Source organism: Haliotis cracherodii, unplaced genomic scaffold, assembly GCF_022045235.1.
Source record: "Haliotis cracherodii isolate W230 unplaced genomic scaffold, xgHalCrac1.p SCAF_5, whole genome shotgun sequence".
Taxonomy (NCBI): domain Eukaryota; kingdom Metazoa; phylum Mollusca; class Gastropoda; order Lepetellida; family Haliotidae; genus Haliotis; species Haliotis cracherodii.
The window spans coordinates 153,927-281,337 of NW_027266308.1; the positions used below are offsets into that span (position 1 = coordinate 153,927).

General features: G+C 40.2%; 4 protein-coding genes and 1 pseudogene across 7 annotated transcripts; 3 read left to right on the forward strand and 2 right to left on the reverse strand.

Annotated features, from left to right (window-relative positions):
* The first annotated feature begins 3,603 nt into the window (after positions 1 to 3,603).
* On the forward strand, positions 3,604 to 5,359 carry LOC139443315 (uncharacterized; annotated as a pseudogene).
* A 14,072-nt stretch (positions 5,360 to 19,431) lies between these two features.
* Positions 19,432 to 25,426, forward strand: LOC139443915 (basic leucine zipper transcriptional factor ATF-like). Its single transcript, XM_071224805.1, has 3 exons — positions 19,432 to 19,677; positions 21,497 to 21,604; positions 25,103 to 25,426. The coding sequence occupies exons 1-3, from the start codon at positions 19,543 to 19,545 to the stop codon at positions 25,259 to 25,261; spliced, it is 402 nt and encodes a 133-aa protein (XP_071080906.1). The 5' UTR covers positions 19,432 to 19,542; the 3' UTR covers positions 25,262 to 25,426.
* Positions 25,427 to 40,144: 14,718 nt separating this feature from the next.
* On the forward strand, positions 40,145 to 87,153 carry LOC139443257 (tryptophanase-like). Of its 2 annotated transcripts, none has more exons than XM_071224227.1 (2): positions 40,145 to 40,254; positions 84,792 to 87,153. In XM_071224227.1, exon 2 carries the CDS (start codon positions 84,802 to 84,804, stop codon positions 86,140 to 86,142), a length of 1,341 nt encoding a protein of 446 aa, XP_071080328.1. In that variant the 5' UTR covers positions 40,145 to 40,254; positions 84,792 to 84,801; the 3' UTR covers positions 86,143 to 87,153. The 2 variants fall into 2 exon arrangements, with proteins under 2 accessions (XP_071080328.1, XP_071080329.1); XM_071224228.1 differs by lacking the exon at positions 40,145 to 40,254 and adding an exon at positions 47,469 to 47,556.
* A 13,240-nt stretch (positions 87,154 to 100,393) lies between these two features.
* LOC139442127 (cyclic AMP-dependent transcription factor ATF-3-like) lies at positions 100,394 to 106,197 on the reverse strand. Its single transcript, XM_071222929.1, has 4 exons — positions 106,138 to 106,197; positions 102,345 to 102,575; positions 101,615 to 101,722; positions 100,394 to 100,666 (listed from the first exon to the last, which is right to left on the reverse strand). The coding sequence occupies exons 1-4, from the start codon at positions 106,195 to 106,197 to the stop codon at positions 100,394 to 100,396; spliced, it is 672 nt and encodes a 223-aa protein (XP_071079030.1).
* Positions 106,198 to 108,413: 2,216 nt separating this feature from the next.
* LOC139442355 (uncharacterized) lies at positions 108,414 to 120,088 on the reverse strand. Of its 3 annotated transcripts, none has more exons than XM_071223156.1 (4): positions 119,991 to 120,088; positions 111,385 to 111,789; positions 110,892 to 110,999; positions 108,414 to 110,320 (listed from the first exon to the last, which is right to left on the reverse strand). In XM_071223156.1, the coding sequence occupies exons 2-4, from the start codon at positions 111,775 to 111,777 to the stop codon at positions 109,532 to 109,534; spliced, it is 1,290 nt and encodes a 429-aa protein (XP_071079257.1). In that variant the 5' UTR covers positions 111,778 to 111,789; positions 119,991 to 120,088; the 3' UTR covers positions 108,414 to 109,531. The 3 variants fall into 3 exon arrangements, with proteins under 3 accessions (XP_071079257.1, XP_071079255.1, XP_071079256.1); XM_071223154.1 differs by lacking the exon at positions 119,991 to 120,088 and adding an exon at positions 116,657 to 116,755; XM_071223155.1 differs by lacking the exon at positions 119,991 to 120,088 and adding an exon at positions 114,057 to 114,234.
* Between the last annotated feature and the right edge of the window lie 7,323 nt (positions 120,089 to 127,411).

The following is a 127,411-nucleotide window of genomic DNA, read 5'->3' on the forward strand; positions in this document are numbered from 1 at the left end:
ATGTTGATATGTTAGAAACTTCTGTGAAGATCAGGTTCGGACATTTACTAAAACAATCTCGGCCGGGATATCACCAAGAGGAACTGACTTTAGACAGTTTTCATGACAAGAAGCTTTGTGTTGTTTACCTTCTTAGTCTGTACATCAAGGGGACAGAAGAATTCCGAGGCACAGAAACTGCACTTTTCCTAACAACGAAGAAACCATATCAAAGGGTCTCAAAGACACTGCAAGATGGGTGAAAACTGTTCTTAAGAATGCTGGAATAAACATGGACATATTCAAGCCACATAGCATTAGGGCAGCATTTACCAGTAAGACGAGTTGCCAAACAGTGCCTCTAAAGACAATTCTTAATATGGCAGGTTGGAGCACTGATTGTTTGTTTGGGAAATACTGCAACAAACCTGTTTCAGATGCTAGTCAGTTTAGTAGAGCTATTTTGAAGTGAAATGTGTAGATCGTTCTATTTGAACTGAAATTTGTGCGTAGCCTAGCTCCAGTGTGCATAATGAAAACTGTGTTATAAAAGCTATGTGATCCTAGCAAGGCATGGACTTAAGCCTATAATACAGTGACATTGGTTAATTCATCTTGGCACCCAGCCAGATATTATGTGACATTTTTGACATTGCTACTTTTGTAAACTTTGATGAACATGGTTTAGCATTAAATAGGTATTAAATAGATTTTCATACCACGTTTCTGTTGTTTACCATATGGAAATATGATTCCAACTCTAAACATCTCACACGATTCCGATAGTACGGAATAGAGAGGTGGAATTTGAATATTAAACGAGACTTGCCTATGGAGTACTGAGGGATTACGTGCCCTCCACTCCCAACCCTAGGTATGACAAGGAATCACATTTCCACTTTAAAGACTGATGAATCAGCGCATGCGCACATCTCACGTAATCCCTCAGTACTCCATATATCAAACTTTACTTTACAGGTAAGTCTCATTTAATATTTAAATTCATATGCATAAAGAAATATATTCGCAAGAAGGTGAACACAATTGGTGCCAATGGGGATGCCTACCTCTTGCCTAACTGTCTTACCCCCAAATTATTCGTAGATGTTATCAATGTGGAAGAAAAGTTATTACAGAATGGAAAAAAGTCAAGCAAATCTTTTGAGTTTTTGAGAATCCACATGGTATTAATTCCACTTGTCTCAAATACTTTATGTGAATATAAAGAAAGTCCTTCCTTGATTGTATTAAGGATCATGTTTAGTCTTTGAGACAGGGATTTGGTGGTACATTTACTGAACCCAGCATGTATCTCTCTTTGTACGGATTTTTATGGAGCTTTGAAATTCAGTAAAAATGCGGAATGGACATGTCTTTAGGTTTAAGAGTCAAGTAGAAAGGAAAATTACTGAAATCTATTTTGTTATTTAAGGGTTAATTGGTGCATGGATGAATATTTACTGTATGTTGCCAAATACTACCATGATTATATTTCAATATGATAAATAAATCCTATAAAGTGAAAACAATATATTCATACTTAGTTTAAATCTCTATAATGGTGATTGTATTAACACAGCAGTGTCTACATCCGGTTTGCTCATAAGATGATTGTAATACAGACAAAGCTCATTCTTAATTTCTTCAGGTCTTGCTTTTTATGTTTCCGTATTCCAAAATGATGATTCTTATTCCAACACAAGCAAATTATTAATGTTTTATTTTTTTCCTCTTTACACCAACAGATATCTGGATTGCACAATGTTATTATCTTTTTTATATATATTTGTGTACTTGTGCATGTGTACAAGCTTTTGATTACACGTGCATGACGTTTTAGCACTCATGTTCTGTTACTGAACTGCATGTTATGTCAATAATGGTAAGCAGCATGAGAAAAGGACTCTAGTAATTTATCAAGTTTGAAGAACCAATCAATTCATGGTGGAAACATTTTTAATTACTTACATGATCTTCATAAGATCAAAATAGATCCAAATTAAAATGAGGAGATCGAATAAATTAGCCTAATTCATTTCAGTCAGTCTGTCTAAAATGCAGTCTCATTTTTCAGTCAATAGTGGGTGAGTTAATATTTAAAGTCACATCGGCACTATTATCGTGACTTGAGCAAGTTATGCATTTATATTATATATAAAAACATGTCGTCGAAGGACAGTACATCAACTAGCAATATAACACAGATTATAAATGTAAAACTAGTTTTGGTACAATATAATGATTGTAACAGACGACAAATTATAGAAATAGGCTTCAGATCGCCAGCAACCAAAGTTAGGCCACCATACTAGGGGTCATGGGAACGTACGGTACTTCTGCTACCTACATCGTAGCCCAGCAGGATTTACACCATCCCTCTGTCTACTGGCGATGGTCATACCACGATTAAAATGACAGAAAAATGAAAAGATACTTTGAATGATACCCAGGGGTACAATTGTTTTACGATACTTCAACCCCCTGTGAAGATATAGCCACTAACAATCTCAGTAATGAATTCATTCTACCAAATTAAAAATCACGTACTTTATACTATATATATTATAATCAAAATTTATCTATTAAGTCTATTTCTTTTAAAAAATCGGTGATTAAATGAGCACGTATTTGACTAAAAAGATCCTTGATGGTTGAAACTTTGAAATACTTATTCCTTGTAATGGAAAAATCAATACAGTCAAGCAGTACATGCTTGTCGCGACAGGTAACACGTGGATCAGGTCCTGCTCCTCACGCTGTCCGATCAACTGTTGTCACGGGTATCACGTGGGCCAGGTCCTGCTTCTCATGCCGTCCACTCAACTGTTGTCTAGGGTAACACGTGGACCAGGTCCTGCTTCTCATGCTGTCCACTCAACTGTTGTCACGGGTAACATATGGGCCAGGCCCTGCTTCTCATATTGTCCACTCAACTGTTGTCATGGGTAACCATGGAACAGGTCCTGGGTCTCATGCTGTCCACTCAACTGTTGTCACGGGTAACATATGGGCCAGGCCCTGCTTCTCATATTGTCCACTCAACTGTTGTCATGGGTAACCATGGAACAGGTCCTGGGTCTCATGCTGTCCACTCAATTGTTGTCACGGGTAACACACGGACCAGGTCCTGCCTTGGTTGTTGCTAGTGGCAATCGGAGAACTGTTCCTTCTTCTCGTGTTGCTGCTCTGGAGACATGTCGCAGGTTAAGTTTTACTAATCTGTTAATCAATTATGTCACCAACTTTTTTCCATACCTATCTAATATTGGCTTGAACAGCCCACCTTAACTGTGGTCTGTGAGGTACATCCTTGGCCCTGGCACATGCAGTCCCTGCAAATGATGTAGAGGCAGATCACATGACTGTCCTCTATAAAGACTGCATGTGTTAGGAACCCAGCACACACCATGCTGGACCACCAAGCCACATAACATGTCATTTTGTTATAATTACAGGACTCTTCATCATAAAAAAAAATCAGCCCAGGGCACGAACTTTGTTGTTCCTGTGAAATTATGGCGCCCAACGTGGGGCTGATGTAGGAATGAAGACCCGTGGCTTGTGTGGCCGTGACGTCATCGTATGCATGTGGTTGTAATCACAGCAGCTGCAGACTCCGCATGGATGGATCTATTCATTTCTCGTGCTGAGATATTCAGTTGGATGTGGTAGGGCCCGTACCCCATGGGGAAATTATGATTGACATCGCCGGCATCATGTGTACACTTGCGTTATCGCGTTCGCTTTATTAAGTTGGTTGTTGTTTTTGTTTTTTTCCTTTTTGTGCCAGGACAATACTTTTCTGTTTACCGAATTCGCTGAGGTGCAAGTGACTTTTCGTTGTTTGGATTTTAATACTTTTCATTGTGTTTACTTGACATTGTGATGTCAGCATGTGACTTTGCATTACCTTTGCTTGATATTTTTGTCAGCATGTGATATTGTTTAGTCGGCAAAATGAAGATTGCATTTGTGTATGTTCATTCTTGATTATGAACCTAGCATGGCCATTTGAAATGTTTGTTGTTCGATTTTGTTATTTTTTGACTCTGTGAATTCCGTTTTTGGAAAACCTTTGTGTGATTATTTTGTTAGCGTACTATAAGCTAGGTGTTTGAAACAAATTCAGGTGGCAGTTTACTGTGAGTAAAATGGAAAGAATGAATCTTTGACTGTATGGAAGGTTTATCTGCACTTCATTTTCACTCAATATCCCTTAACAAGTATTGCAATAACTCACTGACACATTTTATATTGCCTGATTCAAATTGATGTCATTAATAATGACTTGTTTGTTTTCAGACAGCAGCTTGGTCCAGCATTTATAATTGTGCACTTCATGGATATATTTTCCCTTCTAATGCTTGAGAAAGTCTTTGTTGTATTACTCTATTTGTTGAAAACCCTTGCAGCCATGGCTACTGGTGGGAAAGAGGGGCACATTGGCCGTGAGGATTTCCAGAAAATGATCAGGTTTATGGAAACATCTGGCTACCGTGTGCTTCCACCAAGTTCAACACCTCACCGAGTGGCAAGTCATTCCTTTCTTCTTCACCTAGTACACATTATGTTCAGCCACCTCGTATTTCAACATTTTATTGCAGTGATGCTAAGGGGGAATCATCCTTCGAGAGTTGGGTTTTTAAGGTCAAATGCTTGCTTAGAGATAGAGATTATCCCACTTCCATCCTAACTCAGGCTGTTCGGAAATCTCTTAAAGGGGAGGCTGGAAAAGTTGTAGGAAATCTTGGCTAAACTGGATAGCATATATGGTGTCGTTAGTTCAGCTGATGCACTTCTTCAGGATTATTTCACTGATTGTCAGAAGGATAGTGAGTCCGTGGCAACGTGGGCTTGTAGGCTTGAGGACACACTGATGAAAGTTAAGATGAAGGGCAACTTCATAAATGAAGGATCAGGGGATTGCATTCTAAAGACAAAGTTTTGGAGTGGTTTAAAAAATGACAGGCTTAAGGATGCCATGCGTCACAAATTTGATGACTGTACAGATTTTGATTCTCTGCTTCGTGTTGTTCGAGAAACAGAACTAGAGCTCACTGGGTCTAATATGGTTAAGGACTCTAAACAGAAGAAGCCTCAAGTTCATTCTCAGGTTGTTGATGCAGATATATCTCAATACTTGAAGGATATTATCAAGAGATTAGAGAACTTAGAGAAAAACCAGATAAGTTCAAATCAATATAAATCATCAAACTTGGAGAAGGATGTTGGGGAGATTGTAACTAGATTAACAAATCTTAAGTCCAAAGTTGGACAAGTTACTGAATCTGGTAGTTTCTCTGGAAATTCTAGTTCACGTTGTAGTGGCGCGGGTCGTGGTAGAGGTATGGTCAGTAACCAGGCTTTAAACCAGTCTTGACTTCTGTTGAGGAGCAAACAGACGTCACTGATACTTACGGCTCCAATGACTTGTATTCTAGGATGATTGGTCCTCGTGTAGAGGCTAATGTCTTTATTAATGGCAGGGAATGTTTGGTCTTGCTTGATACAGGCTCACAAGTAACAACCGTTGCAGAAACGTTTAATCATGAGCACATGAATGATCTTGAGTTGCGCAGTCTGGATGAGTTTCAATTGGAAGTGAGTGGTGCACCTGGTAACAGGCTGCCATATTTAGGTTATATTGAGGTTCCGATTAGCGTTGCATTTGATACTGGAACGTATGACATTCCAGTCTTGGTAGTTGGGAATACAGAGTTTAATGCTAGAATTCCTGTAATTCTTGGTACCAATGCTCTCAAACTATTTCGCCATTGTCCACTGGATGTTGTCTCTGAACCTTGGCAGGCAGGGACAACGGTCTGAGAGTATGCACTGACATGAGAAAACTTAATGCTAGGACTATTAGAGATTCATATTCTTTACCCAGGATACATGAAACTCTCAATTGTCTTGTTGGTTCTCGGCGGTTCTCCAAGCTTGATTTGAGCTCTGGTTACTGGCAAGTAGAGCTAAAAGAACTGGATAAGGAAAAAACAGCATTTTCTGCAGGTCCTCTCGGGTTCTATGAGTGTAATAGAATGCCATTTGGGTTGACAAATGCACCAGCAATTTTTCAGAGATTAATGGAAAGATGTATAGGGGATTTGCACCTTAAGGAATTCTTGATCTATATTGATGATATCATTACTTTCTCACAAACGTTTGATCAACATTTGGAGAGAGTAGAGGCTGTTTTTCAGAGGTTGCGAGAACTTGGTCTAAAGTTGAAATCTTCAAAGTGTGAGCTTTTCAGAAATAAGGTTCCTAGGGCATATTGTGTCATCGCAGGGTGTAGAAACAGATCCAGAGAAAGTGGAAGCACTGATAAATTGGCCAATTCCTAACAACATTAAAGAGCTACAGAAGTTTCTGGGTTTCACCGGTTATTACCGTAGATTTGTCGAGAACCATGCCAGGATTGCAAAACCTTTGACTGATTTACTTCTTTGGAATCTGCAGAATGGAAAGCCAAAACAGAAGGGAATATGGACTTGGAATAGCGAACAGCAGAAAGCTTTTGATACACTGAATCAGTGTCTTACATCCCCTCCAGTGCTAGCCTATGCAGACTACACTTTACCTTTTATCCTTAACATAGATACAAGTATGTAAGGTCTAGGGGCAATACTTTATCAAGTTCAGGATGGTAGGGAACGTGTGATAGCATACACCAGTAGAGCACTTAGGAAACCTGAGAGAAATTACCCAGCTCATAAGTTGGAATTCTTGGCGCTAAAGTGGGCTGTGTGTGACAAATTCCATGAGTATCTGAATGGAAGTCGTTTTGAAGTAAGAACGGACAACAATCCTCTTACATATGTTTTGTCAACAGCCAAGCTAGATGCAACTGGTCATAGGTGGCTAGCTGCTTTATCCACTTATGATTTTAAGATCACCCTTAGTTTTCTCAGCAAATTCAGGCAGATGTAGTAAAAGCAGTTGTTGTTGTCAGACGGTGAATGCTGTTGAGTGCTTGACTGTTAGTCCAGCTGTTGAGGAAAGCAAAGTCCCTTTTAATCATGTTGATTGGGCATTTGAACAATCTAAGGATCCGGATATAGCTAGGGTAGCAGGTTTTGTTTTGAATGAGAGAAAACCTACGTCATGTCAATTGAGTAAGGAGACTGATACAGTTCGTAGACTCTTAGGACTATGGTCCAAGTTTGTTTTTAGGGATGGTGTCCTCTTCAGGAAGAGGTGGCATCAAAACAGTTTAGGACATCAGCTTGTCTTACCAAAGCAATGGCAAAAACTTGTTCTTGATGCACTGCATGATGATATGGGTCACCAAGGACGCGATAGAACATTGGATTTAGCACAACCACGATTATATTGGCCTGGTTTAACCAGTGATGTGGATAGAGAGGTACGTTGTTGTGCGAGATGCATCAGACGAAAAAATTATCCAAACCAAGTTGCTGCTCCGTTAGTTAATGTGACCACTAGTCAACCCATTGAGTTGGTTTGTATAGATTATCTCTCACTTGAGGAAGCTAGGGGCTGTGGTAATATCCTAGTTATCACTGATCATTTTACTAGGTTTGCACAGGCTATTCCTACCAGAAATCAGACTGCTAACACAACAGTGAAGGCATTGTTTGATTTTTTCCTTCATTATGGATTTCCAGCTCGGCTGCATAGTGACAAAAGACGCAACTTTGAATCTAAGGTCATTAGAGCTTTGTGCAGGCTTGCAGGTACAGTTAAGACTAGCACCTCACCATATCATCCTATGGGAAATGGTATGGTAGAACGATTTAATCAGACTCTCCTCAAAATGCTAGGACTGAGGACAATCAGAAGGAAAATTGGACAATATATATCTTAGTCTACCAGACATGACCTTTTTTTCTTATGTTCGGGCGCCATCCACGTTTAGCTGTGGATGCTTTTCTTGGTATTGGTTCTGAAGATTTGCAAGAAAGTTATTGGACAGATTATGTTTCACAATTGAAGGATAATTTGAATATTGCTTACAAGGTTGCTTCTGCAGAATCTGGAAAGGCTGCCAGTCGGCACAAGAAGAGATATGACCGTAGAGTGAGGGAAGTTGTTCTTTCTGAAGGTGACAGGGTTCTTGTGAGAAATGTAGGTTTTAAGGGAAAACATAAGTTAGCAGATTTTTGGTCTCGTGAGTCTTATGTTGTTCTTCACCAGCCCAACCGAGACATCCCGGGATACATCGTCAAAAAAGAAGATGGACAAGGCCCCACAAAAACTTTGCACAGAAATATGTTGCTTCCTTACATGTCTCTTCCAGTTCCACATGAGCAGGAACCTAGGCAAAGTCAACCAAGTCAACGTGAGATACCTGAATCCGATCATTCCTCGACGGGGGACAATAATTGCGAGGACATGGTAGTTTTCTCTGTTGGGCGTGGTCATGGAAACCATGATATTTCCATCACTTCATCTTCCACTGAGACGGATAATACTGCGTCACAGATTTCCAATGATGTTAATATTGAAAATACAACTCAGGAACAGAATATGGCTCTTGATCCAAATTCAAGCCCATTTGTTCCATGGCGATCCAATCGTGAAAGAAGACCACATGTCTGGTTCAATGATGGCAACTGGGTCATTCAGCATCAGGCAATCTTTGTCTAATTTCTCAAGTTATTCAGACAATTTTTGTATCAATGTGCTAATTTGATGGTTATTTTCAGATGCTGTTCGTATTTGAAATGTCAGGGATGACATTTTACAGAAGGGGGGCAGGGTGTCGCAGGTTAAGTTTTACTAATCTGTTAATCAATTATGTCACCAACTTTTTTCCATACCTATCTAATATTGGCTTGAAAAGCCCACCTTAACTGTGGTCTGTGAGGTACATCCTTGGCCCTGGCACATAGAGTCCCTGCAAATGATGTAGAGGCAGATCACACACCATGCCGGACCGCCAAGCCACGCAACATGTCATTTTGTTATAATTACAGGTATGTTGAATGAGTTGCGTGAATGCTCTTTTAATCTTTTTTTATCTAAATTGAAATAGGTTAATGCTTCATATGTGAATTATATTAATCCAGATAACTGTTTAATCATTGAAATGAATATCAATAATATATTAGTTAAAAACAACTACATGGTCAGTGTGAGGACACACCATGCCGGACCACAAAGCCACATAACATGTCATTTTGTTATAATTACAGGACTCTTCATCATCAATAAAACATCAGCCCAGAGCACGAACTTTGTTGTTCCTGTGACAGACGTATGGACCTTATGGAATCTGTGATGACAAAGTGACAACTATTAAAGCTCTACATCGGTGATAGGTACATAATTATCCAAAACTGGCTTCCACATGCGATATCGCTTGGATGGATATCAAGTGATCTCCCCAAGGCTTTCCAAATCATTGTGACGTCATCGGTTACCATGACGTCACAATCAATACCATTACTTATCTGTCGGCTATTGCATCCAGTAGCTTCGCTTCAAGACACTGGTTCTTATTATCTATAAACTGAAATATTTGGAAGTGCGATTATAGATGATAAATAAAATTTCACTCGAAATTCATTTGTATCCAATATACTTGTATGATTGTATTAACATGATGCATGTGATATCGCCTTTGCTATCCGTATCAAATACGTCACAACGACGTCTTGTTTGTTTCATTTTAGATACCAAACATGGGTGTAAGCTTTCCTTTACTCGGCTGTTTATATCACTATTCTTCGATAAGTTTTGAACCTTTAACTTTGTATCGCCTTGAATTGCTATATTTGATATCAAAAGACAATCAGGTGAGGTTCTCTCTGTGCATGCTCCTTTCCAGATGTCGTGCTATGGTGGCCATACAGGTTGCACACAACCAAATGTTTTCCCATAGACTTCTATAGTAACGTTATATTTTTTTAAAATAACTAAGCATTCAACAGCTATTACCTGTACCTGTGTGCACAGTTTGGCCTTAGAGCAGCAATAAAAAAATAAAAAATGACTAGCTTAGCCAGCTCCTTTTCCGAGTACCGGAAGCTAAACACACCTCCCCCAGTTTCGCACCAAATGTCACCTACTTGAAAATAGCTGTGGTCACATTCAGCATAAGTCATCATGTTGAGAAAGACAGTACTATATATAGAAAAACATGGTTAGTTTTAATAACTGGATGGATGTACATTTGAAAGACATAAAAATCTTACAGAATATCCTCCAATCACAGCCTGCAGATATCTCTCGATCTGTACTGAACCGCACTGTTCAAACTGGTTCTGATTTGGTGTAGTAGAACCTATATTGTATGCAGCGTGAAATAGATTTACAAACGGTTGCCATGTCAGCTGATGGAGGAACACGTTGATCGATAGACAGCAGGACTCACAGCGATAGGAGTTTCCAATGAAAGTGTCGCAGAAGGAGCGCTGATAACACCAACTAACAGCTTCCGTCTGATATACTCAACGAGTTTGCAAGGCTACAAATGTGATACGGACTTGTGAAGGGGTTGGTGCCAAAATATTCAGCCTTAAATTCAGATATATAGATGTATATGTCTGTCTATTATTTCAACAATGCCAAGTATCTTCACCTCATCTATCCTGTTGGATATCTGGTTGTATACATGATGGCAGCCTATATACAAAAGGGTTGATTTCTATTTTCCAGGAGTGAATTTCCCCTTCGTGTCGAGCAGTATACTATTAGCATCAGATGAACGCGCAAATTGTTTAGGTACTTTTATCTAAATTTCAAGGAAAATCACTTTTTGCCTGCAACTTAGCTTTTTAACCAATGTTTAACTGGCAAAGGCGAAGAAGCTCACAATGTCAGTCACTGGAGTGTCTTGACAAGATTCGATTATTGACAAACAGCCGTCACTCAGTTGGAAATAAACTGACTGTGGCGTTAAACAACAAACAAACAAACTAATATTTCCATGGACATTGCGCGAGTGGTGGGTGCAACAGGTATAGAAGAATATGCGTACCTTTGTCGCGAACACCGGGTGTCGTCACTGATAGTCAGGGATCCATTGATATAATGCAGCAGATATTCGAGACTGAACACGTGGACCCAAACCTACAAATACATCTATGGGTATAGGTCTGCAGGCCCAGAAACACACTCCTCCGGGAACAAGTCGGCTAGTACCTTCCTCTCCCAAAACTCAAAGACTTAGTGAGGTGAGGTGAAATGCGGTTTAAATTCGCGTTCATCATTATTGCACTTATAAAGCAGCTTTTATGGGGTTGCCTAACAGTCGGGCCAACCATAGTCGGGCCGGACCGGGCCGGGCCAGCGGGTAATACTAAAAATGGATTGCAGAATAATAAAACGAAACGTGCATATGTAGGCAGATCTCAATTGTCCAGAAACGTATAGATTTGCTCATTAAATTGAGTTTGAATCAAAATGCATCTTCAGCAATGTAATAAACTGATAATTATAGCTACATACCGAGAGTCCATACCGAAAAGTCATTGCCTTGACAGTGTCTTTTCTTTGATAAGAAGGTTTCTCACCGACCATAGAGTGTAGGGGTGTGATGTCCTGGGCAGGAAACGACAGTGTTTTGACTACTCTTCTTTCATTAATTAACGTGTTTGGCATCCGTAATTAACCTTTACTAATTCATGTTAAACAAACACAGGATGTTTTCTGCAAGTGGATATTCGCAAATGTCATAGGGCTGACACGACACGTGTAAATAACTGTCAAAGCGCTTCTAAAATTACAACAAATAATTTACATCTATAGACTAGTATTATATCTACCTTAACAATTTAGTGTCTCATATTGCAGTAGCAAACACGGTGCTCAAAAGTGAAGCCTTTTTCCTCTCTATCAGAAGTGTTTGGCTTGTGTTGGGTCCGACTTGGTCCGGGCGGTCAAAATCTTCTATAAACATACAGATGTATCTTCAAATGTATTTACATCTATAGATTAGTATTAAATCTACCTATATACCACTTTATAATGTCACGGTACATGGTATTTAAAGAAAACCAGGTGCTCACAGTGAAGTATTTTTACTGTATTTTCTTAAGAAAATCTATGTCAGAAGTGTTCGGTCCGACTTGGCCCGGGGTGTCAAAATCAACTTAAACCTCACAGATGTATCATCAATTGTATTCACATCTTTAGATTAGTATTATATCCACCTAAATACCACTTTATAGTGTCTCAGATCGCTGTACTTAAAGAAAACAAGGTGCTCAAAGTGAAGCCCTTTTCCCTATCAGAAGTGTTTGGCTTGTGTTGGGTCCGACTTGGCCCGGGCGGTCAAAATCAACTTTAAACAAACAGATGTATCTTCAAATGTGTTTACATCTATAGATTAGTGTTATATCTACCTATATACTACTTTATAATGTCACGGTTTGGGTTTCCGTAGCCTTGGTAGGCGTTGGGGTAGGGCGTGGAGGAGTGTCGGGGGAGAAGATCTCTCTCCTCTTCCTCTTCTTCCTTCCATGTCCGGTGCCTACCGGTGAGCGAAAGGGCTCCTCCCCTCTGGATTCGAGAGGGGAGAGAGTTCCAGTGCTGCGGCCGGGGGCGGAGGGGTAGTGGGAATGCTTTCCTCAATCTCCATGACGGAGACTGATGGATTCTTCTTTGCTTTGGGTGGCCTAGCCTTCTGTACCGGGCGTGGTGCAGCAAGGGTAGGGGCCGGGGTGGGTTTCTCCTGAGACTTGGTCTTGACAAGAGATCTCTTTCTTTGTCCGAGGTCAAAGGGGATGGAGAGGGTGGAGGTACTGGACTTGTAGGAAGTCCTGAGGGAGTAGTCGCCAACCCTGTAAGGCAGCAGGGCCTCCAGGATGGCAACTAGTTCCCTCGGCAGTGACTTTGAGAAGTATCTCATTGTAGAGCGTTGGTTAGCGAGTTTGGGAGGACACGTCTGCACAGGGCGAGTGTACAAGCCGAGGACTAAATACGACGATCACTGACATTATAAAGTGGTATTTACTTAGATATAGTACGTTCCTATAAATATAAACGCTACTCTGACAGATGGAAATTGTATCACGATAGCTAGAAGTATTTGATACGTTTCAAATCATATTTCGTTTAACGATTGCTCTTTTACATGTTACCAAGATCAGCGACGCTTACACACAGCTCCACTTTCTGGTTTTCAAGCGATTTACTCCGAATTACTTATTTATGGTGCACTTTTTTGTTTGGTGATTGTTGTGCATTAATGTCATGTGTGTATGTTGCATCAATTAAATGTAGGTATGATCGCCGATAATGACGTAATTAGCCAGTAACACTTTGGCCCGTCTTGGCCCGGCCCGGCCCGACTTTTAGGCAATGCCAGCTTTTAGCGTACTGTGATACCGTGCAGTAGTTTATCATAGATTTCCTCTTGAGACGCAGTATACTAACTCCGAGACCATCAGTCCTTTGTATCCCCTTAATCCCATAGGTATAATAAACGTCAATGCCGGAGAATATTCAATAAAACTTATTTAACCGGTTACAACCGGCTCCAACCGGTACTACAAAAAACTGGCACAGCATGCCCGTGTACACAGTGTTGTAGTGTTTGCATACACGTCATTCTCACGCGGCACCCACTAACGTGGGTCACTGTCATTCAGTGAGCATCGTGCAAAACGTTGACGAGTTTTGCCGGGGTTTTTTTCATGTACTATTTGTACGTCTAGATGTACCAACACGACCTTGAATGTCGATGATGGTTACATAAAATCCGAAAAAAAGATCAATGACTCATAATATCACGTACACAACGGCTAAAAACACGTCAACGGTGCATAATATGGTACCTGGTATGCCGCTGTTTGTCACAACGTGGCAGAGAGAATATGTTGTTGTCCGTGTCGCTCGCGACCTCATCCGCGCTTAGATATTCGTCACATTAGACTAGGTTAATCGCCAATGCACAATAAGCTGTGACACATGGCACTATCCACAGTCAGAGCTACGGACATGGCTTAGTGTTAAAGAGACGGGTAAATGCATGAATGAGATTGACCGCTGCTTGCTGTTTGTTTGTTGTTTAGCAATACTCCAGCTCTATGACTGAAGTCTGTAAATAATAGAGTCTGGGCCAGACAACCCAGTGATTGACATCATGAGCATAGATCTACGCAAATGGGATAAGATCACATGCATCAACCAAGTCAGCGAACAAGACCACCCGATTCCGTTCGTCGCCCCTTTAGACAAGCTGGAGACAAGATTCAGGCGAATATGGGTTCGATCTGTTAGGGGAAGCAACTCTCCAAAAGGAACTGAAGCGTCGCAGACAATTGGGTCACCCGTGCACCCAGTAAAGGAGTGATTGAGGGTATTTTTTAGTTTAAACATCATTCTTACTCTACGCCAGCCCTCTCTTCGATATGTGTCGGCTTTCTCCAGCCGGAAGGCGCCATGCGTCGCCTCAGGCCTGTCCATCGCACTTACAACCACCTGTAACGTAACGTTACACGGGATAACTCACAACTGTATATTACACAAAGTTGCATGGGGACACACACATCTATCTGTAGCACAAGATTACATGTGGACACTCACAGCTAGCTGTAACACAGCGTTACATGTGGACACTCACAGCTAGCTGTAACACAGCGTTACATGTGGACACTCACAGCTCGCTGTAACACAGCGTTACATGTGGACGCTCACAGCTAGCTGTAACACAGCGTTTCATGTGGACACTCACAGCTAGCTGTAACACAGCGTTTCATGTGGACACTCACAGCTAGCTGTAACACAGCATTACATGTGGACACTCACAGCTAGCTGTAACACAGCGTTTCATGTGGACACTCACAGCTAGCTGTAACACAGCGTTTCATGTGGACACTCACAGCTAGCTGTAACACAGCGTTTCATGTGGACACTCACAGCTAGCTGTAACACAGCGTTTCATGTGGACACTCACAGCTAGCTGTAACACAGCGTTTCATGTGGACACTCACAGCTAGCTGTAACACAGCGTTGCATATGGACACTCACAGCTAGCTGTAACAAGACGTTACATGTGGACACTCACAGCTAGCTGTAACACGACGTTACATGTGGACACTCACAGCTAGCTGTAACACGACGTTACATGTGGACACTCACAGCTAGCTGTAACACAACGTTACATGTAGACACTCACAGCTAGCTGTAACACGACGTTACATGTAGACACTCACAGCTAGCTGTAACACAGCGTTGCATATGGACACTCACAGCTAGCTGTAACACAACGTTACATGTAGACACTCACAGCTAGCTGTAACACAGCGTTTCATGTGGACACTCACAGCTAGCTGTAACACGACGTTACATGTAGACACTCACAGCTAGCTGTAACACGACGTTACATGTGGACACTCACAGCTAGCTGTAACACAGCGTTACAATTGGACAATTGGGAATTTTACAAACATTTGAACGCTTAAGCAACTGTGCTTCTAAGTCTTTCTTCAAAATGTTTGACATTATTTTTTTTTATGGTTCGGGGTTTTACAGAGGCTAAAGAAATTGAATCCGTAAATTCATACGCTTGGTGTTAAACTTGGTACTTCTAATGTAATGGTATATGGTAAATGCCGTCGCTTACCATATATATATATATATATATATATATATATATATATATATATATAAACTGTATATGATATGTATTAAAATTATTGACAATGCCAGAAAGTAGATTACACAAACATGGTATGATATGATGATAATGTGTGAAGACATGGAGTTCAATATTCGGCATACAATGTTAAGTGTCTACTGCATGAATTGTATGTCTGCTGCATCAATGGTATGTCTACTGCATCAATGGTATGTCTGCTGCATCAATGGTATGTCTACTGCATCAATGGTATGTCTACTGCATCAGTGGGATGTCTACTGCATCAATGGTATGTCTACTGTATCAATGGTATGTCTACTGCATCAGTGGGATGTCTAGTGCATCAGTGGTATGGTTATAATTGAGACAACGAACTTTTTTTAGAGAATCATGCTGTATTTATATCGTCAATAAGACAGACATTTTTTGACACACAGGTTAATGGATGAAGTTGATAGGCACATTAAACTACCATAATGTTTAAGATTATGTAGACAATGTTCCTTAAATGTCGACGAGGGTGAAACATCACTTTTTGCTCGTAAATGGTGAAAATATGAAAATTTAAGGAAACATTATGTTGAACAAAAATGTACATCCAAAAGCATAAAGTATATCTCTATAATGTCACGTATGAGAATGACGAATGTACATAATCTATCTCTATTTTTGCATCATGACATGTTATTAAGAAATGAATCTTTGTAAAAAATATAGAACCGCTTCCACAGTGTCACGTATTCTGTACTATGGGCCTGTGGCCTGACGGTTATAGATGAAACAAACTGAATGAAACACAAAGTTACTCAGGAAAACAGACAGCTATCTGCAGCACTGTTACAAGGAAACACTGACAGCTACCTGTAACATTGTGTTACACGGAAACACAGACGGCTATCTGTAACAATGTATTACACGGAATCGCTGTGCAGAGTTGCGCCCCTTGGGCACGCCAGAAACCTATGATTGTGGGTTCGAATCCCGGTTCGGCCCGATTATGTTTCTAGGTTTGTCAGCACCATACCCGTGCTCGTGGGTTTCACCGAAGTGGTAAACGTCTGAGACCTGCATCACTTCGGGCTTTCCTCCCACATTAAGCTGACACGACGTGATATAACTGGAAATACTGTTAAAAGCGGCGTTAAACCAAACTCACTCACTCACTCACTCACTATTACACGGAAATACAGACAGTTATCTGTAGCATTGTTACACGGGAACATAGACGGCTATCTGTAACATTGTTACACGGGAACACACATATATATATATGGGAATGATTCGGTGGCCTCTACAATAGAACCACGGGCGCCCTGTGAGTTGCTCAATGCACGTGGGAGTGGAAATATTTTTACTCTGTGGAAATTTGTCTCCTGAACCATGACTGAACAGTGAAGGGGTATTTCGAAAAGGCTAAAATTTCAAATCACCCGTGATTCAACATTTGAAGATTTTGTCACGTGTCTTCAGTCGTGTCGCAATGCCAGTTTCGAGCGACGAACAATACCATCTCTATCAACTTCCGTATTTATACCAATAGAAACATGTCTTGCGTGTTCACTTGTATCAGACATCAAGGTCTTAACTTTTAATGGTATTAACTAAACTGAATTATTGCTTTACCTGAAGATATGACAATCCAACTGTTTTAGTGAATCCATCATTCACCTTGCCGTCCGACATTGTATTGAAATTATTGATAGGTCCAGGATAGCGCCACCACACGCCAGCAAATTTTCCTGACGTGATACTATCAATAGACTTGCTAAGTCGGTCAGTTTTGTGTAGCCTTCGCTGACATAGCCAGAGAGAATAACATGTTTTGATCCCGCGAATATGTTTCTTCATGCAGTTAACTATCTGTTTTTTTCTACTGAAACAAGTAATTGCTGACGTTAACGCCTATTTAGAATGTTGGGTTGAATGCAGATTTTATCTACATGACTGCCACTCTGCCTACATGTATATGAGATATCAAACTAGATGTGATCATGACACGTAGCGCCCTACGCTGTACACTGACACACGGGAAGAGAAAGCAGAACTGCCGCCAGGCCATCTGGATTAATTTCGACTCCTACTAACCAGCTGTTTGTTTGTTCGTTTGTTTGTTTGTTTGTTAAATGCCACATTCAGCAATATCCAAGCAGAATGGCACCTACATGTATATAATCGAGACTGGATTACAAAATCCAGTGATTGATATTATGAACAACGTCACACGCCGTCGGGGTACGATGACATGCAACCAACCAAGCACCGCCACCGAGCTCGGACATCTCCGCTTGTCTCGAAAAAATGGATAAGTAGAAAGTGGATAGTCAACATATATATATATATTCGGTAGTCCTCAGGTATTCGAGTTTACGACGTTTACTGTACTGGCACAAAGAACTAAATAAAAATCGTCCCGTTGTGATTAATAATTACACAAGTGAAGAATTACTATTGGGTCTAGTGCACTGATGTAAACATTTTTTGTTTCATATACGAGTTGAGTGTGCCTTTAAATGTCGACGTTATTAAGTATTTAAGTGTTTCATATTTAATATAGATACTAGTATATTTCTTGGTTTCCAGAGGAGCACTGCAAGCTTTATTGTGTTGAGTACCACGTAATTGGTACATATCTTGTCAGTGTTAAGCTGTACACGTGGTGACTTCACAACAATACCAGGATGCACTGAACATGTCAAAACAACAACAATCACTCAACAGGATTCGTATAACGCTGCAGTCAAATACTGATAACACAGCGGTCAAATACTGATAACACAGCAGTCAAACAGTGATAACAAAGCAGTCAAAAAGTGATAACAAAGCAGTCAAAAAGTGATAACAAAGCAGTCAAAAAGTGATAACAAAGCAGTCAAATAGTGATAACAAAGCAGTCAAATAGTGATAACGCAACAGACAATTATTGATAACAAAGCAGTCAAATACATGTATTGATATCAAAGCAGTCAAATATTGAGAACAAAACAGTCAAATAGTGATAACACAGCAGTTAAATAGTGATAACACAGCAGTCAAATTGTGATAACACAGCAGTTAAATAGTGATAACACAGCAGTTAAATAGTGATAACAGCAGTCAAATAGTGATAACGCAGCAGTCAAATAGTGATAACAAAGCAGTCACATGACAACAAAGCAGTCAAATAGTGACAACATTGTCATCACAGTCAAATAATGACACAATAAAACACGTACGAACACAACTTCCCCGCGAATATTGTGTTTCCTACATTTCCAGACATAAAGAAATAAGCACACATGACGCATGAGTGAGTATGGTGTAGGTGTGTGTGTATGGGTGTGTGGGGTGTGTGTGTGTGTGTGGGGGGGGGGGTGTGGGTGTGGGTGTGTGGGTGTGTGGGGGGGTGTAGTCACTATGTGTGCGTGTGTGCGCGTATGTGTGTGTTTCACAAAATCATTGCATACACATGGACAGAGAAAGTTAATTCTTTGTATAGTTATGCCCGAAAGTTCAGCCACAATTCCCCGATATTACGCTTCACGAAGATAATATTACCCAAATAATATCATAACAAATCAACTTCTATGGATATCGTGATACAAATTAATTCGAACAAACTTCCTGTTCAGTTGTAGTGAGTACAGTTAGGTCCTGTTCATGAGGCCGGTTCAGTATTTCCAGCTCAGCATCAAGTCAAGGATGAATCGATTGCTTGCTTCATATGACACGCACAGCAAAACAGCCAACCCGATACAAGGGGATTTCCTAGCTTTCAATTCTCTCGCAATATTAGCTGTCCTCTCAAAACTACAACACAATTGTTAAGAACATAACCATTTACCCAGGAAGTATATATCCGCTGACAACTCACCACACCGACAGTGACCCCGGCCGCTGCGTTTGTATCATAGTCTATTCTTAGTAACACATCACGATCCGCAAGTGCGTTGGCAATATAAAACTCGCCAGGCAATAGCTGTCAGCCCCTATCGTTCGGATACCGGCCGGCGAGGCAAACCCTTACGTACACCATGTCCCTTCCAAACCTTGAGGAGTTTAGTTCAAGTTCTGGGGATGAATTGCGAACAGATCTGAAATCATTAATACACCAACGCGGTGGGACATACGACACAGAAGAATTATGGCGGAAAACACCAGAGTACGAGGTAAGGATGCGGTTGGACAGTGACGGGACAAATCGTTCCCGTGTCATTTTTAGGAAGGCGGGTTTGGAGGGATGGAGGAGCCAGCGATTGTTGCCGTAAACGGTACACGGGGACCCGATCACTGTGACCTCCATATCGCTGTGGGTTGTTTCTCGGTGTGTATTGATGCGGTCTGCAATGGCGGTCGCTGTGTTGAAAACGAACGCCGTGTTGTAAATATAGCGTCGCGAGCAGTGTTATGACTTGTGTCGTTCTTCTCGCAAGCGTCCTGACGCCACAGACACTACACACTCTACCTGCTGTGATATCGGCTTGAAAGAAGGCGTTTGAAATGCAAAAGAATAAATGCATTTTCTACTAACGCATGCACCTGCAGTAAGGGCCGATCTCAATATTGCATATGCAAGCTTGATGTCGTCTAACTCATGTGTAACCACACACACACACACACAATCACACACAATCACATACACACAATCACACACACACACACAATCACACACACACACATTCCAAAGTACAGTTTCTGCAAAGTAACAATGTATTATACAGCATTGTATATGATATTTGATCGTTAGACGTATTATTATTTTAGCACAGGAAATAATAATCTATTTAAAGCTATATATGTATAAAACGTTAAATGTAAGAATAAGGTTAGTGTCATGAATCTGTCATGAATAGATCATTCATGAATTTAGTATCATGAAATAATTGTTTAAAAACCACCCAGCACCCTACACCTCGCCGTCTAGACTGAGGGAGTGTCCCACAGTAGCGTCACTACCAAGCTCTATACTCTTGTCAATATCAGCTGTCAACACTTCGACTAACCGCCCAGCACACTGATTACATGTTTACCGAAGTGCTCTGTTTGTTACGTCAGCACTATTTATGGACCTCAGCATACCATCATGAGATGACCTACTTCTAGTAAAATTGACATCTGTGGAATTCAGCTGACAGTCATCGACGTGTTGACAGTTGACCGAACACAATCATGCTAAATATATGTACAGTAAATATGTATATCTAAAGCTAATGTGATCATGCATTGTTGTCCTGCTACGTACGCTACACTGTGTCTTGGTTAAAGAGGAATGCTATTTAAAAGATAATAGTGTGTGTGTGTGTGTGTGTGAGAGAGAGAGAGAGAGTCTAAATACATGGTATTAGTTGTTGTGTTTAGATGGCACTTGCATTGTCTCGGTTTGACCGTATTTCTCAGTGTGCTCACAGACCCGTGAAGATCCGGGTTGAAATAAGTCATCAACAACCCAGGCCCCTACCCTTGTCGTAAGAGGTGAATAACGCTATCGGATGATCAGGCCCGCCCACTTGGTTGATGCATGTTATCGTATCCGTACTGCGTAGATCGATGCTCATGGTATCAATCACTGGATTGTCTTTTCCAGACTCGATTATTTAGAGACCGCCGTCATAAAGCTAGAATATTGTTGCGTGTGGTGTTAAACAACAAACAAACAACAAAACAAAATCTAGACGCTGACATTGACCTGATGCTTGTCAAAAGGGCGATTAAGGGGATCGGGTGGCCAGACTTCGCTATCATATTGCTGAGTGCGGTGTTAAACAACAAACAAACAAACAAACAAACAAATCTCCGACAGTTGTATTTTAAGGTCGCTCTGTGACATGAGGTTCGGAATGCCAGACGTATTGTAAAAGATGGGAAGTCGGTGCCAACGACGTCACTACCTGGTGTCACCTCGACGACGGGAAGGGTGTATGTCTGACTGTTCCGTGCGTTGTGTCCATATGCTCCTGTTTTCTAATGTGTTGCTTTGCGTGTCTACAGTTTACAGAAGATGACAAGCAGAGGGCAGAACAGCGGAAGGAGAACAACAAAGTCGCGGCCAAGAAAAGTCGTCTCAAGAAGAAACATCAGTTGGACGGTCTTGAAAAGGTGTGTGAGACTTGTCCTGTCGCGCAATGCCCATCTAGCCATGTCCAAACTAATCACGTGACGTTAACATGATACTCGTCTCTCACATAAATATCAAGTTATTACGCCACTCTTGATATCATCAACTTAATCAACCACGCAAACGCCAGTGATCTATAGACCCATCCAAACGTCTATCGTAGTATGCAATTAACCACACAAATGTCAACCGTCTACCGATATACGCACACAATCTCCCACCCATCCGTCCATTCATCCATACCATCATCAGTGTATTGCTTCTCATCCAGACAGTCGTGCAAATGTTCAATCATCACACAGTCATACATACCATCATCACCAGACTCCCATACCATCACCACCCAGACTCCCATACAATCATCACCAGACTCCCATACAATCATCACCCAGACTCCCATACAATCATCACCCAGACTCCCATACAATCATCACCAGACTCCCATACCATCACCACCCAGACTCCCATACAATCATCACCAGACTCCCATACCATCGCCACCCAGACTCCCATACAATCATCACCAGACTCCCACACAATCATCACCCAGACTCCCATACAATCATCACCCAGACTCCCATACAATCATCACCAGATTCCCATACCATCGCCACCCAGACTCCCATACAATCATCACCAGACTCCCATACAATCATCACCCAGACTCCCATACAATCATCACCCAGACTCCCATACAATCATCACCAGACTCCCATACCATCACCACCCAGACTCCCATACAATCATCACCAGACTCCCATACCATCGCCACCCAGACTCCCATACAATCATCACCAGACTCCCACACAATCATCACCCAGACTCCCATACAATCATCACCCAGACTCCCATACAATCATCACCAGATTCCCATACCATCGCCACCCAGACTCCCATACAATCATCACCAGACTCCCATGCAATCATCACCCAGACTCCCATACCATCACCACCCAGACTCCCATACAATCATCACCAGACTCCCATACCATCGCCACCCAGACTCCCATACAATCATCACCAGACTCCCACACAATCATCACCCAGACTCCCATACAATCATCACCCAGACTCCCATACAATCATCACCAGATTCCCATACCATCGCCACCCAGACTCCCATACAATCATCACCAGACTCCCATACAATCATCACCCAGACTCCCATACAATGATCACCCAGACTCCCATACAATAATCACAAGATTCCCATACAATCATCACCCAGGCTCCCATACAATCATCACCCCGACTCCCATACAATCATCACCCAGACTCCCATACAATCATCACAAGATTCCCATACAATCATCACCCAGGCTCCCATACAATCATCACCCAGACTCCCATACAGTCATCACCAGACTCCCATACAATCATCACCCAGGCTCCCATACAATCATCACCCAGACTCCCATACAATAATCACCCAGGCTCCCATACAATCATCACCAGATTCCCATACAATCATCACCCAGACTCCCATACAATCATCACCCAGACTCCCATACAATCATTACCCAGACTCCCATACAGTCATCATCCAGACTCCCATCCAACATCACCCAGGCTCCCATACAATCATCACAAGATTCACAATCATCAACCACACCCAGGGGCAGTGGGGTAGCCTAGTGGTTAAAGTGTTAGCTTTTCGCGCCCATGACCCGGGTTCGATTCCCCACATGGGTACAATGTGTGAAGCCCATTTTCTGCTGCCCCCCCCCCCCCCCCCTCCTCCCCCCCCCTCCCCTCCCCTCCCCCCCCCCCCCCCCCCCACCTAGACCCCCATACAATCATCACCCAGACTCCAATAGAACAATCACCCAGACTCCCATACTGATATCACCATGATTCCCATACAATCATCACACAGACTCCCATACAATCATCACCCAGACTCCCATACTAATATCACCCAGATTCCCATACAATCATCACCCACACTCACATACAATTATCACCCAGACTCCCATACAGTCAGGGGCAGTGGGGTAGCCTAGTGGTTAAAGCGTTAGCTTTTCGCGCCGATGACCAGGGTTCGATACCCCACCTGGGTACAATGTGTACGGCTCATTTTCTGCTGTCCGCCGCTGTGATATTGCTTGAATATTGCTAAAAGCGTCGTTTAAACATACTCGCTCACACCCCCATACAATCATCGCCCAGACTCCCATACAATCATCACCCAGAATCCCATACTGATATCACCCTGAATCCTATACAATCATCAATCATACAATCATCACCCAGACTCAGATATAATCATCACCGGACTCCCATACAATCATCACCAGACTCCCATTCTCTCATCACCCAGATTCCCATACAATCATCATCCTGATCCCCATACAATCATCACCCAGCCTCCAATACTGATATCACACTGAGTCCTATACAATCACCAGAATCCCATTCTCTCATCACCCAGACTCCCATCCACTCATCACCCAGATTCCGATATAATCATCACCAGACTCCCATTCTCTCATCACCCAGATTCCCATTCTCTCATCACCCAGACTCCCATCCACTCATCACCGGACTCCCATACAATCATCACCCAGACTCCCATCCACTCATCACCCAGACTCACATCCACTCATCACCCAGACTCCCATCCACTCATCACCCAGACTCCCATCCACTCATCACCGGACTCCCATACAATCATCACCCAGACTCCCATCCACTCATCACCCAGACTCCCATACAATCATCACCCAGACTCCCATACAATCATCACCCAGACTCCCATCCACTCATCACCCAGACTCCCATACAATCATCACCCAGACTCCCATACAATCATCACCCAGACTCCCATCCACTCATCACCGGACTCCCATACAATCATCACCCAGACTCCCATCCACTCATCACCCAGACTCCCATACAATCATCACCCAGACTCCCATACAATCATCACCCAGACTCCCATACAATCATCACCCAGACTCCAATACAATAATCATCAGACTCCCATACAATCATCACCCAGACTCCCATACAATCATCACCCAGACTCCCATCCACTCATCACCCAGACTCCCATACAATCATCACCCAGACTCCCATACAATCATCACCCAGACTCCCATCCACTCATCACCCAGACTCCCATCCACTCATCACCCAGACTCCCATCCACTCATCACCCAGACTCCCATCCACTCATCACCGGACTCCCATACAATCATCACCCAGACTCCCATACAATCATCACCCAGACTCCCATCCACTCATCACCCAGACTCCCATACAATCATCACCCAGACTCCCATACAGTCATCACTCTGATCCACATACAATCATCACCCACACTCCCATACAATCATCACCAATCAATAACCCAACCAGCTTATCTACAAGTATGACAAGCACCCACCCAGCCCCTCAGCCTTGGTTCCCAACAGCTTGTTCTTGGTGTCATCTTCTCGGTGTAGAATTACGTTTCATCATGTCTCACTGTGTTTCAGCGAGCTGTGGAGCTGAAGTCCCAGCGGATGCAGCTGCTGAGGGAGCGACAGCGGCTGAACCAGGAGCGGGAGAAGTTGAAGCAGCTCCTGCTCCATCACGCGACCACGTGCCCCGGTGTCAGTGACTGTCTCAAAAGGAAATTGGACATTTATCAATAAACATTAATCCTGAACACGCCAGAAATCATTTCATGGAAATCTTTGAGAAGGCAGCACCACCAGATAGCAAGTGACACGTACACGTGACTGTTCATCCATTTTACTGTAAAAATACAGTATCTTCTCTGTGATATGTAGAAGCCAATAAAATGGTTAACGAAATCATAGGGCATTATGCTTACTTGTAATAGTTGGTTGTCACCTTAGGTTATTATTCAGGACAGAATTCATCTGTTCCTTACCCATTGTTTGTTCATCAATTGCGCGTTTGCCTTATGTGAACAGTTTCTCCTGTGGTGTGTGCATAGGGCACTGTATCCCTGCCATATGTATATAATCACAAGATGTTATCTGGGAATCACCGACACAGATTAAAACGTGATTGACAAAACATGTAACGGTACAGTATATACGACTATCTGTGGTGTGTGTATATTTCCAGCTTGGTCTCGCAAGTGTGTGTGTTTTTAAATGTATAAATAATAAGCTACACAATATCAGCCACAGATACGAGGTCTGGTCAAAGCCTAACAAACAAAACCATCAATTGTGAAAGTGTTTTTAATTTTATTTTTCAACATAATCTCATATCGATAGTGAAGCTCTTCCGAAGCCACCCTGAAAACCCATTCATGCCATCTTTGAGGTGATCGTTGTCACAGCGCTTGCCACGAAGGTGTTCTTTCAGTTTAGGAAACAGGTGGAAATCACTTGTTGCCAGGTCTGGCGAGAATGGAGGGTGAGGAAGCTCGTCGAACCCACACTGTCCCACAGCAGCCTTTGCGATCAGAGGTGTAAGAAGAGGCATTGGCATGAAATAGTAGAACTCCAGCAGTCACCATTCCTCGTCGCTTTTCTTTAATAGAATACCTCATGCTACGAAGCAAATTAACATAGTAGGCACCTGTAATCGTCTTTTGACTTTCAAAGTAATTAACAAGGATCACACCTTTTGCATCCCAGAATACAGTGGCCATAACTTTCTTCACTGATCTTTAAGACTTCGGAAGTGGAATAGTGCCATTCCATGGATTGACATTTTGACTCGGGGTCATAGTGGTATACCCATTTTTCATCACCCGTAACTAATCTCTTTTTGAATTTGACGCAATCCTCTTCAATTAGCTTTATATTTGCAATGTCAGTTCTTTTTCTATTAAGATCAGAAGTTAGAAACCTAGGCACCCAACGAGCAGATACCTTTTACATCTGTAAATGTTCATGGATAAAAGTTTGAATGGATCCATGGCTTAGACCAGTGTCTTCCTTAAGTTCAGCAATGGTAATACGTCTATCTGACAAGATCTCCGTGATTGAATCTTCATTGATGGAAGTTTAGGGACGTCCAGACCTGGGGTCATCATCAAGGCTTGTTCTCCCAGCCTTCGACATAGCTGCCCAACGTTAACAGTGGAATAGCTAGGGCACTTATCCCCATCACTTGTGAATTTCTTGGGGAGTACTTTTCTCTGAAGTCAAAAACTTGGTGACTGCTCGGTAATCGTTCTTTTCCATTTCTGTGTCCATTAGGACCTCTATCACGTTCAAGTTGCTCTCACTAGCATACAAATGGTTTAACAGACCCAATACACTTGCAATGAACTATTCAAACAATGAACTAAAATTCACTTGTTCACTTTGTTGAAAAGCCCATAGTTGAAAGTTAGGCTGAGAACTGTTTGACCAGCCCTCGTATTTTAAACTTGTCACTGATTTTTTTTCTCATACCAACGTTTACAACACCATCGACATATCAAGCCGTAAGATAATATGTCAAACTTAACTTGGGCTTCCCTCGAGCATGATGCTACCAGGCCGTGATTTAACTACACAAATATTGAAACTTAATGTTAAATCTGATCTTTATGTAGCGGCCATAAAATTTCCGAGTCCCGGGATGGAATTCGAACCACGGACCTTCTGATCAAAGGCCGGGCGCCTTGTCCACATGACCAGGACATGTCCAGTCTGTGTGCTTAACACTCATGTAATCGCTGACCAGCATCTCAGCTTTATCCCGCGCATCACTGCAGCGAGAACTGGCTGCAGCCGGAGAAATGATACGCCGCTGTTTCCTAGCCAGAGATAACAGATCAACATTTAAAAATGCGTTTCGATTAGAAATCTCAGGAAATTATTTCGACTAGGAAGGTCATCTCAAGCCATGGTCGAGTTATTTTTATTTTGAGTTGACAATTTGATGATTAATTCCATCTACCAACCTGTCTCCTGCTGGGTCCCAGGCTGCCACTGGTAACTGGGTCGGCTGGTCAGTAAAACCGTTGATATAGTTGATGTCGTGTGCTTTAACGGCCAAGGACTGTAATCATTTTATCAACCTCTTGTTTCTGCCCGGTCCAGATTATATTATTTTATTTAGAAACGCAGGCAATCTCATTAAAATCGGATCTTAGTTCCCGCTACTGCTAAACAAAGATCTGAGGACCGACCGACCACTGGATTAACCAATCAGAAGTGAGCTTTCTCGTGCTTTACGGCACTAATTTCAAATTGGCGACTACGCTTCGAAACATATTTTGACAAATTATCGATTACAAATTTGAAACCTGAACAAAATAACATACTGGAATGGATAATAGATAGTCTAGATTGTATGGATTCAGTCGTTAAACCCCGTACCTATCGTTAGGAATGCCCCGTGTTAAAGTTTTCGAGGTTGCATGATTAGAAATCACATTCCGACTGTCACTTTCATAATCTGGTAAGCGATGCTCTGATTAGTCGGATGAAAGGTCTAGCGTTGATGTTTTTAATTGAAACAAAAATAAACTGATATTAAATAAATATTGCAGAGAGTTATTCTTTATGCATGCTTTGTTTAAAGTGTGGGTACGTAAACGAACAGACCCGAATCATCACAATGCTTTCGTCTTGTTTTTTCCACCTCTCACGTACTCTGACAGGGCAATGGGACATTGTGGGGAACTAGGGCTGATGGAGTTATCTCCCATGCTTCATAAACCCAGGTTTATTTTTTCGCCAACACGACGCAGAACTGTAGCAGATATCCGCGGACGTTTGCGAAACTAATTGCTATTGTCATGTCACTTTATGATAACCTGAGCCTTGTTAGGTTGACAAGATATATATCCCTTACGGTCTGTGACTAACTGTTAAATATTTTCGCTGTTCATATTTTAATTATATTCATTATACCACACCATTCTTCCTTGACTCTTTTAGCGGCCATGAAATTTCCGAGTTCCGTCGCGGGATTCGAACCACGGACCTTCTTATCAGAGGTCAAACGCCTTGTCCACATGACCAAAGACTCAACGCCCTGCTACACTTTTATAACGTAAACTTTAAAGGACTTCAAATTATAAGTACAGTCGAATGAACTAGAACGCATAATGAATTACATACAGATTATACACTGACAGATGATTGTCATTATCTTCAACTACTTCTTGCATTGTTTCAAAAATGATTTGGTCGGCCATCTTGCAAATGTAGATTTGACGCGAATACATGTACGTGGTCATCGGATTAGGAAAGACAATTATATTGATTATCATGAATGCATATTATGCAGATAAACGTGTCAGATATACATTATTAATTGTTTCCCTTCAAACATACGGATAGAGCAGTTTTAAATGTCTTCCTCTTAAAGTCACGAAAACAACCTTCGAGATCGCCCAGAAACTGTTACCTTCACATTAACGGGATGGTCCAGTATTAATAAAGAAGGAATTGAAAAATGGAATTAAGCTGTCTATATAGCTAATTGTGTTTTCCGATGGGATTATAACTAGTTTGTAAAATATTATTAAGAATACAATTTCTTAGAATACCTTTAATTCAAAGTGCTAGTATGTTTGGGAAATAGAGTTGAATGATGGGAGATGCGACTTTAAGCCGGTTGTCGTGCCAGTTGAGGCTGGAGATACAAACGGTTGAACTGTCACAGCATGGACTCGTTGTTAAAGCAAGAATATAGGGGAAAATGTATGTAACAATACTCTGTCCTTTTTAATCAACGCTGACGATAAACTGCCAATCACATCCATCAGACACCCAAAGTAACATTGAGTTTTATGTAGTTTTTAAAGTAATGTTTTATTCATTACTATATCGACTACAATTTGATATAAACTGCCGGTAGAAACAAAGTATACGCTTGAAAACTGGATTTGGCTAAACTATTACAAACATTATGAAAAAGTATCGAGGCTGAAACATCCGCGAAACACTGCAAACGTAGGACCAAAACACATCTATGATATCCATACCAAATACATCACCATCGAATAACCATTTTTTGTTTGTTTCATATTTAGCCATCATCAAGCCAGGGTGTATACTTTCTTTTGCTCTTCAGATTACTTTAGTGATGCTGGTCTCTGACGAAAGTGCGTGAATGCATGAATGCGAGTAACACTTGGCCCTCAGTTCATAATACTGCACACAGGTGGATGGTGAGGTGAGGTGAAATGGGGTTTAACGTCGCGTCAAAGATTATTGCACTTATATAGCGACGTGCATGCACTTGCGTGCGTGTGTGGCTGCTTGTACAAGTCGGGACTGATGCCGATTTATAGTGCTAGCTCACTGAGATACCATGCCGCAGTTCAACATGAATACCCCACTCAGACACAGTATACTGACTCCAAGCCGACCAGTCCTTGTTTTAGCCCCTTAATGCCGAGCGCCAGACATGGTAACAACAAGTACCATCTTTCAACGTCTTTTGGTATGACGCGGCCTGGGATCGAACCCCGGACCTTTCGCTCTCCGGGTGGACGCTCTACCACTGGACCACGGAGGCGGCCCACACAGGTGGGTGTTTGTACCATGTTGGGTATAGAAGCATAAGCATGGGAGGACATACACTCGCTGTTCGATTACAACTCAGTGCAGTCAAACACGTTTGTTCTGTCCATGCAATGTCACATCATTGGACACAACCTGTGGAGCTGAAGAAGCATTCCCGGTGTTATTTCAGCTTGTTCCCACCATCACCTTATACCTTCAATAATGTATTTCAGTTCCATGCGTTTAACTTTAGTTGCGTCCTTTTATACCTTTAGTTATGTCCTTCCATACGTTATGTTGTAACCTTTCTATACCCTTAAGGGGAATTCGCATGATACAGCTAGTTGTACACAGTTTGTTGCATGCAACACACTGCATTGTGTGAACAGGCAAGTCGGTCCAACTTTTGACGTATGCAACTTGTTGGACGTGAGTTATACGAAATAGGACATGCTCTATTTTCATGAATGCAGCCAATCAAAACGCGGATGAAAATCCCGTGATATTTACAGAATCAATTTGTAAACAAAAATGACCGATTCAAACGTCAACTTTTTGCAAACATAAGCTCAGATTATTGCGAATATGCATGGGTCGATAATCGTTGCAAGAATTGAGAAATTAATATTTCGATTCAATTTGGAAAAGTCAACAGAAATCGTTTCACGTGACGCCATGATCGATGCAAAATCACTCACACTGACGACGGTCTTGGTCTGCCTTTCCACGTGGTATCAAGGCTAGAATGGAAACATAAAACAAATAGAACTTGTTGATTTCAGATTACTTAACTTACATGACGCATCTATTCATTTTTCATTTTTAAATTATAACAAAACTAAAGATAATATAACCTTCATATTGACAATCATGTCGGGTGACATCTTAAAATCTGCTTTAGTAGCTTATAAAAATACATAATTAATGTAGGTATAAAATTATGTGTGAAAATTGAATAAATGTGATCACACACCCCATTCTATTAAGATAACAACAAAAATATAATTACATATTTAAAAAATTACTATGGCAACACTAACGTTCTTGTACACCAAATTGTTTTATATGAACACATGAATCGTTTAAGTATCTTACATACATGAGCTTGAAAAAATATATTTATCCAATATGGCGGACAAAAGATGGCCGCCAAGACTGGAAAATGACAATACAAAGTATTTAGTCTTCACTTCGGAATGTAGGTTCCGACCAGGAACTCCCTCTGTCGTGTCATTGTCATATATAAGATAATTATCGCCTATGTAATGTACTATTATTGTTGATCATATTGACTTACTTTGAAGTGTCAATGTGAAGTACTTATATGCAATTGCTTCAATATTGTCAGTAATTCATAAACAAATCCATTATTTTTCTCCAATAAGATAGATTGTTAGGAACATTTAGTCTCTGTCACTGCTGCCACTGTCACTCAAGCTTTCAGGTTCATATGACATATGACCTCTCACTGCAGATGAGATGAATGATTTATCTGCAGCCATATTGTCGTCTGAAACTTGAAATATTGTAACTGCCTTGTCAGTGTTGGAGGCCTGGACATAGCCTACGTCACCCGTGGTGTTCAGAAGTATAGCAGGGGGAAGAATGATATCACAGAGTTAAGGGACACTTCTTGAGGGCTCAATCCACACTGACAAGGTCTTCAACATTTTTACATATGTCAGCAAAGTCGAGAAAGGTGTCTTCTTTGAATTTATAACCAAACATCACCATAAGAATATCACGTTTCACAATGCTCTTCAAGATCACAATTACCAGAGTGAAACTGCCTTTCACAATTAACTTGCAAATAAATAACAAAACCTCAGTCTCGATTATCTCAACTCAGTGCAATTACGCTATTGAAGCTTGCGCCCCAAGCAGTGCTCCATTAAGTGATACAAGGATGCGAGTTCAAATAATTTTCATAAGATCTTATCCTTATCATTATCTCAGCTAATATTTAGTCATCTTATATGATCTCTGGCTTTATATTAGAGGTGGGCACTCTCCACCGACCCACCCACCCCTCTCGCTAACCCTCTAACCCTCTAAACAGTTTTGTTACTTGGGGTATCTTGCTCTGAGATGAAACTCAGCCTCTAGAGAAACTTTATTACTTAAAGAAATGTGTTGGTGGCAGTGTGAAAGATGACCTTGAAGGATACTTTCTCATGAGAACTCCCGAAGCCTATGATGACGCAAAACAGTTGCTTGATGAAAGATATGGAAATCAAGTCATTTTAGGAGATGCTTTCAGAGACAAACTAGATACATGGCCGAAACTGAGTGGAAAAAGTGGGACTGCATTGAGAAAGTATGCTGACTTTTTGAAACAATGTTCAATAGCATCAAGAACTATTCCAAGTCTGAAGGCCCTTGATTTTGAAAAGGAGAATAGGATGCCAGTTTCTAACTTGCCAGAAGCCTTGATCCAAAGATGGAGTCGAGTAGTTGTGAGACGAAGTTCAAGCAACGAACATCCATCATTTGCTGAGTTTGCAAAGTTTGTTGCTGATGAAGCAAATATTGCATGTGAACCAGTGACGGGTGCTCTTATTATGAAGCAGGACAAGATGAAAGAGCCTTCCTCACACAGAGGTAAGGTCAGAGATATGCAAACAGCATATAAGAGACCAGCTGTATCTCTGTCAACAGAACTCAAGAAGAAGTCGTGTCTCCTATGCAGCAAGTGTGCAATGATCGTACCACTGTGGTTATCCCACGAAGACAATCCAGATTCGGAGATACTGAGTTATGCATTATTAGACACACAATCGGACGCAACCTTCATTATGAAAGACACATATGATAAACTGAAAGCGAGTGGACTTAAAGTTCAGTTGATGTTATCCACAATGCATGCTGAAGATAAAACTATTGAATGCCAGAAGATAAGACATCTGACAGTGAGAACGATGCAACAGTTCTCTGAAAATACCCTTGCCAACATCGTATACAAGAGGTATAATGCCTGCAAATCGTGATCACATTCATACCCCTTAGAAGGTATCTCAATGGTCACATCTAGCTGGCATTGCGAACGAACTGATAGAGTTACAAGATTGTGAAGTTGGTATCCTGATTGGGTACAATTGCCCCAGGGCTCTCGCGCCCAGAGATGTAATTTCTTCTGATTTAGGTGGACCTTATGCAGTGAGGACAGATCTTAGATGGAGCGTAGTTGGTGTAATGGATCCAGAGGCTGCATATGGAGATCCTATAGGTACAAGTCATCAAATCCTCACATATGATGGCCCACCAGAAATATCTTCAAGATGTGAGGCTGAAGAGACGTGTGACAATTTGTGTGATTTGAGTGATGATATCCTTGCAGACTACTGTGAGAGAAGCTGTCCTACATCTCAAGTTGCCCGATCGCTCAAGCGAGACTTTATTGAACATGAGGCCAGAGATAAAGTGATGTCCTATGATGATACAAGATTTCTGAAGATTATGAAGGAAGGAATTCATCAAAGCTCAGACAATCATTATCAAATGCCCCTTCCTCTTCATCTCCCTGAACCGAAGTTTCCTAACAACAAAGTTCAAGCAACTCATCGTTTGCAACAGCTGTCATCACGATTTAAAAGGGATGTCAAATTCCGAAATGACTATGTGGCATTCATGGACAAGATTATCCAAAATGGACATGCCGAAAGAGCCCCTGCAATAGAAGGATTTGAGAATGGCGAGAAGACAGTTTGCTATATTCCATACCATGGGGTTAACCACCCAAGAAAACCCAACAAAATAAGGGTTGTTTTTGACTGCAGTGCTCGATTTCATGGCCAATCCCTGAATGATCACCTCCTTCAGGTACCTGACATGACCAATTTTCTGATCGGGGTCCTCAACAGATTCCATCAAGAACAGATTGCAGTCACCTGTGATATAGAACAGATGTTCTTCCAGTTAAGAGTTGATGAGAAACAAAAGGGATTATCTGCAATTCCAGTGGTTTGATCAAGGTGACTTTAACTCTGAGCCATTGGAGTACTGCATGAAGGTACACTTGTTTGGTGCTTCATCCTCCCAAGGATGTTCGAACTATGGCTTGCGACAATGTGCAAATGACTATGAATCAGATGTTGGACATGATGCAGCTGATTTTCTGAGAAACAATTTTTATGTCAATGATGGTTTGAAATCAGTTCAGACAGTTCAGGAAGCTGTCAAACTTGTCAGTGCAAGCAAAGAGCTTTGTGCGAAGGGTGGCATTAGATTACACAAATTTGTGTCAAACTTCAAAGAGGTTCTATCCAAAATCCCACCAGAAGATTGTGCCAACTCGATGGAGTTGGAGCTGCTTAAGGGCATAGACACTGTAGAAAAGCCTTTAGGAATCCATTGGTGTGTAGAGACTGATACACTCTCAATCAGAGTTACGTTGCAAGATAGTCCACTTACCGGAAGAGGTGTGCTATCGACAGTCAGTTCCGTGTATGACCCTTTGGGATTTATTGCGCCCATTGTCATGGTTGGAAAGACTATGCTGCAAAGTATATGTCGTGATCATGCTGACTGGGACGATCCTGTTCCTGAATCTTTAAGACCCCAATGGGAGAAGTGGAGAACCGAGATTCTAGAACTGACAAATATCCATGTTGACAGATGCTTTAAACCACAACAGTTTGGCAAAGTGACAACTATGGAGTTTCACCATTTCTCTGATGCAAGTAACCTGGGATATGGTCAGAGTTCTTATATCCGATTGACTGATGATGATGGGAAGGTACACGTTTCATTCTTGATGGGAAAATCCAGAGTCTCCCCTCTAAAACAAGTGACCATACCTCGACTCGAACTCGCAGCAGCGCTTGTGTCAGTTAGAATCAGTACTTAGTTATCCAGAGAACTAGAGTATGAAGATGTGCAACAATTATTCTGGACTGATAGCAAAATAGTCATGGGCTACATAAACAATTACTCTAAGCGATTCCATGTGTTCGTAGCCAATCGGGTATCATAGATCCGTGAGAAAACAGAACCATCTAAGTGGAGGTACATTGAGAGTGAGAATGAATCCTGCAGATGATGCATCTAGGGGTCTGACACCTCAAATCTTGATGACCAAATCTGACTTGTTGAAGGGACCCCGTTTCCTCTGGAACAAGGATGTACCTGAGCAGCACAGAGAAGTAGAATGTATTTCGCTGACAGCAGCTGATCCAGAAGTGAGGTGTATCAAGAGTCTTGCGATGACATCTGGATCTGTGGGATTTGATGTAGAACGATTTGAGCGTTTCTCAGATGGTTCAAATTAAAGCGTGTTGTTGCAATGTGCTTGAAACTAAAGAGAAAAATGAGAATCAATTTGAAACAGAAGAGTGATGAGGTCCGTGAAACTAGGGAAAGTGTTGGACCATGTACTAATGTCACAGTGATGGACATGAAGGAAGCAGATTGTGAAACTTGTTCAACAAATTACATATGGAGATGAGATTAGATTGTTGAGGTCTTTGAAAAAAATCCTTGTGCATCCAAAGAATTAAAGACAACAAGTTTCCTGTACCGCCTTGATCCTTTCTTGGATAACGCCGATGTACTTCGTGTGGGAGGTCGAATCAGATGTTCGTCCGTCACTTGCAGTGAGAAACATCCAGTAATATTACCAAAAGGGCATCACGTGACCCACCTTCTTATACGTTACCAAGGACGTGGAATGACAAGGAACGAGATACGGTCCAATGGTTATTGGATAGTCGGATGTAGCTCGGCAGTGTCTACTCAGCTTCGCATTCAGGTCCAGCAGCAGAAAATGGCAGTTCTACCATCCAAAAGAGTCAACCAATCACCACCATTCACCTACTGCGGAGTGGATTGCTTTTGGCCCTTTCTGGTTAAAGATGGTCGGAAGACTCTGAAGCGTTATGGAGTTCTCTTTACATGTTTTGCCTGCCGTGCCATACATATAGAAGCTGCATCCTCACTCTCCACTGATTCTTTCATCAATGCCTTGAGAAGGTTTCAGGCTATAAGGGGACCAGTGCAAGAACTGCGATGTGATAAAGGAACAAACTTTGTTGGTGCCTCGAATGAATTGAGGGACTGTTTGGAGAATGATACAGTAAGAGATTTCCTTCTGAAATCTAACTGTGACTTGTTGGAATTCAAGATGAATGTACCTGCAGCTAGCCACATGGGTGGTATATGGGAGCAACAGATTCGGTCTGTACGTTCAGTGCTTGTTGCCCTAATGGATCAAGCCAGTCAACAGCTAAATGGCAAATCTCTCAGAACTTTGACGTGTGAGGCTTAAGCCATTGTAAATAGTCATCCACTGTCAACAGTATCGTTGAATGATCCTTCTTCATTGGAACCTCTGACAGCAAATCACTTGTTGACAATGAAGAGTCGGATAATATTGCCTCATACCGAAAACTTCCAGAAGACTGACTTGTATGCTTGTAAGCAATGGCGTCGAGTGCAGTACTATGCAAATGAGTTTTGTCCAGATAGAAGAAGGAAGTGCTTCAAAATCTGCAGACCCGATAAAAATGGATTCGCCATTGTAGAGACGTTCATGTTGGAGATATTATGATCATCAAGAATGACAATATGCCAAGAAACCAATGGCAGCCTGCGAAAGTTGTTGAGACATTTCCAAGTAAAGATGGACATGTTCGTAGAGTAAAGCTGCAAATTGCAGATCCAACATTGGACTCTAAAGGAAGACGGCAAGCACCCATTGCCTATCTTGAGCGTCCGATTCAGAAGTTAATAGTGAGTGAGTATGGTTTAACGCCGCTTTTAGCAATATTCCAGCAATATCATGGTGGGGGACACCAGAAATGGGCTTCACACATTGTACCCATGTCAGGAATCGAACCCGGGTCTTCGGCGTGACGAGCGAACGCTTTAACCACAAGGCTACCCGACTGCCCCTCAGAAGTTAATACTTCTCCTGGAGTGTGAAAACAACTAAATGGAACAGTTGCCTCGAACAGTTTGTATTCAGTTCCAGTTGAACTGATCTTTTAAGACATTATTTGATAACATTAAGTTATAATTTGATCATGTTGATATTGAGATTCAAGTTGATATGAGGTCTTACTTTATTGTAAGGGTTATGTTGCAGTAATCAAAGTTGATGTGAAATGTGATGAAGGATTATGTGCTTGTAATGGGCGGCATTTTGAGGGTCTGGCCACAACTCTATTAGTACACAATGCATTCATTGAGTGTTTCAATCTTGAATTATAATTGAATAATATCAGTAAGATAATACACCACTGCAAAATGGGTACATATATGTTGTACTATTACTGATATTATATAAAATGCCATAGAATTAATGGAACTCTTAATAATCAGCTGTTTGTTTGAAAATAGATACTGACATTCATCGTGACACTGATTTTCTTTCTATAAGATGCGCTGTGAATGTAACGCACTGCAGCATATACATATTTCCTTTGGAAAATCGTGAAATATTTATTGTGGCAAATTTATATCGATAGGTTAAATAAAATAGCCACGACATTTCTTAGATGTATAGTAAATGTTTAACTGAAGAAAATTCATCACATTATATCTTTATTATTGTATACACAAGGGTGGCCAAAACTATTTGTTTCACATTTGGATTTTATTGTTGGATTTGCAGAACATTAACATCTAAAGAATAAATCAGGTGCACGTTGGAAAAATTGGAGCCGACCATTTGAGATTGGACGCTGGACTTGGTCAGTTGGGGTTTGGGTGTGCGTTGGTGGGGTGTGGGGTTGTTGGGTGTGGGGTTGTGGAGCTGTACTATTGATAAAACCCAACATTTATCAAAATTTATCTGTGTTATGAACGAATATGAAGTAGTCATATATACTGTTACGTTTTTTGTGGTACCGATTTTAACGTTTCCTATAAATTGGGATAAAACCTAAATTATCTGGTTTCAACTGGCCATTGGACACTTTTGGGATTTTTACAGGACATACGTATATATTATCACAAAATCTGAAATATGTTATCAGGAAATTTTGGATGACCATCATTCATTGCCCAAGAAAAGGAACCGATGTGGTTATCAAAATCGATAGCTGTGATGGAACTTTGTAAATAAACATAAACAAACATATATTTGAGGTATTGTAATAAACCAGAGCTCCAATGCTCACCACGGACATGACGGATTCTGAGTTACGATGGCTTACAATTAAGCATTGCGGAGTTATGCCCCTTTTTGTACATGTGGACCGCTCGTGTTTTGACGTCATGGCGGAAACCTCATTTTCGCTACATAAAACAAGTACGTTTTCGTATCGAATGTGTCATGTTATACACAATCGTACAATTCTAACATATTTGTTATGAAACTGTTCGAATATAAGACAGTATTTTGTTCACTCACAGTTTACATAATGCTGTGAAATAAAACCTTTCCTCGCACTGTACTTTATCTATGTACAGTTAAATGTGGCTACATAAACTAAGCGGCAAAAGAAAGTATAGGCTGGCAATTTGTAATTTTCCTAAAAACAGCGATAACAAGTGGAAAGTGGGTATTGGGAATATGACTGCCCAGGACTGCCACCTTTGACGGCGCGTGTGTGGTGAAACAGGTTTCCCGCCTATGGCATAAACTGCACGTGCATGTTCGCTGTATAAATGAGTTCGTCTGCAGGGTATAACCATACGTGATGAAAGCGCACAAAACAAATGCCATGACTGTCACAGGAGCAGAGAGAGAGAGCCAGGCTGATTCAACGGTACAGGTAGACAGGGAGGACACAGGACATGCCTAGAACCGGACGACCCGGAGTGACAACACCACTGGAAGACGGTCAGATACGGCTCATTCACCTGCGAAACAGATTCGTAAAGGCGACGGCGACGGCAGCAACAGCGTTGGGACATCCCATTAGTCAACGTACAGTACCACGACGCCTTCGTGCTGCTGGAATCCGAGTGTATCGTCCTTTCCGAGAAATGGTACTGACTGCTCAACATCGACGCCTCAGACTGCGATGGGCGAGGCAGGTTCGACGCTGGCAAGTGAGAAATTTGCGTCGAGTTTACTGATGAAAGTCGGTTTAACTTGTTTCGAAATGACGGCAGAGAACGAGTTTATCGACGCAGAGGGGAACGTTTGGCTCCGGTGTTTATTCGAGAGGTCCATCCATTTTGCAGGGGAGGTATTTGTGGAGACTGATTTAGTGATTTTACAAGGAACCCTGAACGCTGTGCAGCACAGAGACCAAGAGACGAGTGGCAACGGATTCCAGTCCACGTCATCAGAAGACTGACGTGATCGATGAGGCGGCGTAGCACAGCATGCATTGAGGAAGCTGGAGGTCATACACGCTATTGAAGGCAACTGTGTCGACAATGAACTTGTAGTGTGTCTGACAATTTTTCGGTGACATGACAACTTTTGAAAATGAAATTTCTTACCCCACCATTGTTTACCTTGAGCTTACATTACCTGTGATTGCACAATTTTATTCAAACAGTGGTTGATCAAACATCTGTTACCCATCTCTAGATTATATTATAATTCACAACAAAACCTCTTCTTGTTATTTTTTTATCGATAATGGAACTCGACCTATACTTTCTTTTGCCGCCGAGTTTATTTTACAGGCCTTCTTGTTAGCAAAACAGAAACTTGAAGAACATTTAGCACATTTTGCGTTTCAAACCAGTCTTTAATTTTCCATCATGGGATTAAAAATTCAATAATATACAACTCTTAACGTCTTAAAATTACCTCCGCTACCAGGATTCTAGCGGCAATGTAGTGATTCACAAGTGTTTGGTCAGAGATATCGCGAGATCCGAGTTGTATGCAACTCGCCTCCGTGTGAATGCCGAGTTGTATACAACTTCAGTACGTACAACTAATTGCATACAGCAAGATGTAACTAGTTGTACCATGTGATTGGTCCTTTAGTTATTTATATTCTATTCTATATTTTTTATTTAAAAAAGTAAAACCGTGTTTGCAATTTTCACTGAACCGTATTGAACTGTGCATAAAAGGCTTTCTATGTATTCTATAAATTATTTGAATAGACTGAATATCAGTTGAGACGACACGGTAATCTTTGAATTGCGTGTGACTGGCGAGATTGGTGTAAGAGTGTCGTGTATTCAATGAACTATGAATCTGTCTAGACACTGTCTGCTTGAAGGCTCTGCACCACAGACTTCGTAGCAGACGAAACAATCTCCAGATTTTTCTCTGTGTTACTTAAAGGCCATAATCACATCAGGTAAGATGTCTAGATACATACTGTGTTAAAAAGTGTTACACATTTGGCAATTGTTGATACATATAGAATACTCAACAAGTCCCCATGTAATACCAAGTTTATGAAGCGAGTGAATAGTTCTGGTATTTGACGAGAGCGAAAGCGAGTCAGATACCAGAGCTATTCAGGAGTTTCATAAACTTGGTATTACACGGGAGCGAGTTTAGTATTTTATTTATTACTTGTCATTTATAACTTATTTTAGTCTTTCATTGTCATGTATGAACAGGCAGACACCTACACGATCCACAATGTAATCCAATTGAGTTTTAAAAAAATAATACTTCAAACACGTCAAACGTTGACACAGTTTAATTTGACACCATACAACGGCCCACCTTTAGAATTCCACAAAGTTACCGTAGCCCTTATGTCATCGTAACTCACCTACTTTTGTCGTTGCGCTTGAACACGCTCGCCTTGTGGAACCTGCACCACAAAGTTTACAATCACGTCACAATGCTCTATGATGTGATTTGTTGAATTTTGTTGCACGGTCCACTGGTGAAACAATGTCATGTGAAGTCAGCCTAGCGACGGGGTTGCTGTAGTCATTGAGTGGAATTAGCTCCTCTCAGTGATCTATCATCTCCTCGCGCAATGACGTTGAATAAGCCAAGAGATGTTGAGAGCTTTCAAGGTTTGTTAGTGTTACTTGTTCCCCAGGTACATTAGCACGTGCCTTGGTATTACACAATGTATTATACAGCTTGTTACGACGTAAATTGTAATAAAAATGTAAATTGTAATACTTGCAGTAAATTGTAATAATGTTGACGTAAATTGTAATAACAACGTAAATTGTAATACGCAAATTGTAATAAAAACTGACATAAATTGTAATAATCTCTACTTGTGGTAAAATGTAATAAATTCTTACTTAAGTTGTATTAACCTTACTACCGTAGTGTCCAAGACGCCAATTTACTAGAAATGATCTTTGTCAGTTGACCTTGCGTTTCACATGTACAATTCGAGAAATACTGTGTATGATGACAAACGTACAAAACTGTTAAGTTAGGGATGGTTGGTATAGGCTTTATCGTACAATCGTTATTAAAGGGTGGTGTCAACATCGATAAATTTAAATGACTGAAAGATCCATCCTCGGGTTCAAAATGATGGGTTACACAACCGTATATTCGACAAATAACTTAATTGTGACATATTGTTCAATACTCTTATAAGACTATTCAAGATGTTTTTTGCATGACTTGCTTCAACGGTACTTTGACCAGTCCGACACGACTGAACGAGTGATGACGAAGGGTACAAACACAGGCTGGTCAACCAGTGTGTCGATTTGCAGTGGAAACGCTATACGAGTTGATAAGGAGTGCATGATCCTTTTCTTGAAACAAACGAGGGAATTTAATCATATATATACAATTAATTTTATTTTGACGAAGAATTCAAATACAACAAATGAGTTGACAGATCCCGTGCATACACAAATAGCATCCGGTATCTTCGGATAACTCTTGAACAGTTTCAAAGAGTAAACGAATTATCATAAATTTCTTGCAATCAATTGCTGAAATATATTTGCTTGTATCCGAATAGAAAGGAACATTTATAATGAAAAGATGTTTGTCACTAAAGTAAATTTTCTCTTTGACCTTGAAACGTACATGAAGATCATTAAACTCGACAATCGTTTTGCTTTCAGGGGATTATTGTCCGTCTAAAATTAGTGATAAAAATTAAAAACGTATTATCTACGAAGAATATACTTATGTCTTCGTTGGACATACTTTTATCTACGTAGAAGATACGTTTATCTAATGTATTTGCTACATTCTAATTCGTATATCTACAGGTTTGTGTTTCTATTTTATCTTTTAAAATATCTTACTTTGTTCATTTGTTACATTTTGTATAACCTTTAATTGCTCATATCAGCATTTTTGTGGGATCTCTCACATAGTAGTGTCACTCATCTTTCACTTGGAACTATATGTAGAAGTGCAGTCATAGATCTGATACCAATGACATATTGAGGTCGTATTTACTGGCATACATGCATGCATACATACATACATACATACATACATACATACATACATACATACATACATACATACATACATACATACATACATACATACATACATACATACATACATACATACATACATACATGCATAAACACACACACACAAACACACACATACATACATACCTATGTGTGTATGTGTTTGTATGTATGTGTGTGTGTTTGTGTGTATATGTGTGTTTGTGTGTATGTGTGTATGTACATTTATGTGTGTGTGTATACTGATGAGGGCATAGAATCGGAGATAATTATAATTTGTTTTCTTACTTAGTCACTATTCTTTTCATTGGAATGTTAAGAAGGTATGCTATAATTTGAATATTTTATTACAGACTGAGTGCTTGATGTTAGCCGGAATTATTTTAATCCTCTTAAAACCCCAGAGAAGATTATCTTCTGAGGTATTTTTTGTCCGTATTTAAGTCACAAACTAGTGATAACTTATGAAAAACGTAATTATCTGTTTCGAAAATTATGTACCGCATTATACGTGAGGTACCAAATTTGGTATCAAGGTTGCTTGGCGCAATCCACCGACGATTGCCGAGTTTAATGATCTTAGAATACTCTTCGTATAAGATCAAAGAGAATATTTACGTTAGTGACAAAACCCTTATCATTAAAAATTATCCATCCTTTCAATTTTGATCAAAACAGATATATTTCAGCAATAAATGATTGCGACAAATTTATTATACATCCTGATGCTCTTTGAAACTGAACAATACATGCCCGAAGATACCGGATATTATTTGTGTATACTTTGAATTATGATTACGTACCGTTATCATGATGGATTCTGTTTTTGTTGTTGGGCAAGGAGTTATTATCCCAGCAAAAGTTGTCAGTAAGTTGTTGTTAGTTCTTCATGACATATGAAAGGAATCCAGACAGTTACATTTATTCATTTATTTCACTAAATATACTTCTTCGTATGAAAGCAAATATTTTATGTTATATTAATGATCCATATGTTAATCATACATTGCTACAAATATTGAATAAGTTAACATGGTTTGCATTTATTTATTATTATTTCTTTACCTGTGAGAAGTTCACAGAGATCGAGAATCAACAATATCTAATAGTATATGCAATGTAGGTAAAGAATATCCACGCCCCTCTTTTGATATTAATAAAAACATTGTATATAATGTTATGTATTAAGTATTCTCCTTTCCCATGCATGGGTAATCTATGCTGCATTTGCTGACGACTGTTTTTTTTTCCTTTGACATCTGTCACTCATTTGTTGTATTTGAATTCCTCGTCCAAATATAATGTATAAATACGATTGAATTGTCTCGTTTGTTTCAAGGAAACGGTCATGTGCTCCTTATCAAATTAAGTAAACCTCCAATGCAAATCGACATAATTTCAGGGTCCGGTTGCACAGAGCTCTCTTCGGTAACTCGTAACTCAATGTTATTGCAATGGACAATTGGATGATCAATCAATTAACATATTTGTCGAATAGACGTACCCGAGGATCGATCTTTCAGTCATAAATTTGTGTACAGTTAGTAGAGTATCATTCTAACAATACAGACATGACTCAAGCTGCACATAAAATAATTGATAAAGGTAGTCCTTGCGGGTTCACATATCCACATGTACATCGCCCAGGACATTGTCATTATTTGCTTTACATCCAGCGAGCAACGTTAAAAAATTGAAACTTGAATAATAATAAATTGATATTACGTATATGAACATGTTTAAATCAGCTTGCACACAGACTACTGCAGAATGACATCATGTGTCATCCATTTGCTAGTTTAGTTTAGTTTAAACATATTTTATTCACAGAACAAAATGAGAATTGTATTGGGGACAAGTTCTTGCAACTTAGTAAACCCTCTCCGCATAAAATATGTACAAATATACAGTTGCAAAATAAATAAATTTGCTTCAGTCAGTAAAAGTCAGACTTTCCACATTTACACATCAATATATTTGTGTAAGTTTGTTACGTTATAATTGTTCCATTGTGTATATTACCTACTTTACCAAATGAAATGTGATTCAATTAGGTTAAATATGAACAATTATGATGAAAATCGTCAATAGGATATGTTACAATTAAGTATTTCTCAAATAAATAAGAAAACTAATTCTTTCTAGTTATTAATCCTCTTCTGGACAACCATAGAAATGAAATTTCAATGCGTTTATATATATACATATAATTATACAACAATGTACAATAACGACCTCAATCCTTACCCCACACCCATACTTTAATGACGATTGTACGATAAACCCTGTACCAACCCTGACAAGGATAGATTCTAGTCATTTAACGCCTTTGACACTAAACTTATAAGGTTATCACAATTTACGTAAAAAGTTATTACATTTTACCGCAAGTAGAGATTATTACAATTTACGTCAATTTTTATTACAATTTGCGTATTACAATTTACGTCAAACATTATTACAATTAACGTTGTTATTACAATTTACGTCAAAATTATTACAATTTACTGCATGTATTACAATTTACCTTTTTATTTCAATTTACGTCGTAACACAGCTGTATGTGTATTTAACAGGTGATCTCTTCACGGGCAAGTAATAAATGTATACTGCTTATACGGGATGGCCTCATCTAATCAATTACGTAACTTAGCCTTCAATTTATACATGCACAGATGGAATATCGATATTTTAATTCTTCCCTGAATGCTTTTGTGAATGTCAAGTCACAGCCTTTTTGTGGTTCAGCTAATGGGGAGTTAGCTATTGTAGACCAGTCATCAAAGTCTGTTGTTGTGAAAGAGGAGTACTTACCTTTTATTAGTAAAGGTTTTATGTCAGCTAGAGGTGACAGTTCAAATGTCCTCTACCGTTTTGAGTGATACGGGTGCTCTGATTTTGGATGGTATTTCACCACTTTTTGAGGAATCATCGAACTCTGAAATTTGGTTAGAAGGTTAATCTGGTTTTACCAGTGCACATCTCCATTTTTTCAAAATTTGAAGACAGATTTGATGTCTTGGTTGGAGATGAACGTACATTATGACAAAAAGTCACAAGAGAGAAATTCCAGCTCTGGCGATAAAGCTGGTCAACCATTGCATGTCTGGGTTGTATAACCTCTACCTGTTAAAGGTGTAGACTTGCTCTTAGGGAATGATTTGGCAGAGGGAAGATGTTTGGCTGGTCCTGTTGTTTGTCTTGGGCCGAGCACTTCGGAAAGTACTGAAAATCTTGAAAGAGAAATTCCACGTATTTTTCCTTCGAATGTTGTTACTCGTGCTATGGAAGAGCAAACTTCTTCTGAGATGATTCCAGAGAGTATTAAAAGTTCTGACAGTTTGGCTGTTGAGAACCATTTCTGGGAGGGGAAATGTAAGTTAAGGTCCAGGGGGAAGACCCAGAGCTCTGTTTTGAAAACGCTGACAAGGTTCCAGTTTGCTATTATTTGAAGGTTGGTGTTTTGATTAGGAAATGGAGGCCGTCTAATGTACCTGCTGATAATGAATGGAAGGTTTTCCATCAAATTGTTCTTCCAAATTTACAGTAAACTACGGTTAAAACGAACACGCTTATAACGAACTGACGGATATAACGAACTTACTGTTTGGCCCCGACTATTTGCTGTAGTTATGCTGCATATATGCTTATAACAAACTATGGTTATGATGATCTAAAATTAGTGGTCCCTTTGAGTTCGTTATAACTGTAGTTTACTGTATATCGAAAACATGTTTTGAGTTTGGTACATGAAACAACTTTGGAAGGTCACAAATCTTGAAGTGTCTGAAATTTGCAAAATGTGTATCAAATAGTTGGCAAACCTAATCAGAAAATCCCAGCCACACCTTTGAAACCCATAACAGTTTGTGAAGAACCTTCACGGTTTTGAGACCGAGAAGGATTGGGATGAAGGCATGCATTTGTTATTCTACCATGACATTGATGAATTCTTGAGTCTTATTGGTTAACAAGAGGTTCCCTTTTTGCTACGGAAACCCCTTTCATATATATATAGCCTTTTCACAAAAAAACGTGCGCATGAATACATAGAAAGCCTACATATCGATTCATAAAAAATGGCTGCCGATCAATCATCCCCACATAAACTGTAAAAGGAATCTTTATTTCCTTTAAAACTCACAGGGTCTCTAATACCAGCCAGGTCTCTAATACACGCAGAGTCAAGGACTCTCACGAAATTAATAGACGGCGTAGTGTCAAATAGAAGAAATATGGTAGTTTGATATCGGATGTTTGGGGCGTTGTAGGCCACAACCCTGACTGCTTTGATGATGACATTAAAAGATTTAACGAAGGCATATCTTTTGCATACAATTAAATGTTTATGAAACTGTTAGAGAAATGTTCTATGATGACCAGAATCGGAACAATTTAAGCTATTTCCTCATTCAAACAACCGACAATGAAAGTAAAATGTTGGTTGTCATCTTGCTTCATTCTATAACGCGTTACGGAGAATGTAAACACAAGATTGTCAGCCATTGACAGCTGGCAGGTGTGAGTAACTGTGATGAAGGTCAAGTTCTGCCATGTCCAAGTTCGGGTTTAGAGAGGCATTTATTTTGATTTTATTATTGTTTACAGGGGGTAATTTCTAACTAACTAATAACACTTACACATGATAAAGGTATAACAGAATGTTAATTCATAAAGTTTGTTGGAGAAATATATTCGTTTAGCATTTCAAAACCTTTTTATATAACCCGTCACCCCTACAGTAGAAATCATGGCATTTTCGATTTCCAAGAAATGACCTCTCTCGCAAAATTCCGAAAAATGAGTCAGTCCACATTGTACAACAGTGTACAACAGTGTAAAACAGTTTGGTAGAAATTAAAAGGCTAAATTGCTCGGTTCAAAATTAAAATAAAGAGGTATCTACTCTAGTAGGTTTATCTCCTAATTCTACCATGACATTGATGAATGCTTGATTCTGACTGGTGATAAAGAGGTTTCCTTTTTACTACGGATCGAAACCCACATATTTTAAGCGTTTTCACACAAAAAACGTGCATACGAATACATAGATAGCCTACATAGCGATTCATAAAAAATGGCTGCCGATCGATCACCCCCATATGAACTGTAAAACGTATCTTTATTTCCTCTGTTACACGCTGGGTCTCTAATACAAGCCAGGTCTCAAATGCACTCCGAGTCAACGGCTCTCGCGAAATGAATAGAGGGCATACTATCCAATAGAGGTAATATGGTAGTTTGAAATCGGATGTTTTGAGCGCTCTAGGCCACAACCCTGACTGCTTCGATGATTACATTAAGAGATTTATCGAAGGCATATCTTTTGCATACAAAAAAAATGTCTATGAATCTGATAGGGACATATTTTTTGGTGACCAGAATCGGAACAATTTAAGCTATTTCCTTATTGAAACAACCGAAAATGACAGTAAAATATAACATTATTATTTTTTTTAAAAGAACTGTATTGATGACAACATGTTAAAAAAACTTATTTGTGATCGATATTCGTTGCCATTTCCGTCAACCACCATCATAAGGATTTTGCAGATTATTGGAAAGTCCATCAGAAAACACTGAAAGGCGGAAACAATTTTCGACATCATTGAAGTCAAACTTGATGAAATTCATTTCAGAACACATGCAATTAAGATAATCATACGCGACCAACTATTTCTGCACCACAACTGCGTCATTGCTATCACACAATGGCTTTCTAAACAGTGCACAAAAAGTTGTGATGAAATTAAAACATCTATCTTTTGACTAAGTTTCGAGGGTAATTTGTCAACTTCTTTGTGAAAAACTATGTGTTTTGTACACTTATTTTTGACTTACTCAAGACTATGGGATCTTAATCTTGAACAAGAGTACTGTTTGTTGTATATAACTATCTGTGACCACTTTGCGGAATGTTCTAAGATTGTGGACCTTTGTACCCTGTGTTGTTACGCATTGCGAGAGAGCGACGTTTTCAAAACCTTGTTGCTGTCATGGTAGAATGGAGATAAACCTACTGTATTTTGAAATTTGATGTAAAGCGCTCTGCTCCAAATGAAAGTATCAGGTATCTACTCTACAGTGGGACTACATCAAATTTCAAAACACAGTAGGTTTATCTCCTAATTGTTTGCTGTGAGGGAGTCAGTTCAATAGTCACTAGGTTTTAGACCCAATGACTTTGTCTTTGGCCATACTGTTCATGGACCTTTATATCAGTTAAAGGAACATTAGCTGAATGATATGTCTGCTAGATATGAGTTTTTTGGAATGTCATTTGTCTCATCATTTTGGGCTGGGCTTTAAACACTAGTGAAGTTGCTTGGGATAACTTGAAGGAACCCCAGGACAAAATGATTGACATTATGACAAAAAAATCACAAGAGAGAAATTTCAGCTCTGACGGTAAAGCTGGTCCACCATTACATGCTGGGTACCACGGTCCGCATGTTATTGACCGAAAACTCAGTGATACTGACTATATCATACAAACACCAGACGTCATAAAAAGAAATGACATTTTACCTCATCAGTTTGTTGCCACTGTATCACCTGTGGATGTTTTATCAGACTGCGATGCTGATGAGATTTGTGACTTTGTCACGTTCGATTGCATTGCTGATGATGCTAGCCCTAAGCTACACAATTCTGAAGTTTTAGCTAACTTTAATGCTAAGTTAGGTTATTTGTCATCTGTGTTTAAGTGATAGAGTTAATGCAAGTGTTTGCTCACTTGTTCACGGATGTACCTGGCCGTACAGACTGAGCGAATCATGATGGAGATGTAGGTTATGCTATGCCTGTGAAACAACATTCCTATCAGATGAATCCAATCAAGCAGGAGGATCAATACAAGCTGGACAATGACATTATTGACCCAAGTTATAGTGCCTGATGTTCACCTTGCATTCTTATGCCGAAGCCTGATGGTAGTTACAGATGTTTTACCGACATAAAATGTGTGAACGAACATTACATTACTTAAGGGTGTCGAAGCCTATGTTGACAATGTCATCAATCTTTCCATGAAGTGGGAAAAACACCTGAAGAGGATACGTGCCTTCTTCGAAAGACTCAGTGAAGCCAAGTGACTGTAAATTTCGTGAAAAGTAATTACCCGGATGATACGCAACGCAACTGAGCGTGACCAGAGAATGGGCTACCGTCTGCAAGGACAGCTAAATAAACTTGGAGGCTGGAGGCAATATTTGTGACAGAAACAAATATACACACTATATAAAAAGCAATGCTCAGGTGAAATATCTACTTTGTGTTGCAAGTCGAAATAGTGTAAACGAATATCGCAAAATTACCAAGCAAGTGACTTATTAAAACTTCGTCACCATTACCGATGCTACCCACAAAGATACCTACATTTCCTTATTATCATTCGTTGATCAATGTGACCATGCGCCCTTATTACTACCAATAAAAGTGACTAATGCGCTTACGAATGGTGCAGCAGAGGTCGCGAACTAGTCTAGATTTCTGCTATACATCCGGGTACTCACTTGGAAAAAACAATAACAAAGGCAACAACCAGTCCCGGGGAACTGCGTTAGATCAGTGCCCCTTTAAGACCAACTTTCGTGTAGAGATCAATCCTCAGCCAGGATTCCCTGCCTTGGCCTTTCTCGGAAGCTTGACAGCTGTCGCCATTTGGTGAATATACTATTATCACTGACTTTTGCCATCACCACTGTTGTTTTCTATTTAATACAGACCACTGTCATCATATTATATACTGTCACTGAATATTGTACGACCAATCTATTGTGTACTGTACTACCATATTCGCCCTCCAAAGACCACTTCTCATGCTCTATCCACGGATACTGTACTTTTCCATCCCTTCAGGTGAATCTTGCATTTAAAACTGACATAGGTGTCTCCTCTGTTTTCATAGGTAAACCCTGCATGAGCCATGTCTTTAGCTTTTTGTTTCATCTGTGATGTGATTTGATTGGCCTACTTCTTTCGATTCATATGTTGACGAAACCGAGAGAACTATCTGTTCAGCTCAGACTCTAAAATGTCATATTTCCCAGAAAACACGCCATATCACTTCAAAGTGAACTTAAATCAGAGGTAAACATTTGAGGGGCTTTGGGTAGTTGCTTTAGTTGAACACAATTTCGGAAAGACAGATCTTAAGGACATGAACGACTCCTATGTTGATATTCTATGCAACATATGCGATAGCTCACTGGTAGGTGAAAGACAGACCACATTGTTGAGACGTGTTGATCTAAGACATGGTCCCAGTTACTTGTTCGCTAAACCCTTTTACAGTCCTGTCTCTGTGAAAGAGACGCCAAATGTAGAATTACATATAGGAGCTAGTAATAGAACAACTGAATCATTTATTAAAGAAGAGACGCATGCGACACTACTCTTACGTCAGTATCCCTTCTTAGACTGAAGATTTTATCATGGAGCACTTACCCGTTTATGTACCAGACTATTCTAAATGGAAACAGTACTTTGAGAAACACATGGTAGGAGCAGTGACAAATGTCACTGGAAGTAAAACTAAGAAGATGAATTTCATTATTTCTTCAAATAACGTGTCAAATGACAAACGTAAGGAAGCACCTAAAGTTACACTATGACCGACATCTGAATCAGAGCGAAGTTGAGAGAGCAGGTGCGAAAGAAAAACGCATCAAGGCTATAAAACGCAAAGCAGGTGAGAAGACTGTCACATCCAAGAAAATGCGTCGCACTGAAAACATACCTTCGAGAACTGCTAAAGTTCTAAAAAGCACACCTGTTGAAGAAGAAGATATCTTTAGTTAAAAAACAAGCAAAATTCAATGTCACTGTTAAATGACAAGGACTGCCTCTCGCTATTCAATCCGCCGCCTTATCAGACCAGTATATTTCAACACTATTTTGTCAACATTCGCCCACTGAGTCAAATCAACGAATCTTCACCAGTGGAGTTTCAGGTAACGAATTCAGGAAGGGATTACATTGATCTGAAACGCTCAGGCTTGCATCTAAAGATGAAAGTCACTCTAGGATGCGAAGAGATCGCAGCTGCAATCGCAGTTGTTTTACAAGGATGCAGGGTGACCAATGCCGACATTGAAAGCACTGATCCTATCACCGGAACTATTACAGGATTCTCAATGCGTGGAAACTTTATTGCAACAAGCAAGAGTCTGACGTTCTCCGGTCCCATCTACGAGGATGTGTTCAACATGAATCGTCACCTAGTTAAGGTTACACACAACCAAATGTTTTCCCATAGACTTCAATGGTAACGTTATGATTTTTTTTTAAATAACTAAGCGTTCAACAGCTATTACCTGTATGTGTGTGCACAGTTTGGCCCTAGAGCAGCAATAAAAAAAATAAAAATGACTAGCTTAGCCAGCTCATTTTCCGAGTACCGGAAGCTAAACACACCCCCCCCAGCTTCGCACCAAATGTCACCTACTTGAAAATAGCTGTGGTCACATTCAGCATAAGTCATCATGTTGAAAAAGACGGTACTAAATATAGAAAAACATGGTCAGTTTTAATAACTGGATGGATGTACATTTGAAAGACATAAAGATCTTACAGAATATCCTCCAATCACAGCCTGCAGATATATCTCGATCTGCACTGAAGGCTCCCTACGAAAACCGCACTGTCCAAACTGGTTCTGATTTGGTGTAGTAAAACCTTAACGGTGTCGACAGGAACCTAACATTTTACAGAACATCACCTTCCTTCAGTATAATGAGTGGAAAGAACAGTCAATCCTACAATTGAACTCATTGATGCCTATCTAAAAGCCTGTAAACTGAAGGTGAACCCTGCTTTGATTTTGGCTCACAACAATCTGTTTCAAAAGTCCAATGCTCACTATCCTTACACCATAACAGAGGTGAAGGTGACTAGCATTCCATTGACCCAGCTGAGTCACAGCATAGACAACGTGTCTAGTTACGTCGCCAATCGTTACGTTGTGGGTTTTGTCGATAGTGACAGTCTCAATGGGTGCTATACGGGGAACTGTTTCAATTTTCAATCATCAATGATAAACACTGTGTGTATGGTGTCAGTGTTCCCGGAAGACCAGTCGAGTCAGATGACATAGGGGCCTACGTCAACCTGTTTGATGGAACAGACATGTGGAGAAAGAATGTAGGAAATGATATTTCTAGAGAATTCCTATTCGGAAATGCCCTGTTTGTATTCTCGTTAGAACCTGTCTTTCTAGAATCGGATTATCTCAACTTAGCAAGAAGTGGGAATGTAAGATTGGAGGTAGAGCTCACGTCAACTCTCACCAAGAGTGAGTTGGTGAGTTGGGTTTAACGCCGCTTTTAACATTATTCCAGTTATATCACGACGTGTCAGCTTTATGTGGGAGTAAAGCCCGAAGTGATGCAGGTCTCAGACGTTTACCACTTCGGTGAAACCCACGAGCACGGGTATGGTGCTGACAAACCGAGAAACATAATCGTGGTGAACCGGGATTTGAACCCACAATCATAGGTTCCTGGCGTGTCCAGGGCACGCAACTCGGCACAGCGAATCGTGGCGCCTTAGACGACTGGGCCACCCGTGCCCCCCTCTCAACAAGACTCTCAGTTGCATTGTACTCAGTGAAAGAAGCAGTATCATCGAAATTGACCAAGCGCGAAACGTGATTGTGAAATAAGGCTATTAACTCTTTACAGTTACTGTGCGCCATTCGGAGTGATCGCAGTTTAAGGACAATCAACTAGGTGTGTATGCCCGCGATACATTACCACACATATCACATACCAACAGAGAATGGGCTTTTATTGTTAACACTGCAGACAGTGCGAAGGAGGGTAAACACTGGCAGGCTGTTTATGTTAAGGGAAACAGAGCAGAACTGTTTGACAGCCTAGGACGCCAGCTTGATAACCCAACTGTTCAGTACCTCAAGTCCAATGTATCGCATTATACCTACAATACTGTACAGATACAATCATCGGATTCCACTGTATGCGGTCTTTGTTGTTTATATTATCTACAAAAAAAACTAGAGTGAGTTTGTATGATGTTGTCAATCAGTTTGATACTACTAATCGCATATCTAATGACTTCTATGTTTTCAATGTTATTTGTCGTTATTTTAGATACTGCACCCATTCGTGCACACCTAACCTTGCGCTTACCATTAGTACCTTTGACCAGAAGTGGGATAACACCAATAAGATTTCTTCTTGGCCATACTCACAGTTTGAAGTCCACAGACGCCATATTTATCGAATGGGATTACATGTACAATAAACAAGCTCGTCTCAAACGTAACTCAATGTCACTTGGTTAATTGACTTCTCACAAATCAAAGGATTACCACCAGCGGAAGGATTACCACCAGCGGAACTGTTTTGTCCGGGTAAGTGAGGCAATTTTGTGTGCATTTCAGTGTTTTGTGTATGAAAATGACCATCCAGTTCCGGAAACTGAATTCCCATATATACGGGTAAATTTATATAGTGTTTATTTCGTTTTGAATGAAAATCGTCAGGGAACCGAGGTTTCCGAATATCTGAAGTCCGTATAAGCGAGGCATGACTGAATTATCATGCATATCACCTAGACCAGAAGTGGGATAATGCCTCTAAAATCTACAATGATTGGAATCTTAAGATTTCTTCTTGGCTGCAGATAGTAAATAACGCTTCACACTTATGGCCAGAACCTTTATGTAATGGGTCAATATTTCTAATTTTGAGAGATTTTTGACTATATTATGATTCATATCACCTAGACCAGAAGTGGAATAACACCCATAAAATCTACAATTAATGGAATCTTAAGATTTCTTCTTGGCTGCAGATAGTAAATAACATTTCACACTTATGGACAGAACCTGTTTGTAATGGGTCAATATTTCTAATTTTAAGAGATTTTTGACTATATTATGACTCATATCACTTACACCAGAAGTGGGATAATGCCTCTAAAATCTACAATTATTGGAATCTTAAGATATCTTCTTGGCTGCAGATCGTAAATAACATTTCACACCTATTGACAGAAACTTTATGTAATGGGTCAATATTTCTCATTTTAAGAGATTTTTGACTATATTATGATTCATATCACCTAGACCAGAAGTGGGATAATGCCTCTAAAATCTACACTTAATGGAATCTTAAGATATCTTCTTGGCTGCAGATCGTAAATATCATTTCAAACTTATGGCCAGAACCTTTATTTAATGGGTCAATATTTCTAATTTTAAGAGATTTTTACTATATTATGATTCATATCACCTAGACCAGAAGTGGGATAATGCCTCTAAAATCTACAATTATTGGAATCTTAAGATTTCTTCTTGGCTGCAGATAGTAAATAACATTTCACACTTATGGACAGAACCTGTTTGTAATTGGTCAATATTTCTAATTTTAAGAGATTTTTGACTATATTATGATTCATATCACCTAGACCAGAAGTGGGATAATGCCTTTAAAATCTACACTTAATGGAATCTTAAGATTTCTTCTTGGCTGCAGATCGTAAATAACATTTCACACCTATTGACAGAAACTTTATGTAATGGGTCAATATTTCTCATTTTAAGAGATTTTTGACTATATTATGATTCATATCACCTAGACCAGAAGTGGGATAATGCCTCTAAAATCTACACTTAATGGAATCTTAAGATATCTTCTTGGCTGCTGATCGTAAATATCATTTCACACTTATGGCCAGAACCTTTATTTAATGGGTCAATATTTCTAATTTTAAGAGATTTTTACTATATTATGATTCATATCACCTAGACCAGAAGTGGGATAATGCCTCTAAAATCTACAATTATTGGAATCTTAAGATTTCTTCTTGGCTGCAGATAGTAAATAACATTTCACACTTATGGACAGAACCTGTTTGTAATGGGTCAATATTTCTAATTTTAAGAGATTTTTTACTATATTATGACTCATATCACCTAGACCAGAAGTGGGATAATGCCTCTAAAATCTACAATTATTGGAATCTTAAGATATCTTCTTGGCTGCAGATCGTAAATAACCTTTCACACTTATGGACAGAACCTTTATTTAATGGGTCAATATTTCTAATTTTAAGAGATTTTTGACTATATTATGATTCATATCACCTAGACCAGAAGTGGGATAATGCCTCTAAAATCTACAAATTATTGGAATCTTAAGATTTCTTCTTGGCTGCAGATAGTAAATAACATTTCACACTTATGGACAGAACCTTTATGTAATGGGTCAATATTTCTAATTTTAAGAGATTTTTGACTATATTATGATTCATATCACCTAGACCAGAAGTGGAATAACACCCATAAAATCTACAATTAATGGAATCTTAAGGTATCTTCTTGGCTGCAGATAGTAAATAACATTTCACACATGTGGACAGAACCTTTATGTAATGGGTCAATATTTCTAATTTTGAGAGATTTTTGACTATATTATGACTCATATCACCTAGACCAGAAGTGGAATAACACCCATAAAATCTACAATTAATGGAATCTTAAGATTTTTTCTTGGCTGCAGATAGTAAATAACATTTCACACTTATGGACAGAGCCTTTATGTAATGGGTCAATATTTCTAATTTTAAGAGATTTTTGACTATATTATGATTCATATCACCTAGACCAGAAGTGGGATAATGCCTCTAAAATCTACACTTAATGGAATCTTAAGATTTCTTCTTGGCTGCAGATAGTAAATAACATTTCACACCTATTGACAGAAACTTTATGTAATGGGTCAATATTTCTAATTTTAAGAGATTTTTGACTATATTATGATTCATATCACCTAGACCAGAAGTGGGATAATGCCTCTAAAATCTACACTTAATGGAATCTTAAGATATCTTCTTGGCTGCAGATCGTAAATATCATTTCAAACTTATGGCCAGAACCTTTATTTAATGGGTCAATATTTCTAATTTTAAGAGATTTTTACTATATTATGATTCATATCACCTAGACCAGAAGTGGGATAATGCCTCTAAAATCTACAATTATTGGAATCTTAAGATTTCTTCTTGGCTGCAGATAGTAAATAACATTTCACACTTATGGACAGAACCTGTTTGTAATGGGTCAATATTTCTAATTTTAAGAGATTTTTGACTATATTATGATTCATATCACCTAGACCAGAAGTGGGATAATGCCTTTAAAATCTACACTTAATGGAATCTTAAGATTTCTTCTTGGCTGCAGATCGTAAATAACATTTCACACCTATTGACAGAAACTTTATGTAATGGGTCAATATTTCTCATTTTAAGAGATTTTTGACTATATTATGATTCATATCACCTAGACCAGAAGTGGGGGGTAGGATTACAGCAAGACAGAGGACCCGTTTGATAGTTGTAGAGGGATATCTCAATGGACAGCGCGACGAGATAATCGGCCCTGTTGTTCTACCGTTTTTGCGTCGTCATGGCGCAGGTATTACCTTTCAACACGACAACGCCCGGCCTCATTTTGCTCGCCTTGTTCAGGATTCCCCTCAACAAAACAACGTGAATGTCATCCCCTGGCCGGCTCGCTCCCCTGATCTTTCACCAATCGAGCACATGTGGGATGAGATGGATCGGCACCTCCGACGTCAACCACGTGTTCCACAGACACTCCAGGAACTTCGAAACATGCTCCAGCAGATATGGATAGATATCCCACAGGACCTTGTGCGACGCTTGGTCCATTACATGAGACGAAGATGTGTTGCTTGCATCGCAACCAGAGGTGGACAAGCGCGCTATTGATTTGTAAATTGACATTTTGTCATGCTCATGTTTTATTAATGAAATCACGCATTTTCTGAAGTCAGTATGGCACATTAAACCATTTGAACACTTACAAGAGTCTTTTATCTGTTGCAAACCGAAATTGTTTCAGATTTGGTAAAAAAAATAACTTTGCATTAAATCTTATTCAATGTCAAAGGAACTTTTGTTGTTCAGTTTGCATGGATTCTTACATGAGTTTTGTGAAACAGATTATGTACTGTGTACAGTTCTTTTATCCACGTAATGCCAATCGCCAAGCACGGGTACTATCTTATTCCGTTTATCGTACCTTCCGCTGTCAGGGGTGCGATTGGTTAGCGTATTGGTCAAAGCGTTCGCTCGTCACGTCGAAGGCCCGGGTTCGATTCCCATCATGTGTTCAATGAGTAAACCCTATTTCTGGTGTCCCGCGCCATGATACTCCAGGAATGCTGCTAAAAGCAGTGTAAATACATATTCAAACACTTTCTCACTCCTGCAGACGTCTATCTACTAGGCCAGTCAGGCAGTTGATTTGGTGTAGAAGTGGTCCCCAGCACCACATGCTTAATTATAATTGTCTTACCAGGTGTCTTCATGGATCGGAGGTTCAGTGTCCTCCGACGTGCTGGATGTTTGCTTATAATATCAATCACTATAGTGCTCTCTGCCCATGTGGACCAACATTTTACTGTACCAGTAACAGCAAAGATGAGCATGCAGGTAATATTCCCTTGATCGGATCGGGGAGTCCGGCTTAGAATCGTATAATGACAGGCGACTAACGAACCTCGGGTAGTCAGGTTCGTTATTTGGTTGATTGCGAGACATCGTGTTGGCGTGGGCCGTTGTTCATACTTAAACCAATCGCTTGTCTGGCCAAGTATCAATTACATGTATTTATATCGGGGTACATGACACACAATCAACGAAGTCACTATACAAGCATGACCACCCGGTCCATTGAGAGTCGTGCCCGTGAAGATCCGGGGTAGAATAGGTCTTCAGCAATCCATTCTTGCCATAAAAGGCGACTATGCTTGTCGTAAAAGGCGACAAACGGGATCGGGTGGTCAGGCTCGCTGACTTGGTTGATGCATGTCATCGTATCCCAATTACATGGATCGATACTCATGATGTCTATCACTGGATTGTCTGGTCCAGACTCGATTATTTACAGACTGCCATCGTACAGCTAGGATATTGCTGAGTGCGGCGTTTAACAATAACCAACCAACCATCGATTGTCGCCTCACACGACAGGCGAAGCTGTGGGTATAATTTAAGCACTGTCCAACATACACACTGCACTGTCCATGGATCATCGCTAATTTAGGCTAAATATATTATTTCGACTAGCTTCAATATATCTTTCCTGTCATTTGGAGATGACACAAGACATACTGCAATTTCAAATTGAAGCTGTCTGGTTCCTAAAACACTATGAAGTAACTATATACTCCTTTCTGTTAGGTCTGGTTTACTGGTGCATGCATGCATGAGCAGATATATATATTGAAGCTGTCTGGTTCCTAAAACACTATGGAGTAACTGTATACTCCTTTCTGTTAGGTCTGGTTTACGGGTGCATGCATGCATGAGCAGTCATATCCGTCTTACCGCTTCTGTCTGTAAGTGTTAAATTTGCACACCAAACTTTTGAGCTTGCATTACCTACATCATGTATATGTGATAGGGTTAAGTTAAGGAGGCATTTGAGGTTACCAGTTACTTGTATATGTGGGTAGATTGCCACTCTGAAACAAGCGTCAACATCCAGCTAGGATACTTCTTAGCATGTTTCAAGGCTTACATGGGTCTGCATCTACAACATTCTGAAGTCTGTATAATATAATACATCCGATACAAACCCTCTATCGTTATCTATCGTTCTGAGTGATGTATAGGTTATATCCGATATACATACTCCCCCGCGATTTCATTTATAATGATGTATATAACATGTCAATCAATCAATCAATCTTTATTGTATGAAAGGCCATTGGCCCATATACACATACAGATAAACAATATCATTTACAGCTGTACAGCGCATTTTATAATTATTGGATAACTAATATGATGCTTGACATGTAATAAAGGTATGTAATAATGTAATGTATAATAGAGCAGTAGTAGTATAAAATACAAAAGGAATGGAATGGAAATATGAAGTTTGACGTCGCAAAGGCTTTCAGCCATAGTACAACACCCCGCGTTTCATTCTGGGTTATGTATATTTTATGTCCGATGTACCTGTGCACTTCCCCGTATTTCTTTCTCCGTATACATTCAATAACATTTTCGATATGCACCACCACCCATAGATCGGGGTCAAAGTGCTGTATATGATATATTTGGTACTTGTATACCGTCTACAATATAGCTATCGTTTTGCACGAACAGAATTTAATTCCGAACAGTCTATCATATAAAGCGATACTAATTTTCTCCAGACCCCACGTTAAATTGGGCCACGAACAACAGAATACGGAAAATTGTTTACAGTTGCAAACAAAACAAAAACTAAATGAAATGCATATTGAGTCGAGGCTCTTTTATTCTACGGCCACAATCAGAGATATTTCAGAAACCTCTAAAGTTACCGCTTTTACTGTTGTAATATGGACGATTCTATTACATATACTATTGTGACCACAGTGTGATGTAGAAACGCGTCCTTGATTTCAATTATTGATCTAATTGTAACATAATTTGTGAAAAAAAATATCGTACAGACACAGTGACATCTGTGCATAAATGTGAATTACCGCACAGAAAGGCGTGTGACACACTAGGATATCCCCATGTGAGATGTCCTCCAGTGCGGTGTCGAAATACTTGTCGATTTGTTCGCCCGTCGAAAGCATTAGGCCCTCGTGATGGACATGTGAGGGGTGTTCAATAGAGCATCCGTAGCAGTTCAGTAGTGTCAAAGAAACGATTTTTTTCTGTAATTTGTCTAAATATATTGATTCTGTCATAGCGACTGATTTATGACTACCATTGTCTGCAGTACATTTGACTTCAAGGACAATTTACCCTGTAGCCATGTCTCCATAACTTAATTGTCATTACGTTTTAGGCGCTAATCCCCGTTGTTAATCCCCACCAACATTCCATTGTATATTGACTGTCAGTCAGCCTGGACTACCATATCACTTCCCTTTAACTACTGCTTTTATAGTATGGCATTTATTGCCCTAATTGATCATCCCATGAACTGTGTTTGTTAATCACGCCCATATGTCCAAAGCAACGTCGTTGTCTCTTTGTCTGTCCATTGTTGTTCATTACTATATATGTGCTACCATTACACAGTTACTAGGGTGTTAGTCAGGCTTGGTATTCCGAGTGCTGGCATAGGGACGACCTCGAGCAGGATATGCTGCTCGTAGGAAACGCCCTGAGGTGAGCTGGAGCTCCGCTCACCTCTTGTACGCCTGAGCTGGAAAGTCTGCTCATTGCTGTGTTTGACTATGTGTTGTCAGAGCAGGTATTCCGCTCATTGTGCAATTGTTGTTTATTGTTTACATGTTGTGCATAAAGCGTTCCGGGGACAGTGATGTCGATTTTGTCCTTTATTCCCCCAAGAGCTAATTCCCCGTCAACATGCACGTTGACAACTGGTGTTAGAATCCGGCTGGAGTAACTTATTAGCTTACTCCCGATCCCGTAACCTCTCTGTATGCCTACCACCCTGAAGAACAATCATCAACTCGAGCCATGAAGAAACAAGATTGAAGAAAACTACAGGAATCTCTCCGAATCTCTCAAGATTTCGTTCATACACTGGACCAAGGAAGTATAAACGCCTATCCCGCAGTGATCCTGACCACAGCCATCATGATGCAGATCATACAAAAACCGCCTCACGGGCACCTACAAGATGGACACTGTGTACAAGATATCTCATTGGGACTTACTAATTTGTGTTTACTTACATGGACTCAATCAAGGATATATATTGTGTGACTGTTGAATAGTGCAACCAGGTATGTTTAATCAAAGCCAGTATATTAATGCCAAAATGTGTCTTTCCAAAATTCAGTTTTGTATGTGTGCAATATACTCCAAATTACATCTTTAGTCAAGCTAGATCTTTGAAGTTATTGTGTAGGGAATCTTTGAAATGTCTCCAGGCCACGCCAGACATATAGATACAGCTAGGGCCCAGACAAACCTAAGCTGTAGGGTTATCGAGTCACACCTTAAAGCTCGACTCGTAATTTCAAAAATCTAAACGACAAGATTTGTCATTTGGTACAAGTTATTAATGTGCACAGTTTGGTACAAAATTGAATGTATTGTCTAGGACTTTGAATTCAGATTAGGGATATTCTTGGGTGAGCCACCCCCACACATATGTTTTATTGTATGTCAGTATTAAGTAATTAACAGCACAGCAGTATTCAGCATTTCAGAGTTTAGATGTCGGAATTAAGGCTTTTTTTTTCTTGGGCATCGCACCCACAATATCTGGGCAAGCTCCGTCAAAGACACGGGAAGAGCACCCATTGTACTTAAAAGGGCAATAGTACCCACAAGTAACGTTTGAGTCGCGCGGTAAAGTTAGACTCCTGGTTTCAAATTTCTTTATGTGAAATATTTGCTGAGATGTTTAATTTGTACTTTTTATGACATTACTCATTATCATTATTCAGTACTGAGTCGCACCGCCAAACCAGACTCCTGAATTCAAAGAACCTCAATAATATATTTATTGAATCTGTCCAAAGCGGTAATTAACTCGTAGTGAATTTGCACATTACAAAGATCACTTTCAAACTGGCACTTAATCAAATTGGCTAGATGACCACTTTCATACCGTCATAGCATAGGTATATTTGTTGCACAAGAATTTCAACGATATCATGAATTCATCTAACTGATTTTGTTCACATTTTGCACTATTGTTTCCGTTGGTGAAAAAGTTCACACATATCAATTTGGACTTGTCAAAGCTTGGGGTCCAAGCTTCACGGAACGGAGGGAAGTTGTCATAGCGACTGATTTATGACTACCATTGTCTGCAGTACATTTGACTTCAAGGGCAATTTACCCTGTAGCCATGTCTCCATAACTTAATTGTCATTACGTTTTAGGCGCTAATCCCCGTTGTTAATCCCCACCAACATTCCATTGTATATTGACTGTCAGTCAGCCTGGACTACCATATCACTTCCCTTTAACTACTGCTTTTATAGTATGGCATTTATTGCCCTAATTGATCATCCCATGAACTGTGTTTGTTAATCACGCCCATATGTCCAAAGCAACGTCGTTGTCTCTTTGTCTGTCCATTGTTGTTCATTACTATATATGTGCTACCATTACACAGTTACTAGAAACGAAATAGAAAATAATGATCCAGAAACCTATTGTAAAAACCTAACAGACTATATAATAAACGCAGCCAAAACCTCCATCCCCTTCAAAACATCTAAGACAGGCAAACCGACGGTACCATGGTGGAATGAGGAAATAGAACAGACTAGACGAAAACGTAAATCAGCCTTCAATAAAGCAAAACGCGACTACAAATATTTAAACATAGCCCACGAACTAAACCACCAGGTTCAAAAACTAGTCCAAATAGCCAAAAGTAGAGACTGGAAAAAATTCTGCGAAGGTATAAATAACCGTACAGATGCCAGAACGGTCTGGCGCAAAATCCACGCCATTAGAGGCTTAAAACGACATAAAAAAAAACCTAACATTAACAACTCAACCAACCCCGCCCAAAAAGCAAATAATCTCGCCAACCACTTTTCGGCCGTTAGCAGAAACAGCAACTTCAGCCAAAAATTCCAAGATAAACTTAAAACAGAAAACAAACCCACAAAAGAACCAAACAATAACAATCTAGAAATAAATCAACCCTACACAATGGAGGAGCTCCTCTACGTAATCCAAAACAGGAAAAAGGGCACAGCCCCAGGATTAGACCTAACCTCTTACCAAATAATTAAAAAACTCCCCCTAAAACTGCTCCAGGCACTACTCAAACTATACAATCTCATCTACCTAAACGGACAGGTTCCTACTCCCTGGAAACAGGCCCTAGTCATACCAATCCCTAAACCTAATAAACCAGCTAATCAAGCTAACTCATATAGACCAATATCCCTAACTTCAAACTTATGTAAAGTAATGGAATCAATGGCTAAAAATAGATTACAACATTACTTAACCCAAAATAACACCATAAACCCAGATCAAAGCGGTTTCACTCCTGGCCGCTCAACCCTAGATAACCTCGCCCGACTAGAACAAGATATTAAGACAGGACAACTAAATAAACAATATACCACAGGCATCTTCTTAGACTTCTCTAAAGCTTTCGACATGGTATGGCACGATGGGCTAATACAAAAACTTTAAAAAATAGGACTCAAAGGTCAGATAATAAACTACATCCAGGACTTCCTAAACAATCGTAAAATAACCGTGTGTATAGACCAAACTCTATCGGACCAATGTCCCCTAGAAAATGGCACTCCACAGGGCAGTATCCTCAGCCCCACCCTCTTCAATATAATGATAAACGATCTATTCGAGGGTCTATCCCCTAAAGTAAACACATCGAAATTCGCGGATGATGGAGCCATCTGGATCCGCACAAAAAGCATGAAAATGGCCAAAAATCTACTCCAAAAGTCTCTTAATAAAATACAACAATGGGCTGACAAATGGGGCTTCTCCCTTAACTCAGAAAAAACAACAGGAATAGTATTCAAACATAAAAACATGAAACCCGCCTCCCCAATCCTCCAGCTAAACAATCAAACAATCAAATTTCAAAAACAAACCAAATTCTTAGGACTTATTTTCGATGAACATCTCACCTGGGATGCTCACATCCAAAACCTAACAACTAAATGCAGTAAAGACCTAAACACCCTAAGATGCTTAACTGGCTCTAACTGGGGAGCCTCCAAAGATACTCTCCTCTCTCTATATATATCCCTAATTAGATCAAAACTAGACTACGGCTGCGCCATATACAACACCCTAAACAACTCTCTATCTAAAAAACTTGACTCAATACAATATCAGGCTCTCAAACTCATTACACGCACCCAACATGGCACCTCCTACACTTCACTTCAGGCCTTAACAGGAGAAATGCCACTAAGTCTACGCAGGGAACAGCTAAGCTTAAATTTCTGGGCCGCGTCCCAATCAAACCCTCTCATCCAAAACTTAATAAACCAAAACATCAGCCCTAAAAACCAAGCTCTAGCTCGTAAACACCCCTTACTTACCCCAATATCCCAAAGAATAACAAACTACCTAAATGAACACCAAATTAAAAATCTTAAACAAAACTGCAAACAATCAAATATCTTCACCCCTAAACTTAAAATACCCAAAATAGACACAACACTAGCTAGCCAAATAAATAAACAAACCGACCCAAACATAGCTAAAACTACCACACTAGCATATATACACAAAAATTGGCCAAATTGGTGTCACATTTACACGGACGGATCCTCAGATCCGACCTCCAAACACACGGGTTTCGGAGTCCATACCACACAACCAACTAAAACCACACAATCCTTCCGACTCCCAAATAACCAATCAATATTCACGGCCGAACTAATGGGCATGGCCTCAGCCCTCCACAATCAAGAATCCAAAAACAACCAAAAAATCCTAATACTTACTGACTCCCTAAGTGGACTACAAGCCCTCCAAAACAAAAATACCAAAAACCGACCTAAATTAATAAATCAAATACTTAAAAGCTCCAACGACCTAACAAAAGCAGGCAAACAAATAACCTTCTTGTGGATACCCGCCCACGTAGGAATATACGGTAATGAAAACGCCGATAAAGCAGCTAAACTATCCCTCAAAATCCCAGAAATAAGCTTAAACTTACCCATCTCAAAATCAGAAATTAAAAGTGTAAACAAACAAAAAATCACAAAAAAATGGCATAACCTATATCTAAACTCAAATAGCCAAATCAAAAGAGTGCTCAGCAAACCACTAACCAAACCAAAAATTCTCCATCCATCAAAAAAAATCGACAGAGTAATCACTAAACTCCAAGCAGGACACACCAACCTAAATAACCACCTAACAAAAATTAAAAAACACACTACAGGTAACTGCCCACACTGCAAACAACCAGAAACCCCAGAACACGCACTCATCCACTGCACACACTACCTAACACATCGAACCGCATTACAAACCACCCTCAATCTAAACAAGGCTCTCACTCTAGAAGCAATACTAAACCCACAAAATAAACTAGAAAACTTCAAGGCCTTAGGCGTATTCTTAATCAAAACGGAACTAATAAAACGCATCTAAAACCATAATAACCTACCAAATCAAAATCACATAAACAAACAATCATCCACCATACCCAGCTCCCTTAGTTCTCCTCCCCAACCCCATCGGCATCTATTCCAAATCTCAAAATTCCCAAATTCTATATAAGCAACCCCTAAAGCCCCCTCTTGGGTTGCACAGACCACCCTCGCCCCTTTCGGAAACACATTAAATGGCCTGGCCGGGCCCGTGTGCGAAATACGCATCAGTCGGAAAGCGCACGTTAAATCTCCAAAGTAAGTAAGTAAGTAAGCAGTTACTAGGGTGTTAGTCAGGCTTGGTATTCCGAGTGCTGGCATAGGGACGACCTCGAGCAGGATATGCTGCTCGTAGGAAACGCCCTGAGGTGAGCTGGAGCTCCGCTCACCTCTTGTACGCCTGAGCTGGAAAGTCTGCTCATTGCTGTGTTTGACTATGTGTTGTCAGAGCAGGTATTCCGCTCATTGTGCAATTGTTTTTTATTGTTTACATGTTGTGCATAAAGCGTTCCGGGGACAGTGATGTCGATTTTGTCCTTTATTCCCCCAAGAGCTAATTCCCCGTCAACACATGCACGTTGACAATTCCATTATGGTCTCAAATAACACACGCTGTTGGCGTAGTCTGCCGTTTCCAGGCTGGTACGAACACGAAAGGGCGCCAGTTCTGAGGGATAGTTATCCCACTCATGCTGAAGCACACTTTCACCATTTAGTTGTGCTTCAAACCTACTAAGTGCCGAGGCTCTCCACTGACGTCTCACTTCATTATTTACATCTACAATCTGGAAGATGTAATAACGCCGGGCTGCTGAATTCATCCTGAAATAAGCAAAATAAAAATATATGTAAAGTTGTGTTGAAGAAGTATTCGTCATTATTCATCAGAAAGTATAAAAATATAAAAATTTATTATTTTTTTACAACAGACAGAATGTTATGAACGCAATGTGAAAACATCTATCACAAGTTTATCGATTTTTCGCACTGCGAGTAACGCAGGCGCCTTAAGCATTATCGGCTTTTAACCCCACAAATTCACGAATGATTTTTCCACCCGCCTCGTCTTTCATGAGTCCAGTGACCTTATGGTTTATCATGGAATGCAATGAGTGCTCGGAAGTATAATATGATGTATCAAACAGATGCAGATTTTGTACCATAAATTCGTAAGGATCCATTAATGGCTCATCGTGGGGAGCATGCACATGCATAAACAGACTGCCTTTGTCGGTCATCAACAAGTCCAGTCATTCGGGCCCGTACTGTCGCTGCATGACGTCATAATAGAAGGATAGTATGTGACGTTTTGCATGTTCGAGTATGACAAAACCAACCGCAATAGGTTGATCTAAATGCACTGAAGTGTTGTCCATTTCTAGCGCTGTGACATTTTCTGTGAATATATTTGCATGTTTGAAATTACAGTGTAGTGGACTACATGATTGTCTCGTTCCTTCAGCGTACAGAGCTTTCTACCCAATGGTTTGATAAGTGGGAGACCAAAATGTTTAAAAAGTTAATTGTGGTAATGCGAAAATTCGTTGAACAAAATATTGTCATGCATCGGCGCTAAAGGGAAAGAAGCGTGGGCTTTATGCAAATGTGGAGGGTAGGACAGGTCAACTTCGAGTATGTAACCAGTTTCTGTCTCTGTGTCAACAATCTCCCAGTCAATATGATTGTACGCTTCAGGTTCTGCGGATATATACTAGCCACATAAAGAAATTGTGCACGGAGAAAATATATTCTGGATTGAAATACAACACAGCAAGAACAAAATGATGCAGACGCTGTAGCAGCTGAATGATCGGACCATAAGAAAATGTCAAGGGGACCTAAACAACATCTGTTACGATGACGTCAGGAGATCAAAATGGAGTAGGGGGTCATACGACAAAGTCACAAAGTCAATAACGGGTATGACAACCCTGTGCTTGAATCACAGCAGTGCATCGGCGACGCATGGAGTCCACCAAATGGGCATGGAAGGCCTGGGGAATGGCCTGCCATATCCTCCTTAAATCCTGTGCCAAGTCACGGACGTTGTCTGGAGGATGTGGAAGACGACGCAGACGGCGCTCCATTTCATCCCACACATGCTCTATTGGGGAGAGATCTGGAGAAATTGCAGGCCATGGCAGTAACATGACATTGTTATGGTGAAGGAAATCCATTGCGACCCTAGCCGTGTGAGGACGAGCGTTGTCCTGTTGAAATGTCAATCCCGGGCCATGACGTTGCAGGAAAGGAATGACCACAGGCCTCAGAATCTGATCTCTGTAGCCAACATCGGTGAGATTGCCCTGAACAACCACCAAAGGGGCTCGGTGCCGTGCTGTTATCCCACCCCAAATCATCACAGAGCCACCGCCAAAACGATTCCTCTCCACAATACAGTTGCGTGCATAACGTTCTCCCAAACGCCGGTAGACACGTTGGGGCCCGTCACTGTGGGAAATGTTGAACCTCGATTCATCTGTAAAGACAACATTTCTCCACCATATTCGAAGTTGGCGAACATGATTTCGACACCATCTTAGACGGTTGACTCGATGACGGTGTGTCAGGATGGGACTTATGGAAGGGCGTCGTGGTCGAATCCCGTACTGACGTAAACGATTCCTGACAGTGTTGGGATGGATACGGCGCAGTCCAGGAATTGTCTGGGACGTCGTTACTGCCGTTAGGAACCTGTGTCGGAGATGTGTAACACGAATCCATCTGTCCTGTCTTGGCGTCGTTACTCGGGGACGTCCTGAACGTGGGTGGTCGGCAACGTCATTTGTGTTCTGATAACGCCTCATCAATGCCGATATCGTGTTACGATGGCATTGGAAATGTGTTGCCACCTGTTGTTGCCTCATTCCCGCTCGGATCATTCCAATGGCTTCATGACGCTGTGCAGCTGTCAATCTTGGCATGATTTGCTTGTTATATGCTTGTGTCTGCGCCTGAGAAGTTTTGAATTTTTGAATGACCACAGATCATGCTTTCCAAAGTGACAGCGAATTTTGAGTTGCACATGCTGTGTACAGCTGCACAGGATGCACGTGCAGTAACACATTGCACGTCCATAGGCCCCCATCAATGACGTCATATCGCACGGCACGTGCATGAGCGTTTGAATGTCTCCAATAATTGCTGTGTTCAAACCTATATCCCATATATGGACGGTGTGCCCTTATATCTATATTTTCTCTGTGCACGGTTTCTTAATGTGGCTAGTATATAATCACCAATGTGGAGGCACTCTAGTATACACGTAGCGTACAGACTATTACCGTCAAAGTATAGGAGATAAGAGGTATCTTTCTCCAGATCGTAATCATTCCTGTACGGATTGTTACTCGCCGCATATCGTTTGCCGATTGTTAAGACTCCCCCGCGAAGAGAGTTGTCTATAAAATTGTATTCGTCAACTTCGCTAAATAAAGTTTCACTTTTGTCATTTTCAATGCTGCATCTAAACAAAACCCTGGCATACTGTAATAATGACATGAGTCTAAAAAATAATCTGCTGAGCAACCCGTTCGGAATGTTTAAAAAATGTCGGTCAACAAAAGCACGTCCACTGTCACATAAACCTCCTAAAGTCGCTCATCGTGCGACACTCGAACTCATTCCATAAGTCGTGTGCGAAATTATAGTCTGCGTCAGAGATTCTCTCCCCAGACAGCGAACTAAAGAATGACTCGTGTGGCGGTAACTCAGTTTCATTTCTTTTTTCAAACCCGTTCATGTACTCACAGGGGAAAGGAAGTTTTCGTGTCAAGATTTTAACCTGTTCGGGAAACTTTTCTTTCAAAAAAACAAAAGAATCAAAACCTTTGTTTAATTGGTTTCTGGTCAACGCTTCGAGTGAACTTGGGAGGAATTTGAATGAATCTAGAAAAACAAGGTTGTTATTGACAGTAAAGGATAAACATTGTTCTGAATTATGCGGAATATAAGTGATGTTTCTGTGCCATAACTCATTTGCCGCTTCAAGAATCAGATGCGTGTCATAGCGCTCGCTGTTGTGCAATATTACAATGTCTTTTTTGCGTAAAAAGTTCAGATTGCATGTATTGTGTACAACCTTGTCTCGTTAAACGCATAGGTACTGGGTGCTCAAACAATGCCATAATGCTGTCATATTCATCTATGATGTTTTCAACGAATTTTTCAGCTGCATTTTCACCTATATAGGTTTGTATAGGTTTTGAGTAACGTTCGTCGGAACACACAACTTTGTAAGCATAACAGCATGGGACGTGTTTGTTTAAGCCTGAAGTGTTTTCCCCATTATCACGTTCTGTTAATAGTAAACATTCGAAATCGAATAGAATGAGAAATTTGGCTCTTTCCATCTTTGCCTGCGATCGTAAACTAAACGTGTCTGCTGCCTCTTCGGGTTTTGGCATGATCACTCTCTGAGCCTTACGGTAACAATATTGCTTGTGTTTTTCTAATCGCGCGGCAGTAGTGTAAGACCGCAAACTTTTTTAAGATGAAATGCGTGCGATCATTTCTACTGTTCTTTCTAACGAGTCCAGACAAAATGGTAATCAGACAATAGTGTACGTCAGGGTTGCTTATCTCCAAATCTTCCCCCACCTACATAGCCTCATTCTCTATGCCTAAAAAACATATACGTTAATGTGGTGATCGTTCAGCTTTTCAAATCGCGAGATCTGATTTAACGCCAAAGGAAATGTAAAATCTTCTAGATATAACCTGTTGAGATAAGGTAGATAATGTATTTCTTTTTTTCACTGTGAGACTGAGATTTTGCCAGAAACAAATAAGCTAAAATGCAGTAAACAAAACACATGTTGTCTGTGTTGCGAATATTCAAAAGACTTTTGGTTTTCTTAGAAAGCTGTAGAGTTAGGTTAATATGAGAGGAACCTTTAAATGGTTGGAAACGAACAACTGTCATTTTCATGAGTACAATTTCCTCGATGTTTAAAGTTGAATGTTCACCCTCATAATCGTCTAATGATCGAAGTATTGCAGTGTGATGGGTGGGGTGGGGGATAGGACAGGGGTAGGAGATTCGTGCTCACTTCTGACTTTCGCGCTGCTAGCTTTCCTTTCCCACAGCCTTTACCTCCTCCTACCATGTCATGTCCAGTTCCGTGTTTATGTAACCGTAAGCTTTTAGATGTTGGAAATGTTTTACGACATTTTAAACACGAGTGATCATTTACACGATGAGTATTTTCATCGCTCTGTCTGCACACTTTCGCATGACGTGACAAATTGTCTTTTCTATTAAATACTCTATCACAATGAACACATGTAAAAGACGTGGTAACACACCCGCAGTTCCGTCCATGTCGTAGTAAGTGATAATTATGACGAAAACGAGCTTGGCATGTGTCACATGTAAAAACGGAGCATGTTGTGTGACCCGACATTCTAAAAAAAAGTACCTAGTCTAAACGGTTGTCGTAATCATATCACCGCATGATATGAACTATCAGTGTAAACTACCTCCCATCATAGGGTTTGCAACGGAACTTGCATCTACAGTGTCTGAAACGATTAATAATTTTAAATAGATGATTATTTTACATATAAAAACTAGATGATGAATTTACATATAAACTAGATAATAAATTCGCATATAAACTAGACACACTCGTGCGGAGACAATTAGTTGTAAAAACGGAAAACTAACGTTAAGGCACTCACCTGACTTTTTTCGGACACTCGAAGCGGTTTCAGTGTTTGTAAATGTTAACGGGTACACGTCTATTGTGAGAATGAAGCGTTGTGGAGAAGTGTTTGTTAAAAAAAAAAAGAAGCTCTCATGCTTTAAAGAGTCCGCGTTTTTTCAAACCAATGATGGTTCAGGAAATCATTAAAATTAGCACAACGCATCTATGGTTTGCTCAGCAAGCCTTACTTCACTTTCGCGCATGAAACTCGCCCACCTGGCTGTTCCCATATGAGCGACTGGTTCTCCTTGGTATGGGATGGCGAAAAATGTCAACAATATGATGATCGTTTGTTAAACATTTTTTTCATTCGGGTGTCCAAAATTATGAGACAAACCATCAGAGTTGGTCTGTCCAATTCATGTCGTTGTACACATTTTGGTTTTGTTGCAATTATTAGATTTTGAGTTAGTGAGCAATTCATCGGTCTCAAAGGGAATCAAACGGACTGTAGGTCAAGAGACCGAGGTTGGTCTACTTCTATTGTTCGCAATTGTTCCTTACAAGGTCATGAGGGTTGAGGGTTGGGTGAGGACCTACTTCTATTGTTCACTATTGTTTTTGTGTATTGTTCCCTTTGTCTTCACGACGCCGCAACTTTCTACCTACTTTTGGATGTAAGAAAGATTTACTATATTCAGGTGCTTATGTTCATCTTAATTATTCGGCTTGGTACACAAACCCTTTGGGGCAATGCAAAAAATGGGTTACATATATCACAACATGACATACTTGATGTACTAGCACATTGTGAATTTTATACCATGGTTGGGGGAGACTTATATGCCCGAACAAGCACTGAATCTGATTTTGTAGAAAATGATATCCTTGAAAACTTAGCGGGACATGATAACCGTGTATGGTAATTTTTGAACAATTTCAGCTCAAAAAAGATTTTCTGAGGCTTTAATTGGCTTTAATAAGTTTGGTAGGAACTTACTAGTGTAGTTCATTGAATGCATATCATAAATGGAAGGTGCGGGTCAGATGTCGGTGTGGAAGATTTTACTTTTTTGTGGTGCATTATGTTATTGCCTCGTTTGAGTCGTTTGATATGTGCCATAGCTTTGACATACCGTCTCCAGTCGAGTCATCACACCTTTAGGTCACGACTTGTTGACGCAGCCTTTAAGTAAGTGACTCTGCCTCACATAATACACATAACAACGATTCCTTTAAATGCGTGTGAGTTGAATAGAAGGCTGAACAGTTTAGAACAAACTTTACTTCTGGGACTGTGAATGTTTTACTGGAGAAGGCTGTAGATGTAACATTTTGCAACGTTGAAGAAAGTATTGGGTTCTTTACTGAAGCTGTTATTATCGCTGCATCTGTTATGACGAAACTTAAAAAGGGCAATACATTATCAACAAGGGCTTTATAGCAACTGCCAGTTACTTAAATAGGAACGATGTAGACGTTTAAAGTAGCTACAAAGAAAAAGGACAGTAGATAACTAACAGCCTATAATCGAGGACGAAATCTGTACAATGATCTTTGTAAGAAAAAAGAACAAAACACAGAAACTATTGGAATCAAGCATAAGTAATTCTAAGACATTTTTGTCTGTGTTAAAAGCCCTTAAACGAAACAAATATTGCAATAATGACGTTGCTTTTCATGACTGGTTTGAGCATCTCAGGAAATTGAATTCAGTTCCATATAGCCATGATGATAACAGTGATATGAAATTCGATGCAGATAAAGTTGACACTGTACAGTTGATATTCTTGACTGTCCAATATCTAGAGAGGATATTATTGACAGCATCACAAATAAGGTTTCTGGAACGTTTCTCAGATATTTTAATACCATATGTGGAACCTATGTTTAATATTCTTTCAGTGAGATCATATTTTCAAGAGTTTATGACAGTTGGCATTATTGTTCCTCCTCACAAACATGGCGCAACCAGCGATGTTAATAATTCAGTCATAACTCTCTTCAGTACATTCAGTAAAATATTTACTTCCATTATCAATAAGAATTAGCATATCGAATCCAAAATATTTGCACTTATGGTATACAACAATATCCAAAAACTATTAAATGATTTTTGCTTCTTTTCGCTGACGATATAGTCATAGTCTGCAAAAGCAAATACACATATTTGAGAGTTATTGGGACGGGTCAAAACTGTAAATTAGGATAAAAGGAAAGTTTTTTTAAGAAGGGTGGTATCGTATCTAGAAACGAAAGCAATGGCATTATAGAGGGAAGACTGTAGAAGTTGTTTTATTTTATAAATACCTAGGTGTGTGATTTACAAGTAGATTAAGTTGGTCAAAGAATGCGTGTAATATTTCAAGGAAGTCATACCTTTGGCGACGTAAGAGATAGCAGAACACAAATACTCGTAAAGTTTGTCTCTCACAATACCAAGACCAAGGTTTTCATGGCGAAAAGAAAGTTGAAATCCAATCCGGACAGAATTTTCATAACTGGGGACCTGACAAAATATCGCCACGGACTCGTGAGTACACTACTAGAAGCCGTCAAGGCAAAGAACATACATTCATTCTGGACTCTAGATGGTAGAGTGTTTGCTACAAAAGTACACACAGGTAGGCGGTTTAAGATCGCAAACGTAAAAGACATCGAAAACCTGATCAGTAACTACCTTCCTTCCTCAGACGATGTCCAATAGATAAAACAAGCTCCGAGATGCCATTCCCATGACTTCAGTATACACAAATATATGCTGTTTATTTGTATCCATATGAATCTCGTCAACTTTTTCTTATGGCAACTCGTTGTCTATGCAGAGGTCTATCAATGTATGAGGATCCAACACATATCCAACAGACTCTTTTGAATGCATATATCCTCGCATGATAAATATATGTCTCATTGAACATAGTATCCACAGCACTCAGCATTTTGTCACAAAATGTCTGAACATATGTTTTCTTACTTGTTCACTACTTGACACCGACGACCCATAGATGCAATCAAGTTGTCAATAAAACGCTGTTGGATGTGCTGCCATTCATACTGACGTGGATCAAGAAGCGCCGGAAAGGTTTAGGGCAGTGGATTCCTTCTGCGAACGCGTCGATCCATTTCTCCACCTTGCACGTGCCCATCTAACCCTCTGTTGGCTCCAAAGCAGACGGTCCGCCAGATGACGTGGTGTCAATACATGACGTCGAACAGGTCTTCGTGCAAAAAGTCCAGCCTCCCGCAGACTGTTGCGTACCGTTTGATCTGATATTCTGCGTACCCCAGGGATCTGTGTGGTTGTAGACGTGGCTGTGGTAGTGCGGTCTCGGACGTGTCGCAGCCGGGTGTATCGCTCTTGTGCTTGGGTTGTCACCCTTGGTCTTCCTGACCTTGGTCTGTTGTCAACTCTGTTGGTGTTGTTGTATCGGGTCCACAGTGCGGAGATTGTCTGTCTGGATACGCCAAAGTGCCTGGGCACTTCTTGCTGAGTTGCTCCAGCATGTAATCTCCCAATGGCGTTGTTCCGTTGAGCTGCATTCAGTCTTGGCATTCTGTCACCGCCCCTACTGCCGTTATTAGGACTGTATGAACAGCCGTTGATGTGGATTTTTATACCCATTCAGCAGGGGGTATACCCAAATGCAGGATCCTGGGTTTATACCCAAATGCAGGATCCTGTGCTGCACGTTTTTTACAGGCGGTTGCGTTTGGATGAAGCTGTAAAAATTGATCCCCAAACGCTACGCTTATGTGCTTTGCATGTGTTTTCGCGAATTATGGACACATCATCTTTCTGTTTGACTTATTTGGTTCTCATTTAATGTAATTTATTTTAGATATTTGGCAAAAGGTGGTTTTACATCTATGTCAAGTTTCTTTTTTTTGAAGAGCATAGTTATTGTTCGCCAGTTAGAAGGGATAGAGATTGTTTTGGGGGTGGATTTGCGTTCTATTTTCGTGATTCATTGAGTGTTAAACATAGAATAGATTTAGAATTACACAAGTATGAAATAATGTGGTTCCAAATATATCTGCCTCAAAAGAGTTTGTTATTGTGTGTTACTTATCGCCCGCCCGACAACCTTACATAATATTGGGATTATTTTAACCACTCAATAGAAACAGCCCTGGACATTTCATCAAATGTAGTACTCATTGGAGATGTCTTCGAAGATTTGTTGAATAACAATGTACACCAACGTCACGATATAATGTTGAGTAAAGATCTACGTAATCTCATTAAACCTCGGCTACTCTGATTGGCCGCTTGTTATAAGCCAGGACAGCGAAACTCTAGAAGTCGGTGTTTTAGACTTTAGCGTCGATATCCGTGACCACAAGGTTCTTTGTCACTCTCTCCAATTGTATCAACTTAACAAAGTCTTCTGTAAGAGATGTTTTACTTTACAAGCAAGGCGATTATCAACGCCTAAGCCAGCTTATTGTTTCCACAGCTTGGGAAAAAATGTTTGACTCCTGAGATACGGTCATCAAAGCTTGTGACGCCCTTACATTAGCACTGAGTCATTATGTAAAAGAGTGCGTGCCTTCCAAACCAGTAATAATGAGGCCAAGGGATAAACCCTGGGTTTACAGCGAAATTCAACGAGCAATCAGTATCAGAGAAAGACTCAGAAATAAAGCAAAATTATCTTGTAAACCTAAGGTACAGAAAACAAAGAAATACTGTTAAGAATCTCCGAAAACAAGCAAAAGAGGTCTTCCATTGTAACATAGATGGGTATGTATCAATTGTATCCAAAGAAAATAACTCCAACTATTGGAAATTACTTAGATTTATTCTGAAGAATTCTGGTACTACAACAACTATACCCCCTTTATTCACTGATGTTTCAAGTATGCCAACCGCTTTTTCAGATTCTGAAAAGTCTGAAGCATTAAATATATATTTCAGTTCAGTCATAAATATTGATGATTGTAACCATGTGTTACCTGATTCTTATAACACACGTGAGGCTGAACTTCAAGATTTTCATGTTGAACATAATGAAATAATCGATTTGATAAAGTTACTTCCATGAAACAAGGCTAGTTGTCCAGAAAACATTAATCATCGCTTTGTGAAACATATTGACCATTCCATAGCCACGCCATTGTATTTATCGTTCAAACTGTCTTAGCCCTTAAATGGTGATTGTAGGGAGACATTACTGTCAGCTATCGATAAACTTGGAGGACAAAAACCGCAACATAGTATTCTCTTTAGTGGCCCAAACTTAAATGTCTTCCTGAATACAAATATATTCCTGTCTGTAAACAAATATATAGAAACGACTTACAGACTCAGTAGCTAGCATATTATTGTTTCCAAATTGCAAATCATTAAAATTGTTAAATCTACATATAAACACTAACATGTATGACATTTGCATATGCATGAGATGCACACTGTCTATTCAGAAAATATATCAGCACTGTACATATATATATGTGTGTGTGTGTGTGTGTGTGTGTGTGTGTGTGTGTGTGTGTGTGTGTGTGTGTGTGTGTGTGTGTGTGTGTGTGTGTGTGTGTGTGTGTGTGTGTGTGTGTGTGTGTGTATTGCACACTATGTTTCCACAATGTCAATCTTCAATTGTTCATTTCCATTTTGCAATTTTATGCTTAACTGTATATAGGGAGAAGGCCCAATCCCGCTGTATTTTTGGACAGTAAAATATGTTTAATAATAAGGAAAATTGTGTAGGCATATTAAAAGATCTTAGAGTTTTGGACAATACTACATATGCTGTTTATCTTAAAGTGTTTCATACAAAAATAGGCTCGATTCTGTTGTGCGGATCAGAAATTTGGGGTCTAGAATAGTTGGATGTTATTGAAAAGGTACATTTATAAAAGTGTAAAAACATACTTTGGTGTAAAATATGGCACACAGAGCGCAAGGGCATATGGTGAATGCGGATATGTTTCCAATGTATATCTATTGTTATTTAAAGATTATTAAATACTGGGTCAAGTTATCAAATGAACCATCTACAAGATACCCTAGAAAATGCTATAATAAGATGGACAGCAATGAGAAACTATATTGGGCATCACAAGTTAAACCATACGAATGTGGATATGGTTATATTTGGTTACAGCAACATGTAGACATGCCACTGCATGTCGTAAGCCGTTCAATATTAGTACAGAAGGCCCAAGTCCCTATATATACGGCGTCCAGTGGCAGATACTTCACACTGTCACGAATACAGATTTCAACGGACTTATATTAGCACCCTTCTCTCTGTTTTAAGGTTAGATTACATCATTTTGCTTGTTAAACTTTTCTTGCCTTGAACTTACATGTATATTGTATCACAGGCGCTTCACGTGTCTACGCTATTTTATTTATATTCTTAAATTGATATGTTATATTTCATGTATTATACCGTTAAGCAGCATGGATGTCAATAGTATGAATCTGTATACAGATATTAGTAGATAAGTTCACTTGTACATTAACTGTCCCGCATATTTACAGGCTATAAACAGAGAAATATTGGTAAGATTAAAATGCGTTGTTTAGGATCTGTTTCATTTGATATAAATACTTTGAGAATCCAATAATAGTAAAAATGCATTATTGTCATTGTTGTCTGCACCAAGAAAGATTGCTAACACATCATGGTCTTCCATCATCTCTATTTCAACATACATTTCAACATCAAGATTATCAATTAGAGTGGAAAAGAATACATCTCTCTCTGAAAGTAGACATTCACAGTTTAAGATGACATGGTGATAATAATCATGAGCAAAGGTATTACATTTTGTTCATTCCTGAGATATTTTGCTTCTGGATCCAATCCTTATTACATACTGTATTTCTTCTCTCAACTCGGGATATAACATTACAATGCTGCATAACACATGAGGGGTAATAACACATGAGGGGTAATAACACATGAGGGGTAAGTGTTGTGTGAATTTTAGAATATCGAGACAGGTCAGCTCCACATGATAGTTTATATTTCCATACTTCTTCCTCGTTGGTAGTTGTTTCATTTAACACAATCTTTCTCCACTTAGTCTCCGCTGGGAATTTGCCTGTGCAAACGTAGTGAAATACATGATGAAGTAGGTTATAATTCTTATCTGTTGAAAGCAACACTCCACATAAACTCATTGTTATGAAAATAATAGAGTGAAGTTGATGCGCAGAAAACAGTTTTACATATTGAGACACATGCCATTCCTGTTCAAAAGTACATTTAAGTCTGATAACAAATTCTGAAATAAACAATTTTTGTCGTGAAATATGTTGAGTTTCCGGTACAAATCCAAAGCGATATAACAAAGATTTAGGTCTTGAAGCCCTGTTAATCTCACTACTGTTTGCACTTTGAATTAACATATTGTACCTTTTCTAGGGTATCGGTTGCCAATAACTTAAACCAGTATATAATTACAAGTTTAGCTGCTAATATGTAAAGGGGAAGAGACCACATTCGCCTTGGACAATATAATTTTGGAGTAGATTTCTTTATACCAAAATTCCTCTTACATGTCGTAATCTGTACAGATTCCAATTGTAAAATTTGTCTGCCACACATCTTTCCGCGCCATAAAGTAGAACTGGTGCATCCTTTGTATCAAATGTCTTAAAGGACAGGTTATAAAGGATTAGCTTTAGTTTATACAGTGATCTCAAAACATTGAACAATATCTTTTTAGTCAGCGAAAAGAAGAAGGAACAAATGAACTATGTCGGGATGAAACTGAACACCGTATAAATAGTCTGGATACATTTTAACATTTTGGATGAAACACCCCGTCTGTGTCGTACATTCCACATTTTTATCTAGTCTATATTAACTGAATCGAATGCTGTGGAGAAATTGCTGAACAAAACATACATTTTACCTCACCTTCTTTTTATATAAAAAAACACAGAATAACAGATTGTAGTGTGAATATATCATCGGTGGTGGGGTATCAACTACGAAAACCTGCTTCGATTCCACACTTTTTTCCTATGCATCAGACAAAAACGTCAAACGAGAATTCAAATATGCTAATCTAGTATTTCCCCTCTAGTTATCCATTGTCAAATAAATTATTATAAAGAAGTAACAGCTGAGGCAATACAAATATCACATGCATTATTAAACATTTCTGCTATTATTGTTGCACTTCCTACTGTTTTGTCACATTTCAGTCAGATAATAGCCTTTACAATATCCTCTTCAGTAATTGGACTATCAAGAATACATCTAATTATATCATCTTAGTCTTCATCAGTGACAGGCATTATCATCCCTATCAATATCATGTGAAGTAACATCGGTGGCAACATCTGTAGACAACATACAGCTAAAACATTCATGCCGACTTCCGGTATGGCGCGCGAGCAGATGTGACGTGAAAGATAGGCCTCTCCTACCAATACCATCCATCTCAATCAACAAATGTCGTCAGCATCCCGTAAAAACCCTCCAAGGGGTGGTAGTTCAACCAAAGCACCACACAACACATATATATAAGGCGTGTGTGTGACCAGTTGTGGGGATGTGTGTTATTCTAACAACACAAATCTACCATCACAAACTTTGTTTTGAAAAGCAGTTCATGCTAATTTTCTGTTTGTTTGGACTACCTGACAACCCAGCTTGTGTTTTCTATATATTGAGCCTACAGGATCGAGTGATTCCCAGATGTGTTTATTAAAATATAAACGTTTAACATTCCAAGGATTATATCTATATATATCCTGAAACCAGAAACGGAGCTGTCAACCTTGTCGTTCTGGAGTTCATTCTGGATTTTAGCCCAAAGTGCCTTTTGTTCGTGGTGTTTATTCGACATGGTGTGTTGTCGGCTGGATTTGATAAAGTATTCATTTGGACAGATTTGTAAGGTTTTTGGACCAAAGCTCGCTTCTGTACGTCCTTTGACAGGTCAGTCGTGATTATTTGGCAAAAATGCATTTTTACTGTTTGTCATATAGGCTAATTACTATAAGTCTAAGATCTTTGTGGTTTTAACCACGGTGCTGCACTACGTAACTGTGTGGTCATGTTACATCTACACAAAACACCAAGACCTACCAACATATCAGACGTAAGATTTATATATTACTGATATTTTTACAAAATATATAATTTTCTATGCAACAAATCTACTGTCTTGGATAAATATGTGTGTGTTGCATCGCCACCACGTTGGGAATGATGTTGAATGTTCACGTGACCTATCATGTGACATATCATGTTACCTCTAGCAGCTGTTTATCTGTATTTGCTTACTACACTTTTCGTGACTGTAAAGAAGACTGATGTGTTTATATTAGGAGCTGTAAATGTATGATGTTCTGTTTAATTGATTGCAACATGCTGACTTGCATAATAACAACAGTCGTTTGAACTTAAATACCTTTCCACGAGCAATATATTGGAGGGTTCAGTTTAAGTCACGTGACACAGACATGTCACACGTTAACATTTCACTGTTTACTTTTTACTGTTTTAGGTCTGTTGTCATTTTCTTCCCAGTGAGTATTTGTGTCTCTTTATTCTCAATGAGAGGTTGTCTTCAGTTCATTAGGATGTGTTGAGTTTGTAACTGGTAGCGTGGCGGTCGTAGTGTCATGATCTTTGGAGGAGAGATACCATACCTGAAGTATTATTTTGTGTTCTTTGTTGTTTTATTTGTCTTGTCTGACGGATGTGTGTGAATGTGTTTATGATGCAGAATTATTGTGTATTAAATCTAAGGGTTTTTGAAGGCATCCCAATGAAAATTGCATTTCCAGAATTCGAAAACTTTTTGTGCAACATTGTATTTCCTTTTTGCATTGCATTTATTCCATATGTATACATTCCATACCAGAATTATTTCATTACTGGATCAGAGTACATTTTTAAGTCAGATCTTTTGTGTGTATTAGTATCATGATAATGTATGGAACCTTCAGTATTGGTTCTATGAATTGTTGGGGCCTTAATGAATCTAAGAAAAGAAAAGATGTTTTTATTTTTCTCAAATCTAGACAACATGCTCTCTATATGCTACAAGACACTCATTTTGTGGAGAACTGTGAGAAATTTATTCGAGCAGAATGAGGATTTGACTTTATATTTAATTCCTTCAGCGGAAACTCTAGGGGAGTAGCTATTATGATTAACAATAGTTTTGACTACAAGATACATTTTGTGTTCAAGGACATGAAAGGGAATTTGTTGGTTCTAGACATGACAGTTGAAGGTGTAAGGATGACAATAGCTAACTTATATGGAGCCAACAGTGATGATCCAGAGTTTTATAAGCTACTTCTTAATAAAATAAAATCATTTAACAATAAATCGGTTGTGATAGTTGGGGATTGGAATTTAGTGCTAAATCCTTCAGACGATACTCATAGTTATGCACATGTAAATAACCCTCCAGCAAGACAGCAAGTATTAAAATTAATGGGGGAGTTGGAGCTCATTGATGTGTGGCGTGAAGAAAACCCAGACGTTAAACAGCTCACATGGAGAAGGAAGAAACCTGTAAAACAAGCCAGATTAGACTTTTTTCTTATTTCTGAAAATTTAAACTCGTCAGTTTGTAGAGTTAAAATTAATGCTGGCTATAGGACTGACCATTCACGCATAGATTTATGCTTTCAGTTGGGTCAGCAAAAAGCTACCAACACTTATTGGAAATTTAATAATTCTCTGCTGAGTGATCCAGCATACATAAATGTAGTACACTCAGTAATATCAAATGTTAAAAAGCAGTATGCAGTTCAAGTTTCTGACAAGCAAAATCTTGATAAGTTGCCAAACTCCGATATACAGTCACTCATCAATTATTTTTAGAAGTATTACTGATGGAAATTAGAGGGAAAACAATATCTTATGCCACATTTAAAAAGAAAGAGAGACTTAAGAAGGAAAAGGAGTTGACAGAAACTATTGAAAACATAGAACATTACATTGACATTGACCACTGTCTTTTGGAGCAAAAAAGAAAAGAACTAGAAGAACTAAGAAGAAATAAAATGGAAGGTGTGTACATAAGATCCAGATCTAAATGGATAGAAGAGGGAGAGAAAATTTCGAATATATTTGTGGCCTTGAAAACAGGAATTTTGTCAGTAAAACAATGACCCAAATTGAGAGACCTAATGGTGAAATCTTGATTGATCATAAGGAAATTCTAAAAGAAACACAGGTGTTTTATCAAAATTTATATAATTCACAGGAAAATGATATTGTTAATTTTGACTTAGAAAGATTGCTAAACGAAGGTGACATTGAGATTCCTACTCTAGAAAAGACTATGTCCGATACCTTGGAAAATCCTCTGACCTACTAAGAGCTACTGAAGTCTTTGAAATCTATGAAAAATAACAAAAGTCCAGGATCAGATGGTTTATCTGCAGAGTTTTTAAAAAATTCTGGAAAGACATGGGGTACTTTTTGCTCAGATCCATCAATTTAGGCTTTAATACGGGGGTGTTATCTGTAACTCAAAAACAAGGAATTATTACCTGCCTACCAAAAGAGAACAGACCGAAAAAAATTCCTAAAAAATGGAGACCAATCTCGCTTCTTAAAGTTTCATATAAGTTGGTTTCTTCATGTATTGCAGAAATAATAAAAACTGTTCTTCCAAATTGATTCATTCTGAACAAACTGGTTTCATGGCTAATAGATACATTGGTGATAATACCAGGTTATTAAATGGCATTTTATTTTATACTGAAAAACATATGATTCCAAGGATGCTCTTATTAGTTGATTTCGAAAAGGCTTTTGACTCTGTTGCATTGTCTTTTATACAAAAATGTCTTTCTTTTGGGGGGTTTGGAAGTAACATCAGAAAATGGATAAATGTCTTGTACACCAACATACAGTCATGTGTAACTGTGAATGGAAGAACACCCGCTTGGTTTGATATACAAAAGGGATGTCGTCAAGGGGACCCCTTCAGCCCCTATATTTTTCTTTTATGTGCCGAGATACTGGCAATATTAGTTAAGAAAAAAAATATATCAAAGGATTATGTATTAATGGTAAAGAAAATATCATAAAACAGTATGCTGATGATACTAAATTCATTTTGGATGGAAGCAGAACCTCATTCGAAGAAACAATTCATACTTTAAAACAGTTGCTAATATTTCAGGTTTAAAAATAAATTATGATAGGTCCGAAGTTGTTTGGATAGGGAGTAGAAAGAATAGTGATGTAAGGTATATACCTGAATTGAATATTAAATGGAATCGAGCAACTTTTAGAGTTTCGGGAATTGTTTTCTCCACAGATCTTGATTTAATTGAAGATTTGAATAATAGAAGGAAAATTTATGAAATTGAAAAAATCATTAAACAGTGGATGAAAAGAATTATTACTCATCCAGGAAAGATAGCAATTATTAGGGCATTATTAGTTTCTAAATTGAATTATTTTTTCTTATCGTTACCCAATCCTTCAGAACAGTTTATGAAGGAGTTGAACAAGTTACTGTTTTCATTTTTATGGAATAATAAACCAGATAGAATTAAACGTCAAGTAATATGCAAATCCTCTGCAGATGGAGGTGTGGGAATGGTTGATGTTTTTAAGTATTTCAAATCTCAGAAAATCTCTTGGATCAAGAAGGTGTTGTCTGAAAACTATCAGACCAACTGGAAGGTGTTGTTGATGTCTTTTCATCCAAAATCATCCACTATGCACAAATACGGGTCCTCTTTTATCCTGAAATTGAGTAATCAAACTCTCAATCCTTTTTGGAAAGACTGTTTGGGGGCTTTTTATGAACTCTTTAATAAGGCTACAATTGACACTTTTGATGCACTGATAAGCGAACCTCTATTTTATAATCCAGATATGATCAAGATTGACAAACAAACTGTTTTTTGGAAACAGTGGGTTGATGCAAGAGTGTATATAATTTGCGATTTATTAGATATAAACGGTTGTTTTTTGTCATACAATGACTTTTGTAGAAAACATGAATTCACACTGCCAATCATGCAGTTTAATAGTATAGTTTCTGCAGTTTCAAACTGTATTAAGAAGGCAAACATTAAAATGGAGAACACCATTAGCCCTTTAGATTACAGTTTATTATTGACTAAACTTTTCTCATTAAAGAAAGTTTCCAAACATGCCTACTATACACTTTTTGGACCTTTGGTTAGTTGGAAAGACAGACAGAAATGGGAATATATTTTAGGTGAATTAAATTGGAAATCCATTTTCATAAAACCTTTCAAAATGACCAAAGATACAAAGCTTCGGTGGTTTCAGTTCAGGATAATTCATAGGATACTTACAACCCACACATTTCTATTTTATATCAAGAATGTGGACAGTGATCGATGTACTTTTTGCAGTGATGATAGAGAGACGATCGTCCATCTCTTGTGGTAGTGTGATATTGTACAGAATTTTTGGAAACAGTTTATAAGCTGGATAAATGACAAATGTGGACACATTCATAATCTAAATCTTTCAGCAGAATTTATTAATTTTGGCTTTAAAAAAAAACCTTATTACTGATAAAGTGTTTGATTTTATCATCCTGTTCACAAAATACTTTATCTACAGATGTAGAGTTCAAAATATACTACTATAGTCAAAATGATTTTATTATGTTTAACATGGATAGTCACGATATGGCAGTAATATTGCAGATGTAACTTTAAATTTTAACTCACTCACTCAATTGTTCCTCATGTAATTCAATTCAAACAAAGAAAACCTTTTCACTTTCCAGAAGGTCATTCATGGAGCCCTTCCGCATTAAGATGGTAGAACCATTGCCAAATCCAACCGGAGAAGAACGAATGAAAATTCTACATGAAAGCGGCTACAATCCGTTCCAGATGAAAGACAAGTATGTAACTTTTGACCTTTGGAGTGATTCCGGTACCGCTTCAATGAGTCAACACCAGTGGGCTGCCATGGTGGATACAAGCGAAGGTTGCATCAATCCCGAGAGCTTTGACACTTTTGTTGATAGCATCAAACATTTAACTGGATTTCCATATATTCTTCCCGTTCACCAAGGCAGAGCAGCAGAACATATTCTCTTCTCAGTTCTAGCTAGGCCAGGTCTCACTGTATTCAGTAACACAATGTATATCACAGGGCGTACAAATGCTGAACTCAGTGGAGCGATAGTGGTAGATGTTCCTTGCAAACAAGTTGTTGGTGGATACTTCAATGGAGATCTTGACTGTTCACGGTTACAGGAAGAGCTCAGAGAGGTGGATGCAGGCAAGGCTATTGTCATCTTGACCCTGACCAGCAACAATCAAGCAGGACAGCCAGTATCCATGGCAAACATCAAACATGTTTCTGAAATCTGCAAGATGCATGATATTCCTCTGTTTATGGATGGATGTCGTTTTGCAGAAAATGCATATTTCATCAAAACACGAAGCAAGATGTATCAAGATGTTCCCGCAAGAGATATAGCTCTGGAAATGTTCTCCTACTTTGATGGAATGTACATGTCTGCTAAAAAGGATGGATTGTGTAACATTGGTGGCTTTTTCGCCACTCGACTCTCTGATATATATGGAAAATTCAAAAGACGAATGATCTACATTGAGGGAAATTCGAACCACGGTGGGTTATCTAGCCGGGATATGGAAGCTGTAGCTAGAGGTCTCTGGGAAGGAACGGATGACAGGTATCTGAAGTACAGAATTGAAAGCTTGACCATGTTTGGAGACATCTTGAAGAAGGCCGGCGTCCCATTAGTAGAGCCAGTAGGAAGTGCCATCTACATTAACGCTGCCAAATGTTTACCCCACATTCCCACAGAACAGTATCCAGCTTGGGCCCTTCACTGTGCCCTGTATGTAGAAGGTGGCATACGATGTAAACATCTCCATGATGTCTTGAAAGTCGATGATACCAACGAACGGGAGAATCCCCAGCAACAGCACTTTATCGGACTCAGCATACCAAGGAGGACGTACACCTTATCTCATCTCATACACATAGGAGATGTGTTCAAGAGCATTTTGGAGAAAAGGGGGAGTATTTCTGGTGTGTGTATCAAGAGCCCTTCTGAACATTATTTCTCAGCTGTCATGGAGCCAGTGAGGAAACGTTAGGTTTTTTATTCTTATGCTTTCCTTTCAATGATTATAAAATATTTATTCACAAGAAGAGAAGGGATTCGGGGACAAAATCCTTTAGATGCCCCTCTCCCTGGTATTTAAAATTTCGCAATTTCAAAATTCAATACATCCAACACTGCAGAAGAGAGAGAGGAGAGAGAGTAAGGAAGAGAGAGAGAGAGATACACATTGTTGTATAAGAGAAGGTTTACATCAATAGTATTTCTACGATGTAGATGCTTGCGTTTTCTCATTGAGAAAGGTGTTTTTATAATGGTATCTATATGACAAGATCATTTGCTACTGGCTTCAAGTATAACACCCAGGTGCTTTGGACTATGTACATAGCTGATCTTTTTTCTGTTGAAAAATATATGTTGTCTATGAGAATAGAACAATTCGGTATTGTAAGCTGTCAGCCAAAGTTTCGCCCATTGACCTTAAGATTACTAAATTTGTGCATAAGGAATGTTCCAATACACTGATATCATTGGATGACATGCCAAACGATGCATCATCAGCTAAAAAGTCTTGTCATATAGTCAAATTCATCAGCAATGTCACTTACAATAAAGAGAAAGGACCAAACACGGACCCCTGTTGCACCATTAGAAGGTCATGTGAACAATTGGCTTTTAATACCAATCCTCTCTCATTTATACACAATCACGCTGTGCCACACACGATCAATGGCGTAAACAATACAATAGTTTGCTTTGTTATCTAACACTGTCCAAATTTGATGATAAAATGCTATTAGTTAATCGATAGTTAAGTGACCAGCTTGAAACTAGCTTGGTTCTTATTATACAATGTTCTCATAAATTAATAATATAAAATGTTTGAACACAACTCTTTTCCCCAAACAGCTAATGAGTGATGTCGGTTTATAATGTTATGTGTCTATTCCCATATTGTTAACCCCAAATTCAGTACGTAAAAGAATTTTGTGTGAAACCAACAAACGGTATACTATCAACAATTGTATTACAAAAAACAAGAGAAGGTCTGGGTTAGAATAGGTCTTCAGCAACCCATAATTGCCGTAAAAGGCGACTATGCTTGTCGTAAGAGGCGACTAACGGGATCGGGTGGTCAGGTTCGCTGACTTGGTTGATGCATGTCATCGATCCCAATTGCCTGGATCGATGCTCATGATGTTAATCACTGGATTGTCTCGTCCAGACTCCATTATTCACAGATCGTCATATAGCTGGAATATTGCTGAGTGTGGCGTTAAACAACAAAGAAACAAACAAGAAACAAACAAAGGACAAAAACTGGTCTTAACGTAATGTGAGGTGTGAGGTGTGACAGGGACGTTACTGCTCCACTTATATAGTCTAACTAGCTTCCAGCACTTTCTGCACAGTTACAGATCAGTCTAGTGTCACTTGAACATCACAGAATATTCTACATGTTTCTATAACGCTTGCCATCCACCCATGCTATTCCAGACGTTTACAGATAATTCGAGCATCTAAACATAATAACTTCCTCACCACTGCTTACATTAAATAGTACCACATTCCTGACAATTAATCATTGTCCAAATATATACAATGCAATGAACTGCTACTGAATCTCAAATGATGGCATAGCATTTGCATTTTTCCGCACTGATGGAAATATAATTGTACTATATAAACTGACGTCCAAAAGAAACTTTACCAGAGTTTGAAATCCCTCTTGCTCAAAAACAACAAAACATACATGCATGAAGTAAAGTGTATTGAGAAGATCAATATATCAACATAATCAACACTGAAAATGACAATCATACCGCAACCGAGAATGACGTCAGAGCCCCCCAGAGTTGGGTGTGGTACAAATGCCTCAATACACGCAAAAACTCTTCGACGCACAAAAAAAGTCAGTCGTCTGATGAGGTCACGTGGGATTTGACGCCATTCGTCTTGGAGGGCCAAGATCAGTTCTTGCCGACGACGATGTTGCGCTGTCAATAGCTGTTCTCTGTATGGTCTAAAAGCCCTGATTCCATGAGCCCTAAGTCTCCTGGCCACTATCTGTCGACTAACCCTGTGACCTAAGGCATTTGTTGCCGATGACGTCACTGTCAGGAAGCGATTTCGGAGGTGCAAGGTACGCAAGTACCGGTCATCATGGGGCGTGGTCACCCTGGGTCTGCCTGTTCTTGGCCTGTCAGCGGTCCGCCCTGTCTGTCTGTAACGTTGCATCAAGTTGGTAACCGCAACACGGGAGCAACCGAAGGTTCGTGCAATATGGGCGTGGGTGGCTCCCATCTATACCATACCCAAGGCTCGTTCACGTTGTTCGACTGTGAGTCGTGGCATTTCTTTTGTGTGTTTTTTATCACTGTGGATGTCTGACTTGCCGTTGCAATCGTTTTATACCCTTACCCGCACGTGCATTTGCAGTTGTCCGTGGTGCACGTGTTTTTCACTTTTTCGCGTGTTATCTCGCAAACATGTAACAGACGATTAACATTTTCTGCATACACTATTGTTGTATTTAGGTTATGTGTTTTAGATAGACTTCATCAGAAAAAAAAATATACTTTGTCTGAAATTTATATTTTCAGTTGGTAAAGTTTCTTTTGGACGTCAGTTTATGTGATACATTGAACAGTAAACACAATGCATCGATGATATAATATACAGTTTTCTTCAATTATATAGAACTAATTTTGTCCGTCCTGAGGTTATGTTCAGAGGCAAACATTTCGTCATGTCTTCAATTTGTTTTCTTGATCTTACGTCGTCTGATTAGGGACGCGCAAGAATGGATTAACGAGAGTCCCACTACCCCTTCTCGAATGTCTACAGTCCGTTTGACTCCAAATGAGAACAATGAATTGCAAAATAACTCGAAATCCAGAAAAGTGTATGAAACATCAATACGGTACTTGACAATGAATACCCTGTACCCAACAAAATCTGAATTTTGTTTAATTTAAGACCCAAGACGGATGAAGGTATTTAAGAAACTATCATGTAATTTTGTATAGAAATGTGTACATGACACGTAGGGGGGACAAACCGTGGAAGGCACAGCGCAAGCACGAATGCACTACACGTTCTCTGGTAAGGGAAATTACAGAGCGTTGGAGGGGCCGTTTCATGATAATTTTAGTCGCAATCTGACTCGCTCATGCCATATATCTCGTCGTCGGAACTGCTGGTGCCTGAACCGACTGCCACTATTATAGGTTGAACTGTTGCTGGCCGTAGTCCATCTCGTGACCAATAACGTAGCTCTATCTCGTCAACGACTGTGGCCACACAACGCCTCCATGTTTCTACTGTTACCCGACCAAGGGATTCCTTTACGAGTTGTTCAACGTCTGGTAATTTGAACGTTGTGTTCGATCGTCCAACGTCACCCTTGACGATGCCCCATACCAACTCGATTGGATTCAGGTCGCAGTGATAAGGTGGCATTCGTAAGACAGCGTGACCCTGACCCTTGATGTAACTGTCAACTTTATACACGGGGTCAGGTTTCATAGTTTTGATGATTTCATAGAGCTGTGGTTTCGTCGCTCGAGAAGGAAAGGTAATGTTCCTCCGTTGCAGCCAAGTAACCATGTCTCCTTTACGGTTATTAGAGGTTGGAGTCTTGCTTTCTGGATCCTGCACACTATGATACGGTGCATTGTCCATGACAATGAGAGACTTGGTAGGCAAAGCAGGGACTGATTTATCTTTCACCAACTCCAGAAATACATTGCCGTTCATTTATGTGTAGTAGTCCCTGTTGTCTTTGGCCTTGGCTCTAAAGACGAGGTCACAGTCTGGGAGAAAACCCTGACTAGCAGAACCAGCATGGAGAACTATGAGTCTTTCACCCTTTCCCATTGGTAACTTTCTACCAGACTCCTTACAGTCACCACTGGGTACCCACTGACTACTGGCTGTGTGTGACGCATTTACCCATGACTCATCTAAGAAGACGGGCTCATATCCTTCTTCACGTTTCTGCTTGATGGTACGAAGGTAATGATTTCGGAGACGAACAATGTCAGACCGTTCACACAACGCAGCCCTATTTTCTCCAGTTATCTTTTTGTATTTGTAACCAAATGTATGCAACAGCTGCCATAGTTTGTACTTTGTAACACGTAAATCATGGTCAGTTTCAAGGTGTTTCTTCAAAATTCTTAGGGACAGGTACTTATTTAACAATTAACAATTGCACGTCTGACTTGATCCCTCTGAAAACTGTCTAATTTATCAACTTTGCGTGGTTTTGACATGTTTCCTACCTCCTTGGCCTGACTATTTGTATCTCGTCGACTAACAACATTTTTAAGTTTCTGAGGGGACATACCAAGAGCTTTTGAAGCTCGTTTCAAGAATTTATTAATTGCATAAAAAGGCTTTGCTCTTTCTGCTTCGCATCTAAAGAAATCATACACATTCAAAATCAACTGTTTAACATCTGCTGAGTAGCGCATCTTGTCATTGAATGAACACGGTCACTGTGTAGCACGTGCAGACCGTGCTTGCGCTGTTTCTTTCCACGGTTTGTCCCCCCCCCCCCCCCCACATCCCTACGTGTCATGTGTCATGTACACATTTCTATACAAAATTACATGATAGTTACTTAAAGAACTTCATCCGTCATGGGTCTTGAAATTAAACAAAATTCAGATTTTGTTGGGTACAGGGTGTTCATGGTCAAGTACCGTATTGATGTTTCATACACTTTTCTGGATTTCGAGTTATTTTGCAACTCATCGTTCTCATTTGGAGTCAAACGGACTGTAGTTTATTTTATCCTTAGAAAAAAGGATGTTAAAGAATATAACTACGATGCAACTCATACTTCTATACCATGGGATATAACCTCAATTTTGTACTTTTTGGCAATTCCCTAGAAACCGCAAACGTTAACCAAACCATTTTGGCATCTGTTCATGATTATATTAACAGACAAAAAGATTTAGAATTGATTACTAAACAGTTTATACATCTCACAACTGACACCCCACACAACTTCATCATATCCACTGGTATTAACTACAAGTGACTGCTACCTTGACTGTATTTTCATTTTTGAGTGTATGTGTTATTGATATAAGTCGCATGACTTGTTTACCAATCCAGTCCGTGTATAATCAACGGATATAACTATTTTTACACCAATATTACTTTGTCCAACCCATCGTCTTTAAGTTTATAGATTTGTTAGCTACATGATGTCGCTCTAAGATTTTACTTGAGCACAATTATCTATGTTTATCTACTTTACAATGTTGTTGTTTTTGTTGGTGGTGGTTTGTTGTTTAACGCCGCACTCAGCAATATTCCAGCTACATGACGGCGGTCTGTAAATAATCGAGCCTGGACCAGACAATCCAGTGATTGACATCATGAGCATCGATCCATGCAATTGGGATCGATGACATGCATCAACAAAGTCAGCGAGCCTGACCACCCGATCCCGTTAGTCGCCTTTTACGACAAGCATAGTCACCTTTTACGGCAAGCATGGGTTGCTGAAGACCTATTCTACCCCGGAATCTTCACGGGTCCTTTACAATGATGAACAGAAAACATCTCACTTCAAAACAAAACTCCACTACTCATACGAATGTAGTGTATTGTGTACAACAGGCCTGTGGCCTCATCAGTACCGATTAGAAGACTTGGCACACCTGACAAGCTTTCTTACTTGTGTATGAATACCTTTCAGATTATTAAGGGCGGGCGGGTAGCCTAGTGGTTAAAGCGTTCGCTCGTCACGCCGAAGACCCGGGTTCGATTCCCGACATGGGTACAAAGTGTGAAGCCCTTTTCTGGTGTCCCCCGCCGTGATATTTCTGGATTATTGCTAAAAGCGGCGTAAACTCACTCGCTCACCTTTCAGATTACAGCGTGGTTTGCTTCAGCGAGACACCACCAGTTGACTGTATTACAAGTGATTAAGAATATCTTGTCAAATTGTTTTAGCTACTCTCAGTTTATTACTGTAATACAGTTGCTTAGCTAAGCTGCTTGTGTATTTGCTCTGATTTATTTCTGGTTATTTTATCCTGTTTATTGTCATGTATTGGTACTATTAGTAATAAACCTGTGAAACAATTACCACGTTTTCATTATTACTTTACAGTAAACCACGTTTATTACGAACAAGCTTACCGATACGAACTCACCGATATAACCGGCCATTTGTTGTATACATGCTGTATATATGCTTATTACGAACTATGGTTATTACGAACTAAAGCTTGTGGTCCCTTTGAGTTCGCTATAACCGAGTTCGTTATACCGTTTCTTCTTGTTTAATGACACCCCTGATCACTGGATCACAGTTCCGTGACTGATAAAAATATGCGTACCTCAATCTTCATGTCCCGTCACGGCGATTGTATGATTGTATTGTGTGTCCCCTCAACTGTAATGTTATCAGTGCAATGAACATCGGCATTTGAGACACCCAGGTCTCACTGGCAGGTTGTAGGTATTTTACATCAGCTTCACACAACTGTGGCCGCATCAACCTGACCAGAACACAACCCAATGTCAGGGGAATCAGCTCGTGGAACCGAATACTGGACCCATGTCCACAAAGCGAACGAAGCGCTTTCGGTTGGTTGGTTTGTTGGTTGGTTGTTTAACGCCGCACTCAGCAATGCACTCTCCTGCTAATGCGTCTCGTCCTAAGGAGACAAGGGGTAAGCTCTTAAGATTCAGCAGTTATGTGCAACGACCAAGCTACAGTAGCGCGAGACGATTCTACATGAGTTATCTCCCTTACACCGTCAGTCGATGAATGCCTTCACGACGACGGATGTCATTTTGATGTGCATCGAAGATCAGCCTTGGAAAACGAAGGGGCTGTCTTTTTTGGAGTGTAACACATGGAACTATTTTTTATTTGTTTTGTGGAAAATTCGGTAAGAATGAGTCACTAAAACTGCATTAATAATAATTATATGCTTTTCATGGGAGACAGGCTAAATTGGACATGTTTGAGTGAGTTGCCATCCTGAGGGAGGTTGGGGACGGTTAGGTGCATTGGTTCCAGGAATCACGTTTCAGTGCCTACCCTCCTACACTACTACCATTACATCACCTGAGCAGGGGGCGGTCGGTTAGCCTGGTGGTTAAACCGTCCATGCCGAAGACCCGGGTTCGATTCCCCACATGGGTACAATGTGTGAAGCCCATTTCTGGTGTCACCCGCCGTGATATTGCTGGAATATTGCTAAAAGCGGCGTAAAACCATACTCACTCACTCACTCACTCACTCACCTGAGCAGGAGGTAGAAAGGGCCCTGCTTGTATCAATCCGCTGGTCGCGCCAAGCCATATGTATCACTTGTGTTTGCACATTTTTTGAATGGTCAACTTTACCTCTTGGTTCAGTGTCTACGAAAATATGAGCGACGAAATGATTTCCATAATTATTACAAATATTTACTAAGAAAGAGTCCATTGTACGGTTCCGACTGTTTGTTTGTTTGTTTGTTTGTCTGTTTGTTGTTTAACGCCACACTCAGCAATATTCCAGCTATATGACACCGGTCTGTAAAATAATCGAGCCTGGACCAGATAATCGGGATCGGTTTTGGGATCGATGACATGTATCAACCAAGTCAGCGAGCCTGACCACCCGATCCCGTTAGTCGCCTTTTACGACAAGCATAATCGCCTTTTAGGGCAAGTATGGGTTGCTGAAGACCTATTCTACCCCGGAATCTTCACGGGTCCCGACTGTATCATGAGCATGTGTTTATGAATCCTATCAAACAGTGATGATACCTCGCGAAAAGGTGAGCATATCCTGCCCTACCGGTGGCACTCGCCCCGAACACAAGCAAAGGCATGTCAATTGTTTACCTGAAAAAAAATACGTGAAGATAATTTTTTGATACAAGTGAAAATAGGGAATTGCATCAGACATCATTTCTATCGTCGGTGCGTCAAATTTATAGACACAGCCAGCCTGGAGTAGTATGTCCAGAGGATGTGGCTTATGGGTCAGTCTGCTGGTTAATTTAAAATCACTGCGGGCTGTCAAAGTTGCAGTTTGCCACTGATTTCGCAGGTGAACCAGACGGACATGGTTATCTTATCGACGTGGCGTTACCCGTGGACGTCCTGAACGTGGTGGGTCCCACTCTGATGGCACCGACGTCATAACAACTGTATGGTGTTACGGTGAACACTTCACTGCTTATAGCAACACCGCTTTGTGTATGCTGGTTCCAAATATTGCAATTGCTTCAAATCTCATTTCCAGATTGGCAAGGTGTGTAACCCGCGTACGAGCACCGCGTGTTGTCAGTTTGATTCAACTCGCCACTGGCCTAGCTACAACGTAGCAGGAAAAACACGTGCTTACACTTTGAAAGCGTTACGAAAATAGAAAATAAAAAAAATATCTTTTTCATCAAGTACTATAGTGTGTTCTTCTATCAGTCGGGTGAAATAGTGACAGGATATTTTGTACATTAAAGGGTAGAACCGACTGCCAATTATTGCATTGTTTTTGAGTTCGGTACGGTCTTGTGTTTGCGCCTTGACTTTTTTAGGATGTCTGGGTTTGATTACAATGATCAAACTGTTCCACACTTACAATATGTCGTCTTGAATGTGGTAGGGCATCTTTGTGATATCTGTTTAGAATATATCGTAGGGGCTGCTTGTGTTTTGTCAGTGTTCAATCGTTAAAAGCATTTACGAAAAAAATAACTGCATAATGTTTACATTTTAGATTCCCCTAGCTACGCCAAGGATCGTATCAACATTTTTTTATATCAGCATTGGCTTTCAGATTGATAGTGTTAAAATTATACAAACAATTTAAAGTTTTTATTTGTTTTGAGAGAAGGTATTAAAACGCCTTTTGAAATAGATTTATCTGTAATAAAACGTCTCGTCACTTTCTGTCTCCCGTATAGACAAGATGACCCTTCAGTAGCATCTGACAGTGTTGTCATGATAACTGAACTTGTAGGCTAAACATGGACTAGTTTCAAGCCAAAGAAATACACGGGAGGTAATAGCCTTGAGAAATATGTAGACAGTCTAAAAACAGCTGACAATACAATCGGCCAGCCGTATAAAATATGAAATCAAGATAGCTTTAATGTTGCCGTCTCGGCTGCTTAAAAATATATCACTGGCATATTGAATTTGTTTTGATGTACGCGAAATGCCCTAATAGGATTCGAAAAGACGATTGTCTCATAAATCACCCCATTATTGATGCCTGTTTGTCACGTACATAAAAAGATGTCTCATGCATACAGTCTTGCCCGTGTAATCGGGTATGATTATGATGAATATATATTAATGTAAGCATTTACATGGGGAGCATGAGTTTAGCTATTTTGAATAGATTTGTAATCATAGTCGCGTGAATTGAATAATCCTGTTTGAAACTTTAATATGTATTCCTATCAGCTTCGAAATACAGGCTCATTAAAAAAATGGGGCTGTTAAACGCATGTCAGAATTGCGTGTCAGTACCAGGCCCACGCTCAAGTCATTTCATTCAAGTGTGTTCAGCTATAACATACGACTGGCGTCCAACGTTGCACATTTCAACCTCTACATGATAGACGTCTTACTCTGGGAGGCCGCCTTGCAATTTGTTCAGTCAAGATATGTATTTTTTTCTGAATCTTGATTAACAATCGTTACAACTCCGACAAAAGATACACGGGGATTAAACTAAATTATGTTTCATATCAAATTACTTCGGACTGAAGTTCAACAGCAAAGACGACTAAAAAAAGTTCTTTTTTTATGGTTAAATAAATGTAATTCTTCTCGAATCAGTCGGCGGGGGGTATCGAAGACAACTAACAAAGGCGGTGCTCAATGATGACGTTGACAGGTACAGAACTCGTCTATAGTTTTTTTTTCAAGATTTCTTTAAACACTAAGGGGTATCTGATTGAAATTTGACCACTATTACACAGACAAGACATATCTACAGCCGCCGCAGTTTGATCGTTGCGGCTTATTATTTGTAATTGAATATCTTGACGCTTGTTCTAAGACCAGAGGGTATACTTATATATTTCAACAGCGGTCAATCAAACTGTAACTAACACGAATGTTACACAAACCTTGCACTCTAGCTAGTGCTTCGAAGTTAAGTTGATTGATAATGACGTCACAATGACATGTTTAAAAGACATATTCGACATGGAATATTCACGTTTCATAACGCACGTGGAAACTAAAAGATACGTCTAATTTGTTTTAATTTAAACATTTACTTACATTGTCCTACATTAGGATTCTCCAGTAAACACACATCTAAACTCCTCTTTTTCTTTAAAGTTGATTTTGGTAAAGCTTGATCTCATAGATTATTTAAAATTTCTTCTTGCATTTGAACAAATGGAGATTTGCAAGTTCATATCATACGTAGACCGCCTCACTATTACAGGGTCCGATCATACGTAGACCGCCTCACCATTACATGGTCTGATCATACGTAGACCGCCTCACCATTACATGGCCCGATCACCCCTACGGAGACCGCCTCACTATTACAGGGTCCGATCATACGTAGAATGCCTCACTACCACAGGGTCCGATCATACGTAGACCGCCTCACTACCACAGGGTCCGATCATACGTAGAGCGCCTCACTACTACATGGTCCGATCATACGTAGACCGCCTCACTACTACAGGGTCCGATCATACGTAGAGCGCCTCACTACTACATGGTCCGATCATACGTAGACCGCCTCACTACCACAGAGTCCGATCATACGTAGACCGCCTCACTACTACAGGGTCCGATCATACGTAGACCACCTCACTACCACAGGGTCCGATCATACGTAGACCGCCTCACTACCACAGGGTCCGATCATATCGTAGACCGCCTCACTACTACATGGTCCGATCATACGTAGACCGCCTAACTACCACAGGGTCCAATCATACGTAGACCGCCTCACTACTACATGGTCCGATCATACGTAGACCGCCTCACAACCACAGGGTCCGATCATACGTAGACCGCCTCACTACCACAGGGTCCGATCATACGTAGGCCACCTCACTACCACAGGGTCCGATCATACAGAGACCGCCTCACTACCACAGGGTCCGATCATACGTAAACCGCCTCACTATTACAGGGTCCCATCATACGTAGACCGCCTCACTACTACAGAGTCCGATCATACGTAGGCCACCTCACAACCACTGGGTCCGATCATACGTAAACCGCCTCACTACCACAGGGTCCGATCATACGTAGACCGCCTCACTACTACATGGTCCGATCATACGTAGACCGCCTCACTACCAAAGGGTCCGATCATACGTAAACCGCCTCACTATTACAGGGTCCGATCATACGTAGACCGCCTCACTTCTACAGGGTCCGATCATACGTAGACCGCCTCACTACTACATGGTCCGACCATACGTAGACCGCCTCACTACCACAGGGTCCCATCATACGTAGACCGCCTCACTACTAAAGGGTCCGATCATACGTAGACCGCCTCACTACTACAGAGTCCGATCTTACGTAGGCCACCTCACTACCACAGGGTCCGATCATACGTAAACCGCCTCACTTCTACAGTTTCCGATCATACGTAGACCGCCTCACTCCTACAGGGTCCAATCATACGTAGACCGCCTCACCACTACAGGGTCCGATCATACGAAGACCGCCTCACTTCTACAAGGTCCGATCATAGGTAAACCGCCTCACTATTACAGGGTCCGATTATACGGAGACCGCAACACTTCAAAAAGGTCCGATCATACGTAAACTGCCTCACTTCTACAGGGTCCGATCATACGGAGACCGCCTCACTACTAAAGGGTCCGATCATACGTAGACCGCCACACTTCTAAAGGGTCCGATCATACGTAGACCGCCTCACTTCTACAGGGTCCGATCATACGTAGACCGCCTCACTACTAAAGGGTCCGATCATACGTAGACCGCAACACTTCAAAAAGGTCCGATCATACGTAAACTGCCTCACTTCTACAGGGTCCGATCATACGGAGACCGCCTCACTACTAAAGGGTCCGATCATACGTAGACCGCCACACTTCTAAAGGGTCCGATCATACGTAGACCGCCTCACTTCTACAGGGTCCGATCATACGTAGACCGCCTCACTACTAAAGGGTCCGATCATACGTAGACCGCAACACTTCAAAAAGGTCCGATCATACGTAAACTGCCTCACTTCTACAGGGTCCGATCATACGTAGACCGCCTCACTACTAAAGGGTCCGATCATACGTAGACCGCAACACTTCAAAAAGGTCCGATCATACGTAAACTGCCTCACTTCTACAGGGTCCGATCATACGTAGACCGCCTCACTACTAAAGGGTCCGATTATACGTAGACCGCCACACTTCTACAGGGTCCGATCATACGGAGACCGCCACACTTCTACAGTGTCCGATCATACGGAGACCGCCTCACTTCTACAGGGTCCGATCATACGTAGACCGCCTCACTACTAAAGGGTCCGATCATACGTAGACCGCCTCACTACTACAGGGTCCGATCATACGTAGACCACCTCACTACCACAGGGTCCGATCATACGTAGACCGCAACACTTCTACAGGGTCCGATCATACGGAGACCGCCTCACTACTAAAGGGTCCGATCATACGTAGACCGCAACACTTCTACAGGGTCCGATCATACGGAGACCGTCACACTTCTGCAGGGTCCGATCATACGTAGACCGCCTCACTACTAAAGGGTCCGATTATACGTAGATCGCCTCACTTCTACAGGGTCCGATTATACGTGGACCGCATCACTTCTACAGGATCCAATCATACGCAGACCGCCTCAATACTTCGATGCCCGATCATACACAGACCACCTCACTTCACCAGTGTAGATCAGTATACGGTTGAGGTAGTCTCGGAACTATTTGCACCGGTTTCGAAGTTCAAAAAGTAAAATAATGAAGTCAAGGTGATTTAGGAATGTCACAAAGAAATTTATTCTCTAAAGCATCCTTAACGATTTCAGGTACAGCTCGCATTTAAACATTTACCAGCTGATCCATGACAACCAAGCATAACATCTTGCTTGTGTATAACATAGCATGCTGGTGTATGTGCACTGTTATAACATGCCAATGGATATACATCGTATTCTCAATGCTATACTTTATAAACACACCCCATGTGGATACGTGTTGAAGCAGCAAGTTTTACAGCACTTTATACGAGTATATCAAGAACAAGTGAGGATCGTTCTCGTTCTCATACAGAATTAATATAGTTTGACAGCATGGAACATGTAACAAATGACTATAATAATGAAAACACAACTCAACAATCACGTGGTTTTATTCTTGTGAAAGGAATTCTAAGTTCGTATCTTGCTGCCTGTTTAACCACCCGAGTGGTCTCCCCATGCCGTGTTACAGCACAGTCTCAAGCAGCGTCCAGGTGAACGTCATCAACCTCCACGTCACACCATGATACGTCAAGATACGTCAGTCTCAAGCAGGTCCTGGTGAACGTCATCAACCTCAACGTCACACCATGATGCGTCAAGATACGTCAGTCTCAAGCAGGTCCTGGTTTACGTCATACACAACCTCCCCGTCACACTATGATGCGTCAAGATACGTCAGTCTCAAGCAGGTCCTGGTTTACGTCATACACAACCTCCACGTCACACCATGATACGTCAAGATACGTCAGCCTCAAGCAGATTCTGGTGAATATCATCAACCTCCCCGTCACACCATGATACGTCAAGATACGTCACTCTCAAGCAGCGTCATGGTGAACATCATCAACCTCCCCGTCACACAACGATACGTTAAGATACATCAGTCTCAAGCAGCGTCCTGGCTGGTGTACGCCATACACAACCTCCACGTCACACAACTATACGTCAAGGTACGTCAAGATAACGTCAGTCTCAAGCAGCGTCCAGGTGTACGTCATCAACCCCCACGTCACACCACGATACGTCAAGATGCTCCATAGATGAGCAAACCTACCTGGAAAATATCTTTCAATCAAACAGAAAACAAGTCGTGCTGTAATATGAGGGCTGAGTCCCTGCTTGGTGTACACCACCATGAAAACGCCTGGTGAAAACACGACGAACACAACAAAGTTATTTGAAAAGTTTGGGCCTCGGAACAGAGGCTGACTTCAAATTATGTTTTGCTTAACATTTGTTTCTTTTTATATACATAGAAAATAATAAAAGCCTTTTCTGAAGAATATTTTAGGCTAGCATCTATATACAAAAGCTACATCAGGTCAAAGTTCAATGGACGGACTTGGGGGATCGGGGAGACTTGTGCCATCCAACTGTATCACCGTGAAGACGTTGGATTCGACGTTGATGGTGCCTGTGACGTTGAGCAACAGTTTGATTGGTTCACATCCAGCCTCGTTTTCGCAGTGATCACATGACACTGCCACGCCATTGTGTTGGTCCAAGAGACTGCACAGAATCTCTTGTTTCTCGCTGAACAACCTGTTGTAGTCTTTCTCCAACTCTTCTTTTAACTGTTCTTGTTTTTGCAACTCCTGAAAAAAGACAAGTTAATGTGTATAATTATTGTTAAGGGACTGAAAGAATAAAGACATCTTGAAGGAGGCATTCCTGTGCGGTATATTGACATATAAATGAATGTTTTAGCATTCCTGAGGGTGGTGGTGGTGGGGTGGGGTGGGGGGAGTCGGTGGGATTAGCCTAGTGATTAAAGTGTTCGCTCGTCAAGCCGAAGAATCCCCACATGGGTACAATGTGTGAAGCCAATTTCTGGTATCCTCCGCCGTAATATTGCGAGAATATTGCTAAAAGCGGCGTAAAAAAATAACCACTCAATCACCCTGAGGGTGGTGGGCTAACTTGTGGTTAATGTGTTCTCCCGTCACGTCGAAGGCCCGAGTTCGATTCCCCACAGGATACAAATGCAACGTGTGAAGGGTGTCCTGGTGTTCTGGTTCGTATTGCTTGAATATCTCTCCAGGCGGCGTAAAACAATGCTCACTCACTGACATAGGATATAAGTGAGGATAAAAAAATATTATATGCATCGTAGTTGTGACGTTTGTATTCCTGTGTGTGTATTGGAGTGTGTGTAATATTTGTCGATATTGTGTATGCTGCGTGTGTTGCTTGTGTGTTTTGTGTGTAAACTGTGGTTTGTTTTTATGTGTGTCTGAGGCCTGTGAGTGCTGCTTATGTCAAACCACAGGAACTCGTCATTGGTCAGTAAATAAAAACATATACGCCCCTATACTCTACTTATTTATAGGGGTATATATTTTGAATTACTGACCAATAACGAGTTCCTGTGTGTCAAACTCCATAACATGGACACTCTACGAATCGGTGCTCATATCATCGACCACTGGTTTGTCGGATCCGGGACCAATAACGCCTGACACCGCCATGCTGTGACTGATCAGTTGGAATATACCCTGTCTACACGTGTGTCAGAAATAAAGGATCACAATATGTTGACCAACCTCAAGAATGTCGGACATCTTGGACTTGGACTTGAGGCGGTGTTTGCGCGCGGCGATCTTGTTCTGCAACTTCCGTTTCTCGCGTTTCTCCATCTCCGCCGGGGTCAGCTGAAACATCAGACAAAAGTTCATTACACCGAGTGCAGAGTCGGCCACTAGTCCCACACATGTGAACGAATAAGACCCGTGAAGATCCGGAGTAGAATAGGTCTTCAAAAACCCATGCTTACCGTAAAAGGCGACTATGCTTGTAGTAAGAGGAGACTAACAGGATCGGGTGGTCAGGCTCGCTGACTTGGTTGATGCATGTCATCGTTTCCCAATTGCGTGGTTCGATGCTCATGATATCAATCACAGGATTATCTGGTCCAGACTCGATTATTTACAGACCGCCGTCATATAGCTGTACTATTGCAGAGTGCGCCGTTAAACAACATACAAACGAATGAAGGGACGAGTATTTTTGTTAAATCATATAAACCGAGCTACAGCTACAGATATTTGCTGCAGAAAGGGAACAGTTCGGTTGTCCTAAAATTAGACAGACAGAGTGTCATAATCACCGAACCCCGGGTTCAACAAAATTATACTTGTCTAGATTCTGTTTTAGTTTTCCCACACCAATTTGATCCATCGTGACAAACTGAAATACTGTTCTAACTATATAAGATATAAAACATCGATGACATTAGTATAGAAGTAATATAACAAGTAATCTCCCGGTGCTTACGTCATATGATCGGGGTTGAGGGAAGTTGACTTGGATGTCTTCCTTCCCCTCAGAAAACCTCTTCGTTAAGATTGACAGTCGCAACTCTTCCTTAAGGAGCGGTGTTATTTGATTAGTTTCCATGGCAACAGACATCGCACGCTCCAATCTGGGGTCGCAAATGTCTGTGAATGTTATCTTCGGTGCTTGAAAGTCGCCATACTCATCCTGCCTTATACCAACAACCTCCATCTGAAATAACAGGTAGACACATCGCAGATTACGGAATATTACGGAATTAAACTCAGATAGGAATCTTTTTAACGATCCTGGTGATGCTACTAGTGTAAGTTTCAGCTTCAGTACCCGTGAAGATCCGGGTTAGAATCTTCATCTATCCATGCTTGCTATAAAAGGTGACTATGCGTGTCGTAAGAGGCGACTAATGGGTTCGAGTGGTCAGGCTCGCTTACATGGCTGAAGGATATCATTGATCCCAATTGCGTGGATAGATGCTCATGATGTCAATCACTGAATTGTCAGGTTCAGACTCGATTATTTACAGACCGTCGTCGTATAACTGGAATATCGCTGAGTGCAATAAACAAACAATAAACAAACAACAACATTCAGATTCAGCACAGTGTTTACAGAGGGAGGATGGCGGAGAGACACCAGGTGAGCTAAACTTGAACTGCAGTTGCGACAGCTCAGTTTGGCTGTGTTTTAACTTGTGAGAAAATCTCGATTACACTGAGCGGTGGTTGATTGTTACTGTAAAGTTTGAACAAGCCCAGCGACCACAGCCGAGTGTACAAATTCATAGTGAATTATCTCCCTTTGACCGCCCACGATCTACTGATACTGCGCGAGGAGCGCGCCACTGTTTCAGCGCCCGGTCGTTCCCCTTAACTGGCGAGACGGGAGGGGTTCCCCCAACTGCATCTTCACATTTACCGTTACATATCTTATTTTAGTATCGGGGATGCAGATACGAAAAAGAAAGGCAGATTCTCATGGTGCGACTTGAGAACGGCCCTTTTAAACAAAAGTTGTTGTTTTTCTTACAATGTTTGAAAGGCACGGAGAAATTAGGCTTGACGTTTTGTACTGGTTTAAACTGCAGGCCAAAAAAGTATATACACCCGTGTTTGAGGGTGGCTAACATGAAAAAAACAAGAAGTGGTTATTCCATGACGGTGTATTTGATACGAGTATCATGCAGGCGATATTACATGCATGTTATCAGTGAGTGTCTCACAACGGGTGACGTGCATATGACGTCACAAGGAACAATTGACGTCACTGCGCAATTTCGCAGTGCACAGTGGTCAGCCGAGTGGAATGTGAATATGCAAATGTATACTGCCTCTAACCCGTCAATTTATTGCCTCATGTGCCATGAATTTAAATGTTCTGACCGTGTGTGTACATCGAGACTATTTAAGCGTTAACCATATCTTTTGTCTAACTGTTTCAAAGGCGTTTGCCGCTCTACCGCTACATCATAAGCAAAAGTTAATCACATTGTGCTTTATCTGAATAAGTTTGTGTATTGAGAACAAAACCCCGGTTTTTATTCCGTTCTTCGCTTCCGTGAACATGGTTTTCTACATAACAGTGTGTGTGTGTGTGTGTGTGTGTGTGTGTGTGTGGAGCGCCAGGCTGGGTAACAATAACTACGTTTTTTTGTTTTGACGCGGCCGGGGATCGAACCACCGACCTTCCGCTCTCCGGGCAGAGGCTCTAACGACATAACACGACGTTATAACAATTCACTTGAGGAATATATGGTTTGACAAAAACAAATTACAGCAAGCAATGGTAGCATTGTTTCCTAACCACGTCATCGCCTTTTTACACATTATAAAAATGGCATGAGGTTCCTGCAACAGCTGTCGAATATGCATGCGTGTAATAGCTATTGATACTCGTATGGCATATTGCTTTGTGAATAAACGTTACAAACAGACAGGTGAACATGTCTTAACATGCCGCCATAAGCCTTGTTAAATACACGTGTAAAAGATTTTTTTTTGACAAATACAAAGAGGAAAAAAATGATTCTATTAAACAATCGCGAAAAAGGTTTACATACAAGTTTCATAAATTCCTTGGTGTGACAGTGAAAAAGGTACACGCACCTTGTACCAGGTGTTTGAACGGGGATGGGGGACTGAGGGAGGGTTGGTGGATTGAGGGAGGGGTGGTGGATTGAGGAAGGGGTGATGGTGCGGTGGTAGATTGAGGGGGGTTGATTGAGGGATGGATGGTGATTGAGGGAGAAGTGAGGGGGTGGATTGAGGGAGGGGTGTTGGATTGAGGGTATGGTGTTGGATTGAGGGAGGGGTGTTGGATTGAGGGTATGGTGTTTGATTGAGGGAGGGGTGTTGGATTGAGGGAGGGATAGAGGATTGAGGGGGGGGGGGTAGGGTGGATTGAGGGAGGGATAGAGGATTGAGAAGGGTAGGTTTGATTGAGGGTAGCGGGGTGGTGGTGGTGGATTAACGGAGGGATGTTGGATTGAGGGTAAGGTGTGGTGGATTGAGGGAGGGGTGGTGGATTGAGGGAGGGATAGAGGAATGAGGGGGGGGGCGAGGGGGGATTAAGGTAGCAGGGTGGTGGATTAACGGAGGGGTGGTGGATTGTGGGACGGGTCAGAGTTGCGTTGTGACTGCAAATTTAACAGTCACTTTGCCAATATATTATAGAGTGTGCGCATGTCCGTCACCCTCCAACCCGTCTCCCACCCACCGTCTCTACCCCGTCTTTGTTTGTCGGAGTAAATGAGATACACTAAATGGTTTACACTAAATGGTATACACTAAATCACAGTCGATATAAACTTTAATTGAAATCAACAACACCCCACTTCCCTGTCCGTGTTAAATATAGAACACGTCAATCTTTTCATTCTTTTTTTTTTTTAAAGTTTAAAAAAAAAATGTATTACGTGTGAAGATGTCAGCAACACTATGCTTGTACATCAGTCACAGGGGATTTGTGTGGCTTGTCCTTGGAATAATCAAATTCATGTCTCATTTGAGGTAAGTACTATAAATAGTGTATGCATCATCAGTGTCGGTGTCCAACACACGACCTAGCCAGGGGAGACTGGGGGCCATTGTTGATGATACCCGTAAATTTGAGGAAATGTATTATTTGTTTGTCAAAAATATTTTATTTAATATTGGTAGAGAATGTGCACTCATTGTTGAAGATGTAGCTAGCACCCAATTTCACTAGCATGCAACAAGAACGGATATATGCTTATTTGTGCTTGAGGGTACGTTAATTGAAGAGATTAGTGAATATATTTACTTTTTTGCATGAATTATTTTATCAAAATGAATGCTTCATTTTGGGATATGGGGAAAGAAAATAGCTAAATTCGTGCAATCGTACATTGTCAATTTTTTAACGATGGAGAAACAATATAACAAGCTCAGTTAGAATATATACTCGGATTATTCATCACATGAGAAAAACTCATTATCAAGTAAGAAGAATCTTCTCCTCACAAATCACAGCAATAACGTGAAATCGTCACCATTAGATGAGTATTTAATTTCACTGCGCGGCAAGATGCACGTGTTTTCAGAGCTGGGAGTTGTTAATTTTTCATTATGAGACTACAAATATTGCAATGTGAGTTTATGCATTCAAGAATTATGTTTAAATAGACACTTTATAATTTTGTTAATTGCACAAGACATTGTTGATACCTGGTCGTGGTAATTTTGCATAGTCAGACAAAAACTCGCTCGGGACATCTAGAACACACAAACATACAAATAACATTATTCACACATACCTTGCCTTGATTTCTGTAGACGTTCGAGCTATCCAGAAGCCGTGCAAAGACTAAATGCATGTGGCTCGCGACTTGGTAACTTTAATGTCACAACATGACTGAACATGAAACAGGGGAGGTAATTCAGTGGCTGAATTTTTCGCGGGAAATCGCAAAACGCCCCGCCCACCTGAAATATTATTTTACAATTTAAGTTGGGATAACTTCATTTTCATGTTTCACAAAGCGCCTGTCTTTGTAAATAGCATTTGAACGGTTCGACATTATGTTAATTGTATTATCTTAGCGCTCTGATCATGCGTAATCATTGATAACTGTTTGACTCGTGCCTCGAGCGTGCGACCGATTCACTGTCGTTGACCTGACGCCATGTCTATAAATAGATGGGGTTTTCCCAGACCGAAACACGTGGAAGAGTATATGTATAAAAATAGCAGCGAGGAGAAGTGTCTGTCATCTGCCGTTCGCAGCTATATACATCTTGACGTGCTACACTCCATATCTCGTCATATTGTCACTCGATTAATGTGATTCCCTAGCGGGACAAGGTGACTAAAATTTCGTTTTATATAATTTTCCTAACTTTGGTTTGAAGATAAAGTTAGCAGAATCAAATAAGGTTTTTTTCACAAATAATATGCAAGAACTTTACATAACATATAAGGAAATAATATGACTGTATATAAAGTATAACTGCGTAACATTATAATGAACGCTGTTAGGGCTAGCGTCCAGTTACATAATATGATTTCAATGCAGGTTGGTTGCATAAGGGGAATTTGAGAAGGGGGAAAGAGAATGTTGTTTCTATCGCTGCTTCACACCTTGTTTTTTCCGAAAGAAGGGGAAGCCGAAGGTTTTTGCCACACCTGTCTAGCAAACAAGTATTTTGTGTATAGAACCTAAGGCAAAAAGAATTTCCAATCTTTCTTGGATACAAATTATTTTTTCACTAAAATTCGAACCCCTTCCACACAGCAAAATATCATTTAATTGGTCCCTTGAGATCAATCCTCTAGTTTCACCACAAGAGGTGGGATGAGGTGAAATCGGGCTAGCTTCGGGTTGAAGATAATTGCATGCACACGTGGGTGGGTGTATATATGTGTGTGCGTGTGGCTGCTTGTACTGGTCCGGACTAATGTCGGTTTAAAAATACTAGCCCACTTAGATATCATGCCGCAGTTTTTACATGAATAGTGAGTAAGTATGGTTTTGCGCCGATTTAATTTATTTCCAGTAATATCACGTGGGGGACACGAGAAATTGGCTTCACACATTGTACCTAGAAAACATGCGATTACATTCAGAGTCCACTAAGACAGCTTGGACAGTGCCGAATGCTGCGTTAAACATCACGGTTGGTATCTGTGGAAAACATTGTTTTCTAATCACACACAGAGAACAAACAAAACTGTATTAAAAAAATAGTTTAATCAAAATGTATAACCATATCAAAAATAATCACGGACCCACAACATGACATATACATACAATAGACACGCGCGGCATGGCTTTCACAAGTCATGTCTACGTGACAGGGCAATAGACAACCAAGGTATGTAGATTGTACCTGCTCCCTGTTGATATTCACAACATGTCAGTTTCACCAATTTGTATTTAAACATTGATTTAGTGCATAGGTGTCTCCACTGTCACTCCCACCCCTATCCAACCTCTCCCCCCGACCCATCCCACCCTATCCCTCTCCCGACCCACCGCTATCCATCTCCCGACCCACCACTATCCATCTCCCGACCCATCCCACCCTATCCCTCTCCCGACCCACCGCTATTCATCTCCCGACCCACCACTATCCATCTCCCGACCCGACCCATCCCATCCTATCCCTCTCCCGACCCATCCCACCCTATCCTATCTCTCTCCCGCCCCAGCCCACCCTATCAATCTCCCGACCCGTCCCAGCCTATCCTTCTCCCGACCCACCCCTACCCTATACCTCTCCCGACACACCGATCCACCCCATCCTACCCTATCCCTCTCCCAACCCATCCTATCGCCCTCCCGCCGCGCCCCACCCAACCCAAACCTATCCCTCTCCCGATACACCCCACCCTATCCCTCTCCCGATTCAACCCACCCTATCCCTCTCCCGCCCCACCCCGCCACACCCTATCCCTCCCCAGACCCACCCCACCCTTTCCCTCTCCCGATCCAACCCACCCCACCCCACCCTATCCCTCTACCGACCCACCCTATCTCTCTCCCGACCCACCCACCCCCACCATATCCCTCTCCCAACCCACCCACCCCGCTCCACAGTGGTGCACTGTGTCAACAACATATCACGCTGTATGCATAAGGTTTTTTTTATCATGACGTCTATTTCGATGATAAAAGGTAAGTTGATATTTGACATCGTGCGTAGCTGGATCCGCCCAATAAATGTTCATAAATATACCACAAACGGAGGTCACTATCGCCAACAGCCACACGCTTTTAGCATGACTCCCGTCAGGGGGAGGCCACACAATGAATAAATACATCAACAAACATAATCTCTATTTCAACAATTATTGTGTAAATGTTGCATAAATAGTGTCCTCATAAGCGACAACATCAACTCAATGAATTAAATAAACAAGGGAGCTATTTGTATATAACTACTGAAAGATGTCAGCAAGTGGAATAAGGGACACAATGGAAACAAAATACCGTATATGGTCTAACTGATGCACAGACAGTAACCGGAGTGTATGTCCTGGTGAGGTATTACACATCCTATGTAGAATAATCGCAACGTCAGAACTGAGTGAGTGAGTTGTGTTTAACGCCGCTTTGAACAGCATTCCACGTAAAAAAGTATGTTATCAGCAACCGGAGCTAGTGGCACTCGAGAATCTGATAACTCATGTTATCACTCCAACCTGACACACATACCATATACACTGCCTGGCAGAAGAAAGTACACCTGAAAATTGGAATTGACCTAAAACTACATACATTATTAACTCTTTACCGAATTGAAAACAGTCGCCGAAACACTGCAAACTTCAGACCCAAAACACAACAAAGATACCTGGAATAAAAACTCTACATCGCCATCGAACAGCCATCTCTTGTTTGTTTCACTTTCAGACACCGTCAAACATGGGTGTTACTTATTTTTGCCCGGCAGTTTATATGCTTGAACACAGTGGGGTATCTTCAGTAATTGGACGTATGCAAAGGTTATTTTTCTCGGGGGAATAAGCTGTATGTGGACAGCAATACGCCTTAATTCTACAAAATGCATATATTCTTATGGTACACCGTGAAGCTATTTACACGACCGACATGTTCGTCATCCTTGTTTCCAAACTGAGCAATTTTCTGTTTAGGCACAGGGCCTGGATTTCAGAAATCACTTTCCTGCAATGTATACGACAAGTGGTCAATTGCGATGTGTCGGTAAGTAACTTGAGAAGTCAATATTTGCAGGAATCAACTGGTCCACTGAAATATTGTCCAGTGAGGGAATACCAATTTCCCCTAAAGGCCTAACTTCCGCTTCCGGTTTCATGACGTCATTAGTATGGGATGTTGCGTAAAAGGTGTTATTGTCGTGGGGAATATCTGGAGTGATTCTGTTAACATCATCACCGACATTAAGCCAAGCATCATTCCGCAAGATCCTTCCATACATGGCTCTGTCTGCGTGGTGTCTGTTTGAGATCTGGGCACCGTGGTCTGTTTGGCAGCTGGGACGAGTGTCACATCCTTCAGTCTTGACTCCCGTGAATGGAGGCACGTCCATGTTTACTTGGGTTCCTTGAAAGAAGGATTCCAGGTTCCTGGACGTAGTCATCCACTGGTTGTCCATCATGTCGAGCATATGCTGGGCAGGGCAGGGACTACCACCGCTGACGTCACTTACTGGGCTGTAGGCGTCACCAGGTCCCTGGACCGTGGGGTACTGGCGAGGGAGTCCTGGACACCAGGTGTCGTCATGGTGGTCAGAGACATTACCAGGTGTACAGTGGTCAGTGTGATGGTCAGTGTGATGGTCAGTGTGAGGGTGGATGCCTGGCCGAGGGGCACACGGCTGGCCTTGCGGATACCGGAGACACTGACCAGACATCCTGTGTTCTCGCTCAATTCTCTTGAGATTCTCGACCTCCTGCCTGAGTTGCTCTACCTCTGCCTGAAGATCGGAGTTGATTTTCCTTAAATCTCCTAGTTCCTGAAACAAATGTAGCAAACGTGAATACAAGCTTGCCATGCAAACTTACACCAGCCACGTCATAAAGCTATCGTTGTGTACTCTACGCCTCACAGAGATCGGTTGTCTTCATTTGCTGAGAAGGCTATTCGGTGTGTATTTAGTCCCAGAAATAAAGTTATCTCAAGTAAATATCTACAAAAATGAAAAAATCCAAATAGAGCCCCAAACTGATAGGAGACATTCTAGACTTGCCAAATCATTCTAGACTTGAGTTAGAAATTTTTAATTTCTCAGTGTGTGGGGTCACCAACCGCATTCGTGCCATGAAGATCCGGGTTAGAACATTTCTTCATCAGCCTACTTTTACCGTAAAAAGGCGACTATGCTTGTCTTAAGAGGCGACTATCGGGATCGGGTGGTCGGACTCGCTGACTTGGTTGATGCATGTCATGGTTTCCCAATCGCGTGGATCGATGCTCATGATGTCCATCACTGGATTGTGTGGTCCAGACTCGATTACTTACAGACCGCCATCATATAGCTGGAATATTTCTGTGTGCGGCGTTAAACAACAAACAAACAAACAAACCTCATTCGTCCCACATTGACTTCGTTTCTTCTTGAGACGACATCTGTGTGCAGCCTCCCTGTTCTGTTTCCTCCTCCGGGCCTTCTTCTCCTTCTCTTCCTCCGTCAGCTGGGGAAGATCGAATTGAAATGAATACGCTTAAAGACAATTATAACTCACACTGTGCCGAGTTATCGCTACCAGAACATTGCTACCAGTAGGCTTTCCAACCGCACAGGTTCAGAAAGGTATATTTGAAAAACCACATCTTTGAAGTTATTGGAACATATTGTAACACTTAATGTACCTTCTATTTAATTAAGTCAAATTGCAATACAGAAATTGTTTAACACCCAACAACACTGATATTAACAATATCGACATGCATTGATTAGGCACCTCAGGCTCGAACTAATTTCTGTCATGTTTGACACCTGTCACTCATGGTCAACAGACCCACTGCACATGTAGACTGCGCATGTCTAAATCTGAAGCAGTTTGATTGACAGTTTACCTCATGTTTCATGGGCGTGTTGAATTCCACTTTGATCTCCTCCGCCCCGCGGGCAATCCTGTCGTTGATGACCTTGCGCCGGACAGCACTGATCACGTGAGAGGACCGGGGCACACGCTGTTGGTTCTCCATCAGAGGTGACCCCACCTTCAAGCTGGGCCCGCCCATATTGCTGAGGGTAGGTGGGGTTGAATATGGTGGCCACGCCTCCAAGCTGGGCCCGCCCATATTGCTGAGGGGAGGTGGGGTTGAATAAGGCGACAACGCCTCCGGGCTCGGCCCGCCCATGTTGCTGACGGGGGATGGGGTTGAATGGGTAGACCGCAAACTTGAGTGACAAGGGCCCAGGTCGGGTTTTCTCATCACGCTGTCTGATTTGCCCTCTCGCGACATAATGCTTCATCCCTGAAAAAACAAAACATTAAAACATAAAAAATAAAACGAAATGTATCATACGATTCACTTTATAATATTTTGTAATGTATTAAACGATTCAGTCAATGATAATATGTAATGAATTTAAGATTGAGGCAATAATATATTGTAATGTTTCCAGCAAATAGTAAAATATAACATATTAATCCATTCAGTTTTTAATATAATGTAATGTATTAAACTATTCAGTCAATAATAAAATATAACGTGTTATACGAGTCAGTCAATAATAAAATGTTACATTAGATAAAATTCAGTCAATAATAAAATGTTACATTTTGTAAAATTCAGTTAATAATAAAATGTACCATATTATAGGCTACGATTCAGTAAATAATAAAAGTTGATAAAATGTTACGTATAATAAGATTCAGTCGATAATAAACTGTAATGTATAATAAGATACAGTCAGCAATAAATTGTAATGTATAATAAGATACCGTCACTAATTAATTGTAATGTATAATAAGATTCCGTCACTAATAAATTGTAATGTATAATAAGAAACAGTCAGTAATAGAAAGTAATGTATAATAAGATACAGTCAGCAATAAATTGTAATGTATAATAAGATACCGTCACTAATAAACTGTAATGTATAATAAGATACCGTCACTAATAAACTGTAATGTATAATAAGATACCGTCACTAATAAACTGTAATGTATAATAAGAAACCGTCACTAATTAATTGTAATGTATAATAAGATACCGTCACTAATAAACTGTAATGTATAATAAGATACCGTTACTAATTAATTGTAATGTATAACAAGATACCGTCACTAATTAATTGTAATGTATAATAAGATACCGTCACTAATAAACTGTAATGAATAATAAGATACCGTCACTAATAAACTGTAATGTATAATAAGATACCGTCACTAATAAACTGTAATGTATAATAAGATACCGTCACTAATAAACTGTAATGTATAATAAGATACCGTCACTAATAAACTGTAATGTATAATAAGATACCGTCACTAATAAATTGTAATGTATAATAAGATACCGTCACTAAAAAATTGTAATGTATAATAAGATACCGTCACTAATAAATTGTAATGTATAATAAGAAACCGTCACTAATAAACTGTAATGTATTATAAGATACAGTCAGTAATAGAAAGTAATGTATAATAAGATACAGTCAGTAATATAAAGTAATGCATAATAAGACACAGTCACTAACATTCTAATAAACTCGACAGTATGTAGAAAGAATATAGTTTGTTTGTTTTTTTGGATTAAACCTCCCCATTACCTTCATTAGATATCAGGGTTACTTAATCTTCTTGTGTTCTTCAAAACAAAACTCACTATTTCCAATTTATCTGAAGAAATGCCTTATGTTTTGGTCACCGTGATTCTAAAATGTATACAAAAAAGGACTGGAAATCTATTTGAAAATATTCACGATGTCCAACTGGCGCAATGTGTGGTTTCGGTTCTTGTGTACCTGCTGGGCGAAAGGTCCAACGTTCATTTCGACACATCACGAAACCTTCCACGAAAAAGGTCTAATGTTTCAGATTTCGTTAACGAAAATGTTTACAAATATTTGTCAATGGATTTCTAAAAAACAGAATCAAGTTGTAAAATCAAATTAAGTTAATTATTTAATCATTTAAATATCAATTTAAATTATCCACAACAAGTTAGCTTAAATATTAACTCTGTCAGCCGCGAGGTTAATAAACAAACTGGATGTGTGCATGGGTTATAATAACACGGGAGAACAAAAAACAATGCGCTGAAAAATAAATTCACCAAACAACATCACACGGCTTTTCTTGGCATCTCGAACTTAAATATATCGTACTCACCTTTATAGAGGATATTCCTAATATACAATGATTAATCAAGGTGATTCCTACTAATATGAACATTGAAATAACAATAATTTCCCTTATCCCTCTGAAACCTTATAATTCTATGTATGCTACCACTGCTAATCCAACTTATTGTGTGCAAAACCCCTAAAACAGTCCCCTTATCTCTCTGTTCTTTTTACATGAAACCTTTCCCTTACTTTCATTGATTTTTATAAAGAAAATTATTAGGAGTATGAACACATAAGGCGAGTGTTACCAGTGTTATAAGAAATATAAATCTAATATCATAATCATTTCACCATCGGCATGTCAAGCACAAACTAAATGTACCTCGGTTATAGTGGTCAAAGGTTAATATTTGCTAGTCGTACACGCATATTCTGATTTTACACATACCATATTATCAGTTGTATTAATCCAAATATTCAGTTAAAACACAACGTCGTGTACCACCGGAGACGCCATATAGACTGGTATAGTTACTACCAAACTGAATTACGACTTTGGAATCCCTACAACGCATTAAGCCAGCCCCCGTCTATTTGGCGGGTCTGATGCAATCAGTTTCACGGAGAGATAGCCTTTTATGGCCTATCAATGGCGCGGGATCAATAATGAGAAATCGATCTCCGTGTTATGGAATAGTCCTCAGGAATGCACGTTACAGTGAAATCGATAAGTGTTGCGAGAGTAATTACGAATCTTTTACTGTAGCCCGCGACGCAAGTGGGTAGGCGACGTGATTTGTGCTGATCGGTCGAGCGTGTCTCGTGCAAACTGTCATCGTGGACATTCGGGAACATTCGCGGTTGCTCGTGGTGGTGTAATCGTTCACGCCGCGTGATCTGAATGACGGACGGGTATTGTGATCGCCACATGACTTCCGGGTGTTGGGAATACACTACGTGTATTTAAATATAACCGCACCATAGATATGAGATAAATAAACACGGAACATGTCCTGCTGAACCGCGACTACTTGGAAAGCGTGGATAGCTTGGGGTGGCAGTTCTGGGAACTCACGTGGCGCCGGTATTAAGAAACTTCACCATTAAGTTTGTGTGTAGGCCTCTTGTATACATGTTCGGAGTTAGTGAATCACTGTCACTTGACGTCCACCGACTCCATGAGTGTACCGTTAATGCGCAACGGCGATTACATAATCTCGTTACGTCTGAAAAATATCGCTTTGTATCATCGATATACCGCGAACGTTCTTCTCTGATTGCCAGGTGGTGGTAGAACAAGTGGTAGTAGTAGTAGAAGTAGTAGTAGTAGTAGTAGAAGTAGTAGTAGTAGTAGTAGTAGTAGTAGTAGTAATGCCATGTTATTACTTATTTCCAATAGACGTATAATAATAATAATAATAATAATAATAATAATAATGATGATGATGATGATGATGATGATGATGATGATGATGATAATAATAAAATCATAATCATAATCATAAGAAATATAGTATTATGATTATGATTATATAACAACAGCAGAAGTAATTGTAATCATAATGCTAGCGGTCGTCGCTAGACCAGATAACTGTCGTTGTTGTAGGAGTTAGGGTCGCTGCTGCGGTACAATACGGAGGCAAGAAGATGAAGCAGCTTCAGGTAGCGGCGGGAGATGTGGATGAGGAAACTGCTTCACTCATCTCGTGCACACATCTTGTACATATAAAAGCACATTCTTTTGTCGATTGTAGTTTCAAATCATTCCGTTACGATAACACTGCTTCCTGAACCACTGCACTCCCATCAGTTCCGGCTTCTAGGCACGTGCCGTGACACACAAGCAGCCTGGCTACCGTGGAGGGGGTCGCGTGTGGATGAGACGCTTGTCCTCACAGATGATAATACACTGCACGCATCATACCATACCAAGATACGGGGCATTGTACCATACCAAGATACAGGGCATTAAACCATACCGAGATTCAGGGAATTATACCCTACCAACTTACAGGGCATTATATCATACCAAGATACAGGGCATTATACCATACCAAAGACACAGGGCATTATACCAAACCAAAGTTACAGGGCATTATACCATACCAAAGACACAGGGCATTATACCATACCAAAGTTACAGAACGTAATACCATACCAAAGAGACATGGCATTAATACGATACGAAGATACAGGACAGTATATGATACCAAGCATACAGGGCATTATGATATAAAAATAAAATAAATCATTTCGTTTCCGAAAACACGTGTACACATTAACTCACGAATATATTTTTGATACAGAATCCGACATATTTTATGTAACGGTAACACATCCCTCTTTCATATACAGACTGTTGTTTAAAAAACACACGTCGGCACCTCAATTCTTTCACTGACTCCAGGCAGAACGTGCAATTACGCAACCACTTTCAGCATTTCGATAACAGACTTGGCATGTTTGTAACGCCCAGACCAAAATATGTGTATGGTGATTATTATCATAACTGTGCTTGATGTGCTCAATAAAGCACCGTGTCATGCACAACACAACACTACACTGCGGCTACAGCATATTCTGACTTTACAGATACCATATTATCAGTTGTATTAATCCAAATATTCGGTTATATAGACAGAACGTTTGGACGTTTCTGACCGCGAGATTAGGTTACTGTAACATGATTTGGGAATAACGTCACTTGACCTGTTTAGGACAGTCGCTTATATTCGTTCAAAAGAAGACTTGTAAAGCGTTTAAGAACTTTAGATATTTTTTTCGCCACATTTAATTTGTTCAGATTTTCTAAAAGCAATTCAACAGCCATTAATGACTAATGACACTAATAGAAAACATCAAGACTTTACAAGTTATCGGCATGACCGACAGACACAAGTAACGGCATCTAGGCGTTCTGTCATTGTCACAAATAAATATAAAGCATGGTTAGAATAGGTCACTGCTAAAGTATATACATATATCTTTAGAAATACAAATATGCCGCCCATCGGAGAATAGTGGGAAGAGAGTAAATGTGCTTCTTACCATAATTCAAGGAACAGGGGGAAAACAGAATCCAGTACGAATATTACAACCGTCTCGCTCTCGTAGTTCACTCTGTGGGACTCACGCCGCTACTGAAAGGCGACGTGAGTCGACTGCAGTTACATACTCATGACTGTCCACCGTGCAGGCTGAATCATCAGGGGACGTAACTCTGTCGTGTTTGTCAGTGGTATGTAATAACAACAAACAGATATATATATGTCATGATTTGAATTTTTTTAAACAACAAAATTATTTTTCATTTTGATCTGATTTTTTTTATTGAACGGGGTCAGTCGTTATTCGAAACAACATAATATTTGCTTTGTGTATAATCCATGGCCTCTAATTGTGTATACCCACACATTTATTTCACAAATTTGGTTCAGAAATTATACATTAACTGCTTCTTGGTATATACAGAGTATAATACATCTTCCATGTGGTCAAATAGATAACAACAGTAAAAATGGCACCTTCACCACCCACACGATTAGTGGTGTTGTGTGTGTTTGTCTGTTCATTGTGTATGTCTGTTACTCTATACGTTCTCTGCTTGGCTTCACTTTGTACGGCTGTCGGAATATCTATCTACTGGTGGAAATGTGTGGTAGGTTGTATTTCGTCAGATCTAATACGGGTCACAAAAACAGACGTGATGTATACGTCAGTCGTATCTTCCGTCGTACATATTTTGTCTGTGTTGTTTCTAGCCGTTGTAATAATTGTCTGTTGTTCCTAGCCGTTGTAATAATTGTATGTTGTTCCTAGCCGTTGTAATAATTGTCTGTTGTTTCTAGCCGTTGTAATAATTGTCTGTTGTTTCTAGCCGTTGTAATAATTGTCTGTTGTTTCTAGCCGTTGTAATAATTGTATGTTGTTTCTAGCCGTTGTAATAATTGTATGTTGTTCCTAGCCGTTGTAATAATTGTATGTTGTTCCTAGCCGTTGTAATAATTGTATGTTGTTCCTAGCCGTTGTAATAATTGTCTGTGTTGTTCCTAGCCGTTGTAATAATTGTCTGTTGTTCCTGGCCGTTGTAATAATTGTATGTTGTTCCTAGCCGCTGTAAAAATTGTCTGTTGTATCTATCCGTTGTAATAATTGTATGTTGTTTCTAGCCGTTGTAATAATTGTATGTTGTATCTATCCGTTGTAATAATTGTATGTTGTTCCTAGCCGTTGTAATAATTGTCTGTTGTTCCTAGCCGTTGTAATAATTGTATGTTGTATCTATCCGTTGTAATAATTGTATGTTGTATCTAGCCGCTGTAAAAATTGTATGTTGTTCCTAGCCGCTGTAAAAATTGTCTGTTGTTCCTAGCCGTTGTAATAATTGTATGTTGTATCTATCCGTTGTAATAATTGTATGTTGTTCCTAGCCGTTGTAATAATTGTATGTTGTATCTATCCGTTGTAATAATTGTATGTTGTATCTAGCCGCTGTAATAATTGTATGTTGTTCCTAGCCGTTGTAATAATTGTCTGTTGTTCCTAGCCGTTGTAATAATTGTATGTTGTATCTATCCGTTGTAATAATTGTATGTTGTTCCTAGCCGCTGTAAAAATTGTCTGTTGTATCTATCCGTTGTAATAATTGTATGTTGTATCTATCCGTTGTAATAATTGTATGTTGTATCTAGCCGCTGAAAAAATTGTCTGGTGTATCTATCCGTTGTAATAATTGTATGTTGTTCCTAGCCGTTGTAATAATTGTCTGTGTTGTTCCTAGCCGTTGTAATAATTGTCTGTTGTTCCTAGCCGTTGTAATAATTGTCTGTTGTTCCTAGCCGTTGTAATAATTGTCTGTTGTATCTAACCGTTGTAATAATTGTATGTTGTTCCTAGCCGTTGTAATAATTGTATGTTGTTTCTAGCCGTTGTAATAATTGTATGTTGTTCCTAGCCGTTGTAATAATTGTATGTTGTTTCTAGCCGTTGTAATAATTGTCTGTTGTATCTATCCGTTGTAATAATTGTATGTTGTATCTATCCGTTGTAATAATTGTCTGTTGTTTCTAGCCGTTGTAGATAAATGTCTTATTTCTAGCAGTTGTACAGAACTTTCTATCTTGTTTCTAGCAGTTGTACATTATTGTCTGTTGTTTCTAGCCGTTGAACGCGATTGCCTATGTTGTTTGTAGTCATTGTACACAATTGCCTGTGCTGCATCTAGCAGTGGTACACAGTTGTCTATGTTGTTCTAGCCGCTGTACATTACATGGCTGGGTCGTATCTAACCAGCTGCAGTATTCCTCCATTTAATATTATTTCTTACAGTTCGTTTCCTTAGTTTTATTGTGGTAAATAAAATTATTTATTGTGGTAAATAAATTAGTTTTATGGTAAATAATGTTATTGTACTTCCTTAAACATGTGGCTATCTTTGTATTTTGTTATTTTATCTGCTTAGTGTTTTAACAATAAATGTTAGTATCTGTCAATGTATGTTAAGTAATCTCTTTTTATCGCCTTACGTCAAACGTCATCACGTGCGTGTATTTTTTACTGTTAGACAAACATTTAAGTGAGCATCCACATAGAGAGCGAGGGAGTGGGGGAGGGGTGGTGGGGGGGGAGAGAGTACGAGGGAGAGACAGAGAGAACGAGAGACAGAGAGAGAGAGGGGGAGAGAGAGAGTGAGAGAGGGCGGAAGAGACACACACAGAGAGAGAGCGGAAGAGACACAGAGAGAGGGGATTGAGAGAGATAGAGAGGGTGTAGGTAAGAGAGAAGGAGGTGAGAGAGAGAGAGAGCGGAAGAGACACAGAGAGAGGGGATTGAGAGAGTTAGAGAGGGTGTAGGTAAGAGAGAAGGAGGGGAGAGAGAGAGAGAGCAGAAGAGACACAGAGAGAGGGGACTGAGAGAGATAGAGAGGGTGTAGGTAAGAGAGAAGGAGGGGAGAGAGAGAGAGAGCGGAAGACACAGAGAGAGGGGACTGAGAGAGATAGAGAGGGTGAAGGTAAGAGAGAGGGAGGGGAGAGAGAGAGAGAGTGGAAGACACAGAGAGAGGGGACTGAGAGAGATAGAGAGGGTGAAGGTAAGAGAGAGGGAGGGGAGAGAGAGAGAGAGCGGAAGACACAGAGAGAGGGGACTGAGAGAGATAGAGAGGGTGAAGGTAAGAGAGAGAGAGGGGGGAGAGAGGATGTGGGAGGAAAATTTCGAGAGGCGTATAATATTAAAAAAGAAAGCAAAACCAGTTTCCATTCATGACATTGGCATAGCGTGTCGACGAGCACGTGCTGTCACAGTGACGGATGGATCAGTCACTCAGCCAATGTCAGTTATTATAGCCCCACGTCCAAGTGACAACTGATCAAATATCATGACTTACCATAATTTCTACATATAGTTGCAAACCTTCAGTGAATTCTGTCCAGGATTCCGAAACACACCACCGCTCGGCTTTCCGAGAATACAGGCAACGTCTGGGTTTACCCGTGGTATCAGGGTATTTAAAACCAGAGAGCAGGTCCAGACACGAAATCAGGGGAGACAACTCTTGTCTGATAACTCACTCCAATTCATCATAGTCTCTACCGCATTATATATGCAATCTAAATTCGTCAACCTTTTATTTTAATATCTTATTTCTTTGAAAAACAAACCAAGAAGAAAGGATTCTGTAAATCAGTACCCCCTAACTTTTTTACAAAAGGGACGTGCAATTAAGACGCAGTTTCCCTTGCACGAAATCTCCGTGCGTAATCGACGCGACAGCCCCGCCAATCAGTTGTCATTTACTATTGTAAATATCAGGCTGCCAGTCACCGCCCTTTATGTATGTCATATACAGTTGTCGATAGCAGCAGCATGTGTTGATATCAACACCTGGCACTTACATAAGCTCCACACACGGGACATCGCTCACTGGAGCTTTCGAAGGCATTGTTTGTCTACATTTCATACGAATTTCACTGACTACTTATATTTTTATTTACCGTTTACCAAAGGATTTAGTTGGCGTAATTTCAATATTGATCAATATGTCATATTTTTCTCTTTACCTGCGACCACAAAAATAATAACAGTAGCTTCGATGAACAATGTTGTTATTTGCAGTTGGATAGATGCAGTTGCATGGAGATGGTCGTGAATTTAATATATAATGGCGTTGATGCTGAAATTTTAAAAATCTTATATGATATAACTATCACATTTATTAGATTATAAGAAAATATGACAGATTGTGTTACGCTTATATAGCTGTATACAAGAAACAAGGACTTACTTACATTACTTCAAATGTTAATATGTTTGACGGTGTTCAATTTTTTGTTTTGGTTGAGGGCCTAATTTTAACTTTTGTATGTTTTTGAAAATCGTGCGTGGAAATAAACACGTAGTTCGTGATATCGGGGCGTTTAAGCGCTCATTGGTTTTGTATGAGTTCAACAGGAGCTACAGACATTCAACACATATAACTGTATCAGTTGTTTTGTATTTATTTCGTCATTCTGTTAAACAAGATATTCATGAAGCACGATAATCACGACAATCAAACACAACGAAAATATGAAATTATATAAATCGCCAATTAAGGTGTCAGTTTCAATTCGAATCATTTAAACTATTAACTTGATCTTGATAGCGATAGCTGCATGTGGAATGTGCATGTATGGAGAGGGGAACATGGAATTCAAACGGACTGTGGCTTATAAATATTTGATAACTAAAAACAGGCATTCAAATATGTGTCAAGAGAGATACACTATCTCCACGCTGAGTCAACGCTGCAATCTCTTTTTCTCGGAAAAGATAGGTTCTCCGGGTGACTGTGTTTCCGGAAGTCTTTCACGTGTTTCAGAGCCATTCCGGCGGCGGGGATGTACTGATTGGACAATCTTACTGGATATATATATATACTGGACACGTGTACTGCATATACTCTGTTTCTCTGGGTGAAAAACATGCAGCAACACACGTCTCACCTGATCACAAATAAAACAATTCAACATATAAAGTTTTTCAGGTCTTTATTAGGATGTATTCTTGTCTTATATTTCCACTCACCACGTGACCTAGTGACACTAGCGCGAAAAGGTATCTGCGCATTTTCTTACTGAGACGTATCATGTGGAAGGTGACATGGGGGTGGCGGGGCGGGGCAGGGGGGGGGGGGGGGGGGTGTTAAGGAGTACCTCTATTGGATGAAGATGCTGAACGGAATTAGTGAACCATTGACTTGGTTTTAATAATAAAAGCAACATATTTTCTAGACATTATAATTGTTGTTGTTGATATATTTTTATTTTTTTTAATTATTTTTTTATCGCCCACCGTGGTATTTTGGGAAACTTTTGATTCCTTGGAGTTATTTTAATAAAATACTGGACCTGTCTGCGAGTTGACGATGCTGTTGTTTGCTGTCGTTAACGTTGAAGACATATATTGTTCGTGTTAGTTAAATATTAGCTTTATTAACACGCCTGTTCAATGGTTTAAAATATGAAAACAAGAAATATATAAAATGTTTGTTGAAACAATTGTTGTACAAATGCGACATCGTGATAGTAGATATGTATGTGGTCTCGGCATGTGTTTATAGCGTATGTGTGTATAGAGTTTCTAAAATATATATTAAAAAAAGCATGTAAAATTTCTTAGTAATTTACCCTCTTAGAAACTAGTTTAAGATACCCCAGACAAGACTAGATCAATATGTTGAGGGCTAGACTAAAGCAAGGAAATGTAGCAACGAGACAGTATTATTGTACAGACTACTTTACCATAACTATTGGATGCAACATGTTAAAAATATTCTTGAGTGTGCCTTTCATATCATCATTAACAGTAACAACAATTGCATACGCGAGAGAGATTAACATGAGTAGGTATAAAATGACAGCAGAAGGGTAATACAGTAACAACATGATGATGGACAGAGAACATGTATGCATTGTTGTTACTGTTAATGTTCATCATTCAGCCTTGCATCTAAGTAATGCCTATCAAACAATTTCAAATATTTCATATTTGAATGGTGATATTCAATCTGGAATAGGATACAACGTGTTAAGTAACTTTGGTGTCCGTCAATCATGTATTGTGCGTTTCTCACTCACTCACTCACTCACTCACTCACTCACCTCACTCACTCACTCACTCACCCACCCACCCACTCACCCACCCCACTCACCCACCCACTCACCTACTCACCCACTCACTCACTCACCCACTCACTCACTCACTCACTCACCCCACCCACCCACCCACTCACTCACTCACTCACTCACTCACTCACTCACTCACTCACTCACTCACAGTAAAATTCACGTGAACAATATCGATCGTCGGTATGTATACACAACAGTGCGGGCCATTGTTTGACGAACAGATTAGTGAAATAAGCATGCATCTGAAATATAACAGTAACGGTTTTTGTAAGGGACAATCACATGCTCCGCTGGCATCCCTCCAACTTCCTTGTCAAGGTGCACCTACTGACAGTCCATTATACATATACCGGGCCCATGTAAGTCACATACATGCCCAGATTACTGCATGCATTTGATTACAGAATAGCATCGATTGTATTTGACTTAATCGTTACTTGTCGGCTGCAGTTGCATAATGACGAAAATGGCGTCTCAATTATAGGTTTACGCCATCACATTGTCTGATTGTTATCACTTATGGTGACGAGGAAGATAAAGTATGTCATAAAGGATGATGAAAACAAGACCCCGTACAGCAGTGAGTGAGTTGGGGTCCAACTCCTCTTTGAAGTGTTATTTTAATTACATCACAACGCGTCTGTCAGTTCTATGGGGGGGATGCTCTCAGGTACAGAGACAGGTCAAAGGTTTCCACGACCACATCAACTGATGCTGAGTGAGTGAGTGAGTGAGGTGAGTGAGTGATCAACCGATTCAACACAGCTTTTATGAAAAACACACACCCATTAATGACACATATTAAGAAATATATTTCTTGTAAGTTATTGTCTGACACAAAATCGTTGCCTGTGACGGGTATTGAAGGTGTAAATGGATCAATACTTTTCACAGATGGAAAATCAACATTTTAACACTGAGATCTCGCGAGTAATTGCAGCAAGTAAAACCCACACCTGCACAGGTAACCCTGATCAGACATGAGATCAAACGAGGCTTTTTATACTTCATAGTTGCAAATCAATAAATCTGTCTGCAGTGATTTTACGCCAGACTAGATCGATACAGCGTAGAGTACGTGTGAATTCATGTCAGTAACCGCTATGAAGTACGTCATTTGGGGTGTAAGGTACCCGGCCTTCTTTCATTTCGTAGTGATGTCGCGTTTAATCTGAGGTTCCCCGACGAATAGATCATGCATGATGTAATTGTATTACAATGACCAACAAGGAGATAACTCAAGGTCGTCGTAAAATCACGTGCTATTTTGATTACTGTGGTGTGTGTAATCCCTTCTACACTGCTTGGTTGAGAGGGGGGGGGTAGAAGAGTAAGTTATAGAGGAAACATAAAGGGATGCTGTTGAGAGGTACCAGTAAAGGGGTACCCGTGAGGGGACACATCTTTTTTGTATTTTATGGACATGTATATATAGGTCGCAGTATTATTATAAGGACACTTCTATGTGGTTGTTATTCTAGGGACATGTCTACATAGTCAAATTATTATTCTAGGGACATGTCTACATAGTCACATCATTATTATAGGGACATTTCTATGTAGGCTCTATAAGAGCACAAGTTATTCAAGAAATATATATTTTTTTAATTGAATACAAAAATCTATCGTCGATTAAGACTGTAAATTTAAGAAGATCTTTAGCAAAATTTAGATTTTGTTCAAATGATTTTAAAATACATAAATATAGAATGTCTTGTGACCATGACTTTGTTGACAGTCTATGCAATTTCTGTAAAGAAGACTTAGATGATGAATACAATGCACTATTTATATGTCCAGATTATACTAACTTAAGGATAAGGTTGCCCTCGTATTATTATCAATATCCTACCGTGCACAAGTTTGTATTGGTTACTCAACAAATGACGGACAACATTTTATTTCAGTCAGCTCTTTAAATTGAAAAATATGTTTTAAACTTAAATTCCAAAGCCAATATAAACTGAATCGCTCTGTAACAATATTTCAAATAGTATCCAATCATCTGTGCTACTGGCCCCGCATGGCCAGACTATACAAAATACATTCTGTTCTGTTCTGGTTATTTAACAAAACCAGTACAATAAACTAATACATATATGCGAGTGAGTGAGTGAGTGGGTGAGTGAGTGAGTGGGTGAGTGAGTGAGCATGGTGTTCTTCAAAGCCGTACTCAGCAATAATCCAGCGAAATGACGGCGGTTTGTAAATAACCTAGACCAGACAATTCAGTAATTGAACTTCATGAACATCGATCTACGAAATTGGGATACGATGACATGCATCAACCAAGTCAGTGAGCCTGACCACTCGATCCCGTTAGTCGTCCCTTGCGACAAGCATGGATGCTGCAGACCATTCTAACCGGAATATTCATGGGTAAAGAGTGAGTGTGGGTAGGAAATATTATACATTCGAGATTTAATATTAGTACTGCAATGTGATATGCAATCTCAACGAAACTGATAATTCACCTTTCCAACTCGAACTACAGAGTACTCGATATGATTTCGATGGCGACCCTGACTTCGAGCTACCAAGGTTTCACTGTTTCCTCATGGAAACTGGAAGGTGTTCATTTCAAGCCCTGGATAGACTTGCACAAGTCTCTAAGGCAATAATTGTTAATCTAAATCATTATTTCTAGATTGTGTAAATAATAAGAACAAGTTGTCCCTATAAGAGACCGGAGTCCCACTGTCCACATATCTAGGCTTGCCTATTAGGAGGATACAATTACTACACATCCATGGACTTATCGGTCAGTACAGCCTTGGAGCAAGGCTAGCCCTGGGCTAACAACAGTAAATCGCGCGGTTAATCGCACCTGGTATGTCGATCTCCCCATGCTGTACATGCCCCCCTGGGTCCGTGGGTTGTATTACATTCAAGGCACGTGCCTTCCTCTGCATCACGGACCTGCTATTGACATAATGATAATGTACTACCACCTGTACAAGTATTCTGTTTTAGGATTAAGGTTTTGATGTATAGATGTGTATATTACAAAATTCAATAAAACACCTTTTTGACAATGTTCAACTGATGGAGATTTAATAACCAGGTAATATAAAACGCTGCTTTAGATCACGGAACCATCGGTGTCTCTACCGTACATGGAGGGTTGTCAGAACTTGACTGAGAGTGCATAGCGTCGTGTCGGAATAAAACATGGGTTACTGATGAGTTTAACAACCTTAAACTTTCGAATGATCGAAAACACGGAATGGTAAAGTGTCATTAGTTTGTGACGTGTTCGACGTAGGACGGAGATATCTGGGAACGTTGGCTGCTCAATAGGGGTAGACTATCCACCACCATCCACCCCCAACCAACACCATCCAACACCATCCTACCCCATCCAACATCACATAAAAAACACCTAACACAAACCTAACACCATCCACACACAAAGCACCACCCAAATCCTTCCAACACAATCCAGAGACCACCTTACACAACACCATCCAAAACAACCCAATATCACCCAACATCACATAACATTACCTTAAACAACCTAACACCATCCACACACAAAACACCATCCAAAACCACCCAACACTACACACAACAAAGCACCACCTGACCCCAAACAAACACCACTCTACAAAATCCAACACCACCCAACACCACTCAAGACCATCCAACACAACCTAACACAACCTAGCAGCACCCAGCCCTACCCAACATCATCCAACACTACCCAAGTAACATCTAACACAACAAAACACAACCTGACCCCACACAAACACCACCCAACAAAATCTAACACAATCCAAAACCACCCAAAACCACCCAACACCATCCAACACCACTCAACACCATCCAACACAACCTAACAGCACCCAACACCATCAAACACTACACAACGCTACCCAACATCACCCAACAACACCAAACACTACCCAACACCATCCAACACCACATAAAACAACCCAACACCACCAAACACCACACAGCACCACCAAACCCAATCCAACATCACCTAACAACACCCCATCCAACACTATCCAATAACATCTAACACAACAAAACCCCACCTCACTCAAACCAAACACCACGCAACAACATCCAACACCACACAACACCACCAAACCCAATCCAACACCATCTACACACAACCAACACCATCCCATCCCATCAAACACTACCCAGTAACATCTAACACGACAAAAGACCACCTGACCCCAAACAAACACCACCCAGCAACATAATACAACATTCAATAACATCCAACACTACCCAGCACAACATAACATAACCCAACACCACTCAACACAATCCAAACCACCCAACACCACTCAAGACCATCCAACACAACCTAACACAACCTAGCAGCACCCAGCCCTACCCAACATCATCCAACACTACCCAAGTAACATCTAACACAACAAAACACAACCTGACCCCACACAAACACCACCCAACAAAATCTAACACAATCCAAAACCACCCAACACCATCCAACACCATCCAACACCACTCAACACCATCCAACACTACCCAACACGATCCAGCACCACCCAACACTATCCAACACTAACCAACACTACCCACCATCATCCAACACTAACCAACACCATTCTACACTAACTAACATCATTCAACACTAACCAACACTAACCAACATCTTCCAACA

Bases quoted from the DNA above. Each gene is read 5' to 3' on its own strand.
- LOC139442355 (XM_071223156.1), bottom strand. From the start codon at position 111,777: ATGTCGCGAGAGGGCAAATCAGACAGCGTGATGAGAAAACCCGACCTG. The intron at 111,000-111,384 runs GTAAACTGTCAA...GATCTTCCCCAG, and splicing joins ACACGCCCATGAAACATGAG to CTGACGGAGGAAGAGAAGGA. The intron at 110,321-110,891 runs GTTTGTTTGTTT...CATTTGTTTCAG, and splicing joins GTCAATGTGGGACGAATGAG to GAACTAGGAGATTTAAGGAA.
- LOC139443257 (XM_071224227.1), top strand. From the start codon at position 84,802: ATGGAGCCCTTCCGCATTAAGATGGTAGAACCATTGCCAAATCCAACC.
- LOC139443915 (XM_071224805.1), top strand. From the start codon at position 19,543: ATGTCCCTTCCAAACCTTGAGGAGTTTAGTTCAAGTTCTGGGGATGAA. The intron at 19,678-21,496 runs GTAAGGATGCGG...GCGTGTCTACAG, and splicing joins GGAAAACACCAGAGTACGAG to TTTACAGAAGATGACAAGCA. The intron at 21,605-25,102 runs GTGTGTGAGACT...ACTGTGTTTCAG, and splicing joins AGTTGGACGGTCTTGAAAAG to CGAGCTGTGGAGCTGAAGTC.
- LOC139442127 (XM_071222929.1), bottom strand. From the start codon at position 106,197: ATGCATTTAGTCTTTGCACGGCTTCTGGATAGCTCGAACGTCTACAGA. The intron at 102,576-106,137 runs GTATGTGTGAAT...CTGTTATTTCAG, and splicing joins TCTACAGAAATCAAGGCAAG to ATGGAGGTTGTTGGTATAAG. The intron at 101,723-102,344 runs GTAAGCACCGGG...CTGATGTTTCAG, and splicing joins CTCAACCCCGATCATATGAC to CTGACCCCGGCGGAGATGGA.